The 136,222-nt window shown below is 42.5% G+C and overlaps 2 protein-coding genes across 5 annotated transcripts; one reads left to right on the forward strand and one right to left on the reverse strand.

The window, feature by feature from the left end:
- Window positions 1-26,361: 26,361 nt before the first annotated feature.
- LOC118369443 (serum response factor-like) lies at window positions 26,362-42,009 on the forward strand. 4 transcript variants are annotated; one of them, XM_052498265.1, is made up of 6 exons: window positions 26,362-26,625; window positions 34,812-34,973; window positions 36,892-36,993; window positions 37,237-37,407; window positions 37,833-37,934; window positions 39,459-42,009. In XM_052498265.1, exons 1-6 carry the CDS (start codon window positions 26,475-26,477, stop codon window positions 39,494-39,496), a joined length of 726 nt encoding a protein of 241 aa, XP_052354225.1. In that variant the 5' UTR covers window positions 26,362-26,474; the 3' UTR covers window positions 39,497-42,009. The 4 variants fall into 4 exon arrangements, with proteins under 4 accessions (XP_052354225.1, XP_052354224.1, XP_052354227.1 ...); XM_052498264.1 differs by having other exon boundaries at window positions 26,363-26,625; window positions 37,833-37,909; XM_052498267.1 differs by having other exon boundaries at window positions 26,363-26,625; window positions 37,237-37,365.
- Window positions 42,010-42,119: 110 nt separating this feature from the next.
- On the reverse strand, window positions 42,120-71,072 carry fhip2a (FHF complex subunit HOOK interacting protein 2). Its single transcript, XM_035753821.2, is given in 18 exon segments — window positions 42,120-45,706; window positions 47,804-47,907; window positions 51,606-51,746; window positions 51,981-52,078; window positions 52,081-52,123; window positions 52,611-52,701; window positions 52,812-52,958; window positions 53,651-53,814; window positions 64,118-64,310; window positions 64,478-64,554; window positions 64,754-64,868; window positions 67,727-67,923; window positions 68,114-68,314; window positions 68,613-68,735; window positions 68,862-68,966; window positions 69,262-69,431; window positions 69,734-69,812; window positions 70,780-71,072. Coding segments are annotated over 18 exon segments (2,205 nt in total). The 5' UTR covers window positions 70,825-71,072; the 3' UTR covers window positions 42,120-45,594.
- Window positions 71,073-136,222: the final 65,150 nt, after the last annotated feature.

Raw genomic sequence — 136,222 nt, forward strand, 5'->3', positions numbered from 1 at the left:
ATTTGTGTTTTAGTGAGTCTGCCAGATCAGAGGCAGTAGTGATGACCAGGGATGCTCTCTTGATAAGTGCGTGAATTAGACAATTTTCCTGTCCTGCTAAGCATTCAAAATGTAACGAGTACTTTTGGGTGTCAGGGAAAATATAAGGAGTAAAAAACTACATTATTTTCTTTAAGAATGTAGTGGAATAAAAGTAAAAGTTGTCAAAAATATAAATAGTGAAGTACAGACCCCAAAAAATAACTTAAGTAGTACTTAAGTAAAAATACTTTTAAGTACTTTACACCACTGAGTTTGTTGAATTGAATGGCGCCGGACAAGATGGCTGACATTTTACGTGCTCCTAACCAACTGTTATTTTGCTCGTTTTTTTGTTTAACTTATTTTTTAACTTATTTTGTACATAAGAGACGGTAGCAGCAACATTATGACCGAAAATAACTTCTGGACAACACAACATCAATTACTCACCACGAACTGGTAAAGAGTCTGAGTCTGATGTGAATGATATACTGCTTTCCCGGGAACAGGCCCAAATCTCTAATTTGTGTGAAGAGAAGAAAAAGGGGGCAGAGGTCGGGATGCCTTCTGGGAATTTGTAGGCGACAACAGCCTCTCCCTTAACGTGATCAAGACAAAGGAGATGATTGTGAACTACAGGAAAAGGAGGACTGAGTGAGTAAAGCCCCACTGCCTCCGTTCTATTGGCCAACGTGCAATCATTAGAAAATAAAATTGATGACCTACTAGCAAGATTAAACTACCAACGGGACATTAAACTGTACTATCTTCTGTTTCACCGAGTCGTGGCTGAACGTGACATGAACAACACACAGCTGGCGTGTTTTACACTGTATCGGCAGGATAGAACAGCAGCCTCTGGTAAGACGAGGGTTGTCAGTCTATGTATATTTTGTAAACAACAGCTGGTGCACGGTATCTAAGGAAGTCTCAAGGTTTTGCTCACCTGAGGTAGAGTATCTCATGATAAGCTGTAGACCACACTAGAGTTTTCATCTGTATTTTTCGTAGCTGTCTCCATACCACCACAGACCGATGCTGGCACTAAGGCCGCACTCAATGAGCTTTATACTGCCATAAGCAAACAAGAAAACGCTCACCCAGAGGTGGCGCTCCTAGTTGCCGGGGACTTTAATGCATGGAAACTTAAATTAGTTTGACCAAATCTCCAGCAGCATGTTAAATGTGCAACCAGAGGGGGAAAAAAAAAATCGTACTACACCGGCTATTACAGACTACAAAGGGAAGCACAGCCGAGAACTGCCCAGTGACACGAATCGATCAGACGAGCTAAATTACTTTTATGCAAGTAACACTGAAACATGCATGAGAGCATCAGCTGTTCTGGATGACTGTGTGATCACGCTCTCCGATGTGAGTAAGACCTTTTATTAAACAGGTCGACCTTTTAACCTGTTAGACCTATAGGGGCAGTATTTCATTTTTGGATAAAAAGACGTGCCCGTTTTTAGCGCAATATTTTGTCACGAAAAGATGCTCGACTATGCTTGGAATTGATAGTTTTGGAAAGAAGACACTGACGTTTCCAGAACTGCAAAGATTTTCAGTGTGAGTGCCATAGAACAAAATCTACAGGCAAAACCAAGATGTTTGAGTGACCAGGAAATCAACAGGATTTCTGACGGCACGTTTTCCATGATCGCCTTATATGGCTGTGAATGCGACAGGAATGAACGGACACTTCCTATCGTTTCCCCAGGTGTCTGCAGCATTGTGACGTATCTGTAGGCATATCATTGGAAGATTGACCATAAGAGACTACAATTGCCAAGTGTCCCGCACGGTGTCTGCGTGGAAATTGGTGCGCAAAAGTCAGCTACCAGTATTTTTCCATCCGAATCAGAGAAGAATGCACGCTTCCAGGGACGGCATTTCAATGAAGAGATATATGACAAAACACCTTTAGGATTGATTCAAACAACGTTTTCCATGTTTCAGTCGATATTATGGAGTTAATTCGGAAAAAGTTTGACGTTTAGGTGACTGAATTTTCGGTCAGTTTCGGTAGCCAAATGCATAGTAACAAACGGAACGTTGTGTCCTACACAAGCATCTTTCAGGAAAAACTGGACATCTGCTATGTAACTGAGAGTCTCCTCATTGAAACATCTGAAGTTCTTCAAAGGTAAATTATTTTATTTGATCCCTTTGCTGGTTTTTGTGAATATGTTGCGTGCTAAATGCTAACGCTAAATGCTAAGCTAGCTATCACCACTCTTACACAAATTATTGATTTTCTCTGGTTCTAAAGCATATTTTGAAAATCTGAGACGACAGGATTGTTAAGAAAAGGATAAGCTTGAGAGCAGGCATATTTATTTAATTTCATTTGCGATTTTTAGAAATCGCTAACGTTGCGTTATGGTAATGGGCTTGAGGCTATGATTACGCGACCGCATGCGGTGTGGGTCGGCCTAAGAGGTTAACCTCTTACCTCCACCCGACATGCAAGGTACTGAATTAAAGCTACACTCGTTGTGAATCCAGCCAACGAGTCAGATTTTTAAAATGCTTTTCGGTGAAAGCATGAGAAGCTATTATCTGATAGCATGCAACACCCCTAAAGACCTGCAGGGGACGTAAACAAAATAATTAGCATAGTCGGCGCTACACAAAATGCAGAAATAAAATTGAAAACATTCATTACCTTTGACGATCTTCTTTGTTGGCACTCCTAGATGTCCCATAAACATCACTATTGGGTATTTTTTTCAATTAAATCTGTCCATATATAGCCTAGATATCGATCTATGAAGACTGTGTGATCAAGGAAAAAAACAGCATTTTATAACGCAACGTCATTTTTTTTAATTAAAAAAGTTGACGATAAACTTTCACAAAACACTTCGAAATACTTTTGTAATGCAACTTTAGGTATTAGTAAACGTTAATAATCGATCAAATTGATCACGGGGCGATGTATATTCTATAGCTCTACGTCTAGAAATAATGTCCGGATAAATCTCAACCAAAATATCCTGTTGGAGACCGGAAGAAATGGGCTGTCTCTGGTTCGTTTGACCAAGAAACAAATCCGAGGCAAATGACAAGACTGTTGACATCGTGTGGAAGCTGTAGGTATTGCAACCTCGGCTCCAGGTAATGTGGTTTCTATTCAACAATACATTCAAGTGGCGCGTTGATATATTTTCCAGTTTTCAGGGATCAGATTTTCCTGCGCTTTTCGATGAAATGCACGTTCTGTAATAGTCACAGCCGTGATTTAACCTGTTTTAGAAACGTCTGAGTGTTTTCTATCCACACATACTAATCATATGCATATACTATATTCCTAGCATGAGTAGCAGGGCGCTGAAATGTTGCGCGATTTTTAACAGAATGTTCGAAAAAGTAGGGGGTAGGATCAACAGGTTAAACAGGTCAACATTTTATAAGGCTGCAGGGCAAGACGGATTACCAGGACGTGTACTCCGAGCATGCGCAGACCAACTGGCAAGTGTCTTCACTGACATTTTCAACCTCTCCCTGTCTCCTTTGTCCCTCCTCCCAACACTAGGGCCAGCTGCCTTCCTTCTCTGTAATACCAACATGTTTCAAGCGGACAACATTGTTCTTGGGCACAGAGCCTTTTAGGTAAGCTGCCTAAATGACTACCGACGAACCGTAGCACTCACCTCTGTAGCCATGAAAGTCTGGTCATGGCTGACATCAACACCATTATCCCAGAAACCCGAAACCCACTCCAATTTGCATACCGCCCTAACAGATCCACAGATGATGCAATCTCAATCGCACTCAACACTGCCCTTTCCCACCTGAACAAAAGGAACAACTATGTGAGAATGCTGTTCATTGACTACAGCTCAGCGTTCAACACCATAGTGCCCTTAAAGCTCATCACTAAGCTAAGGACCCTGGGACTAAACACCTCCCTCTGCAACTGGATCCTGGATTTCCTGATGATTCACCCCCAGGTGGTAAGGGTAGGTAACGACATGTCCGCCACGCTGATCCTCAACACGGGGGCCCCTCAGTGGTGCGTGCTCAGTCCCCTCCTGTAATACTCCCTGTTCACTCATGACCAGGCACGATTCCAACACCATCAAATTTGCCGATGACACAACAGTAGTAGGCCTGATCACTGACAATAACCAGACAGCCTATAGGGAGGAGGTCAGAGACCTGTCCGTGTGGTGTCAGGACAGCAGCCTCTCCCTCGATGTGATCAAGACAAAGGAGATGATTGTGGACTACAGGAAAAGGAGGACCGAGCACACCCACATTCTCATCGACGGGGCTGTAGTGGAGCAGGTTGAGAGCTTCAAGTTCCTTGGTGTCTACATCACCAACAAACTAACGGTCCATGCACACCAAGACAGTCGTGGAGAGGGCACAACAAACCTATTCCCCCTCAGCTCCTCAAAAGGTTCTACAGCTGCAACAAATCAATCAATTTATTTATATAGCCCTTTCGTACATCAGCTGATATCTCAAAGTGCTGTACAGAAACCCAGCCTAAAACAAAGCAATGCAGTTGTAGAAGCACGGTGGCTAGGAAAAACTCCCTAAAAAGGCCAAAACCTAGAGAGGAACCAGGCTATGAGGGGTGGCCAGTCCTCTTCTCGCTGTGCCGGGTGGAGATTATAACGGAACATGGCCAAGATGTTCAAATGTTCATAAATGACCAGCATGGTCAAATAATAATAATCACAGGCAGGACAGTTGAAACTGGAGCAGCAGCATGGCCAGGTGGACTGGGGACAGCAAGGAGTCATCATGCCAGGTAGTCCTGAGGGATGGTCCTTCCGCGAGAAAGAAAGAGAATTAGAGAGCATACTTAAATTCACACAGGACACCGGATAGGACAGGAGAAGTACTCCCAGATATATCAAACTGACCCTAACCCCCTGACACATAAATACTGGAGGCTGAGACAGGAGGGGTCAGGAGACACTGTGGCCCCATCCGATGATACCCCCGGACAGGGCCAAAAAGGAAGGATATAACCCCACCCACTTTGCCAAAGCACAGCCCCCACATCACGAGAGGGATATCTTCAACCACCAACTTACCATCCTGAGACAAGGCCGAGTACAGCCCACAAAGATCTCCGTACGGCAAAACCCAAGGGGGGGCGCCAACCTAGACAGGAAGATCACATCAGTGACTCAACCCACTCAAGTGACGCACCCCTCCCAGGGACGGCATGAAAGAGCACCAGTAAGCCAGTGACTCAGCCCCTGTAATAGGGTTAGAGACAGAGAATCCCAGTGGAAAGAGGGGAACTGGCCAGGCAGAGACAGCAAGGGTGGTTTGTTGCTCCAGAGCCTTCACACTCCTGGGCCAGACTACACTCAATCATATGACCCACTGAAGAGATGAGTCTTCAGTAAAGACTTAAAGGTTGAGACCGAGTTTGCGTCTCTCACATGGGTAGGCAGACCATTCCATAAAAATGGAGCTCTATAGGAGAAAGCCCTGCCTCCAGCTGTTTTCTTAGAAATTCTAAGGACAATTAGGAGGCCTGCGTTTTATGACCATAGCGTACGAGTAGGTATGTACGGCAGGACCAAATCAGAGAGATTGGTAGCAGCAAGCCCATGTAATGCTTTGTGGGTTAGCAGTAAAACCTTAATCAGCCCTTGCCTTGACAGGAAGCCAGTGTAGGGAGGCTAGTACTGGGATAATATATGATCACATTTTTTGGTTCTAGTCAGGATTCTAGCAGCCGTAAACTAATGTTTATTTAGTGCTTTATGTAGAGCATTGCAGTAGTCTAACCTAGAAGTACCAAAAGCATGGATTAATTTTTCTGCATCATTTTTGGACCGAAAGTTTCTGATTTTTGCAATGTTACGTAGATGGAAAAAAAAGCTGTCCTTGAAACAGTCTTGATATGTTCGTCAAAAGAGAGATCAGGGTCCAGAGTAATGCCGAGGTCCTTCACAGTTTTATTTGAGACGACTGTACAACCATTAAGATTAATAGCCCGATTCAACAGAAGATCTCTTTGTTGCTCGGGACCTAGAACAAGCATCTCTGTTTTGTCCGAGTTTAAAAGTAGAGAGTTTGCAGCCATCCACTTCCTTATGTCTGAAACACAGGCAATTTTGGGGCTTCACCATGTTTCATTGAAATGAACAGCTGTGTGTCATCCGCATAGCAGTGAAAGTTAACATTTATGTTTTCGAATGACATCCCCAAGAGGTAAAATGTATAGTGAAAACAATAGTGGTCCTAAAATGGAACCTTGAGGAATACCGAAATTTACAGTTGATTTGTGAGAGGACAAACCATTCACAGAGACAAACTGATATCTTTCCGACAGATAAGATCTAAACCAGGCCAGAACTTGTCCGTGTAGACCAATTTGGGTTTCCAATCTCTCCAAAAGAATGTGGTGATCGATGGTATCAAAAGCAGCACTAATGTCTAGGAGCACGAGGACGGATGCAAAGCCTCGGTCTGATGCCATTAAAAGGTAATTTACCACCTTCACAAGTGCAGTCTCAGTGCTATGATGGGGTCTAAAACCAGAAGCATTTCGTATACATTTTTTGTCTTCAGGAAGGCAGTGAGCCTTTTCTAACATTTTTGAGAGGAATGGAAGATTCGATATAGGCCGATTAGTTTTTTAAAATATTTTCTGGGTCAAGGTTTGACTTTTTCAAGAGAGGCTTTATTACTGCCACTTTTAGTGAGTTTGGTACAGATCCGTTGGATAGAGAGCCGGTTATTATGTTCAACATAGGAGGGCCAAGCACAGGAAGCAGCTCTTTCAGTAGTTTAGTTGGAATAGGGTCCAGTATGCAGCTTGAAGGTTTAGAGGCCATGATTATTTTCATCATTGTATCAAGAGATATAGTACTAAAACACTTGAGTGTCTCTCTTGATCCTAGGTCCTGGCAGAGTTGTGCAGACTCAGGACAACTGAGCTTTGAAGGATTATGTAGATTTAAAGAGGAGTCCGTAATTTGCTTTCTAATAATCATGATCTTTTCCTCAAAGAAGTTCATGAATATATTACTGCTGAAGTGAAAGCCATCCTCTCTTGGGGAATGCTGCTTTTTTGTTAGCTTTGCGACAGTATCTAAAAGACATTTTGGATTGTTCTTATTTTCCTCAATTAAGTTGGAAAAATAGGAGCAGATTATTTGTTGCAATTGCAAACGTAATAAAATGGTGGTCTGATAGTCCAGGATTATGAGGAAAAACATTCCACAACATTTATTCCATGGGACAAAACTAGGTTCAGAGTATGACTGTGACAGTGAGTAGGTCCAGAGACATGTTGGACAAAACCCACTGATTCGATGATGGCTCCGAAAGCCTTTTGGAGTGGGTCTGTGGACTTTTCCATGTGAATATTACAGTCACCAAAAATTTGAATATTATCTGCTATGACTACAAGGTCCGATAGGAATTCAGGGAACTCAATGAGGAACGCTGTATATGGCCCAGGAGGCCTGTAAATAGTAGCTATAAAAAGTGATTGAGTAGGCTGCATAGATTTCATGACTAGAAGCTCAAAAGACAAAAATATATATTTTTTTTGTAAATTGAAATTTGCTATCGTAAATGTTAGCAACACCTCCGCCTTTGCGGGATGCACAGGGGATATGAACACTAGTGTAACCAGGAGGTGAGGCCTCATTTAACACAGTAAATTCATCATGCTTAAGCCATGTTTCAGTCAGGCCAATCACATCAAGATTATGATCAGTGATTAGTTCATTGACTATAATTGCCTTTGAAGTAAGAGATCTAACATTAAGTAGCCCTATTTTGAGATGTGAGGTATCACAATCTCTTTCTATAGTGACAGGAATGGAGGAGGTCTTTATCCTAGTGAGATTGCTAAGGTGAACACCGCCATGTTTAGTTTTGCCCAACCCAGGTCGAGGCACAGACACGGTCTCAATGGGGATAGCTGAGCTGACTACACTGACTGTGCTAGTGACAGACTCCAATAAGCTGCCAGGCTGGCTCACAGCCTGCTGCCTGGCCTGTACCCTATTTCATTGTGGAGCTAGAGGAGTTAGAGCCCTGTCTATGTTGGTAGATAAGATGAGAGCACCCCTCCAGCTAGGATGGAGTCCGTCACTCCTCAGCCGGTCAGGCTTGGTCCTGTTTGTGGGTGAGTCCCAGAAAGAGGGCCAATTATCTACAAATTCTATCTTTTGGGAAGGGCAGAAAACAGTTTTCCACCAGCGATTGAGTTGTGAGACTCTGCTGTAGAGCTCATCACTCCCCCTAACTGGGAGGGGGCCAGAGACGATTACTCGATGCCGAAACATCTTTCTAGCTGATTTACACGCTGAAGCTATGTTGCGCTTGGTGACCTCTGACTGTTTCATCCTAACATCGTTGGCATCACTGCCTGGTATGGCAACTGCTCAGCCTCTGACCGCAAGACACTACAAAGGGTAGTGCGTATGGCCCAGTACATCACTGGGGCCAAGCTTCCTGCCATCCAGGACCTCTATACCAGGCGGTGTCAGAGGAAGGCCCTAAAAATGGTCAAAGACTCCAGCCACCCTAGTCATAATAGACTGTTCTCTCTGCTTCCGCATGGCAAGCGGTACCGGAGCGCCAAGTCTAGGTCCAAGAGGCTTTCTAAACAGCTTCTACCCCAAGCCATAAGACATCTAATCAAATGGCTATCCATCCAAACTATTTGTCTTGCCCCCCCTTTACACTGCTGCAGCTCTGTTATTATCTATGCATAGTCACTTTAATAACTCTACCTAAATGTACATATTACCTCTATTACCTCGACTAACCGGTACCCCCGCACATTGTCTCTGTATCGGTACCCCCTGTATATAGCCTCGCTGCTGTTATTTTACTGCTGTTTTTTAATTATGTTACTTTAGTTTCTTATTCTTATTTGTATCCATTATTGGTTAGGGCTTGCAAGTAAGCATTTCACTGTAAGGTATTCAGTTCATGTGACAAATAACATTTTATTTGATTTATAATGGTCTCATTATCCCAATCATTCAAACCTTAATTGTCCCTTTTTAGTCGTCATTCTTCATATAGTAATCAATCATCGCTGTTGTATTATTCCAGTAAACTGTCAACTGCTGTTGGGCAGTTCCATGGATAATAGTGACACTGAGACTCAGATTTTTCTCTTTACAATGCATGTCAAACTAAATCCAATGATCGCACAGTTAAACAAACCATACAACCCTATGCACAATTTACTTATAACAATTTCCTCAGAAAATTTGACAAAAACACATTTACTTGAAGAACAGTGCAGATGCTAACAGAATGACTGCACCAGCAGCACAAACCGCCCTTCTGTTACCCAACTTTGCATCTGCACTGTTCTTCAAGTAAATGTGTTTTTGTCAAATTTTCTGCGGAAATTGTTAAGTTGGCCTCAGTTTGTTTAGCTTTACCATTTTATTGTTTTTTGTTTGCCATAAAATTTGAAGTGAAGAATTGACTCCGTATCACTCTGTAACTATGGAATTGCGCTGTAGGCCAATGTAGTTAAAAAAATCAATAATTCTGCTCCCCCACTGTATTGTCTCTCTGGACACAATGTGAGCTTTGGAGGGCTGCAGCAGGGCAGAGGGCTGAATTACCCTGTGACAAGTGAGTGTCATTGAGATAATGGAAAGTTAATTTACTCAGATATGCAATCTTATCACAAGGTTACTCCTAAACAGGGTGTCTGGTGAAATGGAGAGAGGGAGGGAGAGAGAGTGTGACACATTTTAGTGGATGTGGGAGAGGGGTGAGAGCAATGTGTCACTGCCAGAGGGGGAGGGTCGGGCTGCTACGTTAGGTCATTCCCTTTATTTTACAGCGAGCAAGTGGACAGGTCAGCTGCCATTGGCTGCACCTCCACTTGGGTTGCCTTGCCTTTTTTAGCAGTCCCACATAGAGCCATGAATTCCATGTGGCTGGCAGGGTGCCAGAGCGCAAGATTGGGAGCCAGCAAATGGGAGATTATGAGGGGGACAGACGGCGACCAGTGTGGTTTGCTAGCTTACAATGGGCACTCAAAGCAGAGCAGGGTCTGAACTAGTGGTGGGCTGCCAGTTGTCATCTTATCTTCATTTGGGATTTATTTAACCTCACATTAAGATGGATATTTTTTTATTATTATAATATATTTTTTACATATTTGGACAAATGGATATTTGAGCTAAATTTCAACCACATTCATTGATAAAGGTAACATAATTTAACAAATCACACAAACAAATGTAACTTTAAACATGTTATGTAATTAAAATAAATAAAAATGCAATTTCCTTATACGGAAAAAGTTGGTAGACCCCGTACATTTACCATATCATAAAATGGCTCAAATTAGAATCAGGTGTACCAAAGCAGGTGCAAATGATTAGAGAGTAACTTGGGGAGGGTCCAGCCATCCATAAAGATTAGAAACTTGGTCTGGTTTGGTCTTAACCATATGGGTGTGTGGTAATACATCATGCCAAGATCAAAATACCTATCTGAGGCCCTCAGAAGAAAGAAAGGTGATTGCATCACATTGATAAGCGTCTTACATGGCTTACCATGTCTGACAACATGGTGGGCTGCCCTAAAGGAAATCATGTGCCGTCTACGGAAGCAGACATTTTAAATTATTTTTTTCTTTTAGAATTGTTTAAATATTGTGGCAAATTAACTACTATTTGAAGTATTTTCAAATAATTTACTTCACGCCCTGGCCATAGAGAGGCTTTTTATTCTCTATTTTGGTTAAGCCAGGGTGTGACTAGGGTGGGCATTCTATGTCCTTTTTTCTATGTTTTGTATTTCTATGTCTTGGCCTGGTATGGTTCTCAATCAGGGTCGATCGTTGTCTCTGATTGAGAACCATACTTAAGTACCCTTTTCCCCCACCTGTTTTGTGGGAAGTTGACTTTGTTCAGGGCACATAGCCCAAAGCTTCACGGTTTGGTTTTGTTCTTTGTTTTGTCGGCGTCATTTTTAATAAAAAGAAAATGTACGCTTACCATGCTGCACCTTGGTCCAGTCCTTCAGCCAGCCGTGACAGAACTTCACACCACCAACGGACCAAGCAGCATGGTAAGGTGGACTCCTGAACATGGGAGGACGTTCTGGACGGCAAGGGAGTCTACACATGGGAGGAGATCCTGGCGGGAAGGGATCGACTTCCATGGGAACAGGTGGAGGCAGCTAGGAGAGCAGAGGCAGCCGGAGAGAGGAACCAGCGGTATGTGGGAACACGGCTGGCAAGGAAGCCCGAGAGGCAGCCCCAAACATTTTTTTGGGGTGGCACACGGGGAGTGTGGCAGAGACAGGAAGCAGACCTGAGCCAACTCCCCGTGCTCACCGTGGCGAGCATGGGACTGGTCAGGCCCCGTGCTGTGGGGTGATGCGCACGGTACCGAGGCGGAGTATTCACAGGCCGGAATGCTTGTTGCCAGCGTCCCGCATTTGCCGGGGGGAAGCTGGCATCCAGCCAGAACGGGTGGGGCCAGCTCTGCGCTCGAGACCGCCAGTGCGCCTCCACGGCCCAGTGTATCCGGTGCCTCCACTACGCACCAGGCTGTCTCTCCGTCTCCTCCCTCCAGGTGCTCCCGCCTGTCCGGCGCTGCCATAGCCTCCCGCCTTTCCGGCGCTGCCAGAGCCTCCCGCCTGTCCGGCGTTGCCAGAGCTTCCCGCCTGTCCGGCGCTGCCAGAGCCGCAGCCCCTCAGTCTAGAGACACCCTCTACGAGGGTCTTCAGTCCGGGGCCCGCTGCAACCTAAGCGGCGGCACGCTGCCACCTAAGTGGGCCAAGACTGAGGTGGAGAGGGGTCCACGTCCCGCACCCTAGCCGCCACCGTAAGAAGGCACACCTGGAACCTCCCCTTTAGAGTCAAGTTTTGCGGCCGGAGTCCGCACCTTTCGGGGGGTCTTTGTTTTGTCTTTGTCATTTTTAATAAAAAGAAAATGTACGCTTACCATGCTGCACCTTGGTCCAGTCCTTCAGCCAGCCGTGATATTACTATAAATACTAGGCTATTTGAAACTATTTTCAAATAGCCTACATGTTTACAAATACATTTAACACAATTGAAAATTTGTAAATACACGTCTTTCTATTTGAAAATACACGTCTGTGTATTTGAGTATTTTCAAATGCATGCCAATAGTTTCCAAATACATTTCATAATGCATCTACTTGTATTTTCAAAGAAATTCTCCAAATACTTACTTCGAAATGTATGTGAAAGTAATATAAGAAATAAGAAATATCTAAAATAGTTTTTCAATCAGCTGCCCCATGCTTCAGAAAAAGGAGGTGGACTCCTGCAAGATGGGCCATTCTGGTTCGAATGAATGCAGTCTTTTTTTCTTACCGCCACTGTCAGACCAAAGGGCTGTGACATGATGTCTGTTCAGGCTGTGGCCTGTGGCCTCCTGTCCTGTTGTCCCAGCTGGTGTGGAAAGGGTTAACTCTCCTCTCGGGGTGCTCAGGTTTCCTGCCTTCCCACCAGCTGTCTACTGCCCCCTCAACTGTTTATACACCCACCCTCGTCCTCTTCCTGTCTCCTGCCCCAACCACGGCCCACATGGCCCTCCCTCCAGAATAACTCAGACATTCCTCACGCCCTCACTCTCACTACCTGGTCTGGCCGGCTAACAACTGGTGCTCACTGCTCATAACCCTGCCACTCTCTCTTTTTAATCCCAGACTAAATCAGTATATTAGTTATTCAAAGCTTTTGATTAGCTCTAGTAGAGAAGCTGCGCAACACACCTCCCACACACACCCTCCCCCTATGCTGTTTAACTAGAGAGGGAAAGAACCTTGGACAGAGCTCTCACTCTTTCTCTGTGGATTAGACTTGTGTTTTGGACACTGCTCTGCTTTGCATTTAATTGAGTTTATGTAGCTCCCTTCTGCTGGCAACCAGGAATACTAATTTGTGTTTGTCTCTGGTAAGGAACTTGTTTACAAATGATGTCTGCTGGTGGCCACTACTCCTACAGTGCATTGGGAAAGTATTCAGACCCCTTTGCCTTTTCCACATTTTGTTACGTTTCAACCTTATAATAACATTGACTCAATCGTTTTTCCCCCTCATCAATCTACACACAATAACCCATAATCACGAAGCAAAAACAGGGGTTTAGACATTTTCCAAATGTATAAAAAAAACAGCGGATATATCACATTTACATAAATATTCAGACCCTTTACTCTGTACCTTTACTCAGTTGAAGCATCTTTATATATATATATATATATATATATATATTGCTAGCGTTTACAGCTTCGAGCCTTCTTGGGTATGACTCTACAAGCTTCGCACACCTCCCGCCCTCCAGGGGCAACAGGTGGTTAGAGTGGTTAGAGCGTTGGACTAGTAACCGAAAGGTTGCAAGACCGAATCCCTGACCTGACAAGGTAAACATCTGTCGTTCTGCCACTGAACAAGGCAGTTAACCCACTGTTCCTAGAAAATAAGAATTTGTTCTTAACTGACTTGCCTAGTAAAATAAATATTTAATTTCTCCCATTCTTCTCTGCAGATCCTCTCAAGCTCTGTCAGGTTGGATGGGGAGCTTTGCTGCATAGCTATTTTCAGGTTTCTCCAGAGATGTTCGATCAGATTTAAGTCCGGGCTCTAGCTGGGCCACTCAATGACATTCAGAGACTTGTCCCGAAGCCACTCCTGCGTTGTCTTGGTTGTGTGCTTAGGGTCATTGTCCTTTTGGAAGGTGAACCTTCGCCCCAGTCTGAGGTCCTGAGCGCTCTGAGCGCCACCACCATGCTTTACCATAGGGATGGTGCCAGGTTTCCTCTAGACGTGACGCAAGTTCAATCCTGGTTGCTTAGTTTGGCTAGGCCAGCTCTAGGAAGAGTCTTGGTGGTTCCAAACGTATTCCATTTAAGAATGATGGAGACCACTGTGTTCTGAATATTTATGTAAATATGGTATTTCTGTACTATTTTTTTATATATACATTTGCAAAGATTAAAAAAAATATATATAGATATGTTTTTGCTTTGTCATTGTGGGGTATTGTGTGTAGATTGAGGGGGGAGATGTAATCCATTTGAGGATAATGCTGTACCGTAACAAAATGTGGGAAAAGGGAAGGGGTCTGAATACTTTACGAATGCACTGTATGTCATTTATTGAAACTCTGCAACTGGTGTTGGTGATAGCCCCCAAATAACCCCCTTTATTTTCCTGTCTGCAACTTGGTACTGTGTGTTTTTATGTTTTGAGTGTGTGTATATTTATTTATGTGTGTGTATGCTTGCGTGTCCACGTGTGTCTCGCCCACATGCAGATGTGTGTGAGAGTGAAGGGCCTTAGCATGGGGCTGTCGTCCATGGGGCATCTAGTACCTCTAATCCACTCAATCAGTCATATATAAAAACCCAACAGGGGTCTTACTCAGGTTTGCCTTTGGCTGCTTCAGCACTGGTCTGCACTGTTCACTAGTCACTCACTATTAGGCCTACTCTGTAATTAATAGATTGAGTTGGGACTCATATTTCTTCTGCATTCAGCATGCAGTTTGCTCTGTCTTCCCTGTGTTTTGGTAGTCTGAGTACCAGTCTCTTTAGCTAACAGTCCACTGGTGTAGTTTACGGCAATACAGATTAGAGGTCGACCGATTATGATTTTTCAATGCCGATAACGATACCGATTTATCGGAGGACCAAAAAAAGCCGATACCGATTAATCGGCCGGTTTTTATTTATTCATTTGTAATAATGACAATTACAACAGTACTGAATGAACACTTATTTTAACTTAATATAATACATCAATAAAATCAATTTGGCCTCAAATAAATAATGAAACATGTTCAATTTGGTTTAAATAATGCAAAAACAAAGTGTTGGAGAGAAAGTAAAAGTGCAATATGTGCCATGTATGAAAGCTAACGTTTTAAGTTCCTTGCTCAGAACATGAGAACATATGAAAGCTGGTGGTTCCTTTTAACATGAGTCTTCAATATTCCCAGGTAAGAAGTTTTAGGTTGTAGTTATTAAAGGAATTATAGGACTATTTCTCTTTATACCATTTGTATTTCATTAACCTTTGACTATTGGATGTTCTTATAGGCACTTTAGTATTGCCAGTGTAACAGTATTTGCAAATTTATAGTGGAAAATAAGTATTTGGTCAATAACAAGGTTTTCACACACTGTTGCTGGTATTTTGGCCCATTCCTCCATGCAGATCTCCTCTAGAGCAGTGATGTTTTGGGGCTGTTGCTGGGCAACACGGACTTTCAACTCCCTCCATAGATGTTCTATTGGGTTGAGATCTGGAGACTGGCTAGGCCACTCCAAGACCTTGAAATGCTTCTTACGAAACCACTCCTTCGTTGCCCGGGCGGTGTGTTTGTGATCATTGTCATGCTGAAAGACCCAGCCACGTTTCATCTTCAATGCCCTTGTTGATGGAAGGAGGTTTTCACTCAAAATCTCACGATAAATGACCCCATTCATTCTTTCCTTTACACGGATCAGTCGTCCTGGTCCCTTTGCAGAAAAAGAGCCCCAAAGCATGATGTTTCCACGCCCATGCTTCACAGTAGGTATGGTGTTCTTTGGATGCAACTCAGCATTCTTTGTCCTCCAAACACGATGAGTTGAGTTTTTACCAAAAAGTTATATTTTGGTTTCATCTGACCATATGACATTCTCCCAATCTTCTTCTGGATCATCCAAATGCTCTCTAGCAAACTTCAGACGGGCCTGGACATGTACTGGCTTAAGCAGGGGGACACGTCTGGCACTGCAGGATTTGAGTCCCTGGCGGCGTAGTGTGTTACTGGTGGTAGGCTTTGTTACTTTGGTCCCAGCTCTCTGCAGGACATTCACTGGGTCCCCCCGTGTGGTTCTGGGATTTTTGCTCACCGTTCTTGTGATCATTTTTGACCCCACGGGGTGAGATCTTGCGTGGAACCCCAGATCGAGGGAGATTATCAGTGGTCTTGTATGTCTTCCATTTCCTAATAATTGCTCCCACAGTTGATTTTTTTCAAACGAAGCTGCTTACCTACTGCAGATTCAGTCTTCCCAGCCTGGTGCAGGTCTACAATTTTGTTTCTGGTGTCCTTTGACAGCTCTTGGGCTTGGCCATAGTGGAGTTTGGAGTGTGACTGTTTGACGTTGTGGACAGGTGTCTTTTATACAGATAACAAGTTCAAACAGGTGCCATTAATACAGGTAACGAGTGGAGGACAGAGGAGCCTCTTAAAGAAGAAGTTACAGGTCTGTGAGAGCCAGAAATCTTGCTTGTTTGTAGGTGACCAAATACTTATTTTCCACCATAATTTGCAAATAAATTCATTAAAAATTCTACAATGTGATTTTCTGGATTTTTTTCTTCTCATTTTGTCTATCATAGTTGAAGTGTACCTATGATGAAAATGACAGGCCTCTCATCTTTTTAAGTGGGAGAACTTGCACAATTGGTGGCTGACTAAATACTTTTTTGCCCCACTGTACAGTGACACAATTGACACAATTTCACCTGGTTAATATTGCCTGCTAATCTGGATTTCTTTTCGCTAAATATTCAGGTTTAAAAATATGTACTTCTGTGTATTGATTTTAAGAAAGGCATTGATGTACATGGTTACGTACATATTGGAGCAATGATACGCACCGCATCAATTATATGCAACGCAGGACACGCTAGATAAACTAGTAATATCATCAACCATTTGTAGTTAACTAGTGATTATGATTGATTGTTTTTTATGAGAAGTTTAATGCTAGCTAGCAACTTTCCTTGGCTTACTGCATTCGCGTAGCAGGCAGTCTCCTCGTGGAGTGCAATGAGAGGCAGGTGGTTAGAGCGTTGGACTAGTTAACTGTAAGGTTGCAAGATTGAATCCCCCGAGCTGACAAGGTGAAAAACTGTCGTTCTGTCCCTGAACGAGACAGTTAACCCACCGTTCCTAGGGCGTCATTGAAAATAAGAATGTGTTCTTAACTGACTTGCCTTGTTAAATGAAGATTAAATAAACGTGTAAAAAAATATTTAAAAAAAATCTGTGTCCAAAAATACAGATTTCCGATTGTTAAGAAAATTTGAAATCGGCCCTAATTAATCGGCCGTTCCGATTAATCGGTCGACCTCTAATACAGATATCACTTATTATTGATATCTACATAGCGCATTGATTTGAATCACACTACTGCTCTCTCATTTAGATATTTGTATTTTACGGATTATGGTTGTTGTGGATTGTTGTTCACAAATCTAGAGTGGTATTTGAACCCAGTAATGCTTGAATTCAAGAAGTTTAAGTTGCCTAGCAATCTTTGTTTTTGAAACCAGTGGACAGCCAGCGAAAAATGTGCTCTTGCACCAGCTGTAAAGTGCCGATCCCAGCCTATGGAATAAAAGTGGGGCTTTTATTGTTCAATCTAATTCATGGTGATAAAAACAATAATCCATGGCCCTAATGGACACATGCTCAAACCTTGAATGAGTAGGTGTGTCCAAAATGTTGACTGGTACTGCATATATCCATTGATTCTTGAAGAATATAACTTCAAAATGCCTCATGAGTTTAGTTCAAAGGTCACACTCTATGAGAACCCAACATATAAACTTGTTTTACTCCAATGTTTGTAAACATTGTAAATGTAAACAAACACCCTATAGCCTCATAACATGGTTAAAACAATAATTTTGTTATCATGAATGGTCAGTCCTTGCATCCATATCGCTCTGTCTATTAATCTTAGTGGTAACGATTTCTCCAGGCCCATCCCTCAGCTTTTTACCAAAACAGAGGCGGGTCGACCATTTCGTTATTGTTTCGTCTGTGGATTGGCCTTTTAAACAGCTGCATATGAGCTGCAGCTGCAGTGTCGCCAACAAAAAGGTAAACAATAGGCCTATAGCAAATACAGAATTTGGCATACATTTTTCACATGTAAATTGCACTTTTCAGTAGTGCTCAAAGCATGCCATTCCATGAGAGCAGCATTTATTGTTCAACTCGAATCAATGAGCCAGATCAGTCCTCCATGACAACTAAATCATAAACAACAGAATAGGGCTGGCTAATAAGCCCTTAGTTTTGGGGTTATGCTCAGGTAAAACCATTTGGCTAATCTATACTTCCATATTTCCAAGTCCTATTCTTGAAGATCAAGGGGTATAATATTTATTGGAGTGATTGAAATTCTGATAGACTGATAGATTTTTAATGTAAAGATCTAATTTAATCATATTAATATATGCAGTAGAGTGATGGGTTAGAAGAAGCCTACATAACCAACCCATAAAGTAAAATGTAACATCCATATATGGCCAGCTATGTAAACTTTAACATTGATTTATACTGCAATAGATGTTGTTCAATTGGTAACATACATTTTTGTCTTCTTCTAATGCCACCTAAGGGGAAAGTAATCTAAATGTAACAATGTAATCAAGATTACGTTACTGAGTTTGGGGAATCCAAATGTTATGTTACTGATTACAATTTTGGACAGGTAACTGTAACGGATTACATTTAGAAAGTAACTTAACCAACCCTGAATACACCACCTTATAATGTCAAAGTGGATTAAAAAAAAATATCTGAAATGTCTTGAGTCTTTATGGCAAGCCCAAAGTACAGGAGTAAAGATTTGCGTAACAAGTCACATCATTAGTGTTTAATGAAATAGTGTTTAACATGATTTTTGAATGACTACCTCAGAACCGTACCACACACATGATCTGTAAGGTCCCTCAGTCGAGCAGTGAATTTCAAACACAGAGTTAACCACAAAGACCTTGGGAGGTTTTCCATTGCCTCACAAAGAAGGGCATCTATTTGTAGATGGGTAAAAACAAAGACAGAATACATTGAATAACTCTTTGAGCATGGTGAAGTTATTAATTACACTTTGGATGGTATATCAATACACCCAGTCACTACAAGGTGAGTCCTTCCTAACTCAGTTGCCGGAGAGGAAGGCAACCACATTGGGATTTCACCTCGAGGCCAACTTTAAAACAGTTACAGAGTTTAATGGCTGTGATAAGGAGAAAACTGAGAATGGATCAACAACATTGTAGTTACTCCACAATACTAACCTAATTGAAGGAAGCCTGTACAGGATAAAAAATATTCCAAAACAATCCTGTTTGCTACAAGGCACTAAAGTAATATTGCAAAAAATGTGGCAAAGCAATTAACTTTTTGTCCTGAATACAAAGTGCTATGTTTGGTGCACATGCAACGCATTACTGAGTACTACTCTACGTATTTTTATGCATACAGTGCATTCGGAAAGTGTTCAGACCATTTGACTTTCAACATTTTGTTACTTTACAGCCTTTTTCTCATCAATCTGCATACAATATCCCATAATGAAACAGATTTTTAGAAAATATCTAAAATGTCTCAAATCAAAAACACAGAAATACCTAGTTTACATGAGTATTCAGAACCTTTGCTAGGAGACTCGAAATTGAGCTCAGATGCATACTGTTTCCATTGATCATCCCTGAGACGGGTCTGCAACTTGGAGTCCACCTGTGGTAAATTCACTTGATTGGACACGATTTGGAAAGGCGCACACACCTGTCTATAGGGTTCCACAGTTGACAGTGCATGTCAGAGCAAAAACCAAGTCATGAGGTTGAAGGAATTGTCCGTAGAGCTCCGAGACGACAGGATTGTGTCGAGGCACAGATCTGGGGAAGGGTACCAAAACATGAATGCAGCATTTAAGGTCCCAAGAACACAGTGGCCTTTATCATTCTTAAATGGAAGAAGTTTGGAACCACCAAGACTCTTCCTAGAGCTGGCTGCCCGTCCAAACTGATCAATCGGGTGAGAAGGGCCTTGGTCAGGGAGGTGACCAAGAACCCGATGGTCACTCAGACAGAGCTCCAGAGTTCCTCTGTGGAGTTGGGAGAACCTTCCAGTAGGACAACCATATGTGCAGCACTCCACCAGTCATGCCTTTTATGATAGAGTGGTCAGACAGTAGCCCCTCAGTAGAAAGGAACATGACAGCCCGCTTGGAGTTTTCCAAAAGGCACCTAAAGGACTGAAACAAAGCTTGAACTCTTAGGCCTGAAGCGTCACGTCTGGAGGAAACGTGGCACCATCTCTATGGTGAAGCATGGTGGTGGCAGCATTATGCTGTGGGGATATTTTTCAGCAGCAGGGACAGGGAGACGAGTCAGGATCCGAGGACAAGATGAATGGAGAAAAGTACAGAGATCCTTGATGAAAACCTACTCCAGTGCACTCCTACGGTGCCTACTTTCTGAAGGCAGTGTAGGAGCAAACCCGGCTTGAAATATGCTGTGTCTAGGGTTACACATTTTGGGGAATATTCAGAGGTTGAAACTTTTTCCATAGGAATTAACAGGAATATATGGGAATTAATGGAAATATATGCAAATTATTATTAATGCCATTTAAATGTAGGTTTTTGCATTGGATATATTTACCATATCACATGGAGACAGACAAACATTTTACCATATAATAAGTGGACATAATTGCAAATTATTTAATCCTTCCAATATAAGTTTAAAAAAAAATGTTTAGTTACGAATTGAACATGACTTAAATTGAACAAAAGAAAGTGAGTATTGAATGATCCCCAATGATCCATCACATCTCTTAAAAACGTTTTCAACATGCATCTGTAAAATGATAGTCTAGAAACTTAAGCTTTGGTTGTCTTCCTCTCAGGCTTCCATGTCTTCTCCCTGGACCTCTGCAATGTCCACCTTCTGAACATCAGACTCTGAGGCCTCATCTTCACTGTCACTTTCCAACCTTGTTAAGGAAGGCTCGCCTCAAATTTGCCCGGATGGCCACCAATTTTTCAACCCTTGTATTGGTCAGCCTGTTGCGTGCTTTGGTGTGTGTGTTCCCAAACAAGGACCAGTTGTGCTCTGAAGCGGCTGATGTTGGTGGGATTTGGAGGAAGATGGAGGCAACAGGGGAAAGAGCCTCAGATCCACAAAGTCCCTTCCACCTGGTGGCTGATGAGATATGTTGGCACGACTGCCATATTGCATCTCCATCCCAAAGCCCTTGCTTGGAAGTGTACTTCGCCAGACTGCCATGAACCTTGCCCTCATTCAGGCCAAGGTGGCGAGACACAGTAGTGATGACACCATAGGCCTTGTTGATCTCTGCATCAGACAGGATGCTCTTGCCAGCATACTTGGGGTCCAACATGTACGCTGCGGCGTGTATGGGCTTCAGGCAGACAGACGTCTTCACGCTTTTTTGATGTATTTCAGATCTGCAGTTTCCTCTGCTTGGAGCAACAGTGAAGTGGGCAGCGCAGTACGGATTTATTCTCTTACATCTGCAAGCAGATATCAGACATGATGGCATTGTCTCCCTCAATCTGTGCAATGGCTACCGCTATAGGTTTCAGGCTGCTTACCACTCTCTCCCAAAATACATTATCCAGGAGGATCCTCTTGGTGGGGCTGTCCATATCGGCAGACTGTGATATGACCATATCTTTGAGAGACTCCTTCCCCTCCGGGAGACTGTCAAACATGATGACAACACCACCCCAATGGGTGTTGCTGGGCAGCTTCAATCTGGTCCTCATATTCTTCTCACTTTGCTTGTTGAGGTAGATTGCTGCTATAACTTGATGACCCTTCACATACCAAACCACTTCCTTGGCTCTCTTGTAGAGTGTATTCATTATTTTCAGTCCATGATGTCATTGAGGAGCAAATTCAATGTGTGAGCAGCACAACCAATGGGTGTGATGTGATGGTAGGACTCCTCCACTTTAGATCAAGCAGCCTTCATGTTCGCAGCATTGTCTGTCACCAGTGCAAATAACTTCTGTGGCCCAAGGTCATTGATGACTGCCTTTAACTCATCTGCAATGTAGAGACCGGTGTGTCTGCTATCCCTTGTGTCTGTGCTCCTGTAGAATACTGGTTGAGGGGTGGATATGTAGTTTAATTATTCCTTGTCCACGAACATTCGACCACGCATCAGAGATGATTGCAATACAGTCTGCTTTCTCTATGATTTGCTTGACCTTCACTTGAACTCTGTTGAACTCTGCATCCAGCAAATGAGTAAATAAAGCATGTCTGGTTGGAGGGGTGTATGCTGGGCAAAGAACATTCAGAAATCTCTTCCAATAAACATTGCCTGTGAGCATCAGAGGTGAACCAGTTGCATACACAGCTTGTGCAAGACATTCATCAGCAATTCTCTGGCTACGTTCCTCCATTGAGTCAAAAAAACTTCTGATTCCAGGAGGACCATGAGCTGTTGCTATCGATAAGGTGTCTGATTCATCATTTTCACCTTGAATAGAAGTAGAGGGACTTTTGTCAGAGGTTGCTTGTTGTGAGCGCTGAGGGAACTTTATGCACTTGGCCAGATGATTCTGCATCTTTGTTGCATTCTTCATATGATTTGGCACAGTATTTGCAAATGTGCACAGCTTTTACATTAGCTGCAGTGAAATGTCTCCACACATCAGATAGTGCCCGTGGCATTTTCCTATAAAGATTAGAAGAAAAAACACATACAATTCCATGTACAGATAAATAGTTAAGCAGTTAGATTAAACAACTCCTTTGTAAGATAAATGTTTTAAAATGAAACATGTATGGAAACAGGTGAATTAACACTCAGGAGGCTCAAGCAAGATAAAACCCACATGGTAGCAAAAACTAACAGAAATTGTTAACATGTTATAAATGATTTAAACACACTTTGCTGTAGACTACTATTTACTTGTTAACAAAAAATCATGTATGCCCTTGGCATCACAGACGCTCTTTGGCCCAATAATTGAATAACATGGATTTGTTCATTTATTTTGCGACACTCCTGCACATGACTTGTCCGGTCTGGTCAGCATGTTATGTGTATCCCACAAAAAAGGTTCACTGTTATAAGCTAACTTTTTTAATGATTTTAAGCAAAATTCCCAAAAGTCCTGGACTTAACTTCCCATGGAAAATTCCCAGAGAGTTTCCGATCCTTTGCAACCCAAGCTATGTCTCTCTCTCGCTCTCTCTCTCTCTGCCCTGTAATATACTAGCGTGCAGAGGGTGTACTTGTACATTTAGCTGCCTCAAGCTACAGAAACAGAAGATGGGCTCTGCCCTATGGACTGTTCTGGCTCCTCCAAGGCTACTTCTCTCTGTTGTTGTTAGCTGCTGAGGTGGACTATCATGCACAACATTGCTTCTCCAGGCCGGAGGGTAGAACTGCTAAGGGAACTAACTAAGATGACTTCTTTGGAAACAATTACACTGAACAAAAATATAAATGCAACAATTTCTAAGATTTTACTTCAACCACATACTGAATAAAAGGTCTGAATACTTGTGTATTGTGTCTACAAACCGGACATGCTGTGGGGATGTTTATATACTCCCATCAGTCTCCATCTTGGTCAAATAGCCCTTCCACATCCTGGAGGTGTGATGTGTCATTTTTTTGTTGAAAACAAATGATAGTCGCACTAAGCGCGAACCAGATGGGATGGTGTATCACTGCAGAATGCTGTGGTAGCCATGCTGGTTACGTGTGCCTTGAATTCTAAATAAATCACTGATGGGTTACCAGCAAAGCACCCCTACACCATCACACATCCTCCTCAATGCTTCACAGTGGGAACCACACATGAGGAGATCATCCGTTCAGTTGTTCTGCGTCTCACAAAGACACGGCGGTTAGAACCAAAAATCTCACATCTGGACTCATTAGACCAAAGGATAGATTTCCACCGGTCTAATATCCATTGCTCGTGTTTCTTGGCCCAAGCAAGTCTCTTCTTCTTATTGGTGACCTTTTAAATAGGCCTGATTCACAGTCTCCTCTGAACAGTTGATGTTGAGATGTGTCTTACTTGAACTCTGAAGCATTTATTTGGGCTGCAATTTCTGAGGTTGGTAACTCTAACTTATCCTCTGCAGCAGAGGTAACTCTGGGTTTTCCTTTCCTGTGTCGGTCCCCTTGAGAGCCAGTTTCGTCATAGTGCTTGATGGTTTTTGCGACTGCACTTTAAGAAACTTTCAAAGTAATTGAAATGTTCCAAATTGACTGACCTTCATGTCTTAAAGTAATGATGGACTGTCATTTCTCTTTGCTTATTTGAGATGTTCTTGCCATAATATGGACTTGGTAAAAGGCCATCTTCTCTATACCACCCCTACCTTGTCACAACACAACGGATTGGCTCAAATGCATTAAGAAGGAAAGAATTTCCACAAATTAACTTTTAACAAGACATACCTGTTAATTGACCTCCTTGACCTGGAATGCATTTCAATCTCATGAAGCTGGTTGAGAGAAAAGCTGTCATCAAGGGAAAGGGTGGCTACTTTGAAGAATCACAAATATGAAATATATTTTGAGTTGTTTAAAACTTTTTGGGGGTTTACTTCATGAGTCCATGTGTGTTGTTTGATCATTTGTTTGTATTCACTATTATTATACAATGTACAAAATAGTACAAATAAAGAAAACTCTTGAATGAGTAGGTATGTCCAAACTATGGTGTGTGTGTGTGTGTGTGTGTGTGTACAGTCCATTCGGGAAGTATTCAGACCCCTTTTTCCACATTGTTACGTTACAGCCATTTTCTAAAATGTCTAAATAGTTTTTCTTCTCTTATCAATAGACACAATAACCCATAATGACAAAGCAAAACGTTTTTTTATTTTATTTTGCAAATGTATTACAAATAAAAACTGATATCACATTTACTTAAGTATTGAGACCCTTTACTCAATACTTTGTTGAAGCACCTTTGGCAGCGATTACAGCCTTGAGTCTTCTTGGGTATGGCTACAACCTTGGCACACCTGTAGTTTGGGAGTTCCCCTCTCTGCAGATCCTCTTGAGCTCTGTCCGGTTGGATGAGGAGCGTTGCTGCACAGCTTTTTTCAGGTCACTCCAGAGATGTTCTATTGGGTTGAAGTCTGGGCTCTGGCTGGGCCACTCAAGGACATTCAGTGACTTGTCCCGAAGCCAATCCAGTCGTCTTTGCTGTGTCCTTAGGGTTGTTGTCCTGTTGGAAGGGGAACCTTCGCCCCAGTCTGAGGTCCTGAGCACTTTGGAGCAAGTTTTCATCAAGGATCTCTCTGTACTTTGCTCCGTTCATCTTTCCCTCGATCCTAACTAGTCTTCCAGTCCCTGCAGCTGAAACATCCCCACAGCATGATGCTGCCACCACCATGCTTCACCGTAGGGATGGTGCCAAGTATCCTCCAGAAGTGACGCTTGGCATTCAGGCCAAAAGGTTCAATCTTGGTTTTGTCAGACCAAAGAATCTTGTTTTTCATGGTCTGAGTCCTTTAGGTGCCTTTTGGCAAACTCCACGCGGGCTGTCGTGCCTTTTACTGAGAAGTGGCTTCCATCTGGCCACTCTACCATAAAGGCCTGATTTGGTGGTCCATCTGGCCACTCTACCATAAAGGCCTGAGTTGGTGGCGTGCTGCAGAGATGGTTGTCCTTCTGGAAGGTGCTCCCATCTCCACAGAGGAACCCTGGAGCTCTGTCCGAGTGACCATTGGGTTGGTCACCTCCTTGACCAAGGACCTTCTCACCCGATTGATCAATTTGGATGGAAGGCCAGCTCTAGGAAGAGTCTTGGTGTTTCCAAAGTTTTCCATTTAAGAATGATGGAGGCCACTGTGTTCTTGGGGACCTTCCCCAGATCTGTGCCTCGACACAATCCTGTCTGGGAGCTCCACGGACAATTCCTTCGACCTCATGGCTTGGTTTTTTCTCTGACATCCACTGTCAACTGTGGTTCCTTATATTGACAGATGTGTGCCTTTCCAAATCATGTCCCAAACAATTTAATTTACCACAGGTTGACTCCAATCAAGTTGTAGAAACATCAAGGATGATCAATGGAAACAGGATGCACCTGAGCTCAATTTCTAGTCTTATAGCAAAGAGTTTGAATACTTATGTAAAAAGGTATTTCAGTATAAATTTTTTTTATACATGTCAGAAAACCTGTTTTTGCTTTGTCATAATGGGGTATTGTGTATAGATTGAGGGGAAAAAAATATTTAATCCATTTTAGAATAAGGCTGTAACGTAACAAAATGGGAGGGGTCTGAAATACCTTCTGAATGCACTCTCTATGTATATGGAGGAAGCTAGCTACCTGCTGAGAGTAAAGCAATGGTAATTGCTTGGTTATGAACGTCCTCTCTACCCCACTGGCTCTAGTGAATGGTGCTGCCTTGGAGTAAGGTTTGTGGAATAAAATATGTATGTGACTCACTCAACATGATATGATTTGTTAGTAAGTTGTTTTTAGTCCAGCGTATAAGAGCCCAAAATCCCCCAAAATAATCAAATCTGTAGAATGCATGAATCTTGCTATTTTGACAGCCACACTCATAATGCATATTGTTTGTCCTTCCCCAGGACCAGCTAAAGCCTGCATTTACAGTGGCCAGCCTCCCGGGCACCACCAGTACCCACGCACTTACGGCACCCACCACATCCACCACCATGCAGGTTAGCAGCGGGCCCTCCTTCCCCATCACCAACTACCTGGCTCCCATCTCCGCTAGCAGCAACGTCAACGGCACAGTCCTCAAGACCACCGGTGTCTCCGGAGGGCAGGTCATGCAGCTGCCCAGCGGCTTTACCTTCATGTCAGGTACCTACAGCAGGAGAGACACTGGCCTTTATGCTATGCTATACTTTACTATAATGTAATTAAGCAATAAGGCCTGAGTGGGTAAGGCATATTGGCAATTATAAACTGCGTGGTTCGAGCCCTGAATGCTGATTGGCTGACAGCTATGGTATATCAGACCGTATACCACGGGAATGACAAAACATTTATTTTTACTGCACTAACTACCTTGGTAAGTAGTTTATAATAGCAATAAGGAACCTCTGGGGTTTGGCCGATATACCATGGCTAAGGGCTGTGTCCAGGAACTCTGCAATGCGTTGTGCGTAAGAACAGCCCATAGCCGTGGTATATTGGCCATATACCACACCCCCTCGTGCCTTATTGCTTAATTATACCTGTTCTTAGCCACGACGTGAAGTGGGATACCTTATCGCCCCAACAATTGTATATGCATCGGTTGAAGCTCAATGTTAAATTCAAATCTCCCTACCATCATATCTAAGCCAATATGTCACCAATGTCGAGGAAATTTCCAAAATCGACTTGATTGGAAGAACACAAAAAATGATCCGCTTCATGTCATGATCCGTCCTGCCATTACTGAGAATCACTATACCAGATTTTTGACAGGGTCGATAGCATTAGGGTCATCAGACAATTGTTTTGCCCAAACCTAGCTCAAATTCTAGAAGTGGGATTAAAACCAGGCTACAGCATCCATAAGGTGACAATTAGACTTGGATCCATTTTGACTGAATACGTTTGTCGGTTCAAAAGTTTTTATTACATTTATAATTTTTCGCTCTCGTGGACATTTCAGACCAACAATGTGTTACTTTTTTGTAGCATTTCTGACAATGCTAACATATTTTCAGCCGAATCTCAGAGTTCTAAAACCGGGACCAACAACTTGGTTGCTGCACAACAGCTGCAGCTAGCTAGTAGCAGCTGTAGCTAGCTAACACCAGTAGAAGAGAAGCAAGCTACAAGCAAAGGAGACTAGATAGCTAGGTATATTTTGCTATGGAAGGTTTTTCATATGGCTGAAGTCATCTGTGTAAATTAAATCAGAGCACAAACAAATAAGCTAGCGAACGTCATTGGCTGCTAGCCTCGAGTTACAAGCCAACGAAACTCTACTATAGCTGTATAGATCGTGCACCAACCACAACTCAATGTTGACAATATATCCTAGCTAGCTATAGTACATTCTTCCATAAAGCTTCGCTGTCTAGCTAAGTAAAGTTTATAGTCAACACCAAACACTTAACTTATAAAACATGGAATAGGCATTGCTCATCAAGCTACTCCGGCATGATACAGTCAAACTGGCTAGATAGCCTCCTTTTCTGGGAAGGCTTTCCACTATTAGTGTGGAAAAGCCTTCCCAGATTTATCTGTTGGACTGCCAGATGGTGAAGTGTGAATCATCACTCCAGAGAATGCGTTTCCACTGTTCCAGAGTCCAATGGCGGCGAGCTTTACACCACTTCAGCCTACACTTGCCATTATGCATGGTGATTTGTAGGCTTGTGCGCAGCTGCGCGGCCATGTAAACAAACCCATTTCATGAAGCACCCGACAAACTGACTTGTCGGGAAGGTGGCATCCTATGATGTTGCCAAATTGAAAGTCACTGAGCTTCTCAGTACGGGCTATTCTACTGCATGGCTGTGTGCTCGATGTTATACATCTGTCAGCAATGGGTGTGGCTGAAATAGCCAAATCACTGATTTTCCAAATGTTAAAGTTTGGATCCTTTTATGTTCTGAATGAAAGGTGTAAAAAAAAGTATTTTCAGGAAGTTTAAAATGTGTTTTACGAACGTTGAAAATACGTATTTTCCGTATGTTGATATTGGGTTAATTTTCAGTTCTGAATGAATGTTAAATACTTTCTCTAAATGTATTTTAAAAAATAAATAATTATACCCCGTTTTCTCCCCAATTTCGTGAGATCCAATTGTCCCATTGCTGCAACTCCCTTACAGACTCAGGAGAAGCGAAGGTCGAGAGCCGTGCGTCCTCCGAAACACAACTCAGCCAAGCAGAACTGCTTCTTGACACACTGCTCGCTTAACCCGGAAGCCAGCCGCAATGTGTCAGAGGAAACGCCGTACACCTGGCGACTGTGTCAGCGTGCATTGTACCTGGTCCGCCACAGGAATCGCTAGTACACGATGGGATAAGAACATCCCTGCCGGCCAAACCCTCCTCTAACCCGGATGACGCTGGGCCAATTGTGCGCTGCCCCATGGGTCTCCCGGTCGCGGCTGGCTGCGACAAAGCCTGGACTCGAACCAGGATCTCTGGTGGCACAGCTAGCACTGCGATGCAGTGCCTAACACGGAACCCAAACCGTCTGTGCGCATACATTTATTTTGTCCCCCCACACCAAACGCGATCACGACACACAGGTTATAATATCAAAACAAACTCTGAACTAATTACAGTGGGGCAAAAAAGTATTTACTCAGCCACCAATTGTGCAAGTTATCCCACTTAAAATGATGAGAGAGGCCTGTAATTTTCATCATAGGTACACTTCAACTATGACAGACAAAATGAGAAAAAAAATCCAGAAAATCACATTGTAGGATTTTTTATGAATTTATTTGCAAATTATGGTGGAAAATAAGTATTTGGTCACCTACAAACAAGCAAGATTTGGCTCTCACAGACCTGTAACTTCTTCTTTAAGAGGCTCCTCTGTCCTCCACTCGTTACCTTTATTAATGGCACCTGTTTGAACTTGTTATCAGTATAAAAGACACCTGTCCACAACCTCAAACAGTCACACTCCAAACTCCACTTATGGCCAAGACCAAAGAGCTGTCAAAGGATATATATTTGTTGTATTTTGAGATGGGCTTGAACAAGCTAAATAGCCAATATGCAGAGGGTAGCATAATTTGTCTGATTCTCTGTAATAACGTTATGGAAATAATAATGCATTTTATTTTGGAAAGTGGTTTCTTGCATCAAACAACAACATTTTCAGTCAGCACCTTGTCTGAAGGACAAGTAGATAAACAGGTAAATGTCAAGACCTGCATGTTTTTTTTCTTCAAAAGTCTCATGGAATGTAGGTATACATTTAACTCCACACATTGGCTGCTACTGTAGGCTGAATGATATGGGATGCATTTTATCCATAGTTTTTTTTATGGTAGGCCAATCTAGTAGGCCTACATTATGATCAAATAGCCACAGTAGCCTACTTGGCCACTGTTAAAACTAACTTTAAAAATAATAATACTACCAACCCATCCTCTTCGGAGGACAAATCTTTGAAAGAATGAAGAGAAAGCAACCTAAATAATATCATAAGACCAGTCCTTTCTTTTAAATGTCCATTACATGCAAGTTATATTGCATGTTGTCCTCATTATATCCTGTTGTATTCCCGACAAAAAAAGGTAGAAGGAAAAAGGAACAGATTCTATTGACTGCAAGTAAAAATATGTCTTAGGCATCACACTGCCCATAAAGGAATACCCACGTTTAACATACAATCGACTCTGACACAGCCATGGCACGATAGCCAAAAATACATGCTGTACTGACAATCCAGAGTGAGTGAACCTGTAAAACCAACCCTCTCTCAACCCACACACATTTTGTTTTTATTCCAGGGTTGTTGCTCTATCAAGGTAGCATTAATAGCTTATATAGAAATATATAATATACCTTTCTCTTACTTAGAGAAGTGCTTCCATAAGCCAGTTATTGTAATGTGCTACCGTTAACTTTAATCACTTTATCCCAGTGTTAACCAGCCCGCCACACACTAGAGATAACAACCCTGTTGACAATACCCAATCCATTTGCTGGTGTGTATCTGAACAATAATCATCATTTACATTTTTTACATTGAGATTTATTTTTTTAAATGTAAAAGGGTAATAACACCAATTATTTTAGGAGCATATTTTAGGAGCATATAGGCCTATTCATTATATAATCCTTTGTCCTAGCCCTATAATAAATCTATTCATATTTATTAAGTTTTATCTTAAAAGCGAATCGTTCCGATTCACATCGTCGAACAAGAGCCCCACTATAGAAAAGGGAAAGGAAAGGGGGTCTACCTAGTCAGTTGTACAACTGAATGCATTCAACTGAAATGTGTCTGCCACATTTAACCCCTCTGAATCAGAGAGGTGCCATAATTGACATCCACGTCTTCAGAGCCTGGGGAACAGTGGACTAACTGCCTTGCTCAGGTCAGAACGACAGGTTTTTACCTTATCAGGTCGGGGATACGATCCAGCAACTTTTCGGTTACTGGCCCAACGCTCTAACCACTATATATAACAGCTTTTAAGTCATAGTATACCCGACCTCTACAATTAGGCCATGTATCATAGCAAACTAAAAAAACAACCTTGGTATTTGTAATGTATAATCTTCAAATTAAATAAATACAAATTCATAAAGAAAAAAGGCCATCCTTACCCATCTTCGCCTTCCCCTAAATCTAAACCTAATATTACGTCCAAAATTCAATATTGCCTAAATAGAAAAAGGCTAAGTTCATCATACCCATTCTGCATTACCATAAATCCAACTTTATTTGACGTCCACGTTTCCATACTGCATGAATAAACATAAATGAAGTTCTTAATGTAAAAATGTTTGGGGTAAAAAACAAATGAATCCATATTTGTACTGTGTAATGCAGTGCAAATATGTATCGGGACTACTTCAACAACAGGAGGTAGCTATCACTCACAGCAACGTTGTAATCTTCCAAGTCCTTGAACATTTGGTTGTTTTACATATACTTTATCGACCACTAGACGAACATTCTGCTTCTCTGCTTGGAGCCTTTTGATATTGGGGTACAGGGCATGTCGTCTCCACTATTTCATGGGGAAATTGCTCATTAATAGAGAATGGGCTGTTCTTCAATTCCCTACCCTGTGTTGTAACAAGGCAATTTTCATTTTGTAGTGGGTTAGCATAGCCACAATCGGAAGGGACCTTCCCTCTGCTGTGCCACCGAAACGATGTGCCCTTTTGAAAATCAATGGTTTTCACCTGTTCGTCCATCATTTTGAGGTTACGTTTCATGAACACCATTACTTTTTCCTCCGTTGACTTATAGTTTTTGTTTTCATCCTCCTTTATTCCCATTATAACAATATCATTTTCCATACTTCTGCTCTTTAGATCAAGTAATTTGGCTTTCATTGTTTTATTTTCATACCGTAGCCTCTCTGTAGAGTCCACGGTAGTTTTCAATGTCTTATTATCCGCTCATATTTCTTCCATTTTATTACTGTAACCCATTCCTGTTTTTAAGACCTCAACCTCCCCCAGTAGCACAGGTAATATATCCAGTTTTATAACTGCTCGCTCATACTTGTAAGCAATGCTATCTTCTGGAGGCAGAGTTATAAAAACGTCCCCTTCCGATGTTAAATTTGGAATTTTAGACGGCGGCTTCCCTTCAGTTTCGCTTGCAGAACTCGAGGAAGGGTCTTCTCTTGTTCACTTCGATGTATCCATTTCTTTTTCGAGCATATCAAAATGCTGCTCAATAAATAGTTCCAGATTCTCTATATTATCCCGAATGCTTTTTTCATAGTTATCAGCTAATCCTCAATTTTTGTGATTAAAACTTCTTAGGGCTGAGATCCCGTTAACGGGATGGATATGACAACAGCCAGTGAAAGTCCAGGGCGCCAAATTCAAACAACAGACATCTCATAATTAAAATTACTCAAACATGCAAGTATCTTATACAATTTTAAAGGTAATCTTGTTGTTAATCAAACCACAGTGTACGATTTCAAATAGGCTTTACAGCGAAAGCACCACAAACGATTATGTTAGGTCAGAGCCAAGTCACAAAAAAACAGCCATTTATCTAGCCAAAGAGTGGAGTCACAAAAATCAGAAATAGAGAGAGAATTAATAACTAACCTTTGATCTTCATCAGATGACACTCATAGGACTTCATGTTACATATTACATGTATGTTTTGTTCGGGAAAGTTTATATTTATATCAAAAAATCGTATTATACATTGGCACGTTAGGTTCAGTAGTTTCAAAAACATCCTGTAATTTTGCAGAGAGCCACATCAATTTCCATAAATACTCATAATAAACATTGATCAAAGATACAAGTGTTACACATGGAATTTTAGATCCACTTCTCCTTCATGCAACTGCTGTCAGATTTCAAAAAAGCTTTACGGAAAAAGCAAACCATGCAATAATCTGAGTACGGCGCTCAGAGCCCAACAAGCCAAAAAGATATCCGCCATATTGTGCAGTCAACAGAAGTCAGAAATAACATTATAAATATTCACTTACCTTTGATGATCTTCATCAGAATGCACTCCCAGGAATCCCAGTTCCACAATAAATGTTTGATTTGTTCGATAATGTCCATCATTTATGTCCAAATGGCTACTTTTGTTAGTGCGTTTTGTAAACCAATTCAAAGTCACGAAGCGCGTTCACTAGGAGCAGAAGAAATGTCAAAAAGTTCCGTTACAGTCCGTAGAAACATGTCAAACGATGTATAGAATCAATCTTTAGAATGTTTTTAACATAAATCTTTAATAATGTTCCAACCGGAGAATTCCTTTGTCTTCAGAAAAGCAATGGGAAGGGAGCTACCTCTCATGTGAATGCGCGTGACCAGCTCGTGGCTGCTGGCAGACCTCTGACTCATTCCCCTCTATCATTCAGCCCCCCTTCAAAGGGGAAGCCTCAAACAAGTTTCTAAAGACGGTTGACATCTAGTGGAAGCTTTAGGAAGTGCAACATGACCAATATATCACGGTATCTTCAATAGGAGCTGAGTTGAAAATCGACCAACCTCAGATTTCCCACTTCCTGGTTGGATTTTTTCTCAGGTGTTTCGCCTGCCATATGAGTTCTGTTATACTCACATACATCATTCAAACAGGTTTAGAAACTTCAGAATGTTTTCTATCCAAATATACTAATAATATGCATATATTAACAACTGGGACTGAGGAGCAGGCTGTTTACTCTGGGCACCTTATTCATCCAAGCTACTCAATACTGCCCCCCAGCCATAAGAAGTTAACTAATGGGACAAGTGCCTACAATGCTGGTGTGGTTACATGGCGTGGGTACAGCCTCAGTGTTCACAGTAAACACGAGCTGGAAGTTGCACAGAATTTTCACAACATTCAAGTTTGCGCTTAGCAGACCTGTTTGGTTCTAGGGTATTTGAAAATAGTTTAAAATAGTATTTATAGGGAATTATTGAAATACTTCAAAATGTATTTGCTGATTTGGTTATTATTTAAAAATATATATAATTTGAAAAAAATATATATTTGAACCCAGATCTGGTCCGTCAACATGATTTCAGTTTGAATAATCTTGCCAAGACGTCGAGGTGGTTCGTGGCAGTAGCGTGACTTGCGTTTCCACTTAAACAGTTGTTTATATTTTGCCGTGTTTCACATCTCCAGGAAGCCCTTTCAACTTGGTTATATTTGACATGTATTACAAAGCCCCAGTATCCACGAAGGGAACATCTACATCCAATGGGCTCATGCCTTTGATTTTCATTGTAGGAGAGGAATAATTAGGAGGTCCAACACAATGGCCATCCCCGAGTTGGCTGCCGATCTCTGCCTATAATTGGTCATGAATATTCAGTGAAGATTAGGCAGTTCAATTGTTGTGAAATTATAATTTATTTGTAATTAATGGAGCCCCTGCTCAAACAGAGTGTTTTGGAGCCAGATGTGCCCCTTGTAATAGGATTTGCTATATTGATATTAAAAGAGATCAAATTAGTACAGGAGGTCCAGGTCTACTAGTAAAAATGACCATCAATTTAAGACATGAAATGGTAGCTGCTGTTACAGCCATGTAATACTGTGAAATAACCACCTTAAAGCTTAAGAAGTCTTAGTTTGATTTAAATAAAGGTTAAAAAAATGTTTTAAAAAATGGTTCATGTAGTGGTGCAATCAGTGACATTCTAAAGTATTGTTGTTGCCCTTGTTGTGATGTCTGCTTGTAGTGATAGTGTGGCTAACCGACTGAGTAGCGCAGAGATGTTGTTCTGGGTCCCGACGTAGCAGATCTTTGTCTCCGGCTCCCTTTCTCTCCCATTATGACAGCAGGCTGAATCTCTCTCTCTCTCTCTCTCTCTCACTCTCTCACTCTAACTCACTCACTCATCCTTTTTTCCCTCCTGCAGCAGGCACTTCTCTCCCTCCCGGCACCCCCACCATTCCGCTCAGCCAGCTGCACCAGCACACACTGGCCATCCCGGGACAGCGGGGCCAGAAGCTCACCGCATCACAACTGACACAGCAGGGCCAGCAGGCCGTCTTCCGATTCCCCGCTGCAGTCTCCCTAGGTCAGTCTGTCGGGAGAAAGAGTCTCGTCTGTGTCTGTTGACAGACTAGTTTGTCTGTAGGTCGACAGAGACAAGTTTTCCCCTTCTTCTATTAATGGGTAAGCGGGCATCCCGGAGCTCTGTAAGGGAAGTTCCTGCCCCCAGTTGTTTTTTGAGATTCGCAGGATGATAAGGTTGGTGTCTTGTGGGCTTTATAAAACACATTGAGTGTCTATAGATATTAGATATAGATATAGATATTTTTGTCTGATGTTACTATGGAATACTGAAGTATAATTACAAGCATTTCGTAAATGTCAAAGGCTTTTCTTGACAATTACATGAAGTTGATGCAAAGAGTCAATATTTGCAGTGTTGACCCTTCTTTTTCAAGACCTCTGCAATCCACCCTGGCATGCTGTCAGTTATCTTCTGGGCCACATCCTGACTGATGGCAGCCCATTCTTGCATAATCAATGCTTGGAGTTTGTCAGAACTTGTGGGTTTTTGTTTGTCCACACGCCTCTTGAGGATTGACCACAAGTTCTCAATGGGATTAAGGTCTGGGGAGTTTCCTGGCCATGGACCCAAAATATTGATGTTTTGTTCCCCGAGCCACTTAGTTATCACTTTTGCCTTATGGCAAGGTGCTCCATCATGTTGGAAAAGGCGTTGTTCGTCATCAAACTGTTCCTGGATGGATGGGAGAAGTTGCTCTCTGAGGATGTGTTGGTACCATTCTTTATTCCATTCTGTATTCTGAGGCAAAATTGTGAGTGAGCCCACTCCCTTGGCCGAGAAGCAACCCCACACATGAATGGTCTCAGGATGCTTTACTGTTGGCATGACACAGGACTGATGGTCGCGTTCACCTTGTCTTCTCCGGACAAGCTTTTTTCCGGATGCCCCAAACATTCGGAAAGGGGATTCATCAGAGAAAATGACATTACCCCAGTCCTCAGCAGTCCAATCCATGTACGTTTTGCAGAATATCAGTCTGTCCCTGATGTTTTTCCTGGAGAGAAGTATCTTCTTTGCTGCCCTTGACACCAGGTCATCCTCCAAAAGTCTTCGCCTCACTGTGCGTGCAGATGCACTCACACCTGCCTGCTGCCATTCCTGAGCAAGCTCTGTACTGGTGGTGCCCCGATCCCGCAGCTGAATCAACTTTAGGAGACGGTCCTGTTGCTTGCTGGACTTTCTTGGGCGCCCTGAAGCCTTCTTCACAACAATTGACCCGCTCTCCTTGAAGTTCTTGATGATCCGATAAATGGTTGATTTAGGTGCAATCTTACTGGCAGCAATATCCTTGCCTGTGAAGCCCTTTTTGTTCAAAGCAGTGATGATGGCACGTGTTTCCTTGCAGGTAACCATGGTTGACAGAGGAAGAGCAATGATTCCAACCACCACCCTCCTTTTGAAGCTTCCAGTCTGTTATTTGGACTCAATCAGCATGACAGAGTGATCTCCAGCCTTGTCCTCGTCAACACTCACACCTGTGTTAACGACATGATGTCAGCTGATGTCAGCTGATGTCAGCTGGTCCTTTTGTGGCAGGGCTGAAATGCAGTGGAAATGTTTTAGGGGATTCAGTTCATTTGCACAGCAAAGAGGGACTTTGCAATTAATTGCCATTCATCTGATCACTCTTTATAATGATTCTGGAGTATATGCAAATTGCCATCATACAAACTGAGGCAGCAGACTTTGTGAAAATGTATATTTGTGTCATTCTCAAAACTTTTGGCCACAACTGTACAAGGAATAACAGGCATGAGGCAGGCATGAACTTTAGTTGACTGTACATAGGTGTATGAAACCATGTCCAAAACTGTATGGGGCAAACTAATAATCCTACCATTTATAAGAGTTTCGACAGAAGATTAGAATAGTGTACAGGTGAGTGATCAGCTGTTTTGTGTTGCCTGTTCCCCTCCAGGGGGAGGGATGACCCAGCAGCTGCAGGCCATCCAGGTGCACCCCACCACACACACCAACGACAGCAGCTCGGAGATCTCCCAGACCTCGACTGTCTCCACTGGTAACTCTCCTCTGTCTAACACAGGGCTGTACAACCCTGGTTATGTGTGATAAGCTCTATCCAGAGTCTAACTTATCTTTCTTGAGTGAGCAGAAGGTTGTAGTCTACAATACTGTTATGAGGGGTCAACTTCAGTTGAACAGAATTGAATTTTCCCTCAGTGATACAGTGCCATCTGGTGGGCAATGTCTCTTCTAAACTTCTTACTTTGTCTTATACACTATCTTTTCCCCACTCCCCCAGCGACCATTGTCACATCGTCTGTGCCCACGTCCATGGCGGGGCACATGATGTACACCAGCCCCCACACAGTGATGTACGCGTCCAGCCCCTCGGCCATGCAGGTGTCCCACGGACATGGCCAGGACACAGGTGAGACCACGCTTGACTACAGTAGGCTACGCTGGGACACAGGTGAGGCTACACTGGCTGTGGGTTGATGGGGAGGTTGATTGATATATGATTCAGACCTCAGTTCAATTAGTATTTTTTTTTAGCTGGGTGTGTTGAGCTTAACCTATGAAATGCTCCAAAAAGTGCAACCTATCCCATCTGGCATTCCAGGCAGGCTTAATCAAATGCTCAAAGGATGAAAACGCATACTGTTTTAACCCAGATCTGGTATGAATATAGCTACATAGTCGGGAGGTTGACTATGACAGGCTAGTGAGTTTGACCCCGACCCAAAGTGGGGTGGTATAGCCTATACAGCATGCACATAGTCTCTGTATATATTCAGTGGTATAATGTTAGTCTCTGTATATATTCAGTGGTAAAATGTTAGTTTAGATGAGAGGGCTGTGTTCATGTTTGTATGTGTCCGTCTCTCTCTTGGCTAGGTGCTGTCCCTCAGGTATTCCTTACGGCACCCTCGGGCACCATGCAGATCCCTGTTTCTGCAGTGCAGCTACACCCAGTACGGCAAGACCTACATTTTACAAGTGAAACTCTCATTCTCTCTGCAACCAGCATGCCACTGACATGCACTAATGCATCCGGACAGAGCACTGTTTATCACTGTGGAGGGGAGGGTTTGGCCTGCCTCCTGTACTGTTACTGTATGTGGATGATCTACTCCTATGACATTTGGGGCTCCAGAGTGGTGCAGCGGTCTAAGGCACTGCATCTCAGTGCTAGAGGCGTCACAGACCCTGGTTCGATTCCGGGCTGTATCACAACAGGCTGTGATCTGGAGTCCCATAGGGCAGCGCACAGTTGGCCCAGTGTCGTCAGAGTTAGGGGAGGGTTTGGCCTGGGATAGGCTGTCATTGTAAAATAAGAACTTGTTCTTAACTGACTTGCCTAGTTAAACAACCGTTAAATAAAAATGAAAAGGATGTTTGGACAACACTGCACCGAACATTATTGAAAGCCATATGTTCTTTGGAATACTTTTTTAATTTGTATTGAGGAAATCAGTCAAAGTCACGCAGGATTGAGATTTCAATAGATTGGCTTTTTATAGAGGTGAATGTGAGTGAATGACTAAAGTTTAGGAGCAGAATATAATCCATTGTGTTTCACAGAGCCTTAGTTGGAGTACAATAGCTACCGTACACTATAACAACACAAATGACCAAACTCATGCAAAGTGATGCTTTTAGAAGAAGCTTTCTTTTCAAAAATAGAGGATTTTAGTTAATCAATTTAATGTCAATAATTGTGTGCTTAGGCAGCAGGGTTGGGGTCAATTCAGGAAGTACACAAAAATTAATTATCTTCAATGCTTTTCAATTAGGAGCATTTTGAATTTGTTTACTTCCTGAATTACCTGGAATTGAAATGGAATTGACCCCAATCATGTTAGGCAGGTGTATTGTCTGGCAATAGGCTACTCAACAGTGCAAATTAAGGCATGCAAAGTGGAACCAAAGATTTTTTATAATTAACCCAAGATAGACCACAGCCTGTCGTTTCCAATGGGAGCAAATTAATCATAGTGGGCAGAACAAGCAAGGTGGTGGGCAGAGCCAAGCATGAGCTAGTGAGATCTATTGCCTCGTTCTGGCATGTATTTGCATATTTCCGTGGGGGAACGCCTACTCTGTCAAGTGCACGTGTGCAATAATTCAATTCGCCCTTGCACTCCTAAACAATGAAATTTAAAAACAACTTTGACAAAGGGTAAAGTCTACAAAACTGTTCATCACATATTCTAGTTTTGGGAACAGAAAACTGTATTGATATCAACCGTTTCATCGATGAGAAAATTCGTAGAATGTTGGGCAAAATCCATCTTCTCCCCCTGGCGGCCACTGGGATTCCTCTCATCACCATATTTGGTGCTGAGTGGAAATGCCAACCGAATGGTTCAGATTTATACATCCGGCTCATTGTTCTATCTGTGGTGGACCCATGCTGAGCATAGAGTTATGTTCTCTCTTCTTTCCCAATGTCACTTTAATTTTCTTTGACTTTGATTGGTCTTCAGTGGCGCATGCTGATGTTTATGTGCTGTGTTGCAGATGGTGATTGGTCAGCAGTTGAGCAGCAGCAGCAGTAACCTGACAGAGCTGCAGGTGGTCAGCCTGGACACCACCCAGAACACTAAGAACGACTGACAGACACACTGAGGCCCATGGAAACTGGCCAGACATCTCTATTTATTGATGCCTTCCATCAGCATTTCATTTTACAGCTCTGTGTGTTGCATTTACATTACAATTCTGTATGTTTGCACACGTATGGAAGGGTATGTGTGTCGCTAAGCTTTGTATGTGAGTAGATGTTTGAAAATACGTATGTATTCATTCACTAAAGCATAGAAAGGAATTGAGATATTCACTAAATCCTCCTTTTGGAATACCTTGTCTATAGTATTATTTTTTTGGGGGGGTGGGGGTCTGTAATTATTTGTCAAGTGCACATGATGCATGTGCTGCAGCTCCACACGTCAGCCAAAGATACATTTTTGTGTGTGTGTGTGTGTGTGTGTGTGTGTGTGTGTGTGTGTGTGCGCGTGTAAACGTGGGATTTATAAATGGGAAGGGTATGGTGGCTTTGGGGTTAAAGACATTTGTAAATGTACATAATTATTTTTGAATTGAATCAAATTGTATTTTTTGCCTGTTTGTGTGATGGCATATAGTTGTTTTGTATATGCAAGTAATTTGCATATAGAATAAATTAATTATTTATACACTATGTACACCTGCTCTTTCATGACATACACTGACCAGGTGATTCCTATGATCCCTTATTGATGTCACTTGTTCAATCCACTCCAATCAGTGTAGATGAAGGGGAGGAGACGTGTTAAAGAAGGATTTTAAGTCTTGAGACAATTGAGACATGGATTGTGTATGTGTGCCATTGAGGGTGAATGACAAAAGATTTAAGTGCCTTTGAACGGGGTATGGTAGTAGGTGGCAGGCGCACCAGTTTGTGTTAAGAACTGCTTGGTTTTTCACACGCAACAGTTTTGCGTGTGTTTCAATAATAGTCCACCACCCAAAGGACATCCAGCCAACTTGACCCAACTGTGGGAAGCATTGGAGTCAACAAGGGCCAACTTCCCTGTCGAATGCTTTCGACACCATGTAGAGTCCATGACCTGAAGAATTGAGGCTGTTCTGAGGGCGATTTCTTATAGTTGGCCAACTAACCTTACAAGATAATGTATTCTGAAGCGTAAAATATATTCTGGTAAAAATGTATAGTTTAATTATTTAAATAGAGTTCGCTGGATATGCGGATCCTGCGTTGTGAAATATAAGCCAGTTTGTGCCAAACTGACTGACAAGGGTGACATCTTTCTAGAGTGAATCACAATGACCTCTTCACACCTTGCCAGTCACAGTGCTGAAGGACTGCGTCTACTGGTGACTGTATGGCCATGTAGGTTACTGAAAGTTATTTTCGCTAGTCTGGGCAGTTGGTAGCAGGGCACTAGCAAGCTCCTGTTTCAGTTAAGAATTGGACAGAATGCCAGGATAAAACACTGAACTAAAAAGGGTATTTTCTCCAGGTGTCAGTACTGTATGAAGGGTTTGTTAGTCTCCTTATAACCATACCTGGATTAATGTATTATATATGCTTAATTATGCTAGGTGGGAGGGGTTTGCACTTTTGAGACTTATATTGGTTCCATTACAACAGGCAGGCTCAATCAAGCACAACTTATGTATATGAACCCAGGTCTGATTATAACATGGTTGATCAATCAACCAATAAATCTATACAATGGCATATTGCCTCTGAACCATTTCAACATGCTATGCTGGCATTTTCTTAGGAATTTACATTTTACATTTAACTGTGTTCACGAAGAATAGTGAGGTTTTAAAGGGTATTTCAAAAAGTGAGTTAACCCACTACAAGTTTTAAAGACTTAACTTCATAGTATTTATTTGGAGAAATAATGGTATTTGACCCAGTTAGGACCCACTTTACCAAGGTGGATTGGGGATAGTAAGAGCACCATTTTCTTTTTACCAACAGGGCCTCTTTTTCATAGTTGTGGGTTTACGTTCTCATGAAGGGAATTGAAATGTCTGTTTATTCTGCAAACCATCACGCAAGAGCCTTGGACCTTAGCTTTTACTGTACATTAAACTCATGTATTTCTCCCATCCCAGGAAATTGTTTCTCCAGTCAGTGGAATATTTTTGTGTATATATGGACTGAGCTGACAATGTATTGAGCAAGTTCATGCAATGCTTTTTTATTTTTTATTTGCAATCAAAGGCCAAGATTCAAGCCGATCATGTTTGTAGACATTGCGTCTTTTAAAGGCAATGTTGCGGAGATCACATTCAAGATCAGCCGTTCAGATTTCGACCGCTCAATTGGAAATTCTTTTGTGTCAAGCGCGCCATATTGAGGTTTTGGATGGAATCCCAGCCAAAGTCTTGTGGGTTAGAAGTTGACACTTGTTATCTCAGATTCTTCTAATGGATCTCAAAAAAAAAAAAAACGTTTAAAAAGGAGATGAATAAATGGAAGTGCAGTCATGGTAAAAATATAAAATGGTTATTTTGTGCAGTTTTGTTTTCGTATCTAAACGTAACCATGTACGTAACCATGTACAAAACTTTTGTAATAAAAACAAATTAAACCTTCCAATGCATTTTGTCCATAATCCAATTTGTTAAATTTGATTCAACAATAACAACCAAACAACTTGATGAATAAAGCTGTATTTTTATTGGGGACGGAAGATGTTAAACAAAGCCATAATGTCCTGTATGATTTCTCACACACACCGAAAAGTAGCACGCATAAACCAGAAATGGCAGATGAGAATGAAAACTTGATGCCCCTGAGTGTATGAGAGAAACTGCAGAAAAGAACCCACCCTGTCGGCGATAGTTATTTTCGAGACACTGATCATAAGCATCAAGAGGCGATGATGAGGAATGAGCATGCAACTTAATATTACATTTAAATACCATTGCACTAATCACAGAATAAATCATACTGGTCAAGAGAAAGTCCAAAAAGGTAACCCATTTCACACCCAGTTTTAGGTTAACAATTAAATGCAGCAAACATGTTTTACCAAAGATATACAGTGATTGGTCTAAGCGGACACAGAACAGGAAAATAAACTAAGTTGGCATCAGATTTTTTGAATACTAGACTCTTGCACCCAGACAAGGAAATACAAGCCCCCGTATGTATGCCTTTCACAAATAGAGCATCCAATGTGTGACAAACAAACCCAAGCCAAGCAGTGAAACCATTAATGTCACGGTGTGAAGTAAGGCATCATTGTATTTCCTTGTCAGTGTCTTCAGAAGAGGAGCAAAGTGCTGACTGCTAAGAAATCATCATGGATGGGAAGGGAGCCTGGTCACTGATCTGTTTGTGCAGTCTTCCTAACTCCTATGGTCGTTAGTGTGACAAAAGTGGGCCAGAAGGCACAAACAAGATCTGGTACTAGGCTAGGAGAGAGAGATGCTGCTTTCATAATTACAATAAATGATATGCATGCATTTACACCTGGCAAATATTACTATTGTACACGTATAGCCTATATACACAGGTACAGAAAGGTTGGAAACGTTGATCACAAAATGTGCATGATTAAGAATAAAAAATAATAATTGTCATCCACTAAAGTAGACAAGTCACTCCTGAAAGGTGCATCTTAATATTTTTTTGGAGTTCATGATACAAACAAATCAAAAACTAAAAAAGCTTTTTAGTATTGGTATATGTACAACATATGAACAAGAACGAAGACCATGTGCAAATCTGATTTCATGCAAACGTTTGCATAATTAGGCCAGAGGGGGATACTACAATGTAGGCCAAACCAAGGTAGACAGCTTAACTTTAATCAAAATGAAATAACAGATTATCTGGTTCATTTATAAAGCTAAAACGGTCAAATGGGTTATTCGTGGAATCAATCAGATGTCCATATCTTCCTAGAAAGTTATCCAGAACATTCAAATAAGTTAGCTGACTAACAAGTTTATCCTATTTTGTGACATATTCCCCCAGGTGCTGTATAGGGTAGACAACCAGAAGCCAACTTGCTATGTCAACTTAACAGGAACAACAGCTCCAGCCACTAAGTTCAGTGTCCCGGCTAATGTGGAGTATTTCAAACTCCTGACCTCATGGAGATTCATCCAATCTGCGTACTACAGCAAGCATTCACACACACACCAACACACTCATCCCCTATAACACAACCACACACACTGGGCACCATCCATGTACAAACCCAAAGCGTTCAGGCAAGCAACACATCCCCGGCACCGGTTATGTCATGTAGTTCCCTAATTCAGACCGATTAAAATTACTAAGTGTAAGTGTCCAACCTCCACAAAATTACTCCAACAGGTACTTGCAACGAACCCTGGTTACACGATCTTCTAATCTACACAGCACACACACAATAGTGTCCACCATCATTATATATATTTTTTTACATTAAGGACAGAGTCCTTTCCTCTGCGTCATCAAAGATCATGCTGGAAAACAATACTATTGGTAAATGAAATACCTCTTATGGAAACAAACTGTGTGTATACAATTGCATTTATAAAATGGTAGCTTACTACGAAGGAACATATCAAATTCATGTACTGCGTTCCCATACATTTACATGTAGGCCTACATGCCACAATGTAAGCTAACAAAGACAGAATTATTTATGTAATAGGACCACTTTGAGGACCTCCCAATCCCAAAATTAAGACGACCTCCTATAAATAAACAAGTCATGAATAACACGTAGAAAATGTGTTCCGTGTCAGATCGCTGAAAGATGGCCATGCCTCTACACTAGTACAAATTAAAAGACAACATAAGTGTACAATGTAGCGGAGTACATTTTGAAACGGCAATAATGACTACTGTATTAAACGATAACATTGTCACAGAGGCAAAAGAAGAAGAAATGCGGCGTCACTTTCCTCAAAAGCCGACGAAGGTCCGAAAAGAAAGCAAAGATTCTGATATATGTAACGAGTGCAAATGTACATAGAAGTCCATGTCCAAATCCAGTTTGTTTTTCAGGATCCACATTCTACAAAATGTGATGTCACATTACTCTATAATGTTATCCCATTGCGAGTGAGGTTGACGGTGCAAACAATAAGAAATACACAACCATTGACATGGTTAGGTAGGTAGCCTGAGCAATGTTAACACGAACATCTCCACAGTGGAGTTTACTAGTCAGGGACAATTCAAAATTTGACACATTTCCTGCAAATTAAGTTGCATTGACATTTCCTTGTCTATTATATTGGTTAAAAATGGTTTTCTTTCTTTAAAAATGCATATCTGACAGTTAAAAAGGCAACCTGAAAGAAACTGTGAAAATAAATACAGGGACTTTCCACTTCCGCCACACCGTGACTATTATCTTATTATCTCAGACACTACAGTGAACTTCATCATTTTTTTGTTTGTTAAATAAGAACATTTTGCATTGTATTGTATGTACTTTTCTTTTTAACGAATCGGGTGAACTACCTGATTTTGGTAAGCAATTTGGGTGCTAATTAGAGGGGCTATCTTGTCCACAGATTTTTTGTGATTTGACATTGATAATCTGACAGAAGAAGAATATATTAGAGATGTGGGTTTAAGATAAAATGTTTAGGAAACAAACAACCTCCTGAAAGAGTGACTGAAAAGGCGTAATAATCCAACACTAAGGCATTGACGCTTACAAACAGCAGAGTATGAAAAAAAATTAAATTAATACACACATACAGAAAAAAACATTTCTCTCCCTATGACACACATAGTGAAGGGGTGATCATATTTGTTTAGGTTGGCGAGAAAGACAGAGAAAGGCGAGAGAGAGAGAGAGCACGCAGGGACTCTGCAGGCCTTGCCCAGCTCAAACCATCTTGAGAATGTCCCCTCTCCAACCGCATCCATCCACACATCCCCTTCCTCACCCTGAAAGCCTCTCGCCCCGGATTGCCAGCCTTACTGTTGTTCTGGTTAGGGCATGGGGCAAAATGCTTTATCTGTAGTCCCAAGACATTTGATGAAACATATCCTGCTTACAGTATGTCTTTGGGGCACAATCGATTTTAGGGATGACCAGTGGAAAGCAACCAATCGTTTGTTGATCCTGTCCTCTCCCTGCCCGCACCCCCCCAGTCCTGGCCTGTCTGGCCGATTGGATTAGGGGGAGGTGGAGGCAGACGCGTGGAACTTGACAAAGGCAATGGCAGCCAGCTCCTTGCAGAACTCCTCCAGTACAATCACCCCCTCCAGCAGGGTCATGTGGTCAATGCTACATGGGAAAGACCAGGCAGGCACAGTGTCAAATTTCAACACATCCCCTTCAATCAAATACTTCAGTCTACCTGAACTAGACCGAAAATGTGTTCATGTGGCCAATGCTACACAGAAAAGGGGAAGGGACAGGGGTTGGTTGAGGGTTGGGTAATGCTGTCAGCAGTGGTTAGAGCCTAGTGGTTAGAGCGTTGGACTAATAACCGGAAGGTTGCAAGTTCAAATCCCCGAGCTGACAAAGGTACAAATCTGTCGTTCTGCCCCTGAACAGGCAGTTAACCCACTGTTCCTAGGCCATCATTGAAAATAAGAATTTGTTCTTAACTGACTTGCCTAGTTAAATAAAGGTACAAATTTTAAAAAATTGAGTATGTAAACTTCTGACCCACTGGGAATGTGATGAAAGAAATAAGTCTGAAATAAATCATTCTCTACTATTATTCTGACATTTCACATTCTTAAAATAAAGTGGTGATCCTAACAGGCCTAAGACAGGGAATTTGTACTAGGATTAAATGTCAGGAATTGTGAAAAACTGATTTTAAATGTATTTGGCTAAGGTGTATGTAAATTTACGACTTCAACTGTGTATATACACATGTCTATACTACCGTTCAAAAGTTTGGGGTCAATTAGAAATGTCCTTGTTTTTGAAAGAAACACACTTTTTGTACATTAAAATAACATGAAATTGATCAGTGTTAATGTTGTAAATTACTTTTGTTGTAAATGACTATTGTAGCTGGAAACCACAGATTTTTTTATGGAATATCTACATAGGCCCATTATCAGCAACCATCACTCCTGTGTTCCAATGGCACGTTATGTTAGCTAATCCAAGTTTATAATTTTAAAAGGCTAATTGATCATTAGAAAACCATTTTGCAATTATGGTAGCACAGCTGAAAACAGTTGTCCTGATTAAAGAAATTCTCGGCAGAGTTGCAAACACAAAGCCATATCTCAGACCGGCCAATAAAAATAAAATATTAAGATGTGCAAAAGATTAGACACTGGACAGAGGAACTCTGCCTAGAAGGCCAGCATCCCGGAGTCACCTCTTCACTGTTGACGTTGAGACTGGTGTTTTGGGGTACTATTTAATGAAGCTGCCAGTTGAGGACTTGTGAAGCATCTGTTTCTCAAACTAGACACTCTAATGTACTTGTGTCCTCCTGCTCAGTTGTGCACCGGGACCTCCCACTCCTCTTTCTATTCTGGTTGTGCTGTTCTGTGAAGGGAGTAGTACACAGCTTTGTATGAGATCTTCAGTTCCTTGGCAATTTCTCGCATGGAATAGCCTTCATTTCTCAGAACAAGAATAGACTGACGAATTTCAGAAGAAAGTTCTTTGTTTCTGGCCATTTTGAGCCTGTAATCAAACCCAAATGCTGATGCTCCAGATACTCTACTAGTCTAAAGGCCCATTATATTGCTTCTTTAATTCAGCACAACAGTTTTTAGCTGTGCTAACATAATTGAAAAAGTGTTTTAATATTATACATTTGGATTAGATAACAACGTGCCATTGGAACACAGGAGTGATGGTTGCTGATAATGGGCCTCTGTACGCCTATGTAGATATTCCATAAAAATCTGCCGTTTCCAGCTACAATAGTCACTTACAACATTAACAATGCCCACACTGTATTTCTGATTAATTTGATGTTATTTCAATGGACAAAAAAAATTGTGCTTTTCTTTCAAAAACAAGGACATTTCTAAGTGACCTCAAACTTATGAATGTGTATTTATATTTAATCCCGTTTTCGCTTTGTCATTATGGGATATTGTGTGTAAATTGATGATTCTTTTTTAAAAATCCATTTTAGAATAAAGCTGTAATGTAACAAAATGTGGAAAAAGTGAAGGGTTCTGAATACTTTCGAAGACACTGCATGTACGTACTTAGGCAGCCCGCTCAGGTGGCCCACCCAAGGGTTTAAATGGTAGGAAAAAAAATCCTTAACACATCCACTTCAAATTAAATACATCTGGCTAGTAGCTACCTGACTTAAACATATATTTTCTACCTGAATTCAACACATCTTACGATCTTTTGTGAAGTACAGAAACTCTTTCACAGAGTACTTACTTCAGACCCTCTGGTTCGAGGCCAAGCAGTCTCTTTCTCACCAGCAGGAGTTTGGGTGTGAAGTCTGGGATGCGCTGAATCCTCAACATGAGGTCCCCAACCACCTGACAAGAGTGAAATGCACAGGGGCAAATCAGTGTTACAGTATTAAAAAGGCTCAGAGCTGGTTCAATACTGACAATAGCTGGGTTTCCATCCAATTGGCAAGAGATTGTCATGCGAATATTCTAAAATAAGCATAAAAACAATATGCACATTTTCCCACCAGAGGTTTCCATCAAACTGACTTGTTGCAGAAAGAAGGGGCTGTGTGACGACGTAGTACACATATGTCAGAGTCAAGGCCCGCGGGCCACATCCGGCCCGCGAGAAGGTTTTTACGGCCCCTGGGATGATCTTGATTTATTATTAGAACCGGCCCGCAGACCGCAGCAAGCCGGCAGCCCGCAGATCTTTTACACGCACCAATACTACATTTCCCACAATGCAACGGTGACGCACCGAGCAGTAGGCTGCTTCATTTCAATATTTATTGGCACAGCAGTTGTCAGCATCACAGTAAAATTAACTTTCAGATACCCATCAAAAATGGCAAAACGGAAGGTGGACACTGAGAACCGGGGTTTCAAACAAGGTGGGAGTCGGAGTATTTGTTCACGGAGGTAGCTGGAAAACCTGTGTGTCTTCTGTGTGGAGAAAGTGTGGCGGTACTGAAAGAGTATAATCTGAGACGACATTATGAAACGAAACACGCGGACAAAAACAAGAATATGGACATGGAACAAAGGCTACAAAAGGCAGAGGAATTAAAACGAGGCCTCAAATCTCGACAGGCTCTGTTCAAAAAAGCCAAATCACAAGGCCAGGCTGCTGTCAAGGCCAGTTTTATTTTGGCAGAAGAGATCGCTAAATCAGCCCGGCCATTTACGGAGGGGATTTCATCAAAAACTGCATGATTAAAGTTTGTGACGAAGTTTGCCCAGAAAAAAGGCAACTCTTTTTAAATGTGAGTCTGAGCAGAAACACCATTGCCGAGAGAGTAGACCAGTTGTCCATCAATCTAAAAGAGCAGCTTGTGAAAAAGGGAAAAGATTTCATTGCATATTCCTTGGCTGTGGATGAGAGCACCGACATTTCTGACATTGCCCAGTTGTCAATTTTCATCCGCGGAGTGGACTCCAGCCTAAGCGTGACAGAGGAGTTTTTGGCTTTACGTCCTATGCATGGCACAACTACGGGGCATGATTTGTATGAAGAGGTGTCAAGATGTGTAAATGAGATGGAGCTGCCTTGGGAAAAACTCGTGGGTTTGACAACCGACGGAGCACCTGCGATGTGTGGACACAGGAGCGGACTGGTGGCGAAGATACGGGAAAAGATGCAAGAGGAAAACGCGACAGGTGAGCTGACAGCTTATCATTGTATCATACACCAGGAAGTGTTGTGCGGTAAAGCCTTGAAAATGGAGCATGTAATGAGCATCATCACGCGCACAGTTAACTTTATCAGAGCCAAAGGTTTGAATCACCGCCAGTTCAAGGCATTTCTGACGGAGTTAGAAACGGAGCATGGTGATTTGCCTTATCACACAGAGGTGCGATGGCTAAGCCAGGGAAAGGTGCTTCAAAGATGTTTCGAGCTTCGTGAGGAGATTTGTCTGTTCTTGGACAGCAAAGGGAAAGACACAACACAACTCCGAGACGAAATGTTTCTGTGTGAAATGGCTTTTCTGTGTGACATTACGAGTCATCTGAATGCAATGAACTTGCAGCTGCAGGGTCGGGATCGTGTCATCTCTGATATGTACAGTACAGTGAAGGCATTTAAAACCAAACTGACTCTGTGGGAGACGCAGATGCGGAAAGAAAATTTGAGCCACTTTCCCAGCTGCCAGACCATGAAAGAGAAGCTCTCTACCAGTGCGTTCCCGAGCGCACAGTTGGCTGATAAAATAGGTATGCTTGCCGCTGACTTTCGACGCCGATTTGCTGACTTTGAAGCACAAAAAGCAGGTTGGAACTGCTCGGTAACCCATTTGCTGTTGACGTGGAAAGCTCACCACCAAACCTCCAAATGGAGTTGATTGACCTCCAATGCAATGATGCACTGAGGGCAAAATATGCGGCAGTGGGTGCTGCGGAGTTCGCCCGTTTCCTCCCCGACACAATGCCCCAGCTGCGCATCCAGGCTGCTCAAACGTTGTCTATGTTTGGCAGCACATACCTGTGTGAACAACTGTTTTCTTTGATGAACTTGAACAAAACATCACACAGAAGTCGACTTACTGCTGAACACCTCCACTCAATTCTGAGGATTTCCTCAGCTCAGAGCCTTACCCCGAACATTGATGAACTTGTGGAAAAGATGGGACACCACCAAGTATCACCCTCAACCTCAAACAAGTGAACATTACTGTGCAATCACATATTTAGAGTTTTTACTCAGTTCAAGTTTAAAAGTTAAAGTTTAATATTTGTTTTCACTGCATGTTACTTCTCCTTAAACAAAGTGTTGTTTTTGATTAATAGATTTTTGCACTTTATTTTATTGTATTTCAATCCAATTATATTTTAAAAATATTTCAGTTGAGTGGATGATAGAAAATTGCTATTATTGTTTTTTTCTTTGAAGTAAATTTAGCCCACTTTTGCTAAAATAGAAAATATAGGCTACTGATGGTGCCTTGAATACCGGTTTCTTTCATTTAATGTTCATGTTATGGGGATTTTTATATAAAGGAAATTTGTCTTTTGTGTCTGTTGAAAATTAAAGATTACTGACAGAGCCATAAGAAAATATTGCTTTATTTATCTGATCATATTGGAATATATTTGTTAGGTTTTCAGTAGGTTCAATTAGGTTCACTAGACTATATGCGTCATTTAAAAATTTTTCAATGAACATTCGAACAGTCCGGCCCTCGGCTTGTAGCTAAATTTTTTATTTGGCCCTCCGTCCATTTGACTTTGACACCCCTGACGTAGTACATAGAAAACACCTTTTGTAGTTAAATTTCCATGTGCCAAATAAAAAACACAACTTAAATGGGTTTTCATTGCATTTTCAACTCTACCGAGTGGTTTCCTCACAACAACAAAAAATGTTTCGCGTTATCTAGTAGCCAACAGCTCACAGGTACAGTAATGGCTAGAGAGCACGTATAGCCTACATGATGAGATTATTACGATGAGATCGTTTTTATTTGTCAGGTCACCAGAATAAGACCCTCAATGTTCATTGGAAAGGAGCATCAAGCTCATTACCTTGCACTTTCACCACCCCGTGAAGTTCATCGTAACTTATTTCATTTGTAGCTTGATAAACTGCAATGCTTTTCCGACTCGTAGTGGGAGGACCACACAACATGTCACTGCGTGACTCCAAGTTTACTTTGATATGATGGTCGTTATATACATATTTGCGCATAAAAGCGTTTCCACCGACATTTATCACATTAATTAATTTTACTGACACCTTGTCTCGCATATTTAGTTTTGTCGACATTTGGAAAGTCGACCGGAAAATGTTTCCATCAGGCCTGTCATAACATTCTTTATCCAACATGTACTTTACTTGCATAAAATGGTTGGAAACTTGATTGAGAAATGGTTGTTTACATAAACGTGACTATAACATAATTGCCCTAACTAAATTGATACTCAAGATTGACTCTACTCAACAAAGATTGTTCCTCCATAGGCCCACAACCCTAACTACCTTACTACAATCACATCAATATCAATTCAATGAGAGATCAACAGAGGGTATCTGAGTATCTGCTCATGTTGATTCCTCAACATACCCTGACGATGACGGAGAAGAGGGACCTGCAGCCGGGGCCCAGGTTGATGTAGGGATCCAGCAGGTACTCATGAATGTGTGGGTGGGGTAACAGAGACAGCTTGGACAGCACTGACGTCACATGCAGGTTCACATCATAAGGCTGGAGGACAGAGAAAGGACAGTCAGTGAGCTCAGGTACACCATGATGAGTCAAGATTACCACAATATCGCTAAACTCACAAAGCAGATTTAAGTATTTCATCCAATTGATACCCTGTCTGAACATTCTGGGCCGGTGTTCCTGACACAGATTAAACCTGGTCTTGGACTAAGAAGCACTTTTTAACGGAGAATCTTCTGGAAATCTGAGATCTTTCCTAGACTTCAAACTCACCTGATCCAAAATACGGCCCATTCTGTCGAAGAGGACTTTGAGAAAGTGGCCCTCGAAGAAGGGACTGTCCAGGTCACACTTCTCCATGGCCTTGGGGTGCCGCGCCAGTCCCATCTCTGACAGATCCCACAATAGTCCCTGAACTAAGAAAAGATGAGGACAATGATGATGTTGAGTTATGACATTGGGTAGACAACATGCCATCCATTCAGTGTTTAGTAACAAATCAGAGATCCATGGTCGTGTTCAGTAGGCTCGAATCAGAAGCAAACAGTTCAAAACCGAGTGACACAGGGAGATACTATTTGAACTTATATAAGAACAATAAGAAACACGTGCAAAACGGTTTCCAACGGTGTACCCTAACGGCAGGGTAGCCTAGTGGTTAGAGCGTTGGACTAGTAACCGGAAGGTTGCAAGTTCAAACCCCGAGCTGACAAGGTACAAATCTGTCGTTCTGACCCTGAACAGGCAGTTAACCCACTGTTCCTAGGCCGTCATTGAAAATAAGAATTTGTTCTTAACTGACTTGCCTAGTTAAATTTTTAAAAAGGTAATGAACACAACCCAGATCTCTATTGAGTTCAGTGAATTAGAAGCTAGAGAACATGAGAGACCTGGAGAACTCACCTGTCTGTGTGCGTCTCTTAGGTAGGTGTCATAACCCGTTCCCTCCACATGAGATGAGGATTTGGCTTCATCAGGCACCAAACACAGGAAACTGAAGCAAACATAATGAAAGCATTATAGGGTTACATGATGCAGGTATCTTACTTCCTAAAAGTTTAAAATGTGTAACAAGGCACATGTTTCCTCGGAAATACTGTGTACCTGTTTACGATCTTGTGGACCTCGGTCTTTCCATCAGGCTTAGCGTGGTAAGGACTGTGTGTTGGGGAGTTGCTCAACCAATCAGGGCTGGACAACCGGTTCTCTGGAGAGAAGTCGTCGACAAACAGAGGGTCCTCTTCAAGGTCTCTGAAAGACATAACAAAACATCCATTGGCAGATTCAATGTAAAATGCATTCCATTCCATTTTACATCACTAAGGTAATTGGTTACAATAAGCTTAGTGGTTTTACATCAAAAGGAGGAGTCTCTGACAATATGCTTGTATGCTTTCATATTGTTGGATTTCAACCTAATGTTTGGATACTAGGCATGGGTATCACATTTTCTCATTTAAAGAGACAGTAGTTCACACAGATATGAAATCTGTTTTATTAGGGTTGTGCGTCTGTCTTAATGTGAACAGATTGAACAAAAGAATAGGCAGAATTCATTAAGGAGTGATATTCCATGGAATTTGCATTAGTTGCCCCTACTAATCTCAGCCCCCGGAACAAAATCTCACATCATGCGCGCTGGCCAAGCCAGTGAATTCTTAATCTGTCACAAAGGACCCAACATACTGAGGAACCATTTCATATTCGGAATTCCATCATTGCTATACTCAAGTTACTTTTTGTGGTTGTTGTAGTGCATTGCCATTTAATTCATGGTTCCAAGTTACAGACACACCATCTGTGAAGTATTGTGTATTGTGGCACCTAATGAGGGAATACACTTTTATTCATTTTATTTCCACTACAATTCTGAATGCAGTTATATAGTTAGAACCCCAGAGCCCTTGCAGCCAGAGGACAGACTCGGCAGAAGGATCCCTTACATGAAGTCGTGGGGCTGGCCGTTCTCCACGGGCTCCCTCTCCTCCTGGGGCTTGTTCTCCAGGTAGTTCCTCTCCTCCAGGCTGCGTAGCATCAGACTGTGGAGGATGTGCTGGTTGGGCTTCTGGATCAGCTGCTCAAACAGACGCAGGGTCATGATGCTGATCTGTGGGAAACATATTTGAAAGCTATGAGCACAAAGGAAGGAACTGAGTTTCAACAGTGAGTTTGTGAGACAAATTTAACGCAGGACACGTGGTCACTTCTGGGTATCATTTTAACAGTTTAAAGCAAGACTCAGTTATGTCATTTGTGTCAGGGTGACAATTTTACTTATTTGTAAACAAACCCAGGCAAGACGTGCTCGAGCTGAGAGTTCTCAAGCGGCCGCTAGGCCAGCCATCCTTTGTGATCAATATCAGCCCGTATTAGTTACAACAACCATGTAGGCTACTACTGTATTACAAAATGTATAAATAGCTTGCTTGAGTCAGCTATGAACGTTACTGAAGTCAAATGTAATTGGATAAGAGAGTCTACCAAATGATTCAAATGTAAAATGTACAGTGCATTCGGAAAGTATACAGACCGCTTGACTTGTTCCCCATTTTGTTACGTTACAGCCTTTTTCCAAAACATACTCAATTGTTTCCCCCTTTATCAATCTACACACACAACGGTAAAAAAGTTGATATTTTTGCAACTACACATATATATACACACATATATATATTTTTAAACTTAATGATAACATTTACATACAGTACTAGTCAAAAGATTTAGAACACCTACTCATTCAAGTTTTTTTTTTACTATTTTCTACATTGTAGAATAGTAGTGAAGACATCAAAACTATGAAATAACACATATGGAATCATGTAGTAACCAAAAAAAGTGTTAAACAAATCAAAAATATATTTTATTTTTTGAGATTCTTCAAAGTAGCCAGCCTTTGCTTTGACAGCTTTGCACACTCTTGGCATTCTCTCAACCAGCTTCACCTGGAATGCTTTCCATCACTCTCCTTGTTCAAATAGCCCTTACACAGCCTGCAGGTGTGTTTTGGGTCATTGTCGTGTTGAAAAACAAATGATAGTCCCACTAAGCCCAAACCAGATGGGATGGAGTATCTGTGCAGAATGCTGTGGTAGCCATGCTGGTTAAGTGTGCCTTGAATTCTAAATAAAATCACCCCCACATCTCCTGCTCCCTGCTTCACGGTGGGAACCACACATGCGGAAATCGATGAGGATTTGAATTTATTTAATCCATTTCAATATAAGCCTGTAACGTAACAAAAGGTGGAAAAGTGAAGCGGTTTGAATACTTTCCGACTGCATCGTATTATCACTTATGAATGATGCCCAGCAAAGGCAAGGAACTTTTCAAATCATAGTCGCACACCTCATTTAGCCTAGCCCATAGGCCTATATAGTTTGATATGGTTTGTATCACAACTAAAGTGGCCAAATAACTTCTTATGGTTAGGGAAGCATTTTCACATTTGGATAAAAAGCATACCCAGAGTAAACTGCCTGCTCCTCTGTCCCAGTTGCTAATATATGCATATTATTAGTAGATTTGGATAGAAAACACTGAAGCTTCTAAAACTGTTTGAATGACGTCTGTGAGTATAAACAGAAATCATATGGCAAACGAAAAATCCAACAAGGAAGTGGGAAATCTGAGGTTTGCAGTTTTTTTTTTTTTTTTAACCTTGGCCTATCGATTACAGTGTCTATGGGGTCGTTTTGCACTTCCTACGACTTCCACTAGATGTCTCTGCTCTGCTCAAACCTTCTCCAACCTATCTCCTGATTCTGCCTCCTCAACCCTCCTCTCCTCCCTTTCTGCATCCTTTGACTCTCTATGTCCCCTATCCTCCAGGCCGGCTCGGTCCTCCCCTCCCGCTCCGTGGCTCGACGACTCATTGCGAGCTCACAGAACAGGGCTCCCGGGCAGCCGAGCGGAAATGGAGGAAAACTCGCCTCCCTGCGGACCTGGCATCCTTTCACTCCCTCCTCTCTACATTTTCCTCCTCTGTCTCTGCTGCTAAAGCCACTTTCTACCACTCTAAATTCCAAGCATCTGCCTCTAACCCTAGGAAGCTCTTTGCCACCTTCTCCTCCCTCCTGAATCCTCCTCCCCCTCCCCCTCCTCCCTCTCTGCAGATGACTTCGTCAACCATTTTGAAAAGAAGGTCGACGACATCCGATCCTCGTTTGCTAAGTCAAACGACACCGCTGGTTCTGCTCACACTGCCCTACCCTGTGCTCTGACCTCTTTCTCCCCAGATGAAATCTTGCGTCTTGTGACGGCCGGCCGCCCAACAACCTGCCCGCTTGACCCTATCCCCTCCTCTCTTCTCCAGACCATTTCCGGAGACCTTCTCCCTTACCTCACCTCGCTCATCAACTCATCCCTGACCGCTGGCTACGTCCCTTCCGTCTTCAAGAGAGCGAGAGTTGCACCCCTTCTGAAAAAACCTACACTCGATCCCTCCGATGTCAACAACTACAGACTACAACTTCTTTCTTTTCTCTCCAAAACTCTTGAACGTGTCGTCCTTGGCCAGCTCTCCCGCTATCTCTCTCAGAATGACCTTCTTGATCCAAATCAGTCAGGTTTCAAGACTAGTCATTCAACTGAGACTGCTCTTCTCTGTATCACAGAGGCGCTCCGCACTGCTAAAGCTAACTCTCTCTCCTCTGCTCTCATCCTTCTAGACCTATCGGCTGCCTTCGATACTGTGAACCATCAGATCCTCCTCTCCACCCTCTCCGAGTTGGGCATCTCCGGCGCGGCCCACGCTTGGATTGCGTCCTACCTGACAGGTCGCTCCTACCAGGTGGCGTGGCGAGAATCTGTCTCCTCACCACGCGCTCTCACCACTGGTGTCCCCCAGGGCTCTGTTCTAGGCCCTCTCCTATTCTCGCTATACACCAAGTCACTTGGATCTGTCATAACCTCACATGGTCTCTCCTATCATTGCTATGCAGACGACACACAATTAATCTTCTCCTTTCCCCTTCTGATGACCAGGTGGCGAATCGCATCTCTGCATGTCTGGCAGACATATCAGTGTGGATGACGGATCACCACCTCAAGCTGAACCTCGGCAAGACGGAGCTGCTCTTCCTCCCGGGGAAGGACTGCCCGTTCCATGATCTCGCCATCACGGTTGACAACTCCATTGTGTCCTCCTCCCAGAGCGCTAAGAACCTTGGCGTGATCCTGGACAACACCCTGTCGTTCTCAACTAACATCAAGGCGGTGGCCCGTTCCTGTAGGTTCATGCTCTACAACATCCGCAGAGTACGACCCTGCCTCACACAGGAAGCGGCGCAGGTCCTAATCCAGGCACTTGTCATCTCCCGTCTGGATTACTGCAACTCGCTGTTGGCTGGGCTCCCTGCCTGTGCCATTAAACCTCTACAACTCATCCAGAACGCCGCAGCCCGTCTGGTGTTCAACCTTCCCAAGTTCTCTCACGTCACCCCGCTCTCTCCACTGGCTTCCAGTTGAAGCTCGCATCCGCTACAAGACCATGGTGCTTGCCTACGGAGCTGTGAGGGGAACGGCACCTCAGTACCTCCAGGCTCTGATCAGGCCCTACACCCAAACAAGGGCACTGCGTTCATCCACCTCTGGCCTGCTCGCCTCCCTACCACTGAGGAAGTACAGTTCCCGCTCAGCCCAGTCAAAACTGTTCGCTGCTCTGGCCCCCCAATGGTGGAACAAACTCCCTCACGACGCCAGGACAGCGGAGTCAATCACCACCTTCCCGGAGACACCTGAAACCCCACCTCTTTAAGGAATACCTAGGATAGGATAAAGTAATCCTTCTCACCCCCCCCCCCTTAAGATTTAGATGCACTATTGTAAAGTGGCTGTTCCACTGGATGTCATAAGGTGAATGCACCAATTTGTATGTCGCTCTGGATAAGAGCGTCTGCTAAATGACTTAAATGTAAATGTAAATGTAATGTCAACAGTCTTTAGAAACTTGTTTGAGGCTTCTATTCTAAAGGAGGGGCTCATAAGGGCTATTTGAGTCAGTGGTCTGGCAGATTTCCACGAGCTGGTCACATGCATTCACATTGCTTTTCTGAAGACAAAGGAATTCTCCGGTTGGAACATTATTGAAGATTTATGATAAAAACATCCTAAAGATTGATTCTATACATCGTTTGACATGTTTCTACAGACTGTAATGTTACTTATTGTCTGAACTTTTGCCTGGACCTGGCCGCGAGTCGTGAGTTTAGATTGTGTACTGAACACGCAAACCAAGAGGAGTTATTTGGACATAAATTATGGACTTTATGGAACAAATCAAACATAAGTGAATATTTATAATGCTATTTCTGACTTGACTCCAAAATGGTGGATATCTTTTGGGTTGTTTTGTCTCTGATCGCTGTACTCAGTTTTATTTTAATTTTAAATCTGACACAGCGGTTGCATTAAGAAGAAGTATATCTTTAAATCTGTGAATAACACTTGTATCTTTTATCAATGTTTATTATGAGTATTTCTGTAAATATATGTGGCTCTCTGCAAATTCACGGGATGTTTTGGAGGCAAAGCCAAATGTAAACTGGACGTTTTTGGAAATAAATATGAACTTGATCAAACAAAACATACATGTATTGTGTGACATGTTGTCCCGGGAGTGTCATCTGATGAAGAATATCAAAGGTTAGTGATTAATTTTCTCTATTTCGGCTTTTTGTGACTCCTCTCTTTGGCTGGAAAATCGCTGTATGCTTTATGACTAGTTGCTGACCTAACAGCTTTCGCCGAAAAGCTTTTTGAAATCTGAAACTGTGGTTGGATTAAGGAGAATGTTTCTTTAAAATGGTGTCTAATACTTGTATGTTTGAAACAATTGAATTATGAGAGCTCTGTTGATTGAATTTGGCACCCTGCAATTTCATTGGCTGTTGGCGAGTCCTAGACAGGTTAAAATTAAGCCCATTAATCCACTTTACAACAGGTGTAGAGCCTGTCAGACATACGCAGCGCAGCACAAGTTTCATTTTTGGAGAAGATCATTTTCATCATAAAAATGCACCTTTATAATAAAAGCAGTACATGCATAATCTCACTTGTGGTCACTTTTGAGAATGGTGTTTTCGAGCTAATGGAAGATTTTCACTTATATCCTACTGCCGTGTGCGCATTGCTGCACTTATAATGTGAAGAAATGACCTAATAGTTCATCAACATTTTAAGCTACACTTTCTCATCCGTTGCATCAGGCTCATTGCTTAAAACAGTTTTTTTGGATGCTAGTGGTTGTATTAATTTTGGATCTATCGCATCACACACCTGGAATATTTGGAATATTGGATTTCTTGCACAGAATAGGTCAACTTTAGTACTATGGGGGATAGTCGACAGTTGACAGACTAGTGCTTTTGCTGTTCGTTAGGCCTACTCATTTTGTTGGCTGACGAAAAGTAAATGTAGACAGTTCCTCCAATATGCGCCTAATATTTGGATAAGGACGCGCAGTTGTGTGTCTTCACTTGTAGCCTGTGAAAAAGACCTGAACACATGAAGGAGAGCCATGTGAGTGAGGTGCTTTGGCACGCAGCCTGGAGAAGGAAATTATAATTATTATATTCAGCCCAAGGCCACACAATGGTGATGCAGCCGGGAAATTCAAGGCATTATCAAGTGCTTCTCAAATTGTGAATGTGAGACTGATGAAGTGTGCAAGAAACAAAGCAGAGCCCATGCCTGTCATGCACATTTATCCAAATCATCATTAGAGTTGCATCATGCAGTGTTAGAATGTATTCAAAATCAAAACATATAGTCCAACGTTTGTATCACAACTAAAGTTACATAAATAACTCTAAATTAAGCATATAGTAGTACCAGTTTCTTTGTTAAATGCTCAACACAGAATAGCCACATGTGCGCACACCCTCAAATCCTTTGGAGAATATTATATATATATCTCAATTGTATTCTTCATACTATAATAATACCATAGAATTCTAAGCAAATCTTTTCTGCTAAATGAACTAGTGTAACCCACAGCCATACTGCATAGCCAGATCAGGGCCTAACATACGGACAACTCCAGAGTATGCTATTCTGTTCTGAAATAGACTACGTTTTCTTCATATCATGTTTCTTTAGACCTGCCTAAAATAAATGTATGCATGTATTGTGGTGGTGTAGGCTATATTACATGGATTTATTAGACTTTTTCAAATGTTCTAAAAGGGTTGCATCAGTGGCTTGTAGGCTATACGTGGAACCCAGGAGCCGCTAAATGTGTTTATGTTAATCCGGTCAATTACCTTGAGACCAGAAGTTATTTGCTTGACAACCACCAGCTGACAAACTTTCATGACTTCCACAGCTCTAACAGAGGAAATCTCAGGAATTTATTTTCCCCGCCATCAGTCGCCTCCTCCACCCTACAGACTCTGGCCCTCACACAGCCACAATGTTACAAATTTGCTGAGTTAAAGGCTAAAATCAACACCATCCGACAGAACATTGTATCCTCCAACCTCACCCCACACTGGCTCCAAGCCCACCACCCATATCTAAGTGACTTTGCTCTAGTCTCACCTGCTGTTGTGTTCAAAATCACCTAAACTACCAGTGGCACCCTCGACCCTATTTCAACATCACTGTTCAAAACATGATCAGCTGCTCTCATCCAGTTTGTAACCAACCTGTTCAACAAGTCATTCCACACTGGGCATGTTCCGTCACTGTTCAAAAATCGCATCACCACTCAAGAAATCATCCCTTGACCAAGACCTCTCAAACTACAGGCCCATTTCCAACCTCCCATTTTTATGTAAAGTCCTGGAGAAGATATTGGCATCTCAGCTTCAGTCACACCTCAGTGCTATCCATCTTTATGGAGGTGCTTCAGTCTGGCTTCAGGCCCATGCACAGCACTGAGACAGCCCTGGTGAAGGTTGTCAATGACATCCTTATGGCTGCAGATACAGGATCCCCCACCATCTTGATTCTTCTGTACCTCAGTGTGGCTTTTTATACAGTAGATCGCACCTCAGAGAGCACACTGGCATCTGTGAGACCACCCTAAACTGGATCACTTCTAACTGCAAGCAGTACATTACCCTCGGAGAGGCAAGACCCTTGCAGTGACCCAAAAGGGTCAGTGTTAGGACCTATCCTCTTCCTACATGTTCCCAGTAGGCCAGATCTTCAGACAAGTGTCCAATTCCACTGCTACGCAGATGACACAAAGGTGTCCATTAAAACAAAGCCTGACACAACATCTGCTCTGTTAACATTGTCCAACTGACTGGAAGCGGTAAAATCTTGGAGGCAGAACAGCTTCCTACAACTCAACAGCAGCAAGACAGAAGCAATGCTGATAGGCACCCCTAGTAGATCAACTCCTGCAGCATCTGCCCTGTCATTAATGGCCACATCATGAACTTCTCGTCAGTCATCATTAATTTGGGTGTGAAATTCGACCCTGCACTCTCCTTCAATGACCACAGTCACATTTGTAAAACGTAATTCTTTCATCTGAAGAACATCTCCCGCCTAAGACTCTCTCTCACCACATCTGAAGCAGAAAAGCTCATTTTCTCCAGAATTGATTATGGGAATAGTACTTTGGGGCCTGCCTGCAAATTCAATTCATAAACTACAGCTCATCCAAACTCAGTGATGCAAGGATTCTGACACTGTGTAGACAGCTTGCTGGCTTTTGTGATTATTATTGGCACTGTCCACAGCAGCATGCTGGCACTAATTGTGAGTCTAAAACATGGTCCAGCTCCAGCAAGTGGAAAATATTTTCCAATTCTTCGCTGAAAAAAAATAAATCACCCACAATTCCTGTTTCAACCAGAATATCAAGCTAGTACTTGACGGTCATTAAAAAAAACATTTCTTGGATCAGCTGATGATTGAGAACTACCCTATGCCTGACTAAACAGCTGGATACCCAATGTGCAGTCAACAAGAAGCCCTATTAGCCTATGCATATTGAGAACCATGCAAGGCAAGTGACTTTTGGTTAAAGCATTCAATTTTGCAATCGCATATAACGTTTTGGATTTGTATGCCCATGGAAACTGAAATATCAACATGAACATTTGATAAAATTGTGCTGCCATTATTAGCGAACCATCTCATAGACTGAGCAATACTTTTGTCCCGCTGATGGCTCATAAGGGGTCGATGGGGGGGGGGGGTGTCGAACATTCACGCCTAGCCTAATGGTCTATCAGCTCACAATTGCCTGGACACCTTCCTACCTGTGCAAATTGAAAGAAAATTCATTTTTACAAGGTTGAAATATACACTGCTCAAAAAAATAAAGGGAACACTTAAACAACACAATGTAGACAATAGACAACAGGTTGAAATTATAGGCAATTAGCAAGACACCCCCAATAAAGGAGTGGTTTTGCAGGTGGTGACCACAGACCACTTCTCAGTTCCTATGCTTCCTGGCTGATGTTTTGGTCACTTTTGAATGCTGGCGGTGCTTTCACTCTAGCGGTAGCATGAGACGGAGTCTTACAACCCACACAAGTGGCTCAGGTAGTGCAGCTCATCCAGGATGGCACATCAATGAGAGCTGTGGCAAGAAGGTTTGCTGTGTCTGTCAGCGTAGTGTCCAGAGCATGGAGGCGCTACCAGGAGACAGGCCAGTACATCGGGAGACGTGGAGGAAGCCATAGGAGGGAAATAACCCAGCAGCAGGTTCGCTACCTCCGCCTTTGTGCAAGGAGGAGCACTGCCAGAGCCCTGCAAAATGACCTCCAGCAGGCCACAAATGTGCATGTCTGCTCAAACAGTCAGATACAGACTCCATGAGGGTGGTATGAGGGCCCGACGTCCACAGGTGGGGGTTGTGCTTAAAGCCCAACACCGTGCAGGACGTTTGGCATTTGCCAGAGAACACCAAGATATTTTAATTTTTTAATTTGACCCCTTTTTTCTCCCCAATTTCGTGGTATCCAATTGTTGTTGTAGCTACTATCTTGTCTCATCGCTACAACTCCCGTACAGGCTCGGGAGAGACGAAGGTTGAAAGTCATGCGTCCTCCGATACACAACCCAACCAGCCGTACTGCTTCTTAACACAGCGCGCATCCAACCCGGAAGCCAGCCGCACCAATGTGTCGGAGGGTACACCGTGCACAGAGTGGCAGAGTCTGGAGACACCGTGGAGAGCGTTCTGCTGCCTGCAACATCCACCAGCATGACCGGTTTGGCGGTGGTTCAGTCATGGTGTGGGGTGACACTTCTTTGGGGGGCCGCACAGCCCTCCATGTGCTCGCCAGAGGTAGCCTGACTGCCATTAGGTACCGAGATGAGATCCTCAGACCCCTGTGGTTGGCCCTGGATTCCTCCTAATCCAAGACAATGCTCGACCTCATGTGGCTGGAGTGTCAGCAGTTCCTGCAAGAGGAAGGCATTGATGCTATGGACTGGCCCGCCCGTTCCCCAGACCTGAATCCAATTGAGCACATCTGGGACATCATGTCTCGCTCCGTCCACCAACGCCATGTTGCACCACAGTGTCCAGGCGTTGGCGGATGCTTTAGTCCAGGTCTGGGAGGAGATCCCTCAGGAGACCATCCGCCACCTCATCAGGAGCATGCCCAGGCGTTGTAGGGAGGTCACACAGGCACGTGGAGGCCACACACACTACTGAGCCTCATTTTGACTTGTTTTAAGGACATTACATCAAAGTTGGATCAGCCTGTAGTGTGTTTTTCCACTTTAATTTTGAGTGTGACTCCAAATCCAGACCTCCATGGGTCGATACATTGGATTTCCATTGATAATTTTTGTGTGATTTTGTTGTTATCACATTCAACTATGTAAAGAAAAAAGTATTTAATAAGAATATTTCATTCAGATCTAGGATGTGTTATTTTAGTGTTCCCTTTATTTTTTTGAGCAGTATATTTTCTTTCAGTTTCTCTGTTTCTTAAATTGAATATGTGCATGTTTTGCATTCATTCATTGATGTATTAGTAGGCTTATGGATTACATTTTCCAAATTATTCACCCAACCTGGTTGTATTTATTCTGTCTAAAAGGAAGGCAGAGAATGCAGAGCATAGGAAATATCACCATGATAAGGCTACTAGGTATACAACTGTTTTTACCCAGGTTAAACAGAGTTTTCCTGCCAAAACCACCAGCCTGATGTTTCTCAGCCAATGTGGTGAGAGAGCACGCCCAGGCTGGCGGGTGCCCGGACAAAAAGACTTCGCTGACAGAGAGTTCCATGAAGGAGCAGCTTTTGCACTAAAATATAACACGCTGGGGCATTGATTTGAATAGGAGACCAAACAGTCTTCTCTACTTCCGTAGCATCACCTTGGAAAAATACACTATATTTGTCCCCATGTCAAACCCAACCACCAGAGGCAGAGTGTGTGTATCAAGGTGTAGATAACAGTGTATTATGCATGAATATAGGTGGTCACCTCATCTGACAGGTGGTCACAGTGCTCTATGAGTCTGTGTCGGAGGGGGTTTTGGGCAATGCTGGCTAGGGTCTCTGGTCCTTTCTCCTCCCCTAGGAGGAAGTAGACCATGTCCTGCAGCAAGGCCTCAGAGGTCACCTGGCGGATGATCCTGTTAAGCAACGCCGTGGAGGTCAGGATGCCCACCTCCGACCTAAAAGGGGGACAGAAGGGACACCGTCATCCACTGACACAGCACAATTACATTGTAATCTTTCATTGTCTTTCATTTCATTCATCTTTCCTAGACAGGGGCAGACATACATACACATTCAAAACAAAGAGAGGAACCTATGAGTGTTCCTCTGAATAGGGACTTACGTCTGCATCAGCTGGGGCTCCATGACCGCCACAAAGAACCTCTCTCTCACTGCTTTAGCCAACACTGCAGCCGCCGTCTTAGGGTACAAGACCCAAGAAATGTTTCATTACTACAAAGTCACTTTGATATAAAAACTATAGATGTATGTAATGTGAGTCTTATATATATATATATAGCTAATTGTATTGTGTTTTTGCTGAATTAAATTCTAACAAGTCGGTGTACTATTTAAAGAATCTTCCAGCCGATGGGGAGTCAGTGGTGTTGCTCATTACCTTCTGAGCCTCTTTGATGAGCTGGTCGCAGTAATCGAGCCAAGATAGGAAGGAGATGAGTGCTCGCTTCCCAGTGAAGATGGCAGCATCATCCTTCATGTTATACACATCCAGTCTGCAACAGACAATTAGATATTGTACTTTTCTGATGCCGATTCTTAATTGATCAAGATGCATATTCATTCTATAGTTGTGTGTGTCATTCAGAGGATGAATGGGCAAGACAATGCCTTTGAACAAGGTATGGTAGTCGGTGACAGGCGCACCAGTTTGAGTGTGTCAAGAACTGCAATGCGGCTGGGTTTTTCACACTTAACCATTTCCCATTTCCCAGAATGGTCCTCCACCCAAAAGACATCAAGCCAACTTGACAACTTTGGGAAGCATTGAAGTCAACATGGGGCAGCATCCCTGTGGAACGCTTTCAACACCTTGTAGAGTCCATGCCCCAACAAATTGAGGATGTTCTGAGGGCAACTCAATATTCGGAAGGTGTTCCTAATGTTATTTTTGTTACATGGACATACACAGAGGCCCAGCTCATGAGCTCCATCACCAGCATATTGTAATTTATACTGAACAAAAATATAAACGCAACAATTTTAAAGATTTTACTGAGTTAACAGTTCATAAGGAAATCAGTTAATTGAAATGAATAAATTAGGCCCTATTGACATGTCTTCTTCGCATTAAGTTGATCAGGCTGTTGATTGTGGCAAGTGGAATGTCCCACTCCTCTTCAATGGTTGTGTGAAGTTGCTGGAAATTGGCTGGAACTGGAACACGCTGTCGTACACTTCGATCCAGAGCATCCCAAACATGCTCAACGGGTGACATGTCTGTTGAGTACATAGGCCAAGGAAGAACTGGGACATTTTCAGCTTTTAGGAATTGTGTACAGATCCTTGGAACATGTCACTGTGCATTATCATGCTGAAACATGAGGTGATGGCAGCGGATGAGTGGCATGACAGTGGGCCTCAACAAATGTTAGTACATCGAATCGCATCGATTCTTTCTCTAATCAAACCGAATAGTCTCAAACTAAAATGTATCGTTCCTGTATTGCATCGGAACCCATGTATACATATCGAATCGTCTTGAAAGGGAAAGATGCACTTCCCTACAATTTTCCCTTGGCAGACCATTCACTGATACTAATTTAGAGAGGGGGTATGCTGCAGATGTGTCCCAAACGCAACCATATAGTGCAATACTTTTGACCAGAGCCCATGAGGCTCTGTTCAAAAGTAGTCTATGTGCCCTCATCTCTCTTGGACAGACACACGTAACATAGGCTGGCATCGCAGCATCCATCACCAGACTGCAATGACCAATGAGAAAATGTTGATTTATTCATCACTGATCATTTGGACAAATCATGATTTCGCAGTTGTTAGCATTTTTCGAATTTCGGAAGTGGACATTTGGCCCATGCTTTGACTGAGAGTTCCCGTTTAGGAGGTTGAGACTTCGCTCGTCTGGTTAGTATCTTTTCTCATACATCTCCCCCCAGAACATGATGGTGCATCTGACGCAATTACACAAGTTTTTAGTTCTGGGTTTCCCGAGATTAATGGAACCTGGTCAAAAATAGTGCACTATTTGGGAATAGGGTGCCATTTTGGACACACACACTATATGTAGCATTACAGTGCCTTCAGAAAGTATTCATATCCCTGGACTTATTCCACAGTTTGTTGTGTTACAGCCTGAATTCAAAATAGATTAAATATATTTTCCCCCTCAACCATCTACACACAATGCCCCATAATGACAAAGAGAAAACATGTTTTTAAACATATTTGCTAATTTATTGAAAATTAAAGAGAAATAACTCATTGATAATCGTATCACACACGTTATAATCACCTTTGGCAGCGATTACTGCTGTGAGTCTTTCTGAGTAGGTGTAAGAATGTTGCACACCTGGATTGTACAATATTTGCACATTCTTTTTAAAATTCTTCAAGCTCTGTCAAGTTGGTTGTTGATCATTGCTCGACAGCAATCTTGAAGTCTTACCATGGATTTTCAGGCCAATTTAAGTTAAAAATGCAATTAGGCCACACAGGAACACTAAAATGTTGTCTTGGTAAACAACTCCAGTGTATATTTGGCCTTTTGTTTTAGGTTATTGTTCTGCTGAAAGGTGAATGTCTTCTCGTGTCTGTTGGAAAGCAGATAACCAGGTGGTACACAGTGATGTGTTGGATTTTCCCCAAACATAACACTTTGTATTAAGAACGTTATTGCAAACAGGATGCTTGTTTTGGAATATTTGTATTCTGTACAGGCATCCTTTTCACTCTGTCATTTAGGTTAGTTGATTCATGCTCAGTTCTACAACAACCATTAAACTCTGTAACTGTTTTAAAAAGTCAACATTGGCCTCATTGTGAAATCCCTGAGCGGTTTCCTTCCTCTCCGGCAACTGAGTTAGGAAGGACGCCTGTATCTTTGGGGTGACTGGGTGTACCATCCAAAGCAGAATTTATAACTTTACCATGCTCAAAGAGATATTAAATGTCTGCTTTTCTTATTATTTGTACCATCTTTGACTGAGGGACCTTACAGATAATTGCGTGTGGAACCTAAATGAGGTAGTCATTCAAAGTGTATGTTAAACACTTAATGCACACAGAGTGTGTCCATGCAACTTATTATGTGACTTTACTCCAGAACTTATTCAGGTTTGCCATATCAAAGGGGTGAATACTCATTGACTCAAGTATATTCAGCTTTTACATTTTTTTATGAATTTGTAAACCTTTTTAAAAAATATATAATTCCACATTGACATTATGGGATATTGTGTGTAGGCCAGTGACACAAAATATAAATTGAATCCATTTTAAATTCAGGATGTAACACAACAAAATTTGGAAAATCCAAGGGGTGTGCATACTTTCTGAAGGTACTGTCTCTCTGACAAAGCAGAGGTAGCATGAGGAGTGGACAGCAAAGCCTCACCCCCAGTTGACTGACTCCACTGTCTCAATGTCCAGGGGATCCATGGACATGGGGAGAGCCTTGTAGAAGGCTGACAGTCTGTCAGTCAAGAGTTCACAGAGCTCAGTGTTCTCCGTCAGACACTTGGCCGCGGCCGGCTCAGGCAGACTGACCAGCAGCATGAGGCCCTCGCATGCCTTCACCACTATCCTGCCATCCTGAGAGAGAGAGAGAGAGAGAGGAAAGCATGAATATAGATGCTACTCAAACAACAAACACAGTTCAAGCTACATTAAAAACACCACTAAGCCTATTCCCACTGCAAGCTCAAATCAAAACAGACTATATCAATGATCAGTGTGGTATGAGTAACCTGGTCTCAGATCTGTGGTATGAGGAGGTACTGACCGGACTCTTGGTGAGGTTGAGGAGAGACGTGACTATGTTGTAGTTGTTGTTGTTGTTGGACTGGGCAGCAGCAGACTTGGGCTCCTCAGGTGATTCAGCTGCCTGTCCCTCTGCCTGGGGCTGACCTGTGTCTGGTGAAGCCAAGTCCTCCCTAACCCCCTCTACACCAGGCCTCTTTGAGTCAGGCCTCTTCACTTTATTCTGTGAACCAGGAGATGCAAGGGGGAAAAAAACTATTGTAGGATTCAAACTGTGTGACGTCAGTTCAGCCGTCTCTCAAGTCTCCTTACTGAAACGTCCTGACTCGTTTTCATTAGGGTACACTAACAAAACGTTTTGCAACATGAAAAAAAAAAAAATCAGCCAAATGTTTTTTTTTTTTGGATAAGTACAGATAGTAAGTACCTTTCTATTTGAATCCATTTCAGAGCATTTGGTGCCCAATGAAGACAACCCTGCTGCCTCTGTTATGGTAGCATCTTATGGACATCATACTTACCTCCAGGAAGAAGTTAACGAGGTAGGGGTCCTGCTTTAGTTTGGCACAGACAATGCAGAGGAACTGGATCTCCTCGTTCTCCGTGGGAGCAGCCAGGATCTCTCCACACAGACGGATGAGTTTCTGAGGAGTCAACCAGAGAGGCACACTACTTCACACTGAAACAGTGTACAAATGACATCTACATAGTAAACACATCCACGTGTTAAAACCATCCATATCTACAAAGTAAAACGTATTGGATCTCACCTGTACAGGTCTATGGACATTGATGTGGGGCAGAAGAGGCTGGTGAATGCGTCCTAGCAGCTTGGTGTAAAAACTCAGAACCTGCTGCTTCATTCCCGGAGGACACTGATGGGAGACAAAACAACCCCAATAGATTAAGATTAAGAAACACCATGGTACTTTTCATACCTGATCTGGTCTTTCTAACATGATTTGGTATAGGCTAACTATCCAACAGAGTGCAGTGAGGTCTTTTACTATTTTTCTCACTACTGAGCAAAGTCTTGCTGTACTGTGCTCGCCTGGTTACACATCCACTAAAGTTGCTGAAAAGGACAATGTGAAGAAAAATAAAATGTCAGAGCCAGTTCAGTGTGGTTTGAGTTGGCATGATAGTGTGAAAGGACATTGTTCCCCTTACGTCGGCCTTGCCCAGGGTGAAGAGGGTCTCTAGGATCTTGTGGTGCAGCAGGTACTCCATGCAGGGCCCAGTCTCTCCAGACTCTCTCTCTGACTCCTCCTGCGTCAGGATGTCCAGCATCTGCTCCAGATGGGACGGGATGTTGGTGTCTGTCACAGGTGCTTTGTCATCTGACACAGAAGAAATAAACAAACAAATATTGCTTTCACATTGTGGTTACAGGTAACACATCATTGATAACATATCTCTACTCCATGTCTGTTTACAGTGATTTGAAACTCCGACAGAGATGGCGCCGACAGAGATGGCCGCCTCGCTTCGCGTTCCTAGGAAACTATGCAGTTTTTTGTGTTTTTTTTCACAAGCATTTCACTACACTCGCATTAACATCTGCTAACCATGTGTATGTGACAAATAAAATTTGATTTGAACTCTTACTTGATGTCTATTAAGTGTTGTTTGTTGGTCTTACCTGATGTCTCTATGTAGTAATGTGTGATGGCTTTCCAGTGATACACAAAGTCCTCCTGCAAGGGCAGTGAAGGCGCAAGCTGGAACAGAAACAGAAATCAAATCAAAACCCTGTTAATCACACAATTTTGTCTGATTAACCAGTGTCTAATTAGTTTAGCAATCTTTACTACAGGCCTACTGCCAGTCTGTGTGTAAAGCAACCAGACACTTGACCAGGCAAGACGCACAAACTTGTCATCTGCTTGAGCAGATCTTTTCACTCTCTGCACATTGGACATGTCGGCCTACTTCTTGTAGCCCCCAAATGTAGTGTCTTATTAACAGTCAATCTCGTTTGCGCAACTCCGACAAGTCATCTTATCAACAAGGGTGGAGAAATCTACCAGATATCCAACCCTTGCTAACGTTTGAAAGCAGATGAAAACATTCAGCAGCCGACTAACTAGACTCGCATGTACATCACAACAATGAATTAGCCTTTCTCGCTTGACGGGAACCCCGTATGGTAACGTCAAAAAGTCAGAGGGGTATACAAAGCAGGTTTCAGACAAACAGACAAAAATAACTTATATGGCGACCTTTGGGCTAACGTAGTTAGTTAGGAAAGCTAAACTTAGATTTGTTTTCTGTGGTGTTGACTCAATTAGACCATACCCATTTCAAGCTTTTTCTTTTTTTTACAGATTGCAGAGATGTAAACATTAGCTTGCTAACGTTAGCTAAGCCGGCTATAATCAGGGCAGTGTAGTTAACAGCTTTAGCTAATTATTTTAATCACATTGCTTAATATTAAGTGAAACAAGCCCAGAAACCAGAACGAAAGTTTTAGCTAGCCAACTAACGTTAGCTATAGTTAGGCTTTGTTGGACACCTCTGCTGTTAGCGTTAGCAGCACCTACGATCACATCTGGCAAAGCTAGCTGGCATCCGCTAACAGTTACGTGGTTAACTTCAATAGAACATCCAGTTAGGCCCAATTGTCCCCGACCTCGATTGAACCTTTCTTCCAGAGGTTTGACATCTTCCACATAAATGAAAACTCACCGCCTCGACTGCGTGCTGTAGAATCGATGTAAATTTGGAGAACATTTTGTTCTTCGACTGGACCAGTTTGTCACGAGAAGACCTAGAGAATTCCTCTATCTTCTTCCTGTTGTTAGCGCTGCGATCCAGATTGGAGTTTTCATATAATGATCCTTGAAGGAAAATAAATGCAAACAATAAAACGCACAGCGGACTCTATCTCACAACCACTGTCACAACACAAACTACTGTAACGTTCACCTCTGTTGGACACCGTGGCACTTCCCCAGCCAAGCAGTAATATAACAGATAGAACAATGAGCCAGATATTTTACCGGATGTATAAATATGAAGCATCTGGGCGTTTCCACTCACTAACAAATATGGTGATGATAGGAAGCCCAGTGGACGACAGTGGGAGAAGATGGAGCGAGATGGATTTTGGCCGATATTCCTCTAATTTTGTCATCAATGAAACAGTTGATCTCAATACAGTTTTCAAAACTATACTCTGTTATGAACAGAGTGGACTAAGTGTTGTAGACTTTGCCTTTTGCTTTCTTTAGAAGGAACGCAAGGGCGAATTGAGTTATTGCATACGGCGGCGCACTTCACATAATAGGCTTTCCATAACGGAAATATGCAAATACATGCTAGAGCGCGTTAATAACATCTCGCTAGCTCGTTCTTGGCTCTGCCCACCTCATTGCTTGTTTTAGCTACAACAGGCTTTTGTCTATCTTGGGTTACTTATAAAAAATCTTTGGCAATATCTTTCTTCTTGTTTCTTCGTCTTCCTTTTCTTATTTTGTATCATGGCGTTCATACATTTTGTTTGTACATGCCGCCACCTACTGTGTGGTAGTGTGTGGTCACTCACGTTACATTTTGTGATACAAAAACTTAAATGGAAAGGAAATAAAATGCACCACCAACTAACCCTACACATACAGTGTTTCTTCCACTTCCTATTATTATTATTATTTTATTTTTTATTTTAACTAGGCAAGTCAGTTTAAGAACAAATTCTTATTTTTACTAGTCCAACGCTCTAACCACTAGGCTACCCTGCCGCCCCATTATAACAATTGGATGACTTTGGGTGTTCCAGTAAGCAACAATTTGTTGCCTTCGTTAGCCTACTTTATTGTGAAAAATGCATCCGTAACTCTGCCAAGCCTACCAGCAAGAAACTGACGATACAACAATGCAACAAATACATTGATCATCAGTAAGGTTTTACCCGTGGTCGCGTGAAAATCAATGTATTCGATACTCCACAAAGTTTTACACGGTGTCTGTTCATCAACATCTTTCTGCTTTCGTTAATAAAATAACGATAAAAAAGACTTTCAAAATGCAGATGTTTATTTCAACTTACTGTACAGTACATCTCAGCAACATTTTAGTTGCACTTCCCCCGGCTCCACGACCAAGCCGGGCTGTTAAACTAATCGTTGGATAACAGATCGGCTCTCCGAACTCATTAAACACGCGTTACTGTGTGTGTGTGTGTTTCGATTCTCTCTCTCTCACACGCAGACGCACTTGCTGTCTTGACCTCTAAATGCTCGGCTATGAAAAGACCAATGACATTTACTCCGGAGGTGCTAACCGGTTGCATCCTCTACAACCACTGATTATTATTTGACCCTATTGGTCATCTATGAATGTTTGAACAGCTTGAAAAATGATCTAGCCTTTATGACCATGTACTCTTATCTTCAACTAGTTCGGATTTAACTATACATTTTTTTTTTATGACTGATACCTTGAGTGAGAGGTCTAATGCTTTAATATTTAATCATTACTGCCCTCCGATTTCATATTCATTATATAAAAAGGCCCATGTGCACCATCATCAGATGAACCACGTCATGTAGGCTAAAGCTATTTAATTCATGAATGCATTGGATATTCTGTGTTTTTATTTACAGAAGTGATGAATAGCTGGAGGCATTTTGTTTTTCACAAGCGTGGTTTTAGAGCACTTAAGTACTTAACTCCGGGATGCTGGCCATCGAGGCAGAGTTCCTCTGTCCAGTGTCTAGTGTTCTTTTGCCCATCTTAATACTTTATTTTTTATTGGCTAGATATGGCTTTTTCTTTGCAACTCTGCCTAGAAGGCCAGCATCCCGGAGTCGTCTCTTCACTGTTGACTTTGAGATTGGTGTTTTGCGGGTACTATTTAATGAAGCTGCCAGTTGAGGACTTGTGAGGCATGTGTTTCTCAAGCTAGACACTCTAATGTACTTGTTCTCTTGCTCAGTTGTGCACCGGGGCCTCCCACTCCTCTTTCTTTTCTGGTTAGCGCCAGTTTGTGCTGTTCTGTGAAAGGAGTAGTACACAGCGTTGTACGAGATCTTCAGTTTCTTGGCAATTTCTCGCATGGAATAGCCTTCATTTCTCAGAACAAGAATAGACTGACAAGTGTTGTGGAATGATCAGAATTAGTTGGGTAACATAGATAAGATCTTTTATTTTCATGATATGCTTATGAGTTATTTCTCATAAGAATGTATTTTGTTGTACTATAGTGGTGGCCATTGGCAGTTATCTGTTCTATGTCAAGACTAAGTTGCATGGGCCGTTGAGAGGGGAGAGGTCAAGGGGTCATCATGTGTAAACATATCTTTTCTGTGTGCCAGTGACTCCCTACGTTTCTCATCGGGAAAAGGAGGGTGGCAGTGTCTGGAATCATTCTATGCTCCCTCTTTGTTGACCTATAGGGTCACTCTCCTCTCCGTGAGTTTGTCCAGGATTGGTTGTTTTTAGAATTGGTTCTATCTAAATGACCATTTGATATATATCATAGGGTAGGGGTAATGTCTTGGTACCACTTTGTACCAAGGACGAGATAAGAGCTTTGTTTAGGAGACCAAACTGAACGATAATTTATAGCCCACCCTGTCTGACTAGGGGATATTCTCTCTGAAGTAAGGTTTTTTATTTGTGTAAGTTCCTAAGACCTGTGTTTTGTCATGTCGTCTAGGAGGGGGTGGATCTTTGCTATAAAGGATCCCATTTGCCATTATGCTGGGGACTCTCAACTTTTCATTAGAGATACTGAACTGTTGAAAGTCAAAATGCTATTGCAAAAGCTTAATTATTATTAAAGGTGAAGATTAAGCATAATTGTGTGTGATTTGCTCTCTCATCAGTTGGTAATTAAGGAAATTTCCACGACACAAGTTTCAGAAGAAAGTTCTTTGTTTCTGGCCATTTTGCGCCTGTAATCAAACCCACAAATGCTGATGCTCCAGATACTCAACTAGTCTAAAGAAGGCCTGTTTTATTTCTTCTTTAATTCAGCACAACAGTTTTCAGATGTGCTAAAATAATTGCAAAATGGTTTTCTATTGATCAATTAGCCTTTTAAAATTATAAACTTAGATTAGCTAACACAACGTGCCATTGGAACACAGGAGTGATGGTTGCTGATAATGGGCCTCTGTATGCCTATGTAGATATTCCATAAAAAATCTGCCGTTTGCAGCTACAATAGTAATTTACAACGTTAGCAATGTCTACACTGTATTTCTGATCAATTTGATGTTATTTTAATGTAAACATTTTTTTGTTTTTCTTTCTAAAACAAGGACATTTCTAAGTGACCCCAAACTTTTGAAGGGTAGTATAGACATATATATATATATATATATATATATATACACAGTTGGGGTCGGAAGTTTACATACACCTTAGCCAAATACATTTAAATTCAGTTTTTCACAATTCCTGACATTTAATCCGAGTAAAAATTCCCTGTTTTAGGTCAGTTAGGATCACCACTTTATTTTAAGAATGTAAAATGTCAGAATAATAGTAGAGAGAATGATTTATTTCATCACATTCCCAGTGGGTCAGAAGTTTACATACACTCTATTAGTATTTGGTAGCATTGCCTTTAAATTGTTTAACTTGGGTAAAATGTTTTGGGTAGCCTTCCACAAGCTACCCACAATAAGTTAGGTGAATTTTGGCCCCTTCCTCCTGACAGAGCTGGTGTAACTGAGTCAAGTTTGTAGGCCTCCTTGCTTGAACACGCTTTTTCAGTTCTGGCCACACATTTTCTATAGGATTGAGGTCAGGGCTTTGTGATGGCCACTCCAATACCTTGACTTTGTTGTCCTTAAGCCGTTTTGCCACATCTTTGGAAGTATGCTTGGGGTCATTGTCCATTTGTAAGACCCATTTGCGACCAAGCTTTAACTTCCTGACTGATGTCTTGAGATGTTGCTTCCCTCATGATGCCATATATATTGTGAAGTGCACCAGTCCCTCCTGCAGCAAAGCACCCCCACAACATGATGCAGCCACCCCCGTGCTTCACGGTTGGGATGGTGTTATCCTGCTTACAAGCCTCCCCCTTTTTCCTCCAAAAATAACGATAGTTATTATGGCCAAACAGTTACATTTTTGTTTCATCAGACCAGAGGACATTTCTCCAAAAAGTACAATCTTTGTTCCCATGTGCCATTGCAAACCGTAGTCTGTCTTTTTTATGGTGGTTTTGGAGCAGTGGCTTCTTCCTTGCTGAGCGGCTTATCAGGTTATATCGACATAGGACTCAACTACGATATAGGAGAGATACTTTGTACGTGTTTCCTCCAGCATCTTTACAGGGTCCTTTGCTGTCGTTCTGGGATTGATTTGCACTTTTTGCACCAAAGTACGTTCATCTCCAGAAGACAGACCTGAGTGCTTTAACGGCTGCGTAGTCCTGTGGTGCTTATACTTGCATACTTTTGTTTGTACAGATGAACATGGTACCTTCAGGCTTTTGGAAATAGCTCCCAAGAATGAACCAGACTTGTGGAGGTCTACACGTTTTTGATTTTCCCATGATGTCAAACAAAGAGGCACTGAGTTTGATGGTAGGCCTTGAAATATATCCACAGGTACACCTCCAATTGACCCAAATGATGTCAATTAGCCTTTCATAAGATTCTAAAGTCATTACATAATTTTTCTGGAGTTTTCCAAGCTGTTTAAAGGCACAGTCAACTTAGTGTATGTAAACCTCTGACCCACTGGCATTGTGATAAGTGAAATAATCTGTCTGTAAACAATTGTTGGAAAAATGACTTGTGTCATGCACAAAGTAGGTGTCCTAACCGTCTTGCCAAAAGTATAGTTTGTGAACAATACATTCGTGGAGTGGTTGAGTAATTAGTTTTAATGACTCCAACCTAAGTTTATGTAAACTTCCTACTTCAACTGTATATATGTATTGTCACGCCTGTGCTCGCTCTCCCTCTATGGCGCTCGGGGGGCAGGTTGCCCTTCATTACGCACACTTGTCACCATCATTACGCACATCCGCAATCACTGTACTCACCTGGACTCCTTCTCTTTGTTGATTGCCCCATCTATATCTATCTGTTCCTCCGTTGGTTCTCCATGTCAGCATTATTGTTGTTTACGTTTTCCCTGTCCAGACGCTGTTCGTGTTCTGTTTCATGTCTGTGTTTCATTAATGGTTCACTCCCTTAATCTGCTTCTCGTCTCCAGCGTCTGTCCTTACATATATAATTATTATTATTATTATGATTTATTTTTTTCAGAATATTGACCATGTGTGTTCTCTTGTTTTGGACCGTTCTGTAGTTTTAACCCAATGATTCGTCTGACAAACAAAGAACTTTGTGTACTGCAGGCCCAAGCATGGATTAAAGCTGGCGAGACATTCAATGACGTCATCAAGAGATGACAGGTAGCCTAGTGGTTAGAGTGTTGGACCAGTAACCGAAAGGTTCCTAGATTGACTCCCCGAGCTGACAAGGTAAAAATCTGTCATTCTGCCCCTGAACAAAGCAGTTAACCCACTGTGTTCCTAGGCCGTCGTTGTAAATACAAATTTGTACTTAACTGATTTGCCTAGTTAAATAAAAAATATGCTGGACCCTATGTCAGACAACTAAAAGATAATCAGGGAATCCTTGGAGAATTTTGACGGTGAGTTGAAAATTACAATATAATTAATGCTTTTTATATCTAAATATGTCTGTTTATAAATATGAATATATTTGAATAACCATATATATAAATGAGAGGATGGGTTATTGATACATGTTTTATTTATTTGTTAAACGAGAATGGACTAGGGTCTACAGGGCCAAAATGTTTAGGATAAAACCCAGGGTCTACGTAGCTGTTTAAATGGATCACTAGTCACTTTAAACAATGACACTTTAAATTAATGACACTTTAATAATGTTTACATATCTTACATTACTCATATCTCATGTATATAGTGTATTTTATACCATCTATTGCACCATGTCTATGCCGCTCGGCCACCGTTCATCCATATATCTATATGTACATATTCTCATTCAGCCTTTTTAGATTTGTGTGTGTGTGTTATGTAGTTTGTGAGGAATTGTGTGTATTAGGTAGTTTTGGGGAATTGGTAGATTTTAGATAGATATTACTACACTGTTGGAACTATAAGCTATAAAAGTAACATCTGCTAACACTGTGTATGTGACCATTGAAACTTAATTTGCATGTGTTCTGTGAACACACTCATAGCTAAGCTATACTCAAGAGTGGACCAATGGCACCACCTAGTGGATGTTCAGTTACATAACCAAACATTACATTACTTTTTCATTTTAGATGTTGCTTGTTGAATGTAGCTAAATGTTAGCACAATGATACCATAGATAAATGCATTTGATCATATTTACCACCTGCAACCCATTCTCTCTCTCTTATAAGGTTTCTTCAAGTATTTAACAGTTGTTATATATATGGATTTTTCATATATTTTAGGTAATTCATATTATTACATATTATATTCATATTATATTATTATATGTTGTTTTTATGTCAATTGTATGTATTTTAAAGTGAAAATGTATATATTTTGTACAAATATATTTCAATATTAATTCAAACGTCTATAGGATACTCAACATTTACCCAGCTGTTACCTGCAATAATTGATTTGGAACATCGACCATCAGAAGTTACAATTATAGAAGACGATGATTTTGTGGACCAACAGACCGCCGGTGTATCTTTACTCAGTCCTACGCCCTCAAAACATTTTTGAAGTAAGTCAAAAAATAAAATACGTAATAATCTTTATACATTAAGCATGAAACAAAATGTGTACACTATTTTAAAAACCTAATCTTGTGTTTACAGCTGACAGCCCCCAGACAAGAATACCCGAGGCATTATGGCCTCGGGTATACCATTGAATGACTTCGAGGGTAATGAAAGCGACGATATTCTACCGTTCTGTATGGCCGGCTTTGACAAAACTCAAAACATCCCCAAGAATCGAAGATTTGCTATACATATACACACCTCCAAGCAGCCCCAACCATTCGTTGAATAATCCTGCGCCTACAACATATCCTGCACGGGTCCACAAAACTGTAGTGCCAATACACAGAACTGCATCACCTCTGCCCGAGAAGGCCAACTGGTCTGAAAACAATTGGATTCAAGAGCATGCTCTCTATGGATACGGTGTGAACAGTATTTATTACAGTTTTTCATTTTTTGGAAAGAATATGTTTAAACCATTTCAAATAATGTTTATTTTTTCCAGACTCAGACAATACCTATACGAATCATGCAAAGTCTATACATCAAGAGGACATCGGGATAGGAAACGCATCTAGGATTCCTCAGAAAAACAGCCATCAAACAACTAAAGGTAATTTAACTAAAAACCAAGGCCTAACAGTGAGATACAGAAACAAGGACTTAGGTGATGTGTTATATTTTAAATGTACTGTTTAAAAAGAAGCTTTTTCTTTTATTAATTGTCAGGACCCGGTTACGAACCCGGGTCTCCGGAGTGAGAAACAGTCACTTAACCAACTGAGCCACGAATAGTCGGCAGAACCCAGAAGATGAGGCAGACACAGCAGTACTTGAGACGGTGTATTTAATGAAGTAAAAAAGTGAAGTCCTTCAGGAAAACATGTAACTCCACAACCTCAAAAGGAATTCCACAAGAACAAAGGTAATCCTCCAAGACAAAAAGGTAAATCCACAAGGTGGTAGGTATAGCATAAAAAGCCTCAAAAGATACTCAAAAATAAATAAACAAGAACAAAAAAAACAGAATTCCACAAGAGAGTCCACCGGGATCAACAAGAATTCACAGAATACTAGGGCTGGGTGCTAACATACAAACACAGAGCAAAGAACTGAGGAAAACTAAGGGTTTAAATACAATCAGGGGAAACGAGGCACAGGTGCAAATAATAATGGGGATCAAGGGAAAACAAAAGGTCAAAAAGCACAATGGGGGCATCTAGTGACCAAAAACCGGAAAAACCCTGGCCAAATCCTGACATTAATATAATTGGTTATTTGATATAATGTATATATATTTAATTTTTAATACGCTATTTTGTATGTATTCTTCTTTCAGACTTCTCCCAGGCCTATACACACATAGAAGACCCAATACACCAAGAGGAAGAGGAGGAAGAGGATGCTGATGCCATACAGAGTAAAACATCTTAACAGGTTGATACATTCAATGCTGTTAATGTCAATGATGCTAAGATGATGTGTTGATATATGATGCGGCTAAACAGCTTGATACAATCAATTCTGATGTAGAGCCAATACTCATTGAAGATAGCATCAATGAGGACTCTGATCATGATATAAAACTTCAAGAAAAGTTCTCACAGCCTTTTACAGGGCTCTAAAAGCCAGAGAGGTCCAGCTACACACAGGTATGGTTGCTTTACTAAGACATCAGTACAATCAAAATCTATCCTTCTGGCATAACACCATGCCACCAATCTGATTAAAAAACTCCCAAACAAACAATAAAAGCCGTATGTGTCATGTATTGTATTGTCATGTCTTGTCCCTGTGCTTTCTCTTCTCTTCGTTTCCCCCTGCTGGTCGTATTAGGTGTCTTTCTCTCTCTTTATCCCTCTCTCTCTCTATCGTTCCGTTCCTGCTTCCAGCTGTTCCTCATTCTCCTAACGACCTTGTTTACTCTTTCACACCTGTCCCCTATTTTGCCCTCTGATTAAGTCTCTATTTCTCTCTCTGTTTCTGCTTCTGTCCTTGTCGGATTCTTGTTTGCTTTGCCTTTGTTCCGTCCTGTTGTATTCTGCCTCGTCATCAGATACTACGTGTGAGCAGGTGTCTCTATCCTCTACGGCCCGCGCCTACCCGAAGGGACCTGCAGTCTGTTGCCGCAAGCCCTGCAACTCTCCTCAACAACTAAAGAGGATTTATGTTTTCCCTGTTTGGACATTTCCTGTAAAGGATTGAGGATTATGTTTTCTCTGTTTGGACTTTAATAAACTCAGTTTCTGTTAAGTCGCTTTTGGGTCCTCACTCATCTGCATAACAATATGTAACATAGACACTTCTAGAATGCCACCAGAACTGATCTCCTTAATTACCCAAATGAATGAGAGCCCCCCTTCAACAACAACCCCCACACAACACCCCCCACCTCATATAACTCATACACATGATCACCCATTATCACAGGTCCCCCCCTCAAATTATCTCCCTAATTAGTCATATTAATGAGAGCCCCTCTCCTTCAACACCACCCCCCCACACACATCCACATGGCACCTACAACCCCGACAGGCTATGAAGACAATGAACAACCACACAGTGACTTTGATGAATTGGAAAGTTGTGTAATAAATCAGATGGGGGACAGTCTCGATAGAAGTGTCCGTATTTTGTACCGCAATAAATTTAACAATACAGAGGTTCGTCAGTTTTTTTATTTATTTCACACGTACGAATCAGAGCCTTGATTATGCAGTTTTTTATGTGATGATGTTGGATACTCTAGGATAACTTTTAGAAAGGGCTACAGATTTTGCCGAACCTCGTGATGTCTTACAGTTTGAAATATGTGGTGTATCTCTTGTTTTACCTCATGGTGAAGCAGATGTTGAACAATTTATAGCCCTGCTGGAACGTCTTGTTCAATCTAATCTATCCATCATAGCTGATAGGACCTTAGAACTTGTTGTACAAATCGTCCGCCAACCCCGAGGCGGAGGTAGTCTCATGCAATCAGAAATCATTAAAAAAGAAGCAGACCTATCTCATAAACGTTATCAATAGTGGTAATCAGTTATGCTTTGCAATAGGCCTATCACGTTTACTCAACCCTGCATGTACAGATCTAGAAGCTTTACAAAAGGTTAGTGACCTCCAAAAGGCTGTAGGTCTATCTATACATAAGCCAGTGGCTTTCTTGGACATAGTCACATTTTAAAATTTGCTGAACATCAAGATTGTGGTTTTGTACCATAGTATAGCTAATTCTGCTCTCATGAAATTCCAGAACAACCTTTAAACTCATATTCTGTACTTGTATGTGCAAAACAACAATTTTTATGGTATTACCAACATTACCAACATTAGAGCTTTCTTATGAGCACCATCATGTCATACCGGCTACACCGGGGTGGGGGATGGGGGCACTCATGTCTTTATAACTGTTCAGTATGTCAGGATGAAAAATGTCCGATGCAGCTCTCACACCCTACACCATGTGAGGATTGTCATCGTACATGTCGATCCTCTTATTGCTACGAAAAACACAAAATTGAAACATGGCACCCCAAAAAGCTTGTAAATTTGTAAGCAGTTGTAACATTAACAAGAAATGTCCAAAATGTCATTGCAATTACAACCTTCAAATAGACAACCCCCAACCTTCAAATAGACAACCCCCAACCTTAAAATAGACAACCCCCAACCTCAAATATGTGGGATGATACACTGTGTGATCTGTAAAGGGGCTTTGAAAAGCAGAGACATGGAACTGGTTCAAGATGGGGCAGATGAGTGCTGTATTCAGCCCTTGGCTGAAGATGAACATTCAGAGAAATATGTGTTTTATGACTGAGTCTAATCAGGAATCAGGTGTTCATTTGCCTATTTATGTATCGACCATGACTTTCAAGGGGGGAAAGTGGACGGCAGAGGGCCCAAATTGTGCACTACACTTTCTCAAACATTTCCGAAAACCCCAGTACAAAAACATAACTTTTAAAGCTCACAATTCTAGAGCCTATGACTCCTGTCTTCTTTTGAACCCCTTGATACAACAAGGCGTTGCACCCAGGGTCATAGCGCAAGGTAGTCAAATCTTGTCTTTTGTAGACCCCGCCTTCAACCAGAAATACATTGACCGTTTAAGTTTCTTACCCATGTGATTGGCTCAAATCCCAGAGGCCTTGGGCTTTGAAAAGTCTGTGGTTGGTTCCCCAATTTCTTCACATCTGAGGAGAATCTACATTATGTTGGATCTTATCCCAGCCCCGAAATGTACGGGTGTGATCAAATGTCTCACAAAGAGCGAGAGAGTTTCATGACTTGGTATGAGGCAGTACGTCATAATACCTTTGATTTCCATAAAGAGATGGAATTATACTGTGACAATGATGTGGTTATCCTGTGTGAAGGATGCCTCAGATTCAGAGAAGAGGTAATCAAAGATGCCGGCATTGACCCCTGGAGTTGTACAACTATTGCATCGGCATGCATGAAAACCTATCGTACACACTTTTTTACTCCAGCATCTAAAGCTATACTATCACTTGACAACTACTGCCGACAATTCAAGTCATACTCTAGTGGGTCCATTCAATGGCTAAAAACATTTTTATTCAACATGCTTTGAATAAAGAGGAAAAAGAGATTGGACCCTACCATGTCGATGGTTACACACAGATTGGCGGTGTTGAGAAATGTTTTCAGTACAACAGTTGTTTCTTCCACAGTTGTAAATCTCAAAAAGTCTGATCCTCATGTTTGAGCTTTCCTTTCCACCTTTGACATACCTGAACCCCTGGAACCCCATCAGGCCTTTTTTGGGGTTTGTACCAACGCTTTGACATTACGGTACCTGATGAGAAAATTGGGCATGTATATTTTACATCCCTTTATCCTCAAGTAATGAGTTCATCTTGTTACCCTTTAGGGCATCCTGAAATTATTCACCGGGATTTTGACTTACCACACAACTATTTTGGTCTGATAAAAGCAAATGTTTACCCTCCCTGGGGCTTGTTTCTGCCTATATTGCCTTACAAGGGACATCAAGGAAAACTTTTCTTTCCCTTTGTCGCACCTGCTGTGAAAACAACAACCAGGAAAAGCCTTGTGATCATTCAGAAAGAGCCTTGACCGGTGTACGGTTCACCGTTGATTTCTCTAAGGCTATAGAGAAGGGGTATCGTGTGGCCAAAATCTTTGAAGTGTGGAACTTACCCAGGAAATCAGACCCTCTTTTTAAAGAGTACATCAAGACCTTCTTGAGATGCAAGCAAATGGCTTCAGGGTATCCTGCATCAGTCACAGATCAAGAGAGCAAAGACAGATACATTCAGGACTATCATGACGAAGAAGGCCTTGCATGATGAGTTGAAGAAAATAAAAATCAAGTTCGTTGAAGGAATACCCGCATCCCTGTCTGATGATGAACTTTTACCTTTTATCTGCTGGTTTTGGATGATGTACTTTTTGCCAGTAGTGAACATCCTGAAATAGCACGACAATGTACTCATCATTGAAACCTGTCCGTGCTTTACTTGGTACAAAATGTGATTCACCAAGATAAAAATAGCCGTATCATTGGTTTGAACGCCAATTACTTGGTTTTGTTCAAAAACCCTAGGGACAAACTACAAATAAACATTCTAGCTCAGCAGATGTACCCTGGAAGGAAATCCTATTTTATGGAAAGCTATGAGGACGCTACCAAAGCACCATTTTCTTATTTAATCGTGGATTTCAAATCAAAAACTCCAGAACACCCGAGGCTCCGAACAGGATTGTTTCCGTGGGAGTGGCCGACAGTTTACATTTCCCGAAAAAGTAAAAATATGTCTCTGCGTTTAAAAAGAAACCTACTGCTCTTGAGATCCCTAGTTGGGGCTACCCCTAAAGAACGTAAGGTCATCTTTGGTCATTGTTCTTCAGATCTCATATTATCACTATGTGAGATTGCTGTGAATCTTCTCATAGGCAGCATTCCACTCACACTGACCCAATTAAAACAAATAAAGAGACAAAAGACTGTGATCAAACTCTTTGCCATAAAAGGGCCAGTCTTCAAAAGAAAAGAAAACCCCCAGACTATTGTGTGGTATTTCTTCTACCTTTACTAAGTATAGCCATGCCCTTCATCACCAGCCTTATTGCTGACAGACATGGTGCTTAAACACAGAGTGTGATGGCAAATAAAATGTACTTAGTGCCTCAACAAGAGTTGGATATATGTAAACAGCAATTACAGGGTCCTGAAAATATCAGACACACAGAGGGAAATTATTTGGATTTGGCCATGAAGGATATTTTGAACAGAAAAGGATGAATCCCCGTGATAAGTCCAAAAATACACAAACCTCTTGCAAAGATATTTGGTCTTGGTAAAACAAGGTGACAGACCAACCATTTATCGCTTCCCCTACCGGACCCTTAAAGGATGAAGAGCATAGAGAGAGCCTTGCCCCTGTAATGCCTGGACCGGAGATCTTACCGGTTGAAGATCAAATGCATGTTGAAGATAATGTTATGCATGACATGTTGACACATGTTCCAACACATAACAGGAAAAATGTTAGATACATTATGAACAAAATAAAAGACTCCGCTACTTGGGGCCGCTACTTGGAATGACAAAGGAGAGTTTATCTTTCAGGGGGACGTTGTCAGGGGTTTTCATATGATGGACTTGCTGAAAAGTACCACAGCAGCCGACAAGGTTGCTGATGACCGAAGACCTCCTGGGTAGCGTCAGTTTCTTAAAACCTTGGCAGTCCTCAACATTCAATTCTCAGGCACAGTTGAACAACCCCTTTCTTCCCCGGCACTCAATCTGTCTTCTTCAGATAGCTTCACAGTTCAAAGTGCAAAGTTCTAATAGGCTTTGATTACATTTCCAATATCCCCGTCCATATGGAAAAGTGGTCAAGGATAATGTCCCAATTTCAATATCTAAGGAATAATCCGATTTTCCCAGACAGACTAATGTTTCACCTGAGCCCCAGCAAAATGCCTATTAGATCTTGTCCATTTGCCAACCAGTATACCAGCAACATGAGAGAATCTTTGGAATGGATCTCTCTTCATGCTCACTCCAAGTGGACTCCTGTCGCACTCCTAAGAGAAAAAGACATGAGAGAAAAGGCATTTGATAGCTTCAACTGGATGCTGTGTACAGGTTGCTGGCTCGGACTCAGGTCTCACGATAGAAGTGGTGCAAGACAGGGCCGTATTGAACCACATTTCTTCAGCCGGTTAGAGGGGGTTTTGAGGTCCACACGAGGTCCACATGTTATCCCTTCCAGGCATCTATACACCACCTGCATCTATACACCACAATCTTGAAAGAGGACAAATCAGAACAACAATTTAGTTCAGTTAATTTCTGATTCAGGAAATCCAGAAAAGCATTGACTGCATGACAAATTATTACTTTTACTAACATTTTTGATACCAATTCCTACGACAAGAAGAATAAAGCATTTTGAAGAATTGTTTTACCCTTATCACACTTTCGACCTCATCACAGAGTCACCGATCATCTAGCAGACCCAATCTGGTGAGATTTGTATCAAAAGAAAACAAACAATGCAACGATACACTCTTTCATATATCACTCGATACACTTCTACATATCACTTAAGTTGTGTAAACTTCAATCCAAAAGCCTCAAAGTACTGGTAAATTCACCCCTTTTGACACACGACTCACAACGTGATTAATGTGTAAAAAAAACACAGCAAATCAAAGTAGAATTACTACCCTTAATAAAGAAAAATTGCACCCAAGGAATATAAAAATAGACGAGAGACTGGTCTATCCTTCACGTGGTCCTATTAATTATAAATGTCTCAGTAATTATGAGTATTACAAATTACCTTCAAATCAGTATCACATATGACCTTTAAATCATCATCCAATGTCTCCAGCTTTCCAGTGAAGGTGATCAAACCAAACTAGAAAGTCAGGACAGAGTTCAGAGCTCATTCAAATCTTCAAATAAACGTTTCTTTCTCTATTAGACTAATTATATAAAAACAGTGAAACATTTAATTTATTTTGTGTCCCAGGTTCACAGTAAGTTTCTTCAGTACATTTATTATCAAAATAATTCACGTGTTTAATTCAAATTCAAATTCCATGTGTGTGCCCCTTTAAGATACATATTCTCTAACCCGTGAAAACCCTACTAAAACCAAATGAAATAGACCACTCACAATAATCAGACATAGCATTAAAAACACTAACAAATATTCATAATTTGGGGTAAAAACAAAATAAATTTGTCCGGCCTTATTTAATGTGGGAGCTCCCTCTACGGCCGAATCGGGTACCTTTATACTTGATATAAGTGCAGAATTTTGCTAATTGCTCTTCCAAGACAATAGTCTTGGAAATATCTCACAGAGATAAAATGCCTACCCCCATTCTCCTGGAAGAGAAAGTGTACATTTCTTTAGCATTCACAATATTACATCTTAAATCAGCAACCCAAACATTTTAATTACGAACAAAACATGAAGATAATTCCATTATACTCCCTCCAATCATTAATCGTTTGTCTACCCCAGTGGTTCCCAAACTTTTTATAGTCCTGTACCCCTTCAAACATTCAACCTCCAGCTGGGTACCCCCTCTAGCACCAGGGTCAGCGCACTCTCAAATGTTTTTTTTTGCCGTCATTGTAAGCCTTCCACACACACACACTATACGATACATTTATTAAACATAAGAATGAGTGTGAGTTTGTCACAACCAGGCTCGTGGGGAGTGACAAAGAGCTCTTATAGGACCAGGACAAAAATAATATAATAATCACACATTTTGCTCTTTATTTAGCCATCTTAAATATAAAAGCTTATTTGTTCATCGACAATTGTGAATAACTCATGACAGGTTAATGAGAAGGGTGTGCTTGAAAGGATGCACATAACTCTGCAATGTTGGGTTGTATTGGAGAGAGTCTCAGTCTTATATAATTTTGTCACACACAATCAAGAATCAACTCTCACATACAGTGGGGAGAACAAGTATTTGATACACTGACGATTTTGCAGGTTTTCCTACTTACAAAGCATGTAGAGGTCTGTCATTTTTATCATAGGTACACTTCAACTATGAGAGACAGAAAAATCCAGAAAATCACATTGTATGATTTTTAAGTAATTAATTTGCATTTTATTGCATGCCATAAGTATTTGATACATCAGAAAAACAGAACTTAATATTTGGTACAGAAACCTTTGTTTGCAATTACAGAGATCATACGTTTCCTGTAGTTCTTGACCAGATTTGCACACACTGCAGCAGGGATTTTGGCCCACTCCTCCAATACAGACCTTCTCCAGATCCTTCAGGTTTTGGGGCTGTTAATACCGACATTCAGCTCCCTCCAAAGATAGTCTATTGGGTTCAGATCTGGGAATGTCTAGGCCACCGTAGGCAAGCACCATGGAGAGAGCGGGAGGAGCGGGGTGGGAACTTGGGAAGGTTGAACACCAGACGGGCTGCGGCGTTCTGGATGAGTTGTAGGGGTTTACCTTGAGATGCTTCTTTAGTTGAGACGGAGCCACTCCTTGGGAGTTGCCCTGGCTGTGTATTTCGGGGTCATTGTCATGCTGGAAGACCCAGCCATTACCCATCTTCAATGCTCTTACGGAGGGAAGGAGGTTGTTGGCCAAGATCTCGCGATACATGGCCCCATCCATCCTCCCCTCAATATGGTGCAGTCGTCCTGTCCCCTTTGCAGAAAAGCATCCCTAAAGAATGATGTTTCCACCTCCATGCTTTCCGGTTGAGATGGTGTTCTTGGGGTTTTCTCATCCTTCTTCTTCCTCCAAACACAGTGAGTGGAGTTTAGACAAAACATCTTTATTTTTGTCTCACCAGACCACATGACCTTCTCCCATTCCTCCTCTGGATCATCCAGATGGTCATTGGCAAACTTCAGACGGGCCTGGACATGCGCTGGCTTGAGCAGGGGGACCTTGCGTGAGCTGCAGGATTTTAATCCATGACGGTGTAGTGTGTTACTAATGGTTTTCTTTGAGACTGTGGTCCCAGCTCTCTTCAGGTCATTGACCAGGTCCTGCCGCGTAGTTCTGGGCTGATCCCTCACCTTCCTCATGATCATTGATGCCCCACGAGGTGAGATCTTGCATGGAGCCCCAGACCGAGGGTGATTGACCGTCATCTTGAACTTCTTCCATTTTCTAATAATTGCGCCAACAGTTGTTGCCTTCTCACCAAGCTGCTTGCCTATTGTCCTGTAGCCAATCCCAGCCTTGTGCAGGTCTACAGTTTTAACTCTCTGGTCTTGGCCATTGTGGAGAGGTTGGAGTCTGTCTGATTGAGTGTGTGGACAGGTGTCTTTTATACAGGTAACGAATTCAAACAGGTGCAGTTATATACAGGTCATGAGTGGAGAACAGGAGGGCTTCTTAAAGAAAAACTAACAGGTCTGTGAAAGCTGGAATTCTTACTGGTTGGTAGGTGATCAAATACTTATGTCATGCAATAAAATGCTAATTAATTACTTAAAAATCATACAATTTGAGTTTCTGGATTTTTGTTTTAGAATCCGTCTCTCACAGTTGAAGTGTACCTATGATAAAAATTACAGACCTCTACATGCTTTGTAAGTTGGAAAACCTGCAAAATCGGCAGTGTATCAAATATTTGTTCTTCCCGCTGTAGGTACGTGGTTGCAAAGGGCATGAGCATCTTAATAGCGCAATTTGCCAAGGCAAGATTCAATTCTCACAGAACCGCTTGTTGCAATTTCGATGAGGCTCTCTTGTTCAGATATTGGTAAGTGGACTGGAGGCGGGTCATGAAAGGGATAACGAATCCAGTTGTTTGTGTCGTCCGTTTCGAAAAAGTACCTGTGTAATTGCGCACCCAGCTCACTCAGGTGCTTATATATCATAACGGACATTGTCCATAAGCTTGAGTTCATTTGCATTTTAAAAAATCATACAACGATGGAAATACCTGCTTGTTGTCCTTGTTAATGCGGACAGAAAAGAGCTCCAACTTCTTAATCATAGCCTCAATTTTGTCCCGCACATTGTATATAGTTGCGGAGAATCCCTGTAATCATAGATTAAGACCATTCAGGCGAGAAAAACATCACCCAGATAGGCCAGTCGTGTGATAAATGTCATCATCATACAAGTGGTCAGACAAGTGAAACTTTTGGTCAGTAAAGAAAACTTTAAGCTCGTCTCTCAATTAAAAAAAAACGTGTCAATATTTTGCCCCTTGATAACTAGTGTACTTCTGTATGTTGTAAAAGCGTGACATGATCGCTGCCTATATCATTGCATAATGCAGAAAATACACAAGAGTTCAGGGGCCTTGCTTTAACGAAGTTAACCATTTTCACTGTAGTGTCCAAAATGTACTTCAAGCTGTCAGGCATTCCCTTGGCAGCAAGAGCCTCTCGGTGGATTCTGCAGTGTACCCAAGTGATGTCGGGAGCAACTGCTTGCACATGCGTTACCACTGCACTATGTCTCCCTGTCATGGCTTTTGCGCCATCAGTACAGATACCAACACATCTTGACCCCCAAAGTCCATTTGATGTCACAAAGCTGTCCAATACTTTACAAATATCCTCTCATGTTGTCCTGGTTTTCAGTGGTTTGCAGAAGAGGATGTCTTCCTTAATTGACCCCCATAAAAGTAATGGACATATACCAAGAGCTGTGCCAGGCCCGCCTCATCTGTTTACTCATCCAGCAGTAACGCATATAATTCACTGGCTTGTATTTGAAGCAGTAATTGTTTCAAAACGTCTCCTGCCATGTCACTGATGAGTCGTGAAACAATGCTGTTTGATGAAGACATTGTCTGTACATATTTTTTGAACGTTTCCCCCAGGATTGTCCCAGTCATATGCGAGGCAGCAGGAAGAATGAAGTCCTCCACAAAAGTATGGGGCTTGCCTGTCCTAGCCACTCGGTAGCTCACCATATAAGACCTTTCTAGCCCCTTCTTATATTCATGGTATCTGTTGCTTTATACAGTTGAAGTCGGAGTCTACATACACCTTAGCCAAATACATTTAAACTCAGTTTTTCACAATTCCTGACATTTAATCAGAGTAAAAATTCCCAGTCTTAGGTCAGTTAAGATCACCATTTTATTTTAAGAATGTGAAATGTCAGAATAATAGTAGAGAGAATTATTTATTTCAGCTTTTATTTATTTTATCACATTCGCTGTGGGTCAGAAGTTTACATACACTCAATAAGTATTTGGTAGTATTGCCTTTAAATTGTTTAACTTGGGTCAAATGTTTCAGGTAGCCTTCCACAAGCTTCCCACAATAAGTTGGGTGAATTTTGGCCCATTCCTCCTGACAGAGCTGGTCTAACTGAGTCAGGTTTGTAGGCCTCCTTGCTCACACATGCTTTTTCAGTTCTGCCCACAAATGTTCTATAGGATTGAGGTAATGGCTTTGTGATGGCCACTCCAATACCTTGACTTTGTTGTCCTTAAAGCCATTTTTCCAAAACTTTGAATGTATGCTTAGGGTCATTGTTCAATTAGGAAGACCCATTTGCAACCAAGTTTTAACTTCCTGACTGATGTCTTGAGATGTTGCTTTAATATATCCACCATTTTCCTACCTCATGATGCCATCTATTTTGTGAAGTGCACCAGTCCCTCCTGCAGCAAAGCACCCCCACAACATGATGCTGCCACCCCCATGCTTCATGGTTGGGATGGTGGTTTTGGCTTGCAAGCCTCCCCATTTTTCCTCTAAACATAACAATGGTCATTATGGCCAAACAGTTCTATTTTTGTTTCATCAGACCAGAGGAAATTTCTTCAAAAGGTACAATCTTTGTTCCCATGTGCAGTTGCAAACCGTAGTCTGGCTTTTTTATGGCGGTTTTGGAGCAGTGGCTTCTTCCTTGCTGAGCGGCCTTTCAGTTTATGTCGATATAAGACTCGTTTTACTGTGGATATAGATACTTTTGTACCGGTTTCTTCCAGCATCTTCACAGGGTACTTTACTGTTGTTCTGGGATTGATTTTCACTTTTCGCACCGAGTACGTTCATCTCTAGGAGACAGACCTGAGCGGTATAACGGCTGCGTTGTCCCATGGTGTTTATACTTGCGTACTATTGTTTGTACAGATGAACTTGGTACCTACAGACTTTTGAAAATTGCTCCCAAGGATGAACCAGACTTGTGGACGTCTTCTGAGGTCTTGGCTGATTTCATTTTATTTCACCATGATGTCAAACAAAGAGGCACGTAGTTTGAAGGTAGGCCTTAAAATAAATCCACAAGTACACCTCCAATTGACCCAAATTAAGTCAATTAGCCTATCAGAAGATTCCAAAGCCATGACATTATTTTCTGGAATTTTCCAAGCTTTTTAAAGGCACAGTCAACTTGGTGTATGTAAACTTCTGACCCACTGGAATTGTGATACTGTGAATTATAAGTGAAATAATCTGTCTGTAAACAAATTGAAAAACGAGTTTTAATGACTCCAACCTAACTGTATGTAATCTTCCGACTTCAACTGTATAAGAACGGGATAAAGAGATTATTAAAACCAAAGTGAATGACACAAGAAACACAGGGGCAAGTGATAATTCAAATTCTAAATGGTTAGAATATGAAGATATACAAAGAAAAAGACAATCATTAAATAGTAAATATAAAAATCCCAGTTAAGATCATTAACCAAAATAAGGAGTATTAGTTGAAGGAAGCTAGAGGGAAATAAGTCAAATCAAATCAAAATCAAATTTTATTTGTCACATATGTTAGCAGATGTTAAATGCGAGTGTAGCAGGAAATGCTTGTGCTTCTAGTTCCGACAATGCAGTGATAACCAACAAGTAATCTAACTAACAATTCCTAAACTACTGTCTTATACACAGTGTAAGGGGATAAGGAACATGTACATAAGGATATATGAATGAGTGATGGTACAGAGCAGCATACAGTAGATGGTATCGAGTACAGTATATACATATGAGATGAGTGTGTAGACAAAGTAAACAAAGTGGCATAGTTAAAGTGGCTAGTGATACATGTGTTACATAAGGATGCAGTCGATGATGTAGAGTACAGTATATACATATGCATATGAGATGAATAATGTAGGGTAAATAACATTATATAAGGTAGCATTGTTTAAAGTGGCTAGTGATATATTTACATAATTCCATCAATTCCCATTATTAAAATGGCTGGAGTTGGGTCAGTGTCAATGACAGTGTGTTGGCAGCAGCCACTCAATGTTAGTGGTGGCTGTTTAACAGTCTGATGGCCTTGAGATAGAAGCTGTTTTTCAGTCTCTCGGTCCCAGCTTTGATGCACCTGTACTGACCTCGCCTTCTGGATGATAGCGGGGTGAACAGGCAGTGGTTCGGGTGGTTGATGTCCTTGATGATCTTTATGGCCTTCCTGTAACAACGGGTGGTGTAGGTGTCCTGGAGGGCAGGTAGTTTGCCCCCGGTGATGCGTTGTGCAGTCCTCACTACCCTCTGGAAGCCTTACGGTTGAGGGCGGAGCAGTTGCCGTAAGGCGGTGATACAGCCCGCCAGGATGCTCTCGATTGTGCATCTGTAGAAGTTTGTGTGCTTTTGGTGACAAGCCGAATTTCTTCAGTCTCCTGAGGTTGAATAGGCGCTGCTGCGCATTCTTCAACGCTGTCAGTGTGAGTGGACCAATTCAGTTTGTCTGTGATGTGTATGAGAGGAACTTAAAACTAGCTACCCTCTCCACTACTGTTCCATCGATGTGGATAGGGGGTGTTCCCTCTGCTGTTTCCTGAAGTCCACAATCATCTCCTTAGTTTTGTTGACGTTGAGTGTGAGGTTATTTTCCTGACACCACACTCCGAGGGCCCTCACCTCCTCCCTGTAGGCCGTCTCGGTCGTTGTTGGTAATCAAGCCTACCACTGTTGTGTCGTCCGCAAACTTGATGATTGAGTTGGAGGCGTGCGTGGCCACGCAACAGGGAGTACAGGAGAGGGCTCAGAACGCACCCTTTGGGGCCCCCGTGTTGAGGATCAGCGGGAGGAGATGTTGTTGCCTACCCTCACCACCTGGGGGCGGCCCGTCAGGAAGTCCAGTACCCAGTTGCACAGGGCGGGGTCGAGACCCAGGGTCTCGAGCTTGATGACGAGCTTGGAGGGTACTATGGTGTTGAATGCCGAGCTGTAGTCGATGAACAGCATTCTCACATAGGTATTCCTCTTGTCCAGGTGGGTTAGGGCAGTGTGCAGTGTGGTTGAGATTGCATCGTCTGTGGACCTATTTGGGCGGTAAGCAAATTGGAGTGGGTCTAGGGTGTCAGGTAGGGTGGAGGTGATATGGTCCTTGACTAGTCTCTCAAAGCACTTCATGATGACGGAGGTGAGTGCTACGGGGCGGTAGTCGTTTAGCTCAGTTACCTTAGCTTTCTTGGGAACAGGAACAATGGTGGCCCTCTTGAAGCATGTGGGAACAGCAGACTGGTATAGGGATTGATTGAATATGTCCGTAAACACACCGGCCAGCTGGTCTGCGCATGCTCTGAGGGCGCGGCTGGGGATGCCGTCTGGGCCTGCAGCCTTGCGAGGGTTAACACGTTTAAATGTCTTACTCACCTCGGCTGCAGTGAAGGAGAGACCGCATGTTTCCGTTGCAGGCCGTGTCAGTGGCACTGTATTGTCCTCAAAGCGGGCAAAAAGTTATTTAGTCTGCCTGGGAGCAAGACATCCTGGTCTGTGACTGGGCTGGATTTCATCTTGTAGTCCGTGATTGACTGTAGACCCTGCCACATGCCTCTTGTGTCTGAGCCATTGAATTGAGATTCCACTTTGTCTCTGTACTGACGCTTAGCTTGTTTAATAGCCTTCGGAGGGAATAGCTGCACTGTTTGTATTCAGTCATGTTGCCAGACACCTTGCCCTGATTAAAAGAAGTGGTTCGCGCTTTCAGTTTCACGAATGCTGCCATCAATCCACGGTTTCTGGTTAGGGAATGTTTTTATCGTTGCTATGGGAACGACATCTTCGACGCACGTTCTAATGAACTCGCACACCGAATCAGCGTATTCGTCAATATTCCCATCTGACTTTCCAAACATGTCCCAGTCCACGTGATGGAAGCAGTCTTGGAGTGTAGAAAAACAGCTTGGTCTGACCAGCGTTGGACAGACCTCAGCGTGGGAGCCTCTTGTTTTAATTTCTGCCTGTATAAGGGATCAGCAAAATGGAGTCGTGGTCAGCTTTTCCGAAAGGGGCGGGGCAGGGCCTTATAACGTCAGGGGAAGTTAGATAACAATGATCCAAATGGTTTTACCACCCCTGGTTGCGCAAGATATGCTGATAAAATTTAGGGAGTCTTGTTTTCAGATTGGCTTTGTTAAAATCCCCAGCTACAATGAATGCAGCCTCCGGATAAATGTTTTCCAGTTTGCAAAGAGTTAAATAAAGTTTGTTCAGAGCCATCGATAAGTGACAGGAAGATAAATAAAAATCCAGAAATAGAGTTAGTACACCCTAACTTAAGAACAGAACCACATTTAAGGCTAGCATCAGGAAGCCCATTATACAGGTGATGGAAATGGAAGGAACACCAGTAAACATGTTGGGAAAAAGATTCCCGTTATCTATGGAGGAAATTGAGGAAAACTCTGAAAAATGGAAAAAGAGAACTAAAAAGATGGTAACAAAATGGCCAAAGGAGGGAACATTTGATGTCTCAGTGTGTGAGGAGATGGATACAGTAATAGAACGTTATAAAACAGAAAAGTAGAAAAAAATATAAAAAAAGAGAGAAAGGAAAGTATTGAGAATGTTTTGGGAAGAAGGAAAGGGCTGGAGAAAAAGCATGGCCAAGGAAGTAATACAATAGAAAGACAAGGTAGGAAAAAACACCTGGGTGATTGCTCCTCCACCCTACAAGGAAGGAGGGCAATATCCCCAAGTAACAGGAACGGTGGAAATAAAAATGAATGAGAATAGTGGAGTACCCCAGATGTTCACACCAATGGGGGGAGAAAGGGAAAGGCAGGGTTTGGAAATGGATTACTATGGAGGCCTGAGGGAAATGTTGTAAAGATTGCAGAATCAGGAAAAGGACTATTATCATCAGGATGAGGAATGGGAGGAGGATAGTGAACAGGAACAGGAGGAATTGAGGGAATTGAGAAGCTCAATACACGAGGAAGAAAATAAAACTGTGGAAAAACAGCTGGAAAAATAGGGAGAAAGAACAGAGAAGGGGTTCTATGGTGGAGGAATAAAGTGCAGAGCTACAGAAAAATCTAGAAAAAAAAACGAACCAAGGAGTGGGTCTAGGCAAACACTGAGAAAACCAAACAAATCCAAGGCACAGTGTCCAATCCTGAAAAAGGGAACACAGGGACACTAAGTGCCATGGGGATCCCAGGACCTGGAGGGCCTGGTGTCCAGACTGCCAAACATGCATGAGGGAGCAGGAAAATGGATCAGAGCATTTGAATAACAAACCATGGGGAAAATGCTGGCAGTAGGGGACCTAAAGGCACTGCCTGCTAGAGTGGTGGGGACAGCCTAAATGGAGAGCGTGTTGAGTGTGATGTGGGACAGGGTGTAGGAACAGTGATGGGATGGAATGACATTTGACACCTACAGGCCCATGGTATGGAGGACTTTAAGGAGAAATACCCGGCCAAGATAGACCCGAAAGCACTGAAGGGGGAGCCACTGGTGGATAAAGAAAACCCGGCAAGATAATTACATGAACAACTGAAGAGATTGCGACAAGAAACAGAGAAACTCAGAAGGGGACCCACTAACAACCGTGCTGTTTTGAACATCCCTGGTGGATGCAATGCCAATGCCAGTCAAGAGCGGACGAGAGGATGTAGTGGGACTGACATCAAAGTCACACAAGGAATTCTGTGACCACGTCATACATGCAGTACAGAAGTACCGAAAAGATGAACAAGACTGATAGACCAGGGATGGGATGCACAAAGGAAGCTGTCACAATTACAGCTGGACGAACTGACAAAAAAGGACAAAAAGATATCTCAAGCCCCACTGACCACACCACCTGCCGCTGAAACAGGTACCATGGCACCGGTCACCCAGGGAGGCATACAACCACCACAACAGCAGCAGAGCCAGGGACCACCTGCCCCACCAGTGGTTAATGTGTACACACAGCACCCCAAAAATTGGAAGAATAAAAATAATAGAAATAGGCCCAAAAATATCAAGGGCAGCAACAGCAATACCCACAAGGCAGAAGTCCAAGAGGACCACCTGGGGTATGCTGGGGATGCAATCGACCAGGACACTCAAGGGGAAATTGCTCTGTGAACCCGGGATTGCCTAGGGAGACAGCCCAGGGACATTGGCAAGGAAATAGCCCAAATGAAGCACCATGGCAGCAGTCTCAGGCACAGGTCCCTCAGGGTCCAGTGAACCCCCGAGGAGGACCAAATCAAGGTTACTGGGCGTGCCCAGAGAATCTTGAAGGGGAGGGTCAGCTGGTAACAATAACAGTACAGGTTGATAAAGAACCAATGCTGCAGGTTCAGATAAATAACAGAGGCACACCAATGATGGTAGATACTGGGGTAACTTACTCATGTGTAAGTCCAAATTTTGCCTCTTACATCCCCATGTCAGGCAAATATGCCAAAACAGTATGATTCTCTGTACCAACGCAGCTAATACAGATCCAGTAAATCTAGCAGCGGGTTTGTGGTTCTACTCACATATCAATATTAGTATCAGAACACACTCCAGTAAATCTATTAGGTTAGAGGTGCTCTGTGTAAGATGGGTATACAAATGAAACGTACCCCGGACGGGGTGCTAACAGAGCAAGTAGGCACATGTACACAAATGTTGATACATAGGGAACAAATAGACAGTGTGTACTGGATAGAGAACATAGTAAATCAGTAAAACAGGTCATGGATAAATGGGGAAAGTTAATGAAGGCTCAGGTTCCACAAGCAAGAAAACCAAAGTTAGAATCCCATTGTACGTTACAATAGGACCCATATCAGGATCCTAGGTTAGAACAACTGTGGTTGATGTTGGCGTTTGGTAAACCAGCCCCAATTGAGTCACAGTGTCTAATTACAGGAAAATAAGGAGCAGCAATGGAAGCACAGTGTCACGCCCTGGTCTTAGTATTTTGTGTTTTCTTTATTATTTTGGTCAGGCCAGGGTGTGACATGGGTTTATTAGGTGGTGTGTTTTGTCTTGGGTTTTTTGTAGGTATCGGGATTGTGGTATAGTGGGGTTATCTAGAATAGTCTATGGCTGTCTGGAGTGGTTCTCAATCAGAGGCAGGTGTTTATCGTTGTCTCTGATTGGGAACCATATTTAGGCAGCCATATTCTTTGAGTGTTTTGTGGGTGATTGTTCCTGTCTCTGTGTTTGTTTGCACCAGATAGGCTGTTTAGGTTTTCACGTCACGTTTCTTGTTTTGTATTGTTTATTTTTTATTAAACATGTATCGAAATAACCACGCTGCATTTTGGTCCGCCTCTCCTTCACCGCAAGAAAACCGTAACAGAATCACCCACCACAAAAGGACCAAGCGGTGTGGTGACAGGCAGCAGGAGCAGCGGAATCCAGATTTCTGGACATGGGAGGAAATCTTGGATGGAAAATGACCCTGGGCACAGCCTGGAGATTATCGCCGCCCCAAAGAAGAGCTGAAGGCGGCAAAAGCGGAGAGGCGCTGGTATGAGGAGGCAGCACGACGATGTGGATGGAAGCCCGGGAGTCAGCCCCAAAAATGTCTTGGGGGAGGGGGCTCACAGGGAATATGGTGACGCCAGGTAGGAGACCGGTAGGAGACCTGCGCCGACTTCCTGTGCTTACCGGGGGGCTAGAGAGAGCGGGCAGGCACCGTGTTAATGCTTTGGAGTGCACGGTGTCTCCAGTGCGGGCGCATAGCCCGGTGGGGTACATACCATCTCCTCATATCGGCCGGGTTAGAGTGGGCATCGAGCCAGGTAAGGTTGGGCAGGCTCGGTGCTCAAGAGCTCCAGTGCGCCTGCACGGTCCGGTCTATCCAGTACCACCTCCACGCACCAGCCCTCCGGTGGCAGCTCCCCGCTCCAGGCTTCTTGTGCGTGTCCTCGGCCCAGTACCACCAGTGCCAGCACCACGCATCAGGCCTTCAGTGCGCCTCGCCTGTCCAGCGCTGCCAGAGCCTTCCTCCTCTACAGTGCTGCCGGAGTCTCCTGCCAGTTCTGCGTTGCCGGAGTCTCCCTCCTGTTCTGCGCTGCCAGAGCCTTCCTCCTCTACAGCGCTGCCAGAGTCTCCTGCCTGTCCAGCGCTGCCAGAGCTGCCAGTCTGCATGGAGCAGCCAGAGCTGCCAGTCTGCATGGAGCAGCCAGAGCTGCCAGTCTGCATGGAGCAGCCAGAGCTGCCAGTCTGCATGGAGCAGCCAGAGCTGCCAGTCTGCATGGAGCAGCCAGAGCTGCCAGTCTGCATGGAGCAGCCAGAGCTGCCAGTCTGCATGGAGCAGCCAGAGCCGCCAGTTAGCCAGGATCTTCCAGATCCGCCAGTCAGCCAGGATCCGCCATTCAGCCAGGATCCGCCAGTCAGCCAGGATCTGCTGGAACCGCCAGTCAGCCAGGATCTGCCAGAACCACCAGCCAGCCAGGATCTACCAGAGCCATCTATCTGCCTGAGCTTCCCCTCAGTCCCAAGCTTCCCCTCAGTCCCGAGCTACCCCCTCAGTCCCGAGCTACCCCCTCAGTCCCGAGCTACCCCCTCAGTCCCGAGCTACCCCCTCAGTCCCGAGCTACCCCCTCAGTCCCGAGCTACCCCCTCAGTCCCGAGCTACCCCCTCAGTCCCGAGCTATCCCCTCAGTCCCGAGCTATCCCCTCAGTCCCGAGCTACCCCCTCAGTCCCGAGCTGCCCCTCAGTCCCGAGCTGCCCCTCAGTCCAGTGGGGTCCTTGGTGAGGGTTACTAGGCCAAGGTCGGCGGCGAGGGTCGCCAATCAGAACCACCCCCCAGAGGCAGGTGTTTATCGTTGTGTCTGATTGGGAACCATATTTAGGCAGCCATATTCTTTGTGTTTCGTGGGTGATTGTTCCTGTCTCTGTGTTTGTTTGCACCAGATAGGCTGTTTAGGTTTTCACGTCACGTTTCTTGTTTTGTATTGTTCATGTTTATTTTTTATTAAACATGTATCGAAATAACCACGCTGCATTTTGGTCCGCCTCTCATTCACCGGAAGAAAACCTTAACACACAGGATGCTTTAGGTTCAGATATATATATATATATATTTTTTTTTAAATGGTTCCAAATACCAGGTGCTGAACCTCACGTAAAATTGTTCGTCAATAAAGGATGATGCAAAAGATCTGGGACCAATGATGAAAAAAATGAACATGAAATGAAAAGGATTACATTTCTAACAAGAGAAGTAATGCCAAGATTTCCAACAGAAATAAGCTCAGACAATGGTTCAGCGTTTATACAAAAAACTTTAAAACAAGTAATTCAGCAGCTTAAGAACTAAGCAAAGGCTGGGGTGTGTGTACCATTGGCAAATTGCAAGGTTTGGTGGAAAGGGCGAACGGTACAATGAAAGCAAAAATTAACAAGATATGTGCAACCACAAGACTGAATTGGGTAGATGCACTCTCATTAGCACTAATGCATTATCGCATGGAAGTTAACAGAACAATGCATTTAACACTGCATGAAATGCTTACGGGTCGACCCATGCCTGTACCTGTACTAAGGATATGATGGACCTCCATTAGAACAGCAAGAAATGAAGTTAAGAGAATACATCATGCAATTAACCACTATACATTAGGTTATTTTTTGAACAGGAAAAAAGCAGTATTCCAGCGCCAGAAGGGAACCAACCGAGGGCTGTGGAACCAGGGACCGAGGCGAAAGGGTCCCTACAAGGTGTTCTCAGCCACACCAACAGTCGTGCAGGGAGAGGGGAGCACCATGTGGTACCATCTAAACCACTGCACCAGAGTTCCGAAGGGGACCGGTGATTGACCATCGAGCCATGTGGAAGGAGAGGGAACAAGCAGGAGCCCGGAAGGAAAGGGAGGAGAGGATGCTGATACAACAAGCAGGAGCCCGGAAGGAAACGGAGGAGAGGATGCTGATACACCAGGCAGGAGCCTGGAGGAAACAGACGGAGAAGAGGACCAAAGCGCAAATCCCAGTAGCCAACAGACACTCCTTGCTGAAGATCCGGGGAGTCAAGAGATGGGGAGGAGTGACATGCCTGTAACTTCTGATGACATACCTACTCTGGCAGACACCTCTGACGGAGGCGCTGTCCAAGGGCGCTCTGCAGGAGTGTCTGCCCTATGATGGGGTGTGTGTGGTTTTAATCATAACTGACACTGAATTGATTATGACCGAGCTCTTTCCGGAACATGGAGAGGAAAGGGTGTGCTCTGACACTTTCCTCTAGCTTGGAGAGAAAATGACCGCAAAATGTTTCTGGGTGTGGCACAGAAATTGTGTCACTACTGGGATGTCTGGAAATGAAAAAAAAGAATACTCTCTTACCTGCTTAAACAAGGCCCATGAGGGGAAGTTTGTGACCCGCATCGTCACACGGTTAGTGAACAGTGGACAAATTGTTCATCTGCCTCGGGGCAACTAATATGATGTTCCTTTATTTGCTGAACAAAAATATGAGCGCAACATGTAAAGTGTTGGTCCCATGTTTCATGAGCTGAAATAAAAGATCCCAGACATTTTCCATATGCACAAAACATTTTTCTCTCAAATGTTGTGCACAAATTTGTATACAGCCTGTTTGTGAGCATTTCTCCTTTGCCAAGATAATCCATCAACCTGACAGGTGTGGCAAATCAAGAAACTGATTAAACAGCATGATCAATACACAGGTGCACCTTGTGCTGCTGCCAATAAAAGGCCAATAAAATGTGCAGTTGTCACACAACACAATGTCACAGATGTCTCAAGTTTTGAGGGAGCATGCAATTAGCAAGCTGACTGCAGGAATGTCCACCAGAGCTTTAGCCAGATAATTTAATGTTAATTTCTCTACCATAAGCCGCCTTCAACGTTGTTTCAAAAATTATTTTAGCACGTTATTGCACTTAATAGCCTGTGTGCCTGACACCTTCTTGGGGTCTTGCAGCACTCCTGATTGGGTTACAGAGACTGAAGAAATGTAATAGGTTGCCTAGCATTTCATGCATGCTGTCCATGAAATTGTGTATTTAATAAAGATAATTGTTTGTTATATCTTTGTTGAGTTTTGGTGCGTCATCCTTGGACACCGGACCAAACCTGTGATTTTCCCCCAAATCCTGTTTTAAAATTTCCCAAATGATGTTCTCAGTTTATTTTTTAGATTTGTTTAGTTTATCACTCTCAAAATTACAATTGTTCATAGATAAACAATGAAATTGGATGTTCTGAGTCCATGTCTAGAAGAAAACTGTAATTCCCCTTCAATTGTGCATCTGGCCCTTTATTTGTGCATCTAGCGAGTGTGGAATGTGCCATTTTATACAATGGCTGGGTCTAATCCTGAATGCTGATTAGTTAAAAGCGCATTCCGGCCGGTGTCTATTCCGCAAGTTACCACCGGCTAAATCTACGACGTTAAAATGCCTATTTACTCTGTTCCATCTGACTGCGCAATCCACTGTCTCATTAGCCCAGCCAGGCAAATTATTAACTTGATCTCCACTATAAAAGCATCTAGATATTATCTCACATGTCTTTTAGACTAACATTTAGTTTTTAACAGCGGAGATTTAAATAAACCTTGCTGTCTGTATCTCCGACATTTGCAAGACTGAATTTGTATATTGAAAAAATCTCCAGCTGCCCCATAGTAATGAACGTGATGATGAATGATGATGGCGCCGGAGGAGATGGCTGCCGTTTTACGGTCTCCTAACCAATTGTGCTATTATGTGTTTTTTTTTGGCGATATTTGTAAATGATTTTGGACATAATGTTTCTGCAACCGTATCTTACGGCAGAAAATAGTGTCTAGATATCAGGACAGCGATCACTCAACAACAACAGCAGCAAGCAGGACTCACACGATATTCGCCAAACACCTCACAGGGCAGACATCCCAATTATTTGCAAAAGGAAGCGACGCAGAGGAAGAAGAGCCGGATGTCTCGTCCGGACCCGTAGAAGACAACTAGGAAAGCTGCCGTTACCGTCAATATTACTCGCCAACGTGCAATCATTGGACAATAAACTAGACGAGGTACGATCACGAATATCCTACCAACGGAACATCAAAAACTGTAATATCCTGTTTCACGGAATCATGGCTGAATGACGACATGGATATTCAGCTAGCAGGATACACGCTGCACCGGCAGGATCGAACAGCACACTCCGCCCAGGGGGGACGGTCTGTGCATATTTGTAAACAACAGCTGGTGCACGAAATCTAAGGAAGTCTCTAGATTTTGCTCGCCTGAAGTAGAGTATATTGTGATAAATAGCAGGCCACACTACTTCCCTAGAGAGTTCTCAGCTATACTTTTTGTGGCTGTTTATTTACCACCACAGACAGATGCCAGCACTAAGACCGCACCCAGCCAGCTGTATAACTTTAATGCAGGGAAACTTAAATCAGCTCTACCAAATCTCTATCAACATGTTAAATGTGCATCCAGAGGGGGAGAAAATCTAGATCGCCTGTACTCCACACACAGAGATGCGTACAAAGCTCTCCCTCGCCCTCCGTTTGGTAAATCAGACCAAAACTCTATCCTCCTGATTCCTGCTTACAAGCAAAAATTAAAGCAGGAAGCACCAGTGACTCGGTCTATAACAAAATGGTCAGATGAAGCAGATGCTAAACAACAGGACTGTTTTGCTATCACAGACTGGAACTTGTTCCGGGATTATTCCGATGACATTGAGGAATACACCACATCAGTCACTGGCTATATCAATAAGTGCATTGAGGACGTCGTCCCCACAGTGGCTGTACGTACATACCCCAACCAGAAGCCATGGATTACAGGCAACATTCGCACTGAGCTAAAGGGTTTAGCTGCCGCTTTCAAGGTGCAGGACACGGAAGCTTACAAGAAATCCCGCTCTGCCCTGCGACGAACCATCAAACAGGCAAAGCGTAAATACAGGGCTAAGATTGAATCATACTACACCGGCTCCGACGCTCGTCGGATGTGGCAAGGCTTGCAAACATTTACAGACTAGAAAGGGAAGCACAGCCACGAGCTGCCCAGGGACACAAGCCTACCAGACGATCTAAATCACTTCTATGCTCCGGGCATGTGCTGACCAACTGGCAGGTGTCTTCACTGACATTTTCAACATGTCCCTGATTGAGTCTAAATACAAACATGCTTTAAGCAGACCACCATAGTCCCTGTGCCCAAGAACACAAAGGCAACCTGCCTAAATGACTACAGACCCGTAGCACTCACGTCCGTAGCCATGAAGTACTTTGAAAGGCTGGTAATGGCTCACATCAACAACATTATCCCAGAAACCCTAGACCCACTCCAATTTGCATACCGCCCAAACAGATCCACAGATGATGCCATTTCTATTGCACTCCACACTGCCCTTTCCCACCTGGACAAAATGAACACCTATGTGAAAATGCTATTCATTGAGTACAGCTCAGCGTTCAACACCATTTTACCCTCAGCTCATCACAAGCTAAGGAACCTGGGACTAAACACCTCCCTCTGCAACTGGATCCTGGACTTCCTGACAGGCCGCCCCAAGGTGCTGAGGGTAGGTAGCAACACATCTGCCACGCTGATCCTCAACACTGGAGCTCCCCAGGGGTGCGTGTTCAGTCCCCTCCTGTGCTCCCTGGTCACCCACGACTGCATGGCCAGGCACGACTCCAACACCATCATAACGTTTTCTGACGACACAACAGTGGTAGGCCTGATCACCGATAATGACGAGACAGCCTTTTGGGAGGAGGTCAGAGACCTGGCCCGGTGGTGCCAGAATAACAACCTATCCCTCAACGTAACCAAGACTAAGGAGATGATTGTGGACTACAGGAAAAGGAGCACTGAGCATGTCCCCATTCTCATCGACGGGTCTGTAATGGAGCAGGTTGAGAGCTTAAAATTCCTTGGTGTCCACATCAACAACAAACTAGAATGGTCCAAACACACCAAGACATTTGTGAAGAGGGCACGACAAAGCATATTCCCCCTCAGGAAACTAAAAAGATTTGACATGGGTCCTGAGATCCTCAAAAGGTTCTACAGCTGCAACATCAAGAGGATCCTAACCGGTTGCATCACTGCCTGGTACGGCAACTGCTCGGCCCCTTACCGCAAGGCACTTCAGAGGGTAGTGCATACGGCCCAGTACATCACTGGGACAAAGCTGCCTGCCATCCAGGACCTCTACACCAGGCGGTGTCAGAGGAAGGCCCTGCAAATTGTCAAAGACCCCAGCCACCCCAGTCATAGACTGTTCTCTCTACTACCGCATGGCAAGCGGTACCGGAGTGCCAAGTCTAGGACAAAAAGGCTTCTCAACAGTTTTTACCCCCAAGCCATAAGACTCCTGAACAGGAACCAAATCTTTACCTGGACTATTTGCATTGTGTGCCCCCCTCCCAACCCCTCTTTTACGCTGCCGCTACTTTCTGTTTATCTTATATGCATATTCTCTTCAACTATACATTCATGTACATACTACCTCAAGTGGCCCGACCAACCAGTGCTCCAGCACATTGGCTAACCGGGTTATCTGCATTGTGTCCCACCACCTGCCAACACCTCTTTTTACGCTACTGCTACTCTCTGTTCATCATATATGCATAATCACTTTATTAAAATATATTAAAATATATGCATAATCGTTTGTCTCTACATTAACTAACATATTCCTGTCAACTGTAAATTTTCTGCATGATTCGCTATGACGTTATAATCACTTACATTTGCTTCCATCCTAGTATTTTTTGTCAGCCATCTTTGCTGAAGAAAATCTCCAGCCTTGGGTCGCATAGCGTCAAATTCGTCATGGGAGCCACTCGATAAGATTGGTCAATCGCCCAGCGGTCACCACCTTCGACCGCCGAAAGGACCCCGCCCTCTCCGCTTCTCACCGCTTTCCTTCCATTGAAATGAACGGGGAGCGGTGTTTCACCGCACAGCATCCTGTGCTAGTGTATCATGCCTGTGACTTGGCGAGTTCCAACTCCAGAAAGTTGTAGAAGAAAATAAGGGCCTTCTCAATCCAATATCTTTGTACAAGTAAATTTAGCAAAATAGAGACTGAGATCTAAAAATCATAGTTGTTATATACAGCGTCCACCTTCACATCAAAAATATTTACTTCTGTAAACAGGATCAGGGTCATTAAAACATGAAAACTCTCAAAATCTCAAGGATCACACATACAAACGGATAGACTGATTGGCTACCATCTCGGATTTGCTCAATGTCAGATATGTCTATGTCCTGGGAAGTTTTCTTGTTACTTACATCCTCATGCTAATCACATTAGCCTACGTTAGCTTAACGGTCCCATGGACGGGACACCGATCCCGAAGAAGTATATAAGAAAGAATGAGTAGTTGGCTGTATGATGAATATAAACAAAAAGAGCTAAGAATACATTGTGTCTTCCAGCACATATTACAGGATTGTTATAAATAATTTACTTAATTGTTCCAGAATTTCTGCAATCAAGCTGACTGCAGGGATACAGTTCTACAAGGAACATGGTGTGGCTCAAAGGAAGAAGCGGTGTGGAGGTCGTCTCGCCAGCAAATGGGTGCTGTCCTACGAGAACATTCAGCGAATCATCCACTATGCCAATAACTTCGCACAGGTCCGCACGATGCCTCTCCCAGGATGGATCCCTGGATTTAAAAGGGCAGGCATCCGGGTGCTACCGACGTTTGTGACCAAGTCCTCTGTTTCATTTTACCTTTATTTAACTAGCCAAGTCAGTTAAGAACAAATTCTTATTTTCAATGACAGCCTAGGAACAGTGGGTTAACTGCCTGTTCAGAGGCAGAACGACATATTTGTACCTTGTCAGTTCGGGGATTTTAACGTGCAACCTTTCGGTTACTAGTCCAACGCTCTAACCACTTGGCTACCCTGCCGCCCCAATCTAGCTAGTGTGCTCCTAAATTTTGCTGATTTTTTATATTACATTTTGTCAGCTCATGGCAGTGGACCAGCGTCAAAGACTCCAACCAAAGCCCACACGAATCGGATCCAAAGAGACTTTTTAATTGTTTATTTCACTCTTGTATATTATCTTCTTCCCTTGCTTTGGCAATGTTAACATGTGTTTCCCATGCCAATAAAGCCCCTTGAATTGAACCATATCGGATCCAAAGAGACTGTCAGTCCTTACTGGTGACGTGTGTGTTGAGTCTCCCCCTGGGAGAAAGCTGCAACCGGTACACAACCTCCCCTACCCTCTCCAGGACACTGCAGGGCCCAACCCAGTGGCTGTCCATATTGGGGCATTCCCTGCCAATGCAGAGTTTGAGGTATTCACTAGTTTTAGGGGCTGGATGTCATTTCAAGTGTATTACATTTGAATCAATATCCTGTTTCGTGGAAGTCAGATGCTCCTACATTTTGGAGGTTTTCTAAATGAAAAAATGTTGTGGGACATTGAACCAACTAGTGCAAATCACAATAGATTAGTAGTCCATCGCCTAAACCATTCAGCCACCTCGTCCTGCGCCCAAGAGGTAGCAGTTGGCTCTCCGACCAGTGGCCCAAGATCTGCTTGTCTGAGATTGTTAAAGGATCTGCAAAAGGGCTCATACGGGATTTAAACCCGGGACCTCTCACACGCTAAGTGAGAATCATACCCCTGGACCAACGAGCCTTATATGAAAATATATATTTTTTGCTTTCTGTAGCAATGACAGTGAGGATATCGATTGACGTGTCCACAGTGCTTTGGAAGATTGAACCTCATATGAGTGTTTGTGCTATACTTGTGAGCATAACAGTCTTCCAAACTGTTGACCAGGCTTCAGCTCAAATCTTTTGTAGTCCATCTGCTGTGTTCTGTCTGGGAAGTTTCCGCCTTGGTCGCTGTTGATGGACTCCGCAGCTCCAAACCTGCTGAACATCCCCGCTGTCAGGGCGTCGACAATTGTTTCTGCCTCCTGGTCAGGCAGAGCATTGGCCTCAGGCCATTTTGTGAAATAGACCATGGCCGTGAGCACCCAGCGGTTTCCACTGTCTCTGGTGGGGAAAGGCCCAACTACATCCACTCCCACCCTCTCCATAGGAGCCCCCACTGGGAACTGTTGGAGCTGAGCATGAGAACGGCCTGGAAGGCCCTTTCTCGCTGTGTAATTGTCACAGCGGTGGCAAAAGTCCTCCACATCCCTCTTGTGCTGCCCCAGTAAAAGCCCTGACGGAGGTTGCGGAGGGTTTTTGTGACCCCAAAGTGTCCGGTCCCCACCTCCCCATGAGTGATCTGGAGCACAACCTCCCACAGTGCTTTTGGGACCACTACCTGCCACCTCTCCTTTCCCATAGCTGGCTCCTTCCATGCCCGCTGTAGCACGCTATCAGCCAACCGCAGTCTCTCAAACTTTGACCACAACCCTTTGGTCACGAGTGAGAGCGCTGCCACCTCTTCCCACGGTGGTCTCAGCTGCACCTCTACCCACTGTGGCACAGGCTGTAGGTCTGTGTCCCGTCCCTTCTTCTGCCCCCATTCAGCCACGTTGACAGTCTGCAGCTCACAGCAGACAGGTCAGCTTGTCAGACACACTGTGGGACAGACCCCCTCCTCTGCCCACAGCGTCTCTCTCATGGCCCTCTCTCCGCTCACAGTGGCGGCACCTGTCTGCAGTACAGGGCCAACGGGACATGGCGCCGGCGTTGGAGTGGAGTGCCCCTGCCCTGTGCCCCACTGTGAAGTCATATAACCAGCGTGCAACCTGCCCCTCTGGTTCTTTGAAAGACATGAGCCACTGGAGAGCAGAGTGGTCAGTCCTTACAGTAAAGAGAAGGCCACCCAGGTAGTACTTGAAGTGTTTGATGGAAGCCACAACAGCCAGGAGCTCCCGCCAGGTGACACAGTAGCGGCACTCATGTTGTTGAATGTTTTGCTGAAGTACGCCACCACTCTCTCCCCCTCTGGCCCAGCACCCCACCCATGCCCACATTGCTTGTGTCCAGGATAAAGGGCATGTTTGATTGTGTTGAAGGCCTCCTCGCACTCCACTGTCCAAGTGAAGGCCTTGTCCTTTGGTGGCAGGTGGTTCAGGGGAGCAGCGATACTTGAGAAGCCCTGTACAAATCTCCTGTAGTACAAGCCAGTCCCAGGAAGCTCTCCAGCTGATGCTGGTTGGTGGGGGTTGGCTAGTCTCGGACAGCCCCCACTTTGTCCTCCATGGTTCTGTTACCCGCCCAAGAAGAACACCTCTCTCCTCATGAAGTGGCAATTCTTGGGGTGGAGCATCAGGCCTGCGGCAGCCACCCTCTCGAGCACATGCTGTAGCGCCCCCAAGGTTGACTGGAAGGAGCTGCCGTGGGCCAGGACGTTGTAAAAGTATACCAGAAATTCCTGTCGGTGGAAGCCATCCAGCACCCTGTCCATCAAACGCTCAAAAATAGCTGGAGCTTTGCAGAGGCCGAAGAACAGGACCTTGAACTGCCAGTGTCCTCTGTTAGTGAAGAACGCAGTTTTGGTTCTGGGGCACCTGACAGTAGCCACTGCAGAGGTCTAGTGAGGAGAACCAGGAGGACCCCCTAACCAGGTCCAGCGACTCATCGATATATGGTATAGGGTATCCTTCCTGGTTACCTCATTCAGTTGCCTGTAGTCTGCACAGAACCTCAGCTTGCCATCCTTCTTTGGAACCATGACGACTGGTGCCTCCCAGGGGCTGTCTGAGGGCTCGATGAAGTCTGCCCGATTCATCTCCAACGCAGCCTTGTCTGTTGCCTCCTGGTGTGCCAGCGGGATATGGCAGGGACGCATCTTGATGGGCTGAGCATCACCTGTTTCAATCTCATGCTGCACCAGATGAGTCTGACCCACCTCTTCCTCACTCAGCGCAAAGCTGTTTCTGAATTCAAATAGTAACTGCCACCACCGTTCCCGCTGCTCAGAGTCAAGACCAACACTGTTCCTCCCCCATATCTCCCTCACTGCAGACAGTGTCCTCTCCTCTCCCATCTGGGGTAGCTCGGCTGGGGGGGCGCGACCAAGGCTCATGGAGGAATGTGTTGTGGTGGTAGCTGGGGGAATGTAATACAAAGCCCTAGGTGATAGAGGGGCTGGGGAAAAGTCACACACAGATGTGGGAGAGGTGTCAGACATGAGTATTTTACTCATATTCTCATATAGTTTCTCAAATACCTTCCTTACCTTAACAAAAACACTTTCAGAATCTTTCATATTACATGCACAACACATAGTATGGAACGTTGTACATGTAGTGGGTATACTTTCCATGTTACAGTGTTTCCTTCATAACATTTTTAATGACATGACAAAATAACAAACAAAATTACATTCATTTTCTATAGATCGCCTCTGATCATTCGCCACGTTCTAGTGTAGAAACATTGTTCCAGTAGTTGCTTTTGAACGTGTTAGACTTTCAGAAGGAAAAAGGTATGTTGAGACAAAGCACATTCCTTTGATGATTTTGAAGAGGGAGACCTAAATTGTCACCTCTTGATTTACAACAGGACAGGAGTTGTTAATCCCCCCATACACGTTGGGTGAGAGGGGGTCTGATTGAAGTTATTATTGCAAACCTGATCCGACCTATATAGATTCTCTTGGACAGTCATGTCAATTACCCCATATATTCCAGGTTTAAGTAACTACTGATACATCTCAATTCAAATATGTCAGAGTCTGCAGGTGTAACGCTTTAGTTACAAGCATGTGCTGTATGAGCCTTGATAATCACTTATTATAAGGCGTATAATATCTTACGTCTCTCTATCTAGTCTCTCTATCATTCAAAATGACTGTTATCTAAAAAAACAGTTTTTTCTTTGTCATTATGGGGTATTGTGTGTAGTTTGCTGAGGATTTTTAAATGTATTTAATCCATTTTAGATTAAGGCTGTAACGTAACAAAATGTGGAAAAAGTTATTTTTTTTCTGAACGCACTGTATGTACAGCCCCTTGCTAAAGTATTCAGACCCCTTGGATTTCTTCACGATTTCTTGTGTTACAAAATGGGATTGAAATTGATTTAATTGTCATTTGTCAATAATCTACACAAAATACTTAACGAAATATAATCATTGCTTAAGTATTCAGCCCCTTTGTTAAGGCAAACCTAAATTAGTTCAGGAGTAAAATGTGTCTTAACAAAACACATAAATGACATAGACTCACTCTGTGCAAAATAATAGGGGTTGACATTATTTTTCTTATGACTAACCCTTCCTCTGTCTCCCATATATACAACATCTGTAAGGTCCCTCAGTCAAGTATTGAATTTCAAGCACAGATTAAACTACAAAGACCAGGGAACTTTTTGAAAGCCTCATAAAGAAGGGCATGTTAGATTGGTACCAATAACAAATCAGTGAGTGGCCAAGTTACAGTTTTGACTTAAATTTGCTTGAAAATCTATGGCAAGACTTGAAAATGTCTGTTTTGCCATGATCCCCAACATCTTGACAGAGCTTGAAGAATTTTAAAAGAATAATGGTAAATCTAGGTGTGCAAAGCTCTTACAGACTTACAGAAAACTCACAGCTGTAATCGATGTCTAAGGTGTATCTAGCATGTGTTGACTACAGGAGCTCAATACTTATGCAACAACTATATTTTTGTTATGTAATTTAATTTAATCTAACATAATTAGGGTGCCAAGGTTAAGTTCACTGATAACGATCGGCTGGTTGAACACTGAACAGGCTTTAAGCGATGCTAATCACATCTGCATACCACTGGAGACTGCCTAACTTGAGAGCTCTAAGCTGCATCGAACCCCAATAACAGGACATTATAGCCTGTAAAGCAGCCAGACAGACATCAGGGATGTGGTGATCAAATAGCTCCTTCAATACAGAGTCAGCTATTCCAGAGAAACCCTGGGAGTAAATGGCTGTGAGTCTGACTCTGTCTGTATCTGTGTCTTTATGTGTGTCTCTTTTGACCCACCCCTTTGTTCAGGGACACATTATTACATTTCTGGTAGTCACATGTCTGCGGTACTTGTTCAGTTTATGTCAGTTGTTGAATCTTGTTATGTTCATACAGATATTTATGTTAAGTTTGCTGAAAATAAACGCAGTTGACAGTGAGAGGAAGTTTATTTTTTGCTGAGTTTATATATATATATAAATAAATAAAATAGTAAAAAAAAATATCTTTCAGGGTTTGCTGCAGAACCCACAACACCCGACTTCCCGCGGCTATAGGCGTATGGAGATGTTTCCCTGGTAGGCAATAGAATAGTCAGGGATGTCTTCTTGTCTCCCTTCCCATAGCCCCAGTCCTGCACTCCTCTTCCTCAAAGCCCCACCCTTCCTCTGGGAAGGACCAGCAAGCTCTCCCTACCTGTTGCACTGCAGCAGAATCTGTCTGACTCAGAGTCGGTTTTGAATGGGAACGCATCGCACCACAGCAGTAACCTAATCCCCTGGCTTCTCCTTAGTCTGACAACAGGACAGGGTTTCTGCTCACACTCAGCAGCATGAAGACCCTCCGCCTCAGCACTTTTCTGTCTGCATGTGTGTGTGTGAGTGTGTGCGCCTGCATTTGGCCTTGTATGTGACTCTTGGTGTGTGTGTGCCTCCGTGTGTGTGTGTGTCCGTGCAAAAGACTGCATTATTGAGGAGAAGGGGAAGGAAGAAGTGAAACAGTACCGGGACGGGACCGTGTGTGCGTGTGAGTGTGTAGAAGAGATGGGAGAGAGGACTACGGTGCAGCAGCACAAGCAGCCTCCCTATGATGGTGGGCTCTGCAACTACGCCCAGAAAATCGGCTCCTGCTTCGGACTGGACGGTAAGAGAGAGGGGGGTTTGTCCTGTACAGTGTGGAGGAGGGTTGGAAGGAACAGGCCAGTGACTGAGGATGTATGAGATTCATTTCTCTCAATGATCCAGATGTCTAGGATGACAAAGGGATACCGTATTTTGTGTCTAATCACGGTGTGTTTGTGCGAGTGTGTCTTGAAGTGTGTATTTATTTGTGTCGGTGTGTGCGGTGGGAGCAAGGGTGTTTCCATGTAGTTAGCTGCACCCAAAGAAAGACAAATGAATAGAGGAGCAGGGCTGTGCCCCACTGCAGCAGAACACACCAGCCTATCCTCTATCAGACCCAGCCTCTGTCATCAGCCCGTGTGTGTGTGTGCGTGCGTGTGTGCGTGTCCTCTGCCTTATTCTTTATCATGCTATATGCTTTTGCATTCATTTTATTGGACTCTTTACTGTACAGTACATCGGATGGATGAGGAATTGATGTAGGCTAGATTTGTGGGTGAAAAATAGACATATAAATAAAACATTGATGTCAGTAGTAGCATGGTCAGGCTCAGCCTAGAGCTATGGCAATCCTCCTGTGTCCGTGGAAATGCTGTGACAAAGGAGCAATGCATTTAATTAGAAATAGAGGCCAAGCCCTAGTTCTCCTCTCGAGTCTGTTTCTGCTCTGTCATCATCATCCTCGCTTGTATCATGATTTTCAAAAGCTTTAGAGTGGGTAGTGTAAGGTACAGTATATGCGTGCAATGTGTATTGTACAGTTTCTGTTTTGTGGACAGTATATTCCTGCAAGAGAGATGTTAGTAAAAAAAGATATTGGTTTATATAAGAGTGTTGTTTGTGACCTTAAAGTCTTGTTCACACTGCAGTCTGAACAGTGACAAATGCACATAGAATCGGATATTACAAGTCACATTTCATACAAATCTGATTGCTGACCATACTGACTTGTGTCTGAACAGTCAAATCTGATTTATTTGCCCTCAAGTGGTTTTTAGACTGTTATTTGGCAGATCTTCTTCCTTGCTAGCTACTCTGTTGACAGTTTGACAATAACATGTGGTAGCTAACTAGCTAGTTCATTGTTTACAAACAAATGAGTGAATGTGCTAGAAAGCTTAAACAGCTACCTAGCTAGCTAGTTGACTTCTGTGGTGGTTAGCCAAAAAACGACTTGTTTTGAAAGTTGGATCATCTTATCCTTTGAGGCTTGAAAAGGGTTTTGACACTATGATTCTGAACATTCAAAGCAACAGGGAAACGTCCATGACAGGCATTGTGGTCACCTTAGCTTGCTACATAAATTATAAGTCATAGGAAGCACGAGAACCAATCAGCCTACACCACTGCTTACACACCCATCGTTACTATGACAACTAGCGTAGCCATGTCAGGAAATTACTGCTATCTGAATAAACACAAATCTGATTTGGTCATTTGTAAATTGCTGTTTGGACAGTCAGTAGTCCAAAACGGATTTAAAAATCTAAACTGATTTGAGCATTAAAGCCTGCAGTGACGATGTTCAGGTAGCAGTAGCGCGTCAATAAATATGTTCACTTTACAGACCAAAAAGCTTATGGTTTTATCTCATATTTTATATTCAATCAGTGTTTATCAACATTCCCTATGAGCATGTTTATTTCTCTGTAGGTTTTTCCCAATGCATATTGGTATGAAAACAGTTAACTTTCTCTGCTTGTTCATCCCACATATGACCTCTCACCAGGAGAATTGGTTGACTCTCTAAATTTGGCATAGGATGGAAAATCCAGTCCTTAATCAAGGAGACGGAAGATATCGTCTTTAACTCACAAATTCTCAGGGAAATCATTTTATTATAAATCATTTTTGGGAATCTTAGCGAAACACATTTCCCCCCCAACATAAGATGACTTCAAGATTACAAGACCAATCCAGGACTCTACATAGTCTATATCCCCTAATCCTGTGGCTCAGACTGTGTGTGTGTGTGTGTGTGTGTGTGTGTGGTGCTCATGGTCTTGAAGAAGTAGAGGCAGAAAAGGTGTTTTATTTGGAATCAAGTTGTTGAAATCAATGTAAATGTGACTTGGATCAATGTGGTCCCAAAGCATTGCGCTAGCATCTCCAAGGTTGTGCGCTCAATTTCCTCAGGGATCACATACATAATGAAAATGTATGCACTCAGTGTTTGGATAAAAGCTTCTGCTAAATTGCACATTTAGAGCGTATTATAACTAGAGTAGTTTAGATCACAATAATGGAAAGATATGGTCCACTAATATTGGGCTTTACTGTTTATACGGTCCCGCTTTAAACAAAGTCTAACTTATGATGGCTTCATAAACCATTCATAAAGGCTTCATAAGCAAGACATAAATGGGTCACACGTAATCTCTAACCGTATGTCATGCTCTTTAAAGGATTCATAAATGTAGCATAACCATGATATAAACCAGTGTATATTAAAGGGTGACATAAGCACTGCTTAGTAAATGCTTTATAAATCATAATGAATTGAGACTTTACAAAGCTAGATAAGGCGATCCATAGATTATAGATCCATAACTTTGTCAATTCAACCCCCAAAGAAATATAGGATGGCGCAACAATGGTTATGATAACATGCTAAGGTTTCCCTGATTGTTTAAACCTTTGTTTATACAACAGCTAAATACATTGTGATGACGTTGGCCTCTTTGGGTATAGCAAGCCCATCCCCCTCTCCCTGCCTCCCCCTCTCCTCCTTCAACTAGGTTGCTGTGGTCAGAGAGACGTTGTAAATTCCTGAGAATCTCCTCATGGACACATAGTAGAGAGAGTAGAATTTCTTCCACCTCACAGAACTTGAGGTATGAACAAATTTCATGTTCCGGAGAAAGTATAAAAGATCGGTGAAGAATCCAGCTACGAACTGGTCCGTTTGTCACAACTTGGGAAGCTCATGGGAGACGGTGTGGCCACATTACCATAACACTGTTTATATAATATCCTCAGATATGAGGTTTACATCTAATTGTTGTATAAGATGAATGAGTGAGTATGATACTGTAATCCCGTTAACGGGATGATATGACAACAGCCAGTGAAAGTGCAGGGCGCCAAATTCAAAACAACAGAAATCTCAAAATTAAAATATCTCAAACATACATGTATTTTATACCGTTTTAAAGGTAATGTTGTTGTTAATCCCACCACAGTGTCCGATTTCAAATATGCTTTACAGCGAAAGCACCACAAACTATTATGTTTAGTCACCACCAAGCCACAGAAAAACACAGCCATTTTTCCAGGCAAAGAGAGTCACAAAAAGCACAAATAGAGATCAAATTCATCCCTAACCTTCGATCTTCATCAGACGACACTCATAGGACTTCATGTATGTTTTGTTTGATAAAGTTTACATTGGCGCGTTACGTTCACTAGTTCCAAAAACATCCAGTGATTTTGCATAGCCACATCGATTCAACAGAAATACTCATCATAAATGTAGGTGATAATACAAGTTATACACATGGAATTATAGTTATACCTCTCCTTAATGCAACCGCTGTGTCAGATTTAAAAAAAAAAACTTTACGGACAAAAACAAACATGCAATAATCAGAGACGGCGCTCAGAAAAATAATCAAATTAGCCGCCATGTTGGAGTCAACAGAAACCAGAAATTACATGATAAATATTCCCTTACCTTTGTTGATCTTCATCAGAATGCACTCCCAGGAATCGCAGTTCCACAATTACTGCTCGATTTGTTGGAAAATGTCCGTTATTTATTTCCAAGTAGCTACTTTTGTTAGCGTTAGGTACACATATCCAAACGCTCGTGCAATACTTCGGACAAAAACTTTAAAAAGTTATATTACAGGTCGAAGAAACATTTCAAACTAAGTATAGAATCAATCATTAGGATGTTTTTATCATAAATCTTCAATAATGTTCCAACCGGAGAATTCCTTTGTGTCTAGAGGAGCAACGGAACGCAAGTCGATATCATGTGGAATGCGCGTGACCAGGAAATGGCTCTCTGCCAGTAACCTGACTCATTCAGCTCTTATTCAGTCCCACAACACAGTAGAAGCCTAATTAAAGTTTCTAAAGACTGTTGACATCTAGTGAAAGCCCTAGGAAGTGCAACTTCATTCATATCCCAATATGAATTCAATAGGGCCTGAGTTGAAAATGGACCAACCTCAGATTTCTCACTTCCTGTTTGGATTTCTTCTCAGGTTTTTTCCTGCCAACATTCAACAGACATTCACAGACATCATTCAAACAGTTTTAGGAACTTCAGGGTGTTTTCTATCAAATACTAATAATAATATGCATATATTATCAACTGAGACTGAGGAACAGGCCGTTTACTCTGGGCACCTTTCATCCAAGCTACTCAATACTGCTCCTGCAGACATAAGAAGTTAAACAAATTAGGTTTCTTCTGACAATTGAGATGAACGATGAGCGGATAAGAGGCATTCTGTAATTTCGATTAAGACATTAATGAGCGAGCGACGACGGACGTAGTCAATATATCTATGTGTTTAGCACTTTTGAAATGTAGAGTCAGAATGCAGAACATGGCCTGCACTTACAATATTTTCCCTGTACACAAAGTCAGAACCGTAGGATAAATAAAGGGGGCATATAACAGACAATGAAAGCTCTGACAATATTAGATGATGACATATATCAAAAACAGGTTACAGGCTACATGTGCTGCACCACTGCGTCAGAAGAGTAATGTTAGGTGAAATTATGAAATTATTGAAAATAGACCAAATTATTAGGGTGAGGCACATGGGCTACTAACAGCTTACTACACAACATACACTTAGTATTACTTTCTTAGGTACAGTATACATATCTCCCTTGCATATTACATCATTTATGCAGAAGCATACAAGACATTTTTGGACTCACCTTGGCTTGTGATGTGCTCACTTAAACATGAAGGTGGAGTGCCGGTTTTGTCATCAAACGTTGTCATTAAATTCTGGCATTCTCTGGATTTATGGTGGGAACTCGGGGGGGGAAAACACAGCCATTCACACACTGATTGTTGAATTTGCGATTTCCAAGAGGACAAGAACATTAGAGTGTCTAGTTTGAGAAACAGATGCCTCACAAGTCCTCACCTGGCAGCTTCATTAAATAGTACCCGCAAAACACCAGTCTCAATGTCAACAGTGAAGAGGCGACTCTGGGATGCTGGCCTTCTAGGCAGAGTTCCTCTGTCCAGTGTCTGTGTTCTTTTGCCCATCTTCATCTTTTATTTTTATTGGCTGGTCTGAGATATGGCTTTGTCTTTGCAACTCTGCCTAGAAGGCAAGCATCCCGGAGTCGCCACTTCACTGTTGACGTTCAGACTGGTGTTTTGCGGGTAATCCCTGCTGCAAACCTGGTCAAGAACTACAGGAAACGTATGATCTATGTAATTGCTAACAATCTCTGTAATTGTACCAAATATTAAGTTCTGCTTTTCTGCTGTATCAAATACTTATGTCATGCAATAAAATGCAAATGAATTACTTAAAAATCATACAATGTGATTTTCTGGATTTCTGTTTGAGATTCCGTCTCTCACAGTTGAAGTGTACCTATGATAAAAATTACAGACCTCTACATGCTTTGTAAGTGGGAAAACCCGCAAAATCGGCAGTGTCTGGCCTGCTCGCCTCCCTACCACTGAGGAAGTACAGTTCCCGCTAAGCCCAGTCAAAACTGTTCGCTGCTCTGGCCCCCAATGGTGGAACAAACTCCCTCACGACGCCAGGACAGCGGAGTCAATCACCACCTTCCGGAGACACCTGAAACCCCACCTCTTTAAGGAATACCTAGGATAGGATAAGTAATCCTTCTCACCCCCCTTTAAGATTTAGATGCACTATTGTAAAGTGACTATTCTACTGGATGTCATAAGGTGAATGCACCAATTTGTAAGTCGCTCTGGATAAGATATGATGTAGAGCATGAACCTACAGGAACGGGCCACCGCCTTGATGTTAGTTGAGAACGACAGGATCACGCCAAGGTTCTTAGCGCTCTGGGAGGAGGACACAATGGAGTTGTCAACCGTGATGGCGAGATCATGGAACGGGCAGTCCTTCCCCGGGAGGAAGAGCAGCTCCGTCTTGCCGAGGTTCAGCTTGAGGTGGTGATCCGTCATCCACACTGATATGTCTGCCAGACATGCAGAGATGCGATTCGCCACCTGGTCATCAGAAGGGGGAAAGGAGAAGATTAATTGTGTGTCGTCTGCATAGCAATGATAGGAGAGACCATGTGAGGTTATGACAGAGCCAAGTGACTTGGTGTATAGCGAGAATAGGAGAGGGCCTAGAACAGAGCCCTGGGGACACCAGTGGTGAGAGCGCGTGGTGAGGAGACAGATTCTCGCCACACCACCTGGTAGGAGCGACCTGTCAGGTAGGACGCAATCCAAGCGTGGGCCGCGCCGGAGATGCCCAACTCGGAGAGGGTGGAGAGGAGGATCTGATGGTTCACAGTATCGAAGGCAGCCGATAGGTCTAGAAGGATGAGAGCAGAGGAGAGAGAGTTAGCTTTAGCGGTGCGGAGCGCCTCCGTGATACAGAGAAGAGCAGTCTCAGTTGAATGACTAGTCTTGAAACCTGACTGATTTGGATCAAGAAGGTCATTCAGAGAGATATAGCGGGAGAGCTGGCCAAGGACGGCACGTTCAAGAGTTTTGGAGAGAAAAGAATGAAGGGATACTGGTCTGTAGTTATTGACATCGGAGGGATTGAGTGTAGGTTTTTTCAGAATGGGTGCAACTCTCGCTCTCTTGAGGACGGAAGGGACGTAGCCAGCGGTCAGGGATGAGTTGATGAGCGAGGTGAGGTAAGGGAGAAGGTCTCCGGAAATGGTCTGGAGAAGAGAGGAGGGGATAGGGTCAAGCGGGCAGGTTGTTGGGCGGCCGGCCGTCACAAGACGCGAGATTTCATCTGGAGAGAGAGGGGAGAAAGAGGTCAGAGCACAGGGTAGGGCAGTGTGAGCAGAACCAGCGGTGCCGTTTGACTTAGCAAACGAGGATCGGATGTCGTCGACCTTCTTTTCAAAATGGTTGACGAAGTCAACTGCAGAGAGGGAGGAGGGGGGAGGAGGATTCAGGAGTGAGGAGAAGGTGGCAAAGAGCTTCCTAGGATTAGAGGCAGATGCTTGGAATTTAGAGTGGTAGAAAATGGCTTTAGCAGCAGAGACAGAGGAGGAAAATGTAGAGAGGAGGGAGTGAAAGGATGCCAGGTCCGCAGGGAGGCGAGTTTTCCTCCATTTCCGCTCAGCTGCCCGGAGCCCTATTCTGTGAGCACGTAATGAGTCGTCGAGCCACGGGGCGGGAGGGGAGGACCGCGCCGGCCTGGAGGATAGGGGACATAGAGAGTCAAAGGATGCAGAAAGGGAGGAGAGGAGGGTTGAGGAGGCAGAATCAGGAGATAGGTTGGAGAAGGTATGAGCAGAGGGAAGAGATGATAGGATGGAAGAGGAGAGAGTAGCGGGGGAGAGAGAGCGAAGGTTGGGACGGCGCGATACCATCCGAGTAGGGGCAGTGTGGGAGGTGTTAGATGAGAGCGAGAGGGAAAAGGATACAAGGTAGTGGTCGGAGACTTGGAGGGGAGTTGCAATGAGGTTAGTGGAAGAACAGCATCTAGTAAAGATGAGGTCGAGCGTATTGCCTGCCTTGTGAGTAGGGGGAAGGTGAGAGGGTGAGGTCAAAAGAGGAGAGGAGTGGAAAGAAGGAGGCAGAGAGGAATGAGTCAAAGGTAGACGTGGGGAGGTTAAAGTCGCCCAGCACTGTGAGAGGTGAGCCGTCCTCAGGAAAGGAGCTTATCAAGGTATCAAGCTCATTGATGAACTCTCCGAGGGAACCTGGAGGGCGATAAATGATAAGGATGTTAAGCTTGAAAGGGCTGGTAACTGTGACAGCATGGAATTCAAAGGAGGCGATAGACAGATGGGTGAGGGAGAAAGAGAGATGACCACTTGGGAGAGATGAGGATCCCGGTGCCACCACCCCGCTGACCAGAAGCTCTCGGGGTGTGCGAGAACACGTGGGCGGACGAAGAGAGAGCAGTAGGAGTAGCAGTGTTGTCTGTGGTGATCCATGTTTCCGTCAGTGCCAAGAAGTCGAGGGACTGGAGGGAGGCATAGGCTGAGATGAACTCTGCCTTGTTGGCCGCAGATCGGCAGTTCGGCAGTGTGAAGTGATTATGATACCAAACCACTGCATCTAGGTTCTCTATTCCTGCCCTAATTAAATTTAAACATGGGAACATTGAAAATCGCAAGGCTGGTAATTGATTTCAAATAGCAAACATTTAATATTGAATTTCAACATAATTAGAATATAATGTGTCATTTGAAATAACTTGATGAGACTGCAATTTAATTAACACATATTTAGTCAATAATGATTAGCTTGATTTAGTTGCACATTTTAGATATGGACAGTTCAGGGATATTTTATTTTCGCCCCTTGATTAAAAATGACCATAACTCATGTTGGTGGTCTTTCCATTCATAAAATGTGAATGGTAAATTGCCACAGTAGATTGCCTTGATAAATGAGGAAATACTTTTGTCATTTGTACAGAATTATTGTAAAAGAAATCCTTAGGCTGCAAAAAAAAATGCAGGTTTAATTTACACCAATGATAATACCCCCTAGAGGCGCAAATGTCTTAAAATTTGTTCACAGCAACCAGGACAAAATAATAACACTGATATAATTTTGAGGGAGCAGCAATACGACGGCAAATGATGATTGCAATTTAGATCAACTGGGTCATTTCAGCGCGTATTGCTGGTTTAACAATATATTACCTTGTGTTAGGTATACTGGCCATACAATTATCTGCAATAATATTTTGTACAGTGTGGCTAGATTATGTATTCTAGGTATAATACAAAGAGAGGCATGACCAGCTGTCAACATGCTACTTTGGAAATGATGTCATTTGAGGGCATTGTGAAAATTCCATAATCGCCCTCTGGTATCATCGGAAACTAATTAATTCAGCTTTTTTAGCAGACTAAGGGTGATTTATCTACAATTGATTTTGACAATCATTCTGTACAACTGAAATAAAGTATTTCCTCAATTGACAACGGCAAATCTACTGCGGCAATTTGACAACTTGTATGAATAGAAAACTACTGTGTAGCCCTCACAAAAAAAATATTTCACTCTAACTGCAGTTACACTGGAAAATTACTGCAGTAAAAAAACTGTGTTATTTTGGATGCAGTATTTGCAGCATACTGCAATTATACTGCACTCTGACTGCAGTATTTTTTTCAAAAGGGAGCCTATTCTTATGTTTTTTTGGTTTCCAATTTATGTATCGATTAAGTACAACTTGTCTTTAAAAATAAACTTGTCTTTAAAAAGTATGGCCATTTCTTATCAAGACGGACAGGAAAATATCCCTGGACTGTCCGTATTTTAAAGGATGTAACTAAATCAAGTCAATCATAATCTATCTTTTTAAATCAAATGGAGTCTTATAAAGTTATTTCAAATAGCACATATTATATTATTTTGCCATTTAAGGTGAAACGTTTTAATAAAATATAGGCCTACTACTTTTATATTCTAGGCCTACTGCTTCTATTATTTTTGCGTTCGTCACCCTATACACATGACAGGTCATTCTAATTTTGCCCCGGGCACTGTATTCGGTCTTCAACGAGGTCCAGAGGGCCACACTGAAAATAGGTTATACAAAATTGGAAACAAAACAGTCTTCTAATCCATAGTTTTGGAAATTTTAGATGATCCCTGACTGCCTAGCTTTTGTTTAGGGGATTATTAGCAAGCTGGACACAGTGAAGAAACTGTATGAATGTAGGTCCGTTATCATTTCTACACAGTACCGATTTGGTTTTAGTCATTTTAAAGTATATGGAATTTGTTTAAATGTATTATAATTTTTTAAATATATATCTTTTTTTAAACTCAAACCTCCGGCTGGCTGGATTGGACCCTCTCGGCCTGTGGGCCGTATATTTGACACCCTTGACCTAGACGCAGCTGTCGAGTAGCATAATCACTAGACACGGTAACAATGAGAGATCAACTGATCTTCTGGTTTATTCTTGTGGGTCTATGGTTGCAAGCAAGTTTGTTTTAACACATAGGTCCATGTAGGCAAAGCATGATCACATACATGCTCTGATTTTTTGGGCGTGGCAGGTAGCCTAGTGGTTAGAATGTTAGACTAGTAACTGAAAAGTTTCAAGATCAAATCCCCAAACTGGCAAGGTATAAAATAAATCTGTTGTTCTTCCCCTGAACAAGGCAGTTAACCCACTGTTCCTAGGCCATCATTGAAAATAAGAATTTGTTCTTAACTGACTTGCCAAAAATAAACAAATAAAATAAAATCTCCCATTAATAACATTTTAAGAAATCCAATGTTAAACTGCAATTGTGCCTTAATTTCTGCCTATACGTTGCAATCGACCCAATCAGAACTCTACGTTTGACATTTTATCCAGCTATTCCAGACAGGACATAACCTGGGGCTGGGATCTCCAAGTAGGTTTCAGTTTTTACTTGCGCTGTACTGTGCGACTGCTCCCGTCAGTGGTCGTCAGATTTATGTTGTAGAATTAGAAGAAAAGATTGTGTTCTCCATCTAGCTAACTATAATAAATCTCCTGAAACGACACTACTGTTTAGGATCATTATTTATGGGCAGTGCTAAAGTGGTGAGAGTATTTCCAAGTCAATTTAAACAGGAGAGATCGGCCTTGTCCGAATACACTTGTGTTCTAAATAACATACTTTTTGGTTATGCGAAAACTTTTCTTTTTTTAGTTTGTGAAATGTCAAACGTGGTTTGCATTAAATGTCAGGATTTCATACTCATTTAGACTTTTCAGCAATTAGAATTCCCTGCACACTATTGAGGAAGAGAGTAGTCTATTAACACTTACTGTATGTGTGTTTGACAACAGCTGATAATAGGATAGGGCTCTATACAAATTAATGAGCGCGATTGCACATTAGATGACACCTTTTCAGTATGGAGGAGTAGTATGTTGATATTTGTTGCTTACCGTATATGTTTTTAGAAACTGTACGTTCTAAATAGTATGTAGTACTATTAGGACACAGTATGTACTTTATAAGTATAAGTAAGTATAAGTACTTAATAAGTAGTAGGCAAGACAGATTTTGGACAAGGCCATCAGTTGAGCTAGCTAACTTTTGCTAGCTAGCTATCATTATAGCTACCCACCTAGCCACAAACCTTCTTTTCAGAGTGCACTTGGCAGAAAGGGTCTAGCTAAATGGTCAAATTTGACCAGAAATACCATAGCCCAATTGTTTTTCATTGATAGTGTTAGTTAGCCAGAGCCAGCTCTGGTAGTTTCTTGTCACTTATTAAACATCCTAAGTTTTTTATATTTTCGCGATCAACTGAATCGGTGTCCCTAAACCGGGATTGTCGTTGCTCAATATACGATAATGTGACGAGAATAACATTGTAAACAACAGCCAAATCTAGAACATAGACATGTCTTATATGGGCAGAAAGTTTAAATTCTTGTTAGTCTAACTGCAGTGTCAAATTCACAGTAGCTATTACAACAACAAAAATACCATGCTATTGTTTGAGGATAGTGCACAACAACAAAACACTTTTGTCACGGCAACTGGTTTGATACATTATTTACCTTCAGAGGTGAATGTAAGTAATCTTGCTCTGATTTGTAATCCTGAGGGTCCCAGAGTTAAAATGTAGTGTAGTATTGGTTGAAAAAAATACATTTTTATATTGAAATGTAGGAACTGGGTTCTACAGTTCTCTCTGCTGTCTCTGCTGTCTCTGGCTCCCATATCTTTTTTAAAGTTATATACTCCACATAGTAGATACAGTACTTCTCTGATAGAGTTCAGTGTGTCAAATCGGAGGGCCTGTTGTCTGGACCTCTCGCAGTCTCTATGGGGGTGCCACAGGGTTAAATTCTGGGGCCGACTCTCTTATTTGTATACATCAATGATGTCGCTCTTGCTGCTGGTGATTCTCTGATCCACCTCTATACAGACGACAACATTCTGTATACTTCTGGCCCTTCTTTGGACACTGTGTTAACTATCCTCCAGACGAGCTTCAATGCCATACAACTCTCCTTCCGTTGCCTCCAAATGCTTTTAAATGCAAGTAAAACTAAATGCATGCTCTTCAACCGATCGCTGCCCGCACCTGCCCGCCCGTCCAGCATCACCACTCTGGACTGTTCTGACTTGGAATATGTGAACAACTACAAATATCTAGGTGTCTGGTTAGACTGTAAACTCTCGTTCCAGACTCACATTAAGCATTGCCAATCCAAAATGAAATCTAGAATCGGCTTCCTATTTTGCAACAAAGCATCCTTCATCCTGCTGCCAAACATACCCTCGTAAAACTGACCATCCCACCGATCCTCGACGTCTGCCATGTAATTTACAAAATAGCCTCCAACACTCTACTCAACAAATTGGATGCAGTCTATCACAGTATCATCTGTTTTGTCACCAAAGCACCATATACTACCCACAATTGCGATCTGTACTCTCTCGTTGGCTGGCCCTCGCTTCATACTCGTCGCCAAACCCAATGGCTCCAGGTCATATATAAGTCCCTGCTAGGTAAAGCCCCACATTATCTCAGCTCACTGGTCACCATAGCAGCACCCACCCGTAGCACTCACTCCAGCAGGTATATCTCACTGGTCACCCTCAAAGCCAATTCCTCCTTTGGCCGCCTTTCCTTCCAGTTCTCTGCTGCCAATGACTGGAACGAACTGCAAAAATCACTGAAGCTGGAGACTCATATCTCCCTCACTAGTTTTAAGCATCAGCAGCTCACAGATCACTGCCCCGGTACATAGCTCATCTGTAAATAGCCCATCCAACCACCAACCACCTAATCCCAGGGTGGCAGGGCAGCCTAGTGGTTAGAGTGTTGGACTAGTAACTGAAAGGTTGCAAGTTCAAATCCCAGAGCTGACAAGGTACATTCTGCCCCTGAACAAGGCAGTTACCCACTGTTTCTAGGCTGTCATTGCAATTAAGAATTTGTATTTAACTGACTTGCCATGTTAAAAAAAATGCTGTGTTCATTTATTTTGCCAGCACTGCTTGCTTCTGAAGCTAAGCAGGGTTGGTCCTGGTCAGTCCCTGGAAGGGAGACCAGATGCTGCTGGATGTGGTGTTGGAGGGCCAGTAGGAGGCACTCTTTCCTCTGGTCTAAAATAAAATAAAAAAATATCCCAAAACCCCAGGGCACTGCCCTGTGTAGGGTGCCGTCTTTCAGATGGGATGTTAAACGGGTGTCCTGACTCTCTGAGGTCATTAAAGATCCCATGGCACTTATCCTAAGAGTAGGGGTGTTAGCCCCGGTGTCCTGGCTAAATTCCCAATCTGGCCCTCAAACCATCACGGTCACCTAATAATCCCCAGTTTACAATTTGCTCATTCATCCCCCTCCTCTCCCCTGTAACTATTCCCCAGGTCATTGCTGTAAATTATAATCTGTTCTCAGTCAACTTACCTGGTAAAATAATGGATAAATGGCATAAATCATGGCAAAATGTGTAGAATAGCATGAAATTAGCTTTAAAACCCCCAAAAGTATCTCCACCCCATGACAAAATGGGTACAATTGCATGATGTTTGTTCTAAAATTTCTAAATGTTGTGTAGAACTGCAGAAAACTTGCCTTAAAACTGCAACAATTTCTCTACCCCATGGAAAAATGTGTACAATTTCAGGAAATTAACTCTAGAACCAAAAATGTTCTCTTTGCAGTCAAGAGAGGTGCCACTAGGATGACATAAAACAATCCAGGTAAATCTGCGAAGGTACGACATGATGGAGAGGGAATTGGATTGGCCATTGTTGATGACATGGACTAAGACAAGTTTGTCTGTGTGGAAAAGGACACTCTCTTCTGGGACCATTTGTGACTCTACAGGGACGCGGCGGTGATGATGGGGTATAGTTTGAAGTGCTGAGGATTGGGCTAGGGAGTCAAGAAAGGTCAACCCTGCAGGCTACTCAGAAGAGAACCATCTCCCTCTGTAGTAGCCTCCAAAGCTGAGGGAAGGGGCAGCGCCGGTGAAGAGCTGAAGGTCTTTGGTTGAGGACTTTGGCTACCAGAATTTGTCTGGCTTAGAGGATGTTTTTTTGTGTGCCCAAAATAACTTACTGAAGACCAAATTGACCATGTCGTCACAACATGTCGTCATAATATATGCCTGAATTGTTCCAAACTGTTTCAGATGGACGCCCTTAGAATAGAAGAAGGATTAGTAGATGGGACGATTGGTGCTTCCAGTTGAAGCTCGCATCCGCTACAAGACCATGGTGCTTGCCTACGGAGCTGTGAGGGGAACGGCACCTCAGTACCTCCAGGCTCTGATCAGGCCCTACACCCAAACAAGGGCACTGCGTTCATCCACCTCTGGCCTGCTCGCCTCCCTACCACTGAGGAAGTACAGTTCCCGCTCAGCCCAGTCAAAACTGTTCGCTGCTCTGGCTCCCCAATGGTGGAACACACTCCCTCACGACGCCAGGACAGCGGAGTCAATCACCACCTTCCGGAGACACCTGAAACCCCACCTCTTTAAGGAATACCTAGGATAGGATAAAGTAATCCTTCTCACCCCCCTTAAAAGATTTAGATGCACTATTGTAAAGTGGCTGTTCCACTGGATGTCATAAGGTGAATGCACCAATTTGTAAGTCGCTCTGGATAAGAGTGTCTGCTAAATGACTTAAATGTAATGTAAATGTAATGTAAATGTGTAGTAAGGGAAGGGTTTGTGGCCTCGGGGCAATGGGATGAGAAGAACAACAGGGAAGACATAAACTAAATGCACAAAACATTAAGAACACCTGCTCTTTCCATGACATAGACCAGGTGAATACAGGTGAAAGCTATAATCTCTTATTCATGGCACTTGTTAAATCCACTTCAATCAGTGTAAATTTAGGGGAGGAGATAGGTTAACCTCTCTTGGGTAGGGGGCAGTATTTTCACGTCCGGATGAAAAGCGTGCCCAAAGTAAAACTGCCTGTTACTCAGGCCTAGAAGTTAGGATATGCATATCATTTGGATAGAACACTCTACATTTTCTAAAACTGTTAAAATTATGTCTGTGAGTATAACAGAACGGTTATAGGAGGCAAAACCCGAGGACAAACCATCCGCCCCAAAAAGATTTTCAGCCGACCACTGTTTTCAATGGCTGTCACTTTTATTATAAGGCGAAATCCTCCCAGATTGCAGTTCCTAGGGCTTCCACTAGATGTCAACAGTCTTTAGAAAGAGTTTCATGCTGGTTTTTGGAAATATGAGCCAGAAATTGTAGTTTTTCTAGGTGTTTTCAAGCTCGTGGAAGAGAGAGCGTTATTTGGTAATTTTCTCCAGTAAAGACAATAACGATTCTCCGTCTTAAATTTGATCGTTTATTTACGTATCAGGGTACCTAAGGTTTGATTATAAACGTTGTTTGACCTGTTTGGAAAAGTTTCTTAGTAACGTTTGGAATTCATTTTGTTGGCATTTTGATGGAGGGAAACTGGGTGGATTATTGACTGAAGCACGCCAGCTTAACTGAGTTTTTATGGCTATAAAGAAGGACATTATCGAACAAAACGATGTAACTGGGACCTTTTGGAGTGCCAACAGAAGAAGATCATCAAAGGTAAGGCATTTATTATATTGCTATATTGCTATTTCTGACTTTCATGAAGCACCTGCCTGGTTGAAATATGTTTTTCATGCATTTGTATGCAGGGCGCTGTCCTCAGAATGGTGTGCTTTCGCCGTAGAGCCTTTTTGAAATCTGACACCCTGGCTGGATTAACAAGAAGTTACCCTTTATTTTGATGTATTACACTTGTGATTTTATGAAAGTTAAATATTTAGCAGCGCTATCTGTGCCACCAGAGACTCTGGGTTCGCACCCAGGCCGCGACCCGGAGGTGCGTGGGGCGACGCACAATTGGCCTAGCGTCGTCCGGGTTAGGGAGGGCTTGGCCGGTAGGGATATCCTTGTCTCATCGGGCACCAGCGACTCCTGTGGCGGGCCGGGCGCAGTGCACGCTAACCAAGGTCGCCAGGTGCACAGTGTTTCCTCCAACACATTGGTGCGGCTGGCTTCTGGGTTGGATGCGCACTGTGTTAAGAAGCAGTGCGGCTTGGTTGGGTTGTGTTTCGGAGGACGCATGGCTTTTGACCTTCGTCTCTCCCGAGCCCGTACGGGAGTTGTAGCGATGAGACGAGATAGTAATTGACAATTGGATACCACGACATTGGAGAGAAAAGGGGGTAAAAATAATAATTATTATATATATTTTTTTACAATTCTGTAGTTTGAATTTGGCGCTCTGCAATTTCAACAGATGTTGGTCAGGTGGGACGCTACCATCCCACCTGCCCATAAGAAGTTTTAAATAAGTATTTTTAGGCCTTGAGACAATTGAAACATGGATTATGAATGTGTGCCATTCAGAGGGTGAATGGAAGAGACAAAATATTTAAGTGCCTTTAAACGGGGTACGGTAGAAGGTGACAGGCGCACCAGTTTGTGTCAAGGACTGAAACACTGCAGGTTTTTTCATGCTCAACAGTTTCCCGTTTGTATCAAGAACCCAAAGGACATCCAGCCAACGTGACACAACTGTGGGAAGCAATGGAGTCAACATGGACCAACATGCCTGTGGAACCCTTTCGACACCTTGTAGAGTCCATGCCCCAAATAATTGAGTCTGTTTGGAGGGAAAAAGGAGGCGGGGGGTTGCAACTCGATATTTGGAAGGTGTTCTAAATGTATTCTACACTCAGTGTAGACACTGCTGTGTTGGCTGCAGGGGGAGCGGCACCGGAATCGTTGGGAACCTGCATCACTGGGCCAGTAGAGGGAGCTGATGTGTTATTGTTGGAAACAGCCAGGCCAGCAGGGAGAGCAGATGCATCGACTCTGCCACTTGGCAGTCGGGTGTTTGGCGATGGTGGATGCGCTAAAGGGGGCCCTCTCTGCCGAGGGAGCTGGTTTAAAATGAAAACAGCGAGGCTTTGGGATCCCACCAGCAAAAAGGGATTGCCCGCTCAAACCCTTGGAGGCAGACAGGGTCTTAAATGTATTTTTTGGCCTACCTGCCAAGGGGACTGGTAGATAAAAAAAAAATCCACCAGCCAAGCATATTTTTTTCCAGACAAAATAAATTGCCTTTTTGAGTCACGTATACATTAATTTCAGTACATTTCATTGAGAGAATAAATTATTATGTTGAATACAAACTTAAAGAAGAGGCCAGAGCAGAATTTGAAACCAAATTATTTTAATATATTGATCAACGGTTAATCAAATCAAGTTTATTTGTAGAACTCATTTAAAAAATGTAGTTGACTGTAGTTGACCAAAAACGCCAAACAGTGGGCACACTATTAAATAAACATATCAGATCCAATGAATATGAGTACATAGAAGTCAAAACAGGGCAACAACAATGGTAAGATACAATTATGAGAAAGAAGTGCAGTGGACACTGATACAAAGGGGAAACAGGGAAAGCAGGTCTACAAATCCTTTACTTTAAGTAGAATACCCTGATAAAATACAGGTAAAATAGAGACTTAACAGATGCTGGTTAATTTTGGCTGTGGCTAGATTTAGTTTCCCAGACTGAATACAACTGAAGAAATCTTGAACTCAAAATTCTAATGAAGTATTTGCTATTAAATGTACTTAAGGATCAAATACAAAAGTACATTTGAAGGTTTTGTAAACCTATCAGATGCTTAATCATTTTAATCAATTTAAACCTCGTCATCAGACTCCTCACTCTCTACCGCAATCACCCTCTTTGCACGGTCCATGAAGTATGGCCTCCTGCTCCTGACAGAGTCCTGAAGCCACAGCATCACAGCTTTTATCGGATCACACTCCCTGATCTCTGGAGAGAACAGCTGTACCATAAGAAGATCTGATAGTGTATTAGGCTTTAGGTTGGACCGCCAATTGGTTTTCACCTGTTGTGAAAGGAGGCAGGGAAGGACAGGACCAGGACAACCAATGCCAGCAAATCAGGGCAGGAATGCTGATGGCTCATGTAGACACGGAACCAGGACATCTTCTGCAGGGACTGAAGCTCTTGGTACATACAGCACCTTCAGGACAGTCCACTGGTCAGGGATCCTTTCAACATGGATGCCAGAGGTCTCCAGGACAGTCCACTGGTCAGGGATCCTTTCAACATGTATGCCTGAGGTCTCCAGGACAGGAAGTGGTCCACCAGGGTTTCCAGTTCAGTGTCTCCAAAATCTAGAATAACTGTATACATTACATTACAACAAGCATCATGCAGTTTTAATTCTCAAACTATAAAAATATGATCATGAACCTGAACCCAACCTAACTGCCCTGTAATACAAAACATAAAGTAAACTACTGCTTCATCTCCTGACTCTGGCTAGCTGATGAATCTGACCAGCTTGTTGACACACAGGACCCCTACACTGGCGTCCTGGAACCTGTCAGTCATACTCTCGACTAACCTGCAGAGCATTTCGTCCTGTGATGTGACGAGGGTCTTGCTGTCACCTCTGGCCAGCGTAATTCCCTCTGTTGGCCATTGTGGCCTTCATCACGGGCCCTTCTCTGATGTGAAATGGCTCATTTGACCATCCTTTCAGAATTTTCCTTTACAACACTCACTCACTCACTCACTCACTCACTCACTCACTCACTCACTCACTCACTCACTCACTCACTCACTCACTCACTCACTCACTCACTCACTCACTCACTCACTCACTGACTCACTCACACTAATCCTAATCCTTTCTCTTAATTCTCTTAAGGTAAGTATTACTTATTGCAGCTTAAATAAACATACCTGAATTTGTACTTCTTAAGTAGTGCTGTGTTGAGCACAAGGAGCTGTGGGCTTCTGTTATGGTGATGGTGGACCTCTGCAGACAGACAGACTGGTCGCTCAGGTGTGTTAGTGTGTCATGCAGGAGGCCACAGAAGCAGATAACAACAGCCTCCCTCGCAGTACTGTAGTATTTCCTGGCCTTGGCTTGCTGGATACCTGGGACATTTTGGGCATCAGCAGATTGAATCTGAAATACATGAAGAACAAAGACATACAAATAGACAATTAATTTCTGTCCCAAAAAAACTATAATAGATATGACATATTTTATCAGTGCATAAAGCATTAAAACATGATGTTACCAATTGTAACCATATCGAATTTTTCCTCAATTGCTTGTGTTACAGCCTGAATTTAAAATGTATTAAATTGAGATTTTTTGTTCATTGGCCTACGCACAATACCCCATAATGTCAAAGTGGAATTGTTTTTAGATATTTTTATTGTCTTGAGTCAATAATTATCAACCCCTTTGTTTATGGCAAGACTAACTAAATACGTTTAAGAGTAAAAATGTGCTTAAGTCAAAATTAGCTGCATGGACAAATAGCAATATTAGTTTTTAACATGATATTTTTAATGACTACCTCATATCTGTACCCCATCAGGTCCATCAGTTGAGCAGCGAACTTCAAGCACAGTTCCAACCACAAAGACCAGGGTAGTTCTCCAATGCCTTGCAAAGAAGGGCACCTGTCAAATGAAAAGCAGACACCGAATATCCCTTTGAGCATGAAAAAAATATTAATTATTTAAATTTTGATGGTGTATCAATACACCCAGTCACTACAAAGATACAGGTGTCCTTACTAACTCTATTTTAGTTTTTTTGCACCCCCACTTTCTTACCAGAAAAGTATCATGATCCATTTGTTAATTTCAATTATTAGTAATGTTTCCATCTAGTCTGTATTAAAATAGATTTTTCCCATTTTATATATGATATAATAATTTACAGATTGCATTTTGCACCTCCGTTGCCACAAGATGAATGGTTTTGCTTCCCTCCCAAATGCCACTGTTTTGGTTCAATGCAGTTAGAAAGGACGAGTTGCACCAATGGTGTTAAAAATGAAAAGTCACCTGCAGAATAAAATGGTTTATCCATTTTATTGTGCTGTTACATTTGCATCGTTGTTTCATATCAGGCTGTTGTTACATATTATTTGAGCTGCGTGCACCACAAGCAAATAGTGTCATTTAATTTTGCCTGTACGAACCATATTGATCACGGCATGTGACAGACTGCGGTCCAACTTGAGCGCAGGCCTAATATTACATTATTAAATGTGTCCAAAAAAAAATCCCTCCAAAAAAATCCCTCCAAAATCCCTCCAAAATCCCCCCAATACCATTCTGCTTTTGCCATCTATTTTCCCAACATCAATCGGTTAAATCATATTGTTAAAATGTTTTCATTCAGTTAGCATTTTGTATTATTCACTCCATTTAGTATGATATATTACCTTTAGTATGGTATGCATTCATTTGTGGATGTCCGTCATCCATTTCGTATGATATGTTACGAATTTACAAAATGTATAATATGTTACGGATTCCAATTTCATGTTACTAACAATAGCTAGGTGGCTAACGCTAATGGTAGATAGGCGTTAGTGTTAAGGTTAGGAGTTAGGTTAAAGGGTTAGCTAAAAGGGTTAATAATGAAGCGGTGAGTCGGGAAGCAGGTGCAACGTTTAACCTCTTGCTCCTACCCGACACGCAGGCGTCCCATCTAGACATCTGGAAATGCAAATGCGCTACGCTAAATGCTAATAGTACTAGTTAAAACTCAAACGTTCATTAAAATACACATGCAGGGTATTGAATTAAAGCTAAACTCGTTGTGAATCCAGGCAACAAGTCAGATTTTTAAAATGCTTTTCGGTGAAAGCATGAGAAGCTATTATCTGATAGTATGTAACACCCCAAAAGACCCGCAGGGGACGTAAACAAAATAATTAGCATAGTCGTCGCTACACAAACCGCACAAATAAAATATAAAACATTCATTACCTTTTACCATCTTCTTTGTTGGCACTCCTAGATGTCCCATAATCACTATTGGGTCTTTTTTTTTCGATTAAATTGGTCCATATATAGCCTAGATATCGATCTATGAAGACTGTGTGATAAATGAAAAAAAATTGCGTCTTATAACGTAACGTCATTTTTTTAAATTAAAAAAGTCGACGATAAACTTTCACAAAACACTTCGAAATACTTTTGTAATGCAACTTTATGTATTAGTACACGTTAATAAGCAATCAAATTGATCACGAGGCGATGTATATTCTTTAGCTGTCCATCTGGAAATAATGTCCGGGTAAATCTCAACCAAAATATCCGGTCTGAGACCTGAACAAATGGCTTGTCTCTTCTTCGTTTGACCAAGAAACAAAGCCTAGGCAAATGACAAGACTGTTGACATCGTGTGGAAGCTGTAGGTATACAATGTGGTATACGTGTGGTATACGTGTGGAGGATACAATTTCAAAGGGTTACCCTGTCTTTGTGACAATACTGCCCCCACGCCCACCTGCGATGCATCTACTTTAACCACAAAAGGTAGTGTGGGATCTGGGTGTTTTAGCAAGCAGGCGGAGGTGAAACGCCCCTTGAGGAGACGAAAAGCCTCGTCGGCTGCTGGAGACCACACCAGCCTTCAAGGCCCACCCTTGAGGTAGGTGAGAGAGGCAGCGACGGCGCGAAGGTTCCTGATGAAATGACATTTTCACAGAACCGCTTGTTGCAATTTCGATGAGGCTCTCTTGTTCCACCATAATTTGCAAATAAATTCATAAAAAATCCTACAATGTGATTTTCTGGATTTTTTCTCTCATTATGTTTGTCATAGTTGAAGTGTACCTATGATGAAAATTACAGGCCTCTCTCATCTTTTTAAGTGGGAGAACTTGCACAATTGGTGGCTGACTAAATACTTTTTTGCCCCACTGTATGTGTTCCAACAACGAGCTGCAGTTTTGGAATAATTGCGTCCTATCTATTTTCCGCTTAGGCTACTTTGCAAACTGTGCCATTCAGTAAATGTTAGCCTAGGGCTAGGCCAGGGTTTCCTAAACTTGGTCCTAGGAACCCTGAGGGGTGCACGTTTTGGTTTTTGCCCTAGTAATACACAGCTGATTCAAATAATCAACTAATCATCTGAATAAATTAAAGCGAAAGTCTGTATATCGAAAAGAAGATAGATTTTTATTTGTAACTCTGAAAAAAGTATTTAAACTCGCCAAATTGAGCCCCGTTTTAAATTATCACTGTTTGAGAATAGCTGTTCCAGGTACGAGATTTACATCACTTCGCACTTCCTACTTTTTTCATTTGGAAAAATATTATAGTTTATTCTATTATATTACATTACGTTTTTTTCTCTAAAATAGGTATGTCTTGACTGTAATAAGGGCTTAGGAAATAAGAGCATCTTCTCTGCTAAATTAACAAAACAGCAATAGGTTTCTACAAGAAAGCGCCTGCTGAGGTTATTGCTTTTCTGAAGACTGTGTTCCATGATATAATATAACCAGTTAATATTTCGGTTTTCAATAAATCAATTTTAAATGGCACTTTTTATTGACTCAATTTAGCAATTAGTATTTGTTATCTGTAATGGTTATGATAAATTAGGCATTGTCGTGAACTGTTGGCTTATAGGACTAGATAAAAGCTCTAGAATGTTTTTTTCACTTGAGTACTCCAGTTCAATATAATTTATTGTGGCAGAATCCAATAAATATTGTTGCATTCTGTTCATAAATATGCACCCACCCCGCGAAGAAACAGTGTAGAGTGGCAGTAAATTATAAAAATATGCTTGATTCCATTTTTGTAAAAAAAAATGCACCCCCACTTTCAGACACGACAAAGTCAGGTGTCCATCCTTTCAGCAGGACAATAACCTAAAACACACAGCTTGAAGAAATTTGAAAAGAAAAATGGGCAAATGTTGCACAATCCAGGTGTGGAAAGCTCTTAGAGACTTACCCAGAAAAACTCACAGCTGTAATCACTGCCAAAGGTACTTCTACAAAGTAATGACTCAGGAGTGTGAATACTTATGTAAATGAGATATTTCTATATTTCATTTTCAATACATTTCCAAAAACATATACTCTTAAGTATATAAGAGAATCATTGTTTATTATCTGTTAAATTACTGGTGCTACCCAAACTATAAAATTGTCAAAAACACCTTATTCAATTATTCATACCCATGTGTCTCTTCCGGGCTGTTTGAGTTTGTGTACTGACGGCATTCTATTGTTCCACAGGAACGTTCTCTCTCTCACTCAAACAACAGATGACTTAAACACGAGAGCAGTGGACCAGGCTTTGAAAGTGAGCAGCCTCTAATTTAATATCAGTCCCAATGCTCAATCCCTCTGTTCATCATGTAACCTTATATTGAAACATTTACTTCTTCATATTACCAAGACATTGCATTATTACACTGCTGTGACCTTATATTGAAATATTTCCTTTTTCAAATTAGGAAGACTTTGTATTGTTAGAATGCTATCTGAAAGCCAATTACCATTCACTTTGTTACTTTCACCAGTCTCTATATCTGTTTCCCAATAGGAAGACCACATTCAATACTGCTAATACACCCAGATCACTCTCAAACAATGTTCTGGTTTTCCCCCGGTTGCAAAAGGTTTAAAACAAAACAACACAAGCATGAAAACTTTCTCCATATTGGAAGGCATTGTTTTCATTTTAGTATACCTTCAAAACGTGACTGTATTTTATTCCCAATCTCTGTTGGATATTCACTTTCTGCTTCAATATTTATTATATGTCTATTATTTTAAGGTTCATGTGTAATTCTTTGGAGGGATCAATATGTATTAACTGAGCTGACAATGTCTATCAGTCCCCTATCGATGGCATGCTCTGTCCATTATAAGTCTTTCCTTAGCATGTTAAATGGTTGAGTAGAGAAAATCATTGGTTCTGTTTAACAGGGTATGGGGTTCATTACAAAATGTATTACCAGGATGGAGGGAAATGTCATAAGTGTTTATAGTTTTTATTGGTCAAGGGGCAAGTCAAGTCCCGTGCAATGCTTTGATCTTATCTTTATCAAATGATCCATAAAGGGACCACTTTGAACATTTCTCAGAATACTTTTTAAGCCACTTACGCACATCCACGTGTGGGCGTGCAAGTTGTATATTATTATCATTATTATTATATTATTATTATTATTATTTTTATCCATTGTTACTTGTTATCTCTAGTAACCCAGGATATTTTCTTCACCAATTCCTCCTTTAGACTAGTGTTTTATTCATACAGGGGTTTAGATGTTTATACTTGTTGTTCTATTTAACAGCATATTCAGGAATAATTCTCTATTCTTTCATATCTCCATACAGAATGCCTATATGATGTTATAAATCTTTAGTAATTCACATCCACATCGTAGAAACGAGCAGCCCGAGCAGCCCGAGAGGTACACATATCTTTCATATCGAAGAAATCAGTGTCCGGGGCCTGTTACCCTCTCAAATCTTTCAATGGCTTCTTCTCCTGTCAGTGC

Source organism: Oncorhynchus keta, chromosome 36, assembly GCF_023373465.1.
Source record: "Oncorhynchus keta strain PuntledgeMale-10-30-2019 chromosome 36, Oket_V2, whole genome shotgun sequence".
Classification (NCBI taxonomy): Eukaryota; Metazoa; Chordata; class Actinopteri; order Salmoniformes; family Salmonidae; genus Oncorhynchus; species Oncorhynchus keta.

What these genes read in the sequence shown, in the direction of transcription:
- LOC118369443 (XM_052498264.1), top strand. Translation starts at nt 26,475, where the DNA reads ATGCAGGTTAGCAGCGGGCCCTCCTTCCCCATCACCAACTACCTGGCT. An exon ending in CCCCGCTGCAGTCTCCCTAG is followed by an intron (nt 34,974 to 36,891) that starts GTCAGTCTGTCG and finishes GTTCCCCTCCAG; the next exon opens with GGGGAGGGATGACCCAGCAG. An exon ending in GACCTCGACTGTCTCCACTG is followed by an intron (nt 36,994 to 37,236) that starts GTAACTCTCCTC and finishes CCACTCCCCCAG; the next exon opens with CGACCATTGTCACATCGTCT.